The sequence below is a fragment of the Callionymus lyra genome, chromosome 19 (genome assembly GCF_982586985.1).
Source record: "Callionymus lyra chromosome 19, fCalLyr1.hap1.1, whole genome shotgun sequence".
Classification (NCBI taxonomy): Eukaryota; Metazoa; Chordata; class Actinopteri; order Syngnathiformes; family Callionymidae; genus Callionymus; species Callionymus lyra.
The window spans coordinates 447,326-584,999 of record NC_141836.1 but is presented as its reverse complement, the minus strand read 5'-3'; the positions used below and the strand labels follow the sequence as shown (position 1 = coordinate 584,999).

Sequence of the window (137,674 nt, the reverse complement as noted above, 5' to 3'; positions counted from 1 at the left end):
TTTCTTTGTTTGATTACAAATTAAATTAATATTTTAATGATTTTGTTACGGAATCAAGTCAAAGAAATAAAAATGTTCGATTAAACCCAGTATTAGGCCTTGTTGACGGAAACATGTGAATCTACCTGTTCTTTCTCTGCGTGGTTTGACGTTGATCAACACAATTGTAATTATTATCAAATGAATAATGTGAATTAAATAACTATTATATTCGATAAATGGTCATGAATGAACAAATACGTTTCACTCGCGCGCATTATTTTCCACGCGTCCATCTTTATATCATGTCAAATAAAAAGCACGGAATATAGAATAGATTGACGTTCTATTCTGCGCTCGGTGACACTCTCTCTGCGCATGCACGACTCCAGCGGACACACGCACGTGCGCATGTGTCGCGCGCCCTCCTTCTCTCCTCCGCGTCGTCGAGTGATGCTGCGAGACTGGACCCGCTCAGCCGGACTTGTACTCGTGGATCCCCGGACCGAACCCTGACTCGACAGATGCGGAGCCGCGCGGGTTCGTTGGCTGAAGACCTGACGGGTCAGGAGTGACATGAGGTTCAGACCAGGACCAGGAGCTGAGGATCCGTGAGCTCGACATGAATCTGTCCTGAACCTTCAAATCCGTCATATTGCGCCAGAACCGAACCAGGGACTCTCTCTCTCGACACCATGGCTCACCTCATCAGACACAAGCTCACCAACAAGCTCACCAACGCGGCCCACACGGTCTCCAACAAGTCCCAGGCCAAGGTCAGCGGGGTGTTCGCGCGCCTGGGCTTCCAGGCCGCCACGGACGACGAGGGTCTGGGCTTCGCCGAGTGCGACGACCTGGACTATGACTACCGACAAGGCATGCAGATGGAGGTGCTTCCCGGGGACGAGGACGGGGCGCGCGCGGACGGGGACGCAGACTTCGAGGGGGACAGCCACTACCAGAGGGACGGCACCGGACCCAGACCCTCCCTGAAGACCGCGGGGTCCCTGGAGGAGGACAAGCCCAAGATCACGACGTGGGAGGCGGGATGGAACGTCACCAACGCCATCCAGGTAACGTCCGGCGGGGACGAGCGGAAACGGCGGCGCGCGTGCATCAGGCCAAAAGTCACCTTGAAGATATTTGTGAATCTCGATCGAACACGCGCGGAAACATCATCCTCGATGTATTTTAGTGCACGATAGTGAGGTTTGGTCACGTGTTCAGCATGTATTTATGCAGGTGTTATCAGCAGCAACACAGGCCTCGATCCTTATCTCAGGATTTAATCCTTTCATTGGATTCTCTCAAAAGCGACCAATTATCTCGATGAATTCACGCATTTTTCGTTTAAATAAAATCATTTTAAGGCTCGTGCCGCGCGTGTTACGTAAGTCTCATCGTGCGTGTGCGCGTGTGTCCGCAGGGCATGTTCGTGCTCGGCCTGCCGTACGCCATCCTGCACGGAGGCTACCTGGGCCTGTTCCTGATCATCTTCGCCGCGGTGGTCTGCTGCTACACCGGCAAGATCCTGATCGCGTGCCTGTACGAGGAGAACGAGGACGGCGTCAAGGTGCGCGTGCGGGACTCCTACGTGGACATCGCCAACGCCTGCTGCGCGCCGCGCTTCCCCAGCCTGGGGGGTCACGTGGTCAACGTGGCGCAGATCATCGAGCTGGTGATGACGTGCATCCTGTACGTGGTGGTGAGCGGGAACCTGATGTACAACAGCTTCCCGGGGTTCCCGGTGTCGCAGAAGGCCTGGTCGGTGGTGGCCACGGCCGCGCTGCTGCCCTGCGCCTTCCTGAAGAACCTGAAGGCCGTGTCCAAGTTCAGCCTGCTGTGCACTCTGGCCCACTTCGTCATCAACGTCCTGGTCATCGCCTACTGCCTGTCCCGGGCCAGGGAGTGGGCCTGGGAGAAGGTGAAGTTCTACATCGACGTGAAGAAGTTCCCCATCTCCATCGGCATCATCGTCTTCAGCTACACGTCCCAGATCTTCCTGCCGTCCCTGGAGGGCAACATGCAGCGGCCCAGCGAGTTCCACTGCATGATGGACTGGACCCACATCGCGGCCTGCGTCCTCAAGGGTCTCTTCGCGCTGGTGGCCTACCTGACGTGGGCCGACGCCACCAAGGAGGTGATCACGGATAACCTGCCCTCCACCATCCGAGCCGTGGTCAACCTCTTCCTGGTGTCCAAGGCGCTGCTGTCCTACCCGCTGCCCTTCTTCGCCGCCGTGGAGGTCCTGGAGAAGTCCTTCTTCCAGGACGGCGGGCGCGCGCTGTTCCCAGACTGCTACGGCCCCGGAGGACAGTTGAAATCCTGGGGTCTGGGTCTGCGGGTGGCCCTGGTGGTCTTCACTCTGCTCATGGCCGTGTTCGTGCCGCACTTCGCCCTCCTGATGGGTCTGACCGGGAGCCTGACCGGCGCCGGGCTCTGCTTCCTGCTGCCCAGCCTGTTCCACCTGAAGCTCCAGTGGAGGAACCTGCTGTGGCACCACGTCTTCTTCGACGTGGCCATCTTCGTCATCGGAGGCATCTGCGCCATCTCGGGCCTGATCCACTCCATCGAGGGTCTGATCGAGGCGTTCAGGTACAACCTGCACGACTGACACTGATCCGGGACCAGGACCAGGAGCTTCTGGAGGAACATGTGTGTTTTGATTTCTGCCTTCGTGATCATGTGCAATAAGAACATCATAGTCAAGTCCTCACTCGGACTGAGGGCCTCCACCTCCGCATGAGCGAGTGTCGGAACATCATGAGTGTGTGTCGGTGTGTGTGTGTGTCGTCTGGGGGTGACTCTGTTCTAAGGTCTGAGCTGCTACATATCTGCGTGTAAAAGAAGCTGAAACGAGGTCAGACCATGAAAAACTCGTGTCGTCTTTGGATTCTTTTTGTGTTTCGTGGAACTTGTCGTTTGTTTTCTCGGTGTTTTCTGGTGTTTTCTGGATGAAGTGAAGTGAAGCAAGTGGATCCTAATCGTGTCGTTGAAGAAACAAGTGTCTGATCTTCTCCTTCTACGTGTCATTTAATGGAACTAATCAAGGTGTGCGACAAAGTTTGTTCAATTAACAGCTCAATAAATGAAATATTTTAAGGCTCAGGATTATTTTCTTCTTTCATTTGCAGGAGTTTTTTTTCTGTGTGTGTGTGTGTGTGTGTGTGTGTGTGAGTCACTGAGGGTTTTATTGAGTTTCATGAACACAGAAGTGAAACTACAGACACACATAATTAAGCTTTAAAACAAAGAAACAGAAACATTGAGAAAGATTTGACTTTTATATCGTCATAGAATTATATATATATACTGTATATATATATATATATATATATATATATATATATATATATATATATATATATATATATATATATATATATATATATAATGGTTTGATTTCATCATATCATTTATTTGATTTAATATAATTTTCTATCATCATACAATTGTATTAATTTTATATTATTCATATATTATATTTATTTCATATTATATATGTTTAATACTTTATATCATTATATGTATTAATAATATTTACATTTATTTTCCTTATAGAATTATAGGTATTTACATCATTAAATTATATATTAATATCATTATATAATTATACATATTTACATCATATATATTATATATTTTTATCATTATAGAATTATATGAATTTACATCATATATTATATATTTATATAGAATTATATGTATTTACATCATATATATTATATATTTATATCACTATAGAATTATGTGTATGTACATCATATATTATCTATTTATATAGAATTATATGTATTTACATCATATATATTATATATTAATATAGAATTATATGTATGTACATCATATATATTATATATTTATATAGAATTATATGTATTTACATCATATATATTATATATTAATATCATTAAAGACATAAAGAGCAGAAAGATGAGTCAGTAACTAAGTAAGTAAGTAATTTTTATTTGTATAGCGCTATTCCAGACCAGGGTCACAAAGCGCTTAAACAATCAAAACAATATTCAATAAAGTATATACTTTAAAGATCAAGATAAAACTGATAACAACACAGGAGTTCCAGAAAATCAAGGAAAAGCCTGAACAAATAAAAACGTCTTAAGATGTTTCTTAAAGGAGTCAGTAGATCCATCAAGAGCAAAGAGAGAGAAGATCGTTCCAAAGCTTAGGAGCAACAGTCTGGAAGGATTTCTCTCCTCTGGTCCTGAACCGTGTGCGTGGAACCATCAGTAGATTCTGATCCACAGACCTCAGAGCCCGAGCTGGGGTGTAAGTCTGGATCAGATCATGAAGGTCTGACCATGAATAGATCTGAAAGTAAGAACCAGAATTTTAAAGTTGATCCTGAAAGAAACTGGAAGCCAGTGAAGAGTTTGAAGGAGAAATGTGAGTTCTTCTACTAGAGCGGCTCAGAATTCTGAATCAACTGCAGACAAGACGATCCTTCTTGTTAAGACATGAAAACAAACTGTTACAATAGTCCAGACGAGAAGAAACAAACTCATGGATTATAAGATCCAGATCATGTTGTGACAACATTTTCCTAAGTTTAGAGATTTTTCTCAGTTGAAGGACAGTTTTCTACAGAGTTGAACTAGAGACATGTCTTTATCAAATACAACACCCAGGTTTCTCAGGCTCAGTTTGACAGACTGACCTAAGTCACTCAAGTACTGACTCAACCCTGGAACCTTATCATCAACAATCACCAGTGTTTCAGTTTTGTCCACATTTAGCTGTAAAGTGTTTTCACTCATTGTTTGATTTCTACCAACAATTGACTAAGTTCAGCCTCTGGGGCTCAGTTGATCAACAGAGCAGTAGAGCTGGACGTCATCAGCAAAAATGTGATAAGAAACATCTGGAAATCTCTGAATGATTTTACCGAGGGGAATCAAGTACAGCAAAAACAGTAAAGGACCCAGAAAAGAACCTTGAGGGACTCCACACAACAGATCTGCCGATTCAGACCTCATTTGATTGACAGATACACTAAAACTGCGCCCAGAAAGGTAAGATGAGAACCATTCTAACACAGACCCAGACAGTCTTCATCCCTCAGTCTTCTCAGCAGGATCTGGTTCAACTGTGTCAAAGGCTGAGGACAGATCCAACAGAACCAGAACAGTGGATTTACCAGAGTCAGCCGACATCATGATGTCACTGGACACTTTCAGTAAGACTGTCTCCGTAGATGTTTACGGAAGCCAGACTGAAACTTCTCATGGATGTCGCTCTGATCCAGGAACAGCTGCTCAGACACCACCTTCTCCAAGATCTTGGACAAGAAAGGGAGCTTAGAAATAGGCCTGAAATGACTGAGGTCAGTTGGGTCTAAGCCTGGCTTTTTGAGCAGAGGCTCCACAATGGCATGTTAAAATGTATTGGGAAAAAGCTGAGATGACACACCTCTGAGACCTAACTTTCAAAGGCTTAGGTTCAGGGATGAAGTCCAGGTTCAACAAGAGAATGATCACTCAGATGGACATCATGTACAGATACATTAGAGATGTCCAGGCCAAGAGTAAAAACTAAGTCTAAAATGTGGCCTTTTTGATGAGTGGGTTCAGAAACATGTTGCTCAAAATTAAAGGCTTCTGTTAAAGTTCAAAGTTCTTTAGCAGAACAAGACGTGACGTCATCAACATGAAGATTAAAGTCTCCAAGAATAAGAACAGATTCCATTTGAATAATGGAAGATAAGAAGTCACTGAAGACTTTCAAGAACACTGCTGGACCAGGCGGGCCGTAGATTGACACACAATAGAAAGGTCCCGAGAACCAACAGATCATCTGAGACTGAACCGCTAGTCAGTTACACAATATTGTCATCATGAGCATGCATGACTAAATGAGGAAGTATGAACACACACTTTCAAAAATAAACGCATATATAAACAAATATGGATAAAAACTTCACTTGTAAGTACACACAAACATCAACACATATACACACCAGCAAACAACAAGGTTGCACAAATAACAACCCACACCCTCACCAACCTTTGCCACACACTCACGCACACACACACACTCACACACACACACACACACACACACACACACACGCACGCACGCACGCACGCACGCACGCACGCACGCACGCACGCACGCACACGCACACACACACACGCACACACACACACACACACGCACACACACACACACACACACACGCACACGCACACACACATGCACACACTATTACTCAGTAATCATGTGTACTGAGTTTCACTTCTCATCAACCGAGGAACGACTCAAGAGCAGCAAACGTCTCTTCAGGTAAAACTGGATCAAACTTGATTTTCTCTCCTTCTCACTTGTGTGTGTCTCTCAGAAGTGCTACACAACAATGTTGTCGTCTCTCGTGCTTCTACTGGCGCTGGTCGGCGCCGTCGCCGGAGAGAACCCGGCCGTGCAGGTGGTTCTGAGCCGCAAAGGACTTGAGTTTGGTACCGACAACCCTCTGGTTTCAGAATAACATCAGATCATATGTTGCATTTATTTCTCCTGATGTTGACCCGGTTCTATCTTGACCCGGTCCAGGGACTCACGTTGGTGCCGGGTGGATCCAGGACCAGTTGAAGAAAAGCAAGATCCCAGACATGGAGGGAAACATCCCTCTGAGCTTCTTAGGGAAAATTCACTACAAACTGTCCGGGTAAGTGACGCCACTCGCTCTCACCTGGATGAAGAACGACAGGTGTTTCTCTCGCAGCCTTCACCTGGTCCAGCTGGACTTTCCAGAACCGACGCTGTCCTTTCATCAGGACTTCCCTGGACTCGTCGCCTCCGTGTCCGGCCTCAGTGCCTCTGTCACGGGAGGTTTGGAGGCAAAATTCGGCATAATGTGAGTTTGACCAGAGTAATAACACTGTAATTATTATCTATAATTATTATTATTATTATTATATTGGACAAAAAAACAATTTCCCAAAGGAGACCTCCTGAGGGATCTTTAAAGTTTTACCTTACCTTACCTTACCTTATTATCACTAATAATATCTGGTTCAACCGAATATAAACATCAGTTAAAACTATCAAGTGTTGAGATAAAGTTGAATATTATTTCAACATAGACGACAAACTTGTGATGCAACAAACCATGACTTGCTAATCTATGCTAATGATTAGCTTCAGCGGCTACATGGTGATGCTAATTTATATTGACTGTAAATACAAGTGTGACATGAGCTGAATTGATAACATAAGGTTAAACCAAATATATATAATATCAGTTAAAACTATCAAGTGTTGAAATAAAGTTTAATATTGTTTCAACATAGACGACAAACTTGTGATGCAACAAACCATGAGTTGCTGATCTTTGCTAATGATTAGCTTCAGTGGCTACATGGTGAATGTTTTAATAAAAGAGCTGAAAGAAGAAGAAAATAAAGGGGAACTTTGAAAGATATATTTGCTAATTTTGAAACTATGAAATACTTATTAACTTTGTGTGAAATACTAACATTTACCAAGAAATGATAGAACATTCTTCAGATGACAAACACTTCCTGCTAACATGTGATGCAACAACACATTAGTTCTGGACAGTAAATACAGGACGTCAGGAAATAAACAACTTGTTGACGTAGAAAACTCCGAGGATCCGTTCACCTGGCGCTCCTGGACCTGGACCTGACCTCACTCCTGAGTCTGGGGAGAGACGTTGATGGACACCTGTCAATCACCAGCGTCAGCTGCACCTCTCGCATCAGAGACATCGACATACGCTTCGATGGGAGAGCCAGGTTCAACACACACACACACACACATGTACAAACACACACATATTAACACACACAAGAACACACATATAAACACACACAAACACACACATGTACAAACACACACATATTAACACACACACACATGTACAAACACACACATATAAACACACACAAGAACACACATATAAACACACACAAACACACACATGTACAAACACACACATATTAACACACACACACACATACAAACACACACATATAAACACACACAAGAACACACATATAAACACACACAAACACACACACATAAACACACACATGTACACACATATAAACACACACAAGCGCACACACATGTACAAACACACACATATAAACACACAAGCATATAAAACACATATGAACACACACACATATAAGCACATATATAAACACATAAACATATAAAACACATATTAACACACACACATATAAACACAAACACACACCAACAGACACATATAAACACACCCAAACATAAACACAGACACATATAAACACACACATACACACACATATAAACACACACATGTACACACATATAAACACACACAAGCGCACACACATATAAACACACAAACATATAAAACACATATGAACACACACACATATAAACACATATATAAACACATTAACATATAAAACACATATAAACACACACACATATAAACACAAACACACACCAACAGACACATATAAACACACCCAAACATAAACACACATATAAACACACACATACACACACATATAAAACCACGCACAAACATAAACACACACCAACAGACATAAAAAACACACATAAACTCACAAACATATAAAACACATATTAACACACACATATATAAACATACACTTATAAACACACAGATATAAAAACAAATATTAACACACATACATATAAACGCAAACACACACCAACAGACACATATAAACACACACATATAAACACACACACATACAAACACACACCCACATATAAACACACATATAAACACACCCAAACATAAACACACACACTGACAGACACATACTGTATATAAAAATTCACACAAAGACACACATAAAAACCACACACAAAGACACACACATATAAAACCACACACAAAGACACACACATATAAACACATTCACACAGATAAACACACACGCATACACACGTAAACATACACATACAAACGCACACATGCACAAACATAGACACACAGACATATATAAATGCACACACAAAAATACACAAACATAAACACACATGACTTACTTACTCACATATAAACGCACAAACACATATAAACACAAACACGAACAAACACACTAAAAGTGTTATAATCTTGATTGTTTAGATGGATCACACAGTGGATGATTAATCTCATGAAAAAGTGGATCAAGACACGTATTGAGGAAAAGGTGAGTTTATTTTTCAATCATTTAACAACAACAACAACAACAACAACAACAATCTTCTCACTAAGATCTGTGTGGCTGTGGAAGATGCAACTGCAGACCTGGAGCGCCATCTCAAGGCCATAAACGGTATCGTTTAGTAATCTTTCATAAATAATTGAAATGTTTCACATCGTGTTTCTCTATAGATGTTGATCTGGATCAATAATGTCGTCACTTGTTGACGATAAACAAACTAATCAAGTTAATCCTGCGTCAGTTTCTCTCGAGGTGAACGAGGACCTGGTCCTGAAGCTTCCTCTGACCAGAACCCCGACTGTGGACGCATCCAGTCTGAACCTGGGTCTCAAGGTTCAGAACAACTTTATATTCAACATGAACAATTGAACAACTGTATATATATATATATATATATATATATATATATATATATATATATATATATATATATACTGTATATATATATATATATATATATACAGTATATATATATACAGTATATATATATATATATATATATATATATATAGCGACAGTGAAAAAACAGTGAAAAATGAACTTGTGTCTGTCTTGTGTGTAGGGAGAGTTCCTCAGCCACAGGTCTCCTCAGGATCCTCCCTTCCAGGCCCAGAACTTCTCCATGAGTCCAGAGCCGACCTTCATGCTCTCAGTCGGCGTCTCTGACTTCATCCTCAACTCTGCGACCTTCAGTTTGTTCTCAGACTCACGTCTGGACGTCAACGTCAGCGACAACATGGTGCCTTCAGGAGCTCCTTCACTCACTGTTTATGACTGAACACATGTCAACACACACACATGTCAACACACACACACACACATATTAACACACACACACACATATTAACACACACACACACATATAAACACACACACACACATATTAACACACACACACATACAAACACACATACTAACACACACACACACACATATAAACACACACACCGACACACACAAACACATTTTAACACACACACACATACAAACACACACACTAACATACACACACCCTAATATTAACACACATACACATACACAAACACACACACACAAACACACACAGACAAACACATACAAACACACACACACAAACATATACACACACACACACATAAACAAACACACACATACAAAAACACACACAAAGACAAACACATATAAAAACACAAAGACACGAACATAAACATAAACACACATATAAACACACACGCATATACACATTAACACACATACAAACACACACACACACATACACAAACATAAACACACTCATAAACGCAGACACACACATATAAACAAACACACACATACAAAAACACACACAAAGACACGCACACATACACAAACATAAACACACACAAAAACGCACACACACATATACACACACATAAACACACATATAAACGAACACAAACACACACACACATAAACACACACATACACAAACATAAACACACATATAATCACACACACCCACAAACACACACATAAACACACATATAAACGAACACACACACACATAAACACACATATAAACACACACATACACAAACATAAACACACATATAAACGAACACACACACACACACACACACAAACACACACATACACAAACATACACACACATAAACACACATACACAAACATAAACACACATAAACACACACATAAACACATATATAAACGAACACACACACACACATAAACACACACATACACAAACATAAACACACACATACACAAACATAAACACACATATAATCACACACATAAACACACACACACACAACATATGACGATGATTCCTGTGTCTTCAGATTCCAGCGGCCTCACCTGTGCACCTGAACACCAGCGACATGCTTCCCTTCATCCCTCAGGTAACAACCGTCAGTCATGTTACGTAATACAATATAATATTATTATTGCAACTATTCTACTCCTGTACTGTGTTCACTTGTACTAATGTTTGTTTTTGTTAACATATGAATGAGTTTTGTATTCATCAGTGTGTTTCTTTTACGATTTACATTTGATTATTAATATTTATGACAGTTTTATGGATTTTTATTCATCATCGTTTTGTCTTTACAAGTTTTATAATATTTATGACAGTTTTATGGATTTTTATTCATCATCGTTTTGTCTTTACAAGTTTTATAATGTGTATTTATATTTTTCTGTGAACTGCAGAGACAACTCAGGTGTCGTCAATGTGGGAACAATAAATGTGTGGAAATCAACGATAGCCGTGTTTCAATGCACATGTAACATGCTAAGAACCATCAAAGACATGGAGAAATAAAACGATCAAACGTGTCCTTCAGCTTCCAGAGATGTTCCCTGGTCTCCTCATGAAGCTCCAGGTTTTTCCAAGAGAGTTTCCGCTGTTTTCCTTCGAGGCCGGTTCTGTGAAACTGAGTCTACGAGCGACTGTGAGGACGTTCGTCGTGGAGCCCAACACGACTCTCACGCCGGTGTTTACGCTTCACCTGGTCTGTGTTTTGAAGAGGTTTTCTCAAGGTCAAAGGTCAAGTGATGGATCGTGTCAAATATCCCTGCAGGACTCACAGTTCAGAGGTCAAACCTGGATCAGCGAGGAACGTGTGAAAGGCGTCGTCTCGATGGACAAGTAAGTATTTCTGACGTTGTGATGACAAACAAACGCTGACACGTCTGTCACAGTCTCACTCTGACGCTGGTGGACTCTGGGATCGGACCGTTCGAGGTACTGAAGAGATTGTGGATCGTTCCACAGGATGATCTGAGTCTTTGTTGTCTCTGCAGACTCACAACCTGGAAGACCTGACCAAGAACACACTGAAGTCGTTGGTGCTGGTCGACCTGAACCGTGAGTAACGTGGTTCGACTCCTTCAACAAAGATCTGACGGATCTTCTCCTGCAGACGCACTGGCTCAAGGGTTTGCTCTGCCCGGGTGGGATCGGGTCAGGCTGGTCCACACGGTGGTGAAGATGAAGGAGGTTTGTGTCGCTTCCTCTTGTCGTTATTCTCTGATTTAAACCGTCTCGTCTCTCCAGGGATTCATCAGAGTTTCTACAGATGTTGATGTTAAAGACCACGACTCACACCTGTGACAACATTACGACGTCCTGATCCTGAACCCATGTCCTGATCCCGAACCCACGTCCTGATCCCGAACCCACGTCCTGATCCCGAACCCACGTCCTGATCCCGAACCCACGTCCTGATCCCGAACCCACGTCCTGATCCCGAACCCACGTCCTGATCATGAACCCAGATCCTGATCCCGAACCCATGTCCTGTTCCCGAACCCACATCCTGATCCCGAACCCACGTCCTGATCCCAAACCCACGTCCTGTTCCCGAACCCACGTCCTGATCCCGAACCCACGTCCTGATCCTGAACCCACGTCGTGATCCTGAACCCACGTCCTGATCCTACGTCCTGATCATTTCAATCACAATTCCATCAATTTAATAAAACCTTCATTTAAGGAGCAAAAATGGAGAAAACAAGGAATTTCAATATTAAAAAACTCGATGAAAACAATCTCTTTATTTTTGAAAACTCGTAAAAACGTGTCTTTGTACCATTTGTTCACATTAATCACATTCCTGGAATGCAACGCATCCATGATGACCTTCCTCATAGAAAACCATATGAAGGGTGAGACGATCATCAACAACAGGGCGGATGGAGGGTCAGAGGTCAGACATGAGGGTCAGAGGTCAGACACGAGGGTCAAAGGTCAGACAGGAGGGTGAGAGGTCAGACACAAGGGTCAGAGGTCTGACATGAGGGTGAGAGGTCAGACAGGAGGGTCAAAGGTCAGACAGGAGGGGAAGAGGTCAGACAGGAGGGTGAGAGGTCAGAGGTCAGACACAAGGGTCAGAGGTCAGACAGGAGGAGCAAGGACGTTGTGGCAGCTGAATCATGCCTTCGATACTTCAGTGTATTGGCACACCTGGACAGGTTCATTGAAGATCACATTAAGGTATTAACACATAGAAGTGAAATAAATACGACAAGTAAAAAGAGACAAAAAGCAGAACGTGTTCGACAGAAAAATCAGTTTTAAATAAATACTCTTTTCCTTCTAAAGTTCCTCTGAACTGGACTGGACTCCCATCGTAACAGTTTCTGCATGACATTTAAACACAGATCTCAGACCTCTAAGGAAACACAAAGACAAGGAAAGAAAGGAGGAGAAGAAGTAAAGGAACAACGTGGAGGCACAGTGTGAATTTTAAAAGATGTTGACATCATAGTTTCAAGTTCCATGTTGGTCCAGTGCGCTGGTGTCGGACGAGACCTCCCGATAGTGTCAGGAAGACGCTGGAAGACGTCACGATGTCCTTGAGTCCACAAGTCCAGGATCCCTGATCATTCATCCGCCACAGCTGCCGCCGCGATCGGGCCTCGCATGGTCCCTCGAGCCGTGGCGGCCAGATCCTCGATCTCCGTGTTCAGTCTCCTGATGACCCACTCCATGGCCTCGCGACCCTGAGCGGAGCCCGAGGTCAGAGAATGGCCAGAGAGGCGCACACGAGCTGGACTCACCTTGCTGGCGTTGACAGAGATGGTCTTGGCCATCAGACCCTCGAGGTAGTTGCTGAGACTGACGCCCTTCACGCTGATCAGAGCCTCCTGCGTCAACACGGTCCTGAAACCAGACGTTTGCTGAAAACATTTCTCAAGAATCACGTCTACAGGTTCAGTCAGTAAACACAATTACATGCATACGTTCTATTAACATTCTGTTTATCTATAGATGATTTTATTTACATTTTATTCCAATACTTTTGACATAGAAAGGTTGATTTTTTATTTATTTAATGAAGCTATTGGAATATTAAAAATAATAATTTACTATACTATTGATACTAATCATACATAAGTCTAATCATTTAACATTTGAGACCCGCTCTAGTAGAAGAACTCACATTTCTCCTTCAAACTCTTCACTGGCTGCCAGTTTCTTTCAGGATCATTTTAAAATTCTGGTTCTTACTTTCAGATCTATTCATGGTCAGACCTTCCATCAGTGATCTGATCCAGACTTACACCCCAGCTCGGGCTCTGAGGTCTGTGGATCAGAATCTACTGATGGTTCCTGAACTTCAGGACCAGAGGAGAGAAATCCTTCCAGACTGTTGCTCCTAAGCTTTGGAACGATCTTCTCTCTCTTTGCTCTTGATGGATCTACTGACTCCTTTAAGAAACATCTTAAGACGTTTTTATTTGTTCAGGCTTTTCCTTGATTTTCATGAACTCATGTTGTGTTATCAGTTTTATCTTGACCTTTAAAGTATATACTTTATTTAGTATTGTTTTGATTGTTTAAGCGCTTTGTGACCTTGGTCTGGAAAAGCTCTATATAAATAAAAATACATTACTTACTGACTTACTTGTAGAGGCGACTGCACAAGTCTTTGGGTTTATGTTACGAACGTAAACATGTTGTGTATAATTTAAGGTTTAAAGAACATTTACTTTTGAGGATCTTCTGGGTGAGGTTTATACGTCAACTTCTCGTCCACCGACACCATGTTCGTGAAGGAGATCTGAAACAACAAATCAAATCCTCGTCAAACAAGATCTCGTGAATCCACAAAAACAAACTTACATTCGTCGACTGCAGCTCGAACGTCTTTTCTCTCGGGTCGACGATCGAATGTTCCTGAACATATGTGCACGTCCTCGTCGTGCCGATGATCTGGTGCGTTTAGAAGGAGAACATGTTGAGGTGAATACAGTCAAGAGGATCTGGATTTGAGCTCAAAGATTCCGACTTACAGAGTTGGCTATTGCTGGGAGACCCCACTCCGTGCTGAGCAACCTTTTACTGTGCAGGCGTCCATCTTGGTCCACCGTCCGGTCCAGGACGTCCACCCCGAACACACTCGGGTTCATGGGGTTGGGGTACTTCTGCATGGCCGCCTTCGTCACGGTCTCCCACGGATGACTGAGCAACACAGTTCATATTCAACGTGAATCATCGACGCCACGACTTCTACTGAACGATAACTAGATGTTCAGAAATGTTACACTTGCATTTCAACATACGACACAACATCACCTTTAAAAGGAACTTTCTGTATTTGTAAGAATATTGTTTTGAACAGATGACCCTGTCAACAGGTCACTTTGATAAAACAATCGAAAATCGAGAGGGAGTTTGAATCATTGCCTTCTTCACTGATGTGTTTTTGTAAAGATGTGGATTAGATTTATGTTTATTTCAGTGAAAACACCAACAACACACATCCATGTTGACTTTATTCAAGCCTGTGGCGGTGAGAAAACACTCGTGACCGGTTGCCTCCCGTCAAACATAACGGTGATCATAACCAGCACGTGACACAAATAGCTTCAGAAATGACTTTTGTTCACATTCCAGGAGCTTTAAAGAAGTAGTTCTGAGATGCTACACATGCTAACCCCTATTAGCGCGGCTGAGCTAACGACTAGAACACGTCCTTCACCTTTAGCAAGTAGCGAAGGTCAACGTTTCACTTTACTTTAACTATTGTTAAATGAAAATGATAAGATAGTACAGGACGTGTTTAACTTTGCATAACTTACAAGTTACTTAACTTATCCGTTAGCTCCACGGCTAACGTAGCATCTCAGACATTATTAAACAACCCAGAGCGTGTCGATGACGATTAAATCGTGCACTTGACGAAAGTGACAAAGACGGAGTCGCTTACTTGAAAATGTGCTCTGACGCCCAGATCTTCATTTTGACAGTTTTGTCTGTCAGGAGAGCCCGTGAGTGACAGCGTGACCGCGGGAGGACGGAGGACGGAGGGAGGAGGAAGAAGAAGGAGGGCGTGAACCTTCCTGTCGAATATCTCTTAAAATAAAGTAGTCCGTCATGAATGTTCAGTTAGGTTCCACATAATAAATGAATCCACATTCAATCGTATTGTGTTTAAATATTGTTATTTAAAAAAGCGCAAAATATAGCGTAGCGTAGGGGGCGGGACCAAAGGCTTTCGTCTTTGTCAGTCATCCTGAATCGAGCTCTGATTGGCCAGCAAGAGTGGGTGTTGACGCGGGTAAATGACGTAATCACGCGGAGACCCGAACTGTCCTTGAAGCCGCAGCAGACAAGATGGTCGCGTACTGGAGACAAGCAGGCATTAAGTACGATTTAGATCCGAATATTTATGCTTTTGTGTCTGTTTGGTTTGTCCTTGTATGCATTCAGTATTTATACCTTCAATCTAAGTTACTGCAGTGTTATGTGTATGTTATTGTAGATTGTTAGCTCAATAGCATGTAGCATTTAGCAATATATTCCCTTATGTTTATCTCTATAAACGCAATGATACATTTATTTTGGACAATGTTGGTCTTACTATGTATATACATTTGAGTTGGTACATTGTTTTGCAATCGTTGTCACATTCAGTTTGTCCTTCAGCGAATGTTAACCGCCTCGTCCTTCCCGCAGCTACATCCGCTTCTCGGCGATCTGCGCCAGTGCGGTGCGAGCAGCGCTGAAGCCGCAGGTGAAGACTGAGGCCATGAAGGCCGCAGAGACCAACGTCAAGTGCATCAAACTCAAAGCAGCAGCATGTGAGTCTGGTTTCCCTTCTTCAAATGACCTTTAAACAGCCTCCGAGTCAGCCAGGTTTGTTACTGAGCTCAGAAGAGGAATTAAGACTAAAATACGAATATAAAATACATTGTTATTGTGTAACTATACACTATTAATCCTGCTCAGGATCAGTACCATCTCAGTCAGAACTCTTTAAAGGGCCATAGTTTCTCCAGCAATGATGTATAAAACTCATTCTCTTCATTCCTTTTCAGAAAACCATCTGTTGAAGGTCCGGCAGTGGAAGGTCAAAGATGGACGACACCAGGATGACTATTGATGGAGGACCTTGGTCTATAATCTCTGTATTTCCTCTTCATTTGTAATTAAAAGTTGTATTAAGGTGGAAATCTGAAGTTCTGTCCTTGTGTTTACATGTATTCTCCGGTACAAACGGATTCAAAAACAGATCTTTATTGATGTATAAATTATTATACACACAGACTTTGTATTCACAAATAACTTCAGGAATCCATGCTTTTAATTTACAGAATATTGATAGAAATGCCAGATTTTCTCTTTCGTAAAACTCAAACATTTAAAATGGAGAAAAGTGTCAAATAATAGTTTATAAAATCTGTAACTGTTAAGAGACTTGACGTGCATCTCGGGTAAATCTTTGAAAGGTTATTTTCTCTTTGTAATACACTTAGACTTTCATAACCAACACTTGCATGCATTCTATATACCTGAGCGTGGATTTAAGAGAGTTCTGGTCGCAATAAAAACGTTGTATTCTGAACAGACTGAAGAGGAAAGTAATGAAAAGTAGACTTAACTCGCCAGGAACATTTTTCTCTTGCTCCAAAAATATTAAATATAGATTGAAAAAGGTTGACATATTAGCTGCTTCAAAGACATGTTTAACTGAACCGTTGACTTAAGAAGTTGAGACGCTGGTCTCTAGCTGTCTTTCTTCTCGCGGGTCATCTTGATCATGGTCTCTGGCGACCGGTAGAGGAAGATGAGTTTCTCGAACAGCGTCTCCTCCAGCTCCATCTCTCCCGTTTCCCTGACCACGAAAATGTCTGTGCAGAGCTTCAGCACTCGGTCCACGCATGGAAGCTCCTCGAACATGATGGACCTGGAGATGCCGTTGAAGAACTCCCTGACGAACTTGCCGATGACCAGAACCACGGACATATACAGTCCCACGATCCTGTGGATGAGACGTGAAGAATGTTAGATGTTTGTGTTCCACACACACATCTGTTAAACTGTTCAGGCTCATGGTGACGAACAGAAAAAAGGCTTCAAGTACTTCATATATATTTGATTTTGTAGAAGCTTGTTTATTTGAATAACAAATGAATGACACAGAAAACCTCATGTTCATAACCCTCACCCGTGTCCAGCCAGGAATCCCAGACTTGAAGGGCTGACTTTGTCGCTGATGATCACGATCTCTATGTTGTGACACTCGGAGGAGACAGGAAGAGGCGAACACTCCTCCACGACCCACCACTGGTCCGCCTCCCTCTCCGGCGACCCGCTCGACTGTTGGAGACTGATTGACATCGGCCTGAAGAAGGCCAGTGTCCGTTGTTCGGAATACTCTTAAGAAATAAAGATGAGTTAATTAAGCAGCACTTAGATTTGTAGATAAACATTCTCATAATAAACACCTGCTTTGACTGACCTACATTCATCCTGGTCGCCATCTTGGATTCTGGTCCTTTATTTCCCCGGATGAACTTCGGCAGCAGAGAGTCGATGGTTCTACAGGAGATATTCAAGGTTCTTACGCAGCATATCAACATCAGAACCTTAGAAAATGATCTTAAGCTCCGCCCACTGAAGCATATGCTATGGTCAAGCATAGATGTGTGTAACTGCGTGTCATCAATCGTCTCCACCTCCAAGTGGCTCGTTGTATTAACAAAGCGGGGCGTGATTACGTCATAATGGACTCTCGTAACCTCTCGTTCGCCCAGATCTCAGAGAAACTTTATAAAGTAATGAGTGTAAAACATGTTCATGATGAGGATCTCGTATCTCTAGCTGCAGTCGACCGACGCGCTCACCAGTCACGCTCTCATCTCAGGTATATGTGTAGGTGACTCACACAGGTGTGCTGCTGTTTCCCTGAAGCATTCTCACGATTCCCTCCTTCAAAGTCTTGTCCTCAAACCTCACTGTGTTTTCTCCGACCGTCTCAGCGTTCACTGATATCGAGGCGTTTCTGTGGAGAGAAGAGGATCTGTTTACAGTTGAGGAATGTATTTGCTTTTAGAGAAATGAGCAAGAGAAACAGCATTAATCCCATATGTTGACATATGTATCTACTGTATATTTATATATATATATATATATATATATATATATATATATATATATATATATATACTGTATATATATATGTATGTATGTATAAATCAGAGATGAAAATATTGGATGGTTTAATTTGATAATTAAAATGTTAAAACTTTTGTATTTGTTCATTTAAAGATTAAATTCGGTTTTTTTTCAATTGAATAATTGGATTTAATTATTTGTATATTTAACAGTTGAATTCGTTTTTTAAATGAATAACTGAGTTCAATTATTTGTGTATTGAAATCGGTTTAAAAAATAATGACATTCATAAACATAATATTTTCATTTTTATTTTAACATTCTAATGATGATAAAAAATTCATATCAAATATTATTTAATTTAGGACTTCTTAAATTCAATCTAAAAATGTTGGCACTATTACACTGACATGTTTAATTTAAAGTAGTGAGCTCTGCCAATCACGTGAAGCTCAGATGATCACATGACTGTCGCTCACTACTATTATGAAGTAACTTAGCAACGACTACATGAGTTTGTTTAATGGTTTTAAAGCAAGAGTCGTGAGAGTCTGACCGGAGCAGCGTCCAGCGTAAGGTCATGTAAATGTGCGACGAGTTGCTCAGCTCGCGGATCATGGACGCTCGGCTGGCCGGACTGATGCTCCACAGCAGGCTGGCGTCGCTCTTGATCTTCGCCACCCAGACGTCCTGGTATCCGTAGTTCATGATGAACTGCATGGCGCCCTGAGACAGACGGGGTCACGAGAGCGTCTCAAAGATGGATGAAAACAAGAGTCTCACTGGATGTGTCGCGTAGATCTTGGTGAGTCTGTTGAACGCCGCCTCCGAGTACGGAACCAGGTTCTGCTCCTGGGCGCTCATGCTGAACAGAGGCTGGAGGGCGACGGAGAAAACTTGATGAAACCAGTTGAGATGTGTTTTCACTTCCTGACCTCGTATCCTGCGATGCTGAGCTGGATGGAGACGTCGACGGGCGGGTTGGTGACTCCGGCCGCCGACTGGACCAGAGACATGAAGAGGAGAGGGAACCAGATGATGCTGATGAGGGCGAAGATGATGAATCCTCCCATTCCGTACTTGACCACCTTCTTCTTCTGCTGCCCCGGAGGCTGAGGGTATTTCTGGAACCACATGTTGATGTTAAAGATGTTCAAACTGTCTTCGCTTCAACGTCTTACTTGCTCAGACTCTCTCCAACATTTGAGAATGAAGATGTTGGCGTAAATGTCTTCCACACAAATCCAGCTGGACAGAGACAGCGTGGTGTCGGTCCAGACCCAGTCCATCACTGCCCTCAGCTCGGTTAGAAACGGAACCAAGCGGAACCTGAGGACGAGGAGGAACCGATCAAATGTGTTTCCAGGTTCACAAGATCGTGTTCGTACCCTTGGAATAAGAAGAGGTTCAGATAATTGTAGTTCTTGGTGAGGAAGTTTCCTAAGATACGGTTGGGGTATCCACACTTGATCTGGTACGCAGACAAGCCGAAGTAGATGCACTTGACGAAGTACCAGAGCTGAGCCACTGAATTCAGGTTGAACCTCCTGAAACAACAGAACAACTCGTTTAAAGGATGATCCTTCAACATCAGTCCCAGCTGACCTCTCAGTGACCCCTGGCAGGATGAAGAACATCCAGAAGTGGATTCCAAACACCAGGACCACCTGGAAAACACACTTCCCCAGCAGGGACTTCTTCAGGTACAGGGCCCGGTCCACTATCATGGTTCCGAACTGCATCAGCAACATGACCAGGAAGGCTTCCGGGACCTGGTCCTCCGACAGCGACTCTGTGATGTCCACGGCGGCCGAGTATTTCTGCACATGTGAGAGTGGTGTTGGTGACGGTCTGGTTCAAAGGTCAATTGAAGGTGGACCAGAGGTCTCACCCCGAAGGCCGAGTATCCATAGATGGTGACGATGAAGTTGACGACGTCGATGAGGAACATGAGGGCGTAGACGTCGCACACGGGGCTGTACTCCGGGTGGATGATGTCGTAGAAGAACTGCCTGATGGGTAAGTAGATGTGTAGCGCCCTGAGAAAGGAAAGAGACGCACAACATGACCGACGACTCTCGCCTGACAGTAACACACTCCAGCCACGCACACTTCGATGACGGCGGCTCTGGCCTGAAGCATCCTCTCTCTGATCAGCTGTCGGATCCTCTGCTTCCTGGTCAGAGGAGCTTTGTGTTGGCGTCGCTTCTTCTTCGCACTTTGCTTTTTAGGTTTTCCTGGAGAACAGAACAACTTTATTTACGACACACAACAGCTTAAAGGAAGCCTTATATATTTAGTATTAGTATTAGTATTCAGTATTATATATAGAGTATTATAACTTGTGTAATGCTTTCCTTTAATTGTGGTTTTATTTTGTATAGTTACTTCCTGTTTTCACCCCAGCGAGTGTTTTGACCGCCGTGTTTTATTTCCTGTTTTATTCCCTGGTTTGATGGACATTTTGAGAGATATTGGACTCTTTGTTTATTGGATAGTGCACTTGGATGGTTTTGTGTTGTACTGGTCCATATTCGACTGTATACTTCTATATATAAGCGTCTTACAAGGTCATGATAAGGTATCACGTGGTTATAATGATTTCAATTCACCGTCAGAGCCGACGGAGTTTTCCTTCTTTCCTCTGCGGAAGATGGAAGTGCTGGAGCTCTGGAGCGGCAGGAACTTCATCAGGCGTCTCTCTTTGTGCTCGGACTTCTCTCCTCCCGTCATCTTCTTCTTGTCCACCTTCTTCTTCATCTTCTTGAAGAAGTCCGGCATCTCCACCTCCTTGTTGTCCCACAGCCCGTGACACTGCAGGAACACGCCATGAGTTCTGTGGCAGCCGCCGACCAGACCTTCTCACCTTGAGGATGGACCTGTGGAAGAAGAGCGCCAGCAGCTGGATGAGGTCGAAGAGCACGTAACCGTTCTTCTTCTCCACGCCGATGATGTTGGGCAGAGCGAAGGGACGCTCCGCGTTGATGCCGCGATACGCTGACGTGGTCCATGGAAAGAACCCGAACTGGAAGAAGTACTTGACCACCACGATCAGCTGGAAGAAAAACACATGAAGTTAATCCTCCTCGTACGATGACGACGGGCGTCCGAGCGGCGACCTCAGTGTAGATGATCGCCGTCATCCAGAAGCGCTTGGTGGGTCTGGGCACGGACAGCATGGCCCAGAGGAAGATGAGGATGGGCAGGATGAGGGAGAGGAACGAAGCCGACACGATGTGGTTCAAGATGATGACGAAGTAGCAGAGCATCTCCGACTTGGACACCATGGTGTTGTAGAGAGCGAAGACGAGCTTCAGAGGTCGCGGCAGCGTCACGAAGAACTTGTCCGACTCGGAGATTTCATCGTTGTCAAACATGCTGCGGAACCCCAGGGAGGAGGAGAAGGAAGTTAATGTCAGACCTTCATGACACATCACATGATCTACTGACTTGTTCAAGAGAAGCTCGCTCGCCGTCAAGTTCCTGGTCTCCTGAGTCAGAGGTCTCAGAGACTCACTCAGACTCTTCTCTTCCTCAGCTTCAGAGATGTATCCGTGACTGTCGTCGTCCTCTTTCTGATGACACTCTTCATCCTCCTCCTCATCTTCATCCCTGAACGGCTCCTCCTTCTCAGCGAGTTCCTCCTCCTCTCCTTCCTGCACCTGTTCCTCACAACTGTCACCACGATAAAGATGAATTCAGTGTTTCCTCGGAGACTCAATATGAACTGACCTTGAGGAGAGTTCTCCACTTTCAAAGCACATCATGTCCACATTAGAAGATTTGAGGAGTCTTCTCTTGAGATGCTCCGTGGCGGGAACCACAGTGGGGGGGTCGTCCAGCTCCTCCTGGGTCGGCTGTCTGGAGACCAGCAGCGTCTCGTCCGTCATGCAGCTGCAGTGGAGTCACAGTGAGACGCCGGGATCATGAGACACTCTTGGAGTTCTGAGATACCTGGAGACGCTGCTGCCCCAGGACAGTCTGGACGCCTGGTTCCTCAGCTTGTCGTAGGCGAAGGTGGAGGAGAAGGCGACGGGTGGTGAGGGCGGCGGAGGCAGCATCTGGTCCAGGTCGTCTTGAGACGACAGAGTGTTCTGGCGAGACAACCAGTTCTCGTAGAACTGCTTGACGCTCTCCTGGTTCACCTCTTTGCCCTGTGGACGGACGTGTGTTTGAGTCTCTCACATACGTCTGTGATGTTTTCTGCTTCACCTTCTTCTGCTGCTGGTTCAGTAAAGCTCTCTCGAAGCGCAGGACTTTAGAAATGTCCAGGTTGTCTTTACAGAATGAGTTCAATCCCTCGGTCAGGTCGTCCAGGAGAGACTGGACCAGCACGAGGCTGAACTTGAGCGTGCTGACCAGGCGCTGAAGCAGGTTCTCTGAGACACACGGAGACAAACATCAGATAAATAAATAAACATCAAACGCTCCACGAATGCATTTTCAACTCACCCTTCTCCTCCGCGACCTCCTCGTCTGCTGCAGCCTCGTCCAAGTCGTCCTCACTGGACTCGGCTCGGTCGATACCTGCGTTTGAATGGACGGATTGAATGGATCTTAAATCAAAGGAGTTAAAAGTCGGTCTCACCTTGTTGTCTCTGAAGCTCTTTCTTCACCACCTTCTTCTCCTCCTTCTTCAAGGTGTTCTTCTCTTCTTTTAAATCCTTCAGGGTGGATTTGGAGCTGGTGACCCAGGCGTTGTAGGCCAACTGTGGAAGTTCATGTTTACAATCATTTGATTTGAGAAGACTTTTCCTATTTTATCCTCCACACTTAATCATTCATTGAAAAAAAATATGAATTTGATGCTGAAAAACCTGAAAAGCTGATTTTTTCTTCTGTGGTTCCTCCTCTTCTTTTTTCTCCACAGATTCTTCCTCCTCTTCCTCACTGTCACTCTCGAACAGATGATAACCACAGTTGTTCTCCACTAAATCACACAGATCAAAGTTCTTGTACATGTTTTATTTCATGAGGTTCTTCCACAAACATGACCCGCTCACCTCCAGGGGACGAGACCCAGGGCTTCCACCATTTACCACAATCCTTCTTGGCTTTCTCCTCAGCATCTGGAACCACAAACTAATGTTTTATTGTTTTAAATAATACGTCACGATGAGTCATAAATGATGCTCTTAAATCCACACCAACAACTGCTTTTAAATAACGTGTCATTTAAACAAAAGACAAAAATAAAGTGTTACCCAGTTTCAACTGCTCGGCAGGAACGTCAGGTTTGCTCTCGTGCGCTGGTCGACCTCTCTGTTTGGATTTGATCTTCTCCATCCTGAGATGACAGTAGATGGACTGAGTAGATATCTTCAGTTTAGAATCGAGACACGTACTGTTTCTTCAAAGCCTCGACTGATTTCTTCTCCATCTCCAGCCGGGCTGCGACCAGCTTCTTCACCTTGGCCTCGAACAGCTCGGCGCCTCTTGGAGGGAGAAAGCAAAGAGAGTCAGTATGTCGTTGAAATATATTGAACCACATCTCGTATCGAGATCGTTCATAGGTCTCGACCTACTGGCCCAAGATAAACGGAGGGAGAGAGACGTTCACAGACACCGGAATGAACGAGTTCACAGAAGTTCATCAGGAAAAATACGTTCAGTTCATGTTCGTCTGAACTAGTTCACGAACTGTGGTTCAACAGCACTGACAGTAAAAGATCTCCAAACGTCTACATGAGCTCAATGAACCGAGACGGACCTGGAGGCCAGAATCTTGGAAGCTTTGAGTTCAGACACCACGTAGAGGAAGTAGTAACTGAGGAAGACTCTCCTCTGAGCCAGGAGGACGGTGAAGCAGATCGCATCCCAGACTATCCCGGCTTCGCCTTCAGGAAGTTCACACTCGGCATCAGGTGCAGCTGAGACAGAAGATAAAGTCTCATCATGAGTCGTTGGTGTGGAAGGATGAGGGTTTGAATCCCAGATGACAAAGCGAAGATACTCACGGACATCGTAGCCTTTGATGGTGCAGAACATGCTGAAGGCTTGAATCAACCAGCAGCCGTTCTTCAGCAGACTGTCCAGGTAACCACAGGATCCCAGCTGAACGACACACATGTTCTCATCTGAAGAACGTGCTCGACAAACGCTCCAACTCACCGACAGCAGGTTCTTCATGGCGATGACGAAGCAGGTGTAGCCGATGAGCCAGTCCCACAGGCGCAGGATGTAGCGGACCGGCTGCATCAGGACGCTGCCCCCGAACAGCATGAAGTAGAAACAGGCCACCAGGTAACCCAGGCAGAAGATGTTGATCCTGGTGGTGCCGGTGATGAAGATGAGGCAGAGCACCAGCCAGAAGAAGTAGCTGAACACAAACACCTTCACCATGTCCAGGTAAGACCTGCACAGAAGAAGTAGAGGATGAAGACGAGTAGAAGGAGAACGAGGAACAAAACAAGTTCATACATTCTAAATGACGTTAAACTGCGATGTTAGAATAATCCAGGTGTTTATATGAATCAAGTTCAAATACTTTCTTAATCAAATCATTAAAACAAATGTAATAATGGAAACAAATGGTGGTGGTCGCGGTCGCCTCACAGCAAGAAGGTTTCTGGTTTGCTTCCGAGCCAAGCCAACTTGTGACCTTTCTGTGTGTAGTTCGTATGTTCTCCTCATGTTGTGTGGGTTTACTCCGGACACTCCGGTTTCCTCCCACAGTCCAAAAACATACAGCGGTTGATTGAGAACTTTGGGGAAATTGTCCATAGGTATGAGTGTGTGTGTGAATGGTTGTCTTTCTTTGTGTGTCCTGAGACAGACTGGCATCCTGTCCAGGGTGTCCCCTGCCTCTCGCCCAATGAAACTGGGATAGACTCCAGTCTCCCCGCGACCCCCACAAGGTATAAAGCCCCCATAGAAGACAAATTGACATGTATTGAAGCTGCTGCCCTGAATGTTTGGCAACACTTCAATAGTGTAACTTTATTTAATGTTTGATTTTCGTAACATGTTAGTAGAGAGATTATACTAGTGATGAAGAAAATCACGGTTAAGAAGCTTTTTTTGTTTGATATTGTTTCGATAAAGTTTCATTCAAATGTCACGTGAGGAGGACTTTTACACACTTTTTCATCCGAGGCGAACACGTTAGTGTTATTGATCTTATGTTGCTTTTAAAGTCTTATCACAATAAACAAGTAGTCATGCTTGCTGCGACTCACAATGAGGTGGAAGGAATGAGTCCATTTAGAGTTTTGTTTCTCAAGAAGTGACAGTTTGTGCATAAGATACAGTGACCTCACCAAGATATGCGAGTTGGTCTGACCGTGCAGGCTGTCATGCCGCCTTCACTGACTCCATTATTTGCTGGCTGCGTCCAACAAATGAACAAACTGTTTGTATGTAAGTGTGTCATGCTCTGAGCTTTCGAATAAAAAGGCAAGCACGGTCCGAAGACCTTCAGTGGTTTGGGACGAGCCTCCTCTCCTTGCTGGTACTGAGAGGTTTCTGACCGTCAGTTGTTATTCTAACACTTGTCTTTGTTTTAATTCCGATTGTCCGGGAGAAAATCCCTGACAGTTACACATTTTTTGTGTTCACGTTAGACAGGAAGTATGTGGCAAAGTGTCGAATCGTTGACTTCACTGTTATATGTAAATCAAAGCGTCGACAACATAGTTTACATCATAAAATGTATCTCCTGAATATTGTTTAAAACATATATTTCACAGGTAGAAACCTGTGGCTAGAAATGGCTCCATAAATAAAAGCTCTGTTCTGTCAAGGAAGCAGGAAATTCGCTTATTCAGCTTTTTGGAATTACCAGAACAGCTTTCATTCCACAACAGACATGAATTAATGATCCGACTCGAGTCCTTAATGCTGCAGCTCGACCACAAAGACGGCTCAACATTTTCACCTGTAAGTGAAGGAACGAGGGAGGAACTAAGTGCTGGATTAACGACTGAGAACAGGAAGTGAAGACACACTTGTTTAACCTCCATGGGACGGAACTAAAAACCTTCATCTGAGAGAGGAAGATCCAAACCTGCAGTGAAGGAAGTTGTTGACGGGGATGAACTTGTTGAAGGAACTCGGATCCAAACTCCGGCTGATCTCCACGTTGTCTCCGGCCAGGAGTCGCACGGTCGCTCGGTTCTCCTCGTCGAACACTTGCCACTGCAGGGCCGAGCAGAGCAGCAGCAGGTGGTCGTCTGCGGACGGAGGAGACCATGAGAAGATGAGAAGATGAGAAGAAGAGACGATGAGAAGATGAGAAGATGAGAAGATGAGAAGATGAGAAGATGAGAAGATGAGACCATGAGAAGATGAGACGATGAGACGATGAGACGATGAGAAGATGAGACCATGAGAAGATGAGAAGATGAGAAGATGAGAAGATGAGACGATGAGACGATGAGACGATGAGACGATGAGAAGATGAGAAGATGAGACGATGAGAAGATGAGAAGATGAGACGATGAGAAGATGAGAAGATGAGACGATGAGAAGATGAGACGATGAGACGATGAGAAGATGAGAAGATGAGAAGATGAGAAGATGAGAAGATGAGAAGATGAGAAGATGAGAAGATGAGACGATGAGACCATGAGACCATGAGAAGATGAGACCATGAGAAGATGAGAAGATGAGAAGATGAGAAGATGAGAAGATGAGAAGATGAGAAGATGAGAAGATGAGACGCAGGAACCACTGAAGGATGAGTTTGGACTCACAGAATATGAAGGACGGGTTCGGACTCATGGCGAAGTCCGGCAGATAAAACCACTTGATGACGTTAGAGGTCAGAGGTGGAGCCGCCGTCCTCCAGGGGTAATCTGCACACAGAACCCCAGACGTTCAAGTCCCTCTCACCGTCTGTGGGGCTCAAGCACGCACCGACGCAGAAGGCCGGAGGGATCCCGATGCACAGCAGGTACTGCAGCACCATGAGTCCGGCCGTGAAGCAGCAGTATTTGGGCCAAACCTCTCCGATGGCCTTCCTGCGCCGCCGCGACAGAACCAGCAGCAGAGCGCAGGAGTGCAGGAGCGCGTAGAAGTCCATGCGCTGGCCGATCACGTTGACCGCCACGATGAGACTGATCTGAGGTGGAAAGATGGATGAAAACACACGCGTCCGGATCGACTCGCTCACACCAACCTCCAGTCCGAACTTGTAGAAGCAGAAGTTGACGTAGTACTTGATGCACGGCAGGATCCCCTCGTCCAGGTGCTGCCGGGTGACGCCGTGGAAGAGGATGCTGAAGGGCGGAGCCTTCAGGCTGTTGTGCGTCCGATAGTAAAGCTGGTGTCGGTGGATCGTGGCTTCCAAGGTCAGCAGGGCCAGAACCATCAGATGGTTCTGAGACGAAATAGAGTCACTTGTTCATCTTTTCTCATTCCACCCGTTTTATTTTCATTTCAAATCCATAACCATCAACTTGTGTAGTTACACACATGTGTCATTTAACACTCGCTCTGACAAACACAATCATTCTCTTCTTCATGTCGTTGTATGAAGTCCTACCCTGAGACACGGCAGGATCTTCCCGTCACACTTGCGCAGAGCTCCGCACCAGAAGACCGGGTCCACAGGCTCCACGTACAGAACGGATCTCCTCAGCAGCTCCATCATGTTCCCCTTCATCTCAGCTCCATCGTCCCAGGCCGAGCTGTTGGACGGAACCAGGCTCTGAAACACATGGAAGTCAGTTCCTCCGTCGAGATGAAAGATCCGGTGGAGACGCTCACGGCTGTGCAGTTGGACGAGTAGTCCAGGGGTTTGATGACCTTGAGCTGGTAGAACATCTTACACACGACCATGACACAAGCCCACACCGCCGACACGTTGGACGCCGACGGCCGTAACCGTGGGAACGGTAAGGCAAACACCCAAAGAACCAGGAAGAGCAGATTCATCAGAGACACCTGAAGAACACGACAGATTTAAAATGAAACATCTCGACAAACAGGATTATAACGGACCTCCTGCAGTGAGACCCAGATGATTCCTGACGACACTATTTTGAAACTGTGAAGCTCCAGGATTCTCCAGCACAGATCCTGGAGTCTGTGGAGGCCTGAGAGCCCTTGAACCAGGAGAAGACTGGCCCGGTCCACGATCAGAATCCACTTGTCCTCGGAACCGCTGCCAGAAGCTTCTGTAGGAAATATAACATCATAATAACATATTATTGTTTAACTTCTGAGAGAAGACGTTCAGGTCAAACTAGTGTCAACTTGAATCCTCCAAGAATAAGTTACCGTCTTCTCCCGCGTCCTGGTCCAGTTCAGGTTCTTTCTCCATGGATCCCTGAAGACTGTCCAGCGTGTCCTGGCTGTTACTGACGGTCACTCTCTCCTTCACCAGCCTGAAGAATCAGAACATTTATTCCTGGGTGTGAATTGACAAAGGTTTGATTGACACGTGAAAACAAATCTTACTTTTGCTTGATTTTGTCGATATTTTCTTTAATTCTGCAGGAGAAAGAAAAGTCGATTTTTGAGTTGAAAACCGATGAAATAACGTACAGTTAGAGTTACCTACGTAACATCTGACCAGATGGGTTACAATTACTTCAGGGTTTTATCTCACAGCTTTATGTTTTAAATGATTAGTTAATAGATTAAAAAGATAAAAGATATTGTTGACTACATTAACAACTTAACAGGAAAAATCAAATGGAAACATAAATAGATATAAATATGGAACTAAATATCTGTATATTCAATGATGATGTCAAACATTTCTATTCTGCTGTGCAAGTGAATTGAAATCTTACGTGTCAGATATTTTATCCACTGAACTCTTCAGCTCTTCTTCTCTGGAGACAGAAACAGATCAAACATCTTAAACCGTTCATGTTTAAAACCACGCGTGTTACTTATGAGACTCACCTGGAAACTTCCCGGACAGGTATGTTGTCCAGGTCAGTGAGAGTCAGGAAGTCGGGGTTGAAGTAGTGAAGCTGGAGAATACAGGCCAGTAGAAACGCAGCAGGAAGGAGGATTCGAGCAAAAAGCTCTACGGTGTCGTAACGTTCCAGACCCAGATCACGAAGTCTGAGGAGCAAACATGACCTTTCACTGGTGAGGACAGAACTGAGTGACCTGTGACATGACCTTACCCTTCCTCGGACATGCCCATGATCTGTCTGAGAAGGCCTGAGACGCTTCTGAACTGGTACATGTAGATGGCGATCAACACCACCATGGAGTAGCCCACCACCACGGCCCAGAAGGTCTTCAGGTATCGGCGCCATAGATCATATCGGACCTGAGACGGAAGAACAAATCTGTCATTTAAGAATGTTTTCAGAAAAGATCAACAATTAAATATTGTTCATAGTTTAGGTCTGACAATTATATTTTATTGATAATTGTGTTCATATTCATATTTCTACTGCCATCCAGTGTCTAAGATTTATCCTTTCAATCTAAAACCCAACATGGAATGTTTTTTTAAAAACTGCTTTTCTCTGATTATTTAAAAAAAAAAAATTGGGATTTAGATTTTCCAAATCCTCAAGAGTGAGATAAAACTAGAGACAAATTAAAACTAATATTTTTGTTAGTAACTTAGTTACTATTGCAACAACACATCATCAGTTATACTGAATTAGAATTAAACTCTCCTTCAGTTTGAAAGTTATTTGCTTTAAATTATAGTTGTCAAAAGTATCGAAACTCGAAAAGGATTGAGAGCACAATGATGATTTTTTAAAGAGTAGAAACTTCATCACATCTGCATTGTTTAAAAAGTATTTTATTATAAATATTCAACGTGTGGTTCTGTTTATCGTTACATATGGTTGTGTTTGCATCTTTATGTCAATAAAACTATTTTATTTTCTATCCTCCTAAAATGGCAATATCAGTGTCAAACTTTCCATTATTGTCGTGACATTGAGATCTACAGTAAGAGCCACAGTTGTAACCCAAACCATATGTTCAGCATCAACGATGCAGACTCGTGAGCATCAGAGCAGTAAGTGCCTCTTGTGATTGTAAAAGATCAGCAAAAAACAAACAAACTGTAAAACGGCTGCGATCCGGGCGAGCACATGTTAGCGATTAAAAATCAATACTTTTACCTCTTAAAACGTGTCTGATGAGTGACTGAGTAAAGTGTGTTTGTACCTAAACATGATTCCTTCTCAACCTTTTATAGCACAGAAAGGAAGTGATTGTGTTTCACCGGCGTTAAGAGCTACTTCCTCTCATCTCTAGAACCGTCAGCTGCTGCTTCAAACATAGTAGGATCAACGTGATCATGAAGATAAAGGGTTTAAAGTCCTCACCTGGTACAGAACCACGAAGGAGAGGAAGAGAACGATGTAGAGGATTTTGTAGACCATCACCTGAAGATACAGACGTGGTTTGAATCATTTGTTCTTTTGAAGTTCATCTTCAGCTGAACAAACCTCTCCAGAGAAGCTGACGACAAAGAACATGGAGCAGCAGAAGAGAATCCAGTATTTCACCAGCAACCCTTTCACCCCAGAGATGAGCATCGACACCACAGGTGAGGGCGGCGTCTCTTCAGCTGAACGACAGTCGAGTCCATGAAGCTGGAAGTCTTCACACCAGATGGAGATACGTTACCTTGCACGACTTTAACTTCATCCAGAGACTCTTCCTTCAGGCTCTGCTCCTCCTGTCTCTCCTTCAGCTGCTGACGAAACATCAGCCAGAAGCTGAAGTTGTAGAAAACCTACGACAGAAACAAGTGCAGTCGCTATCAAAACACACACAACTGGCAAATAAATAAATGGATGTTTTTGTATCGTTTTGAGATGTAATAGAAGGTTTTAATTAAAATAAACAACGTAGTATTAATGTGTTTATCCTGGTGTCTAAACCAGAAGGATCTTCTCGCCTACAGTTCATACTAAACTCTGCAGCCAGAATTCTGAGCCGCTCTAGTAGAAGAACTCACATTTCTCCTTCAAACTCTTCACTGGCTGCCAGTTTCTTTCAGGATCATTTTTAAATTCTGGTTCTTACTTTCAGATTCCTATTTATTTGAACTTTTCCTTAACTTTCTTGTTGCTGCTTTGTTTGTCTCTGTTGTCTTGACCCTTTAAAGTTTTAAAATCTATATGTATTTTTAACTGTGTATTGCTTTTGATTGTTTAAGCGCTTTGTGACCCTGGTCAAGAAAGATCTTTAAAAATAACAGTTACTTACTAACACTAAATACCAGCTTATTTTTATAACATTGTGACCAGACAAACCCACTTTCAAACTATTCCGGTAAAGGGGAGTTTGATTGACACACCTTGGCGCCCAGGTGGACACACGGCGCAGGGTGGTAGCTGTTCAGGTCGAAGTCCACGATGACAGCCTGAGGCAGACCCGGGTACAGCTCGGCGCGACTCAGACGAAGCCCGCTCAGGAAGCCCAGGACCAGCAGGACGGTGCCGTAGACGGCCAGGAACGGCGCCGAGATCATGGCGTATCGGCGCCGGTCCCTCATCATCCAGATGATGCAGGACCAGACCAGCAGGGCGAAGGTCAACCAGTTGTTGTAGGTAATGCTCCATATCTGGACAGGAATTGATCCATTTCATGGGTTGGAACTGGTTATACATCGTCAACCAATCAAGACTAGTTCTATACAAGGAGGTCTAATTGTAGCGACAACACAATCGAGAGTTTATCAACCAGTAAACTCAACGTACCATCATGATGATCAGAGCACACACGTAACTGTGTTTCTGGGCCAGGAGGCCGAATACGACCAGAGCACTGGGTCCTGGATCTGCAGCTGATTCTCCTTCAGTCGCTTCAATGTCGTCGTCAGTGTCTGACTCTTGATTACAGAAGAAGAAGAAGAAGAAGAAGAAGAAGAAGAAGAAGAAGAAGAAGAAGAAGAAGAAGAAGAAGAAGAAGAAGAAGAAGAAGAAGAAGAAGAAGAAGAAGAAGAAGAAGAAGGTCATTTATTCATTTGTCTTCGTTTTTCAGGTGCGTTACCGTGTGAGTCTTTGTCGTCACATTGTGCCACAGGACAACAGTTAGTGTAGCCGGCGCCGCCCAGCAGAGACCCGAGGTCGTGTTCGTCCGTCCACGGACCCTTCATGAGGATCATGGGCTGTCGACAGATACGTCTTCGTTACACTCTGGACTAAAGCAGGAATAAACTCTCACCTCGTCAGGTAAGTAGGTTTCATCGTCGGTGCTGCTCAAGAGCTGAAGAAGAAAGATCGTCACAGATGTTATTCAAGAGCAGAAATGATGCTTCAATTCAAAGTTTACCTCCTGCTTGTCCCCCGGAGTGAAGATGACTCTGGAGAAACTGGGAGGAATTTCTGCACTTCCTAGTTGACTTTCAATATCTTCATCTTCATCATCATCATCCTGAGAATGAAAGTCTTTTAGATGCATTTGTGTCGCTGCGTTTTTCATGTCATAGTTGATTCAAAATTCACTCATTTTCTACATTAATGTTGTTTATTTTCACAGTAATCTGTTCTTTTTAGAGTTATAGACAAAATGTTTGTTCATTTTAATGTAGCGACTGGAGCTCAGTTGTCTTCGTCTTCATCTTCATCCAAAAACACACTTAAACATCCAAATACGTCATCGGCTGAAGCCTCAACATGAGAAGAATGGATACAAAATGTATCTATATTTTGTCTACTGTCTACACTGGGAGCTCTCGCCATATTGTTGCCCGTCTGTGTAGCATGTTAGCCTTTTAGCTTCTGCTGAAAATACAGAGTTATTTAAGTTCTTTTCTAAACAATTCTTCTCACGAGGAGCTTCAACACAAGATGGACGTTACAGACGAGCTGGTGGATGGATGGATGGATGGATGGATGGATGGATGGATGGATGGATGGATGGATGGATGGATGGATGGATGGATGGATGGATGGATGGATGGATGGATGGATGGATGGATGGATGGATGGATGGATGGATGGAAGGACAGATCTTCATATTCACCATGTATTCTTCGATGTGCACATATTTGTGCAGCAGAGCCACCAGTGTGTAGTAGAGCAGCAGCAGCACCAGAGGGTTGAGGAAGTCTGGCCAGCTGACGTGCGGCTGCAGACGGAGACTGTAAGCTTCCGAGACGTTGGTCCGGATCACTCCTGTCATTCCGAACAATCTAGTTTGAGATGAAGAACATAAAGTCAGTGACGAGAATATGTTTCCTCCACAAATGTGACGACGACGACACCTCGCGTAGACGTCGTCTGGAGGGACGAGCTGCTGGGCCAGAGGCAGCTGGTAGAGGTACAGGACCAGCAGGTGTCCTCCACAGAAGATGGCCATCATCACACACAGGGAGCTGAAGACGAGCAGACCCATGCCCCGGCTGAACACCCACCACCACACCAGGCCCAGGAAGAGTGCGAAGTAGACGCTGGAGGTGATGGAGGGCAGTATGATCCCTGGAGACACACAGTAAGTAAGTAAGTAATTTGTATTTGTATAGAGCTTTTCCAGACCAGGGTCACAAAGCGCTTAAACAATCAAACAATCAATAAAGTATATACTTTAAAGATCAAGATAAAACTGATAACAACACAGGAGTTCCAGAAAATCAAGGAAAAGCCTGAACAAATAGAAACGTCTTAAGATGTTTCTTAAAGGAGTCAGTAGATCATCAAGAGCAAAGAGAGAGAAGATCGTTCCAAAGCTTAGGAGCAACAGCCTGAAAAGATTTCTCTCCTGAACTGTGTGCGTGGAACCATCAGTAGATTCTGATCCACAGACCTCAGAGCCCGAGCTGGGGTGTAAGGCTGGATCAGATCATGAAGGTCTGACCATGAATAGATCTGATTTTTCTCAGTTGAAACCGTTTCTGGTCAGTTTTCTTCAGTGTTGAACAAGAGACATGTCTTTATCAAATACAACACCCAGGTTTCTCAGGCTCAGTTTGACAGACAGATCTGCCGATTCAGACCTCATTTGATTGGTTTGATTGACAGGTGGAGTCACCAGGTGCATCAGTGGATCAGCCGACGTCAAGTACCTGCCAGACCCAGCAGGAGAGTCACCACCACTTTAGCCGCCGTGTTCATGATGGCGGACAAGAGCAGCCTCAGGCCGGCCGCGAACACGATCAGCTTCTGGACGAACTGCGGCGGACCCGTCTGCACCGGCGGCGTGCTGTCGTCGGAACTGTCGTAGGACGAGCCGTCGCTCTCGCTCTCCACCTCGGACTCCGAGTCAGATGTTTCCAGGTCCTTGAGGAGCAGAGAAGAAGTCACGCCTGCTTCACTGCAACAGGTCGTGATGACGGATCGTCACCTCCAGGTCAGAGGGCGGGATGCCGTTCTCGTGGAGGTTCACTTGAGGGACGGCGCGGAGCAGCTTCTTGCACAGTCTGATGATGAAGAGGGAGGCGAAGAAGAGACCGAGGTCTGGAGCCAGCAGACGCACAATGTTCCCGGCATCCACTCGTTTGAACCTGGAGAACATCAGTGACATCACTTTTCTTTAAACATCTCCAAGAACAACATCACAGCACATGAACTCAAATGTGAAGGAAATAGTCATCGTTCCACTATGAAGGAGACAAATAATACAATTAAAAATGAATAAATACATAAGAAAAAGTGGGAATAAATATAAAAATCTCAAAATAAATGCCTTTTTTAATAGATTTCTTTCAAAGAACACTTCTATTTATGTGTATTAATACTGTACATTTATCGATTTATGAATTTTAACTGTTATTTATTTGTACATTTATAATAAAGAATATAAAGATAAAAATCTAACATATATTATTTACATGTTATACATTTCGCTTTTTTACATTTTTAATGTTTTTTCACACATTTATCTATACATTTAGTTACATTTGTCGTCTTTTATAGCTCCACATGCACATCATCTCAAATATTGTCTTATATTTAATCCTGTATTCCAAAGATCTAACAGAGCTGAGACACGACCGATGTTAAAGAAATAGTTTCACCTCACGATGCCAAGATGGTACAGAACGTGTTCCCAGGGGCCGCTCGCTGCCAGAGGAAACAAAACAAATATAATAATAATAATAATAATAATAAATGTTCTACAATAATGAACGTGTGTTCACCGTGTGGAGGGATGTAAGCGAAGGGGATCTGCATGAAGCACTGCAGCGACAGGAAGATCAGGCTGGTGTAGGCCAGGAGTCGCAGGAACTGCCCAGTTTTACCTGAACATGCAAGAGAATCCTTCATGAAAACAGGTTAATATTCACAGTGTGATGTTTTAACTGCTGTACTTATATCAAGGGAGTTGCAAAAAAGGCCAAACATTAGCTGTAAATATGTGAAATTAGATCATTTTTACAACAATCTGGTGACACAGAGCTGGAGGACGGAAGAAAGATGAGGTTCATCTCCACTCCATCTTCTTAATGACCACAGAAATGCAGTTTATAAACTGCCGTGGAGACGTTTGTCCACAGAAACAGATTCCTCGTGTGTGATGGTAGTAAGTGTGTCGGAGAAATCTCGCTGATGTGACTTCAGGTCAGCAAATATCTTATTGATTTTGAGGTTTTTTTTTACTGAAAGCACAATTTCACTTAAACCTGTCTGCTGTGCAGTAAGAGTCACACACGCGCAGCTGTGAGAGACACACACAGACACACACTCACACACACACACACACACACACACACACACACACACACACAGACACAGGACCACTTAGGTGGAGTAAAGCAGGATCATATTATGGGCGAAGAAGACAAATGTGTGGAGCCTGAGAGGATGAGAGGTTCGTTTGGACGGAGGAACCAAAAGTCAAAACGCTGACATCATCATCTTTTAATTCCTCCCTGTAATTACCGAGCCATGTATAATTGATCGCTGCATATCTTTACAAAGTACTTCGAGCTGAGGGGGTGTTTGAGGGGATACTTTAACTCATCCCTGATCCAGAAATGCAGCGAACGCATATTGATAGATGCATAAACCCGAGATGATCCTGATGGATTTGGGGACGTTCCCCAACCAGAGTGCGTATGAAACTACACTCATTATAAGGTTTAATTATCTAAGATGTTTTTGCTTCATCAGAACACGTGGAATGTAATATAGATTTATCTCAAAGTAAATGGCAAACAAAAACAGTATTTATCTCATTTTTTTTATTTCAGAACACAACGTGTAAATGAAAGATCACAGTTACTCACCTTTCATGGAGAGCAGGGTAGGATTGGGCAGCAGCGGCGCCGTCAGCACGAACACAAAGTAAATCACCGACAGACCGTTGTAGCGAAAAAAGGAAGCTGTTGAATAGAAAGTGGAAAAAATGTCTACATTTCTAAAATGACACAGTTGCATAGTTGTTAAAAATAAACATGAAGTGAGAGTTAATTCAAAATACAAAGCAATACTTGAATAATGTCAAACAAGGAGTAGATGTTAAATATCTTATAGAAACCAATTCAATTCCTTTTCAAACTTATGAAGAAGTTGTGAGTTTTAAATGTCATAGAATATATACAAAGAAAATCCAAATTTAAAAAATAAACACAAAATATTGTAGATACATGATTTAAAAACAGTTTTAATTGAACTTCTTTCTTAGTAGTTTATCTTTATTGAGCTTCAATCCAAGAAGAAGCTGCAGTTTAAAATATAACTATCAAGCAAACAGTCCTTTGGTGTCCATCATAGCTGAAGGAAGTACATTCAAGTCAGATGTACTGAAAGTACTCACCCGACAGCAGGAGGAAGGGAAGCAGCAAGTTATAGATCATGCCGACCACCAGGTCGCCCGCCATGACGCCGGCGAGATCCTCACACGACCTTTGACTTCAGACGTCCACGGTTGTGATGAAATGTCCCAGAGATGTGGAGACAAACTTTGGCTTCAGTGGATCAGACGACATCCTCGTGGGTCGGTGTCGCCATCAGAGAAGAGGAAAGAGAAGCGTCCACAAGGAGAGTGTTTGGAAGAATAGTTTCATGACCCGAGTCCTGTGTCACGCCCTCCCTCACCTCCCTCTCTTCTCTCTCCTCTCTTGGCCACATAATCATCTGTAACCAATCACCACTTTTACTATCCCATCCCGGACCCCCTCCAGGGAAGAACCTCCAGCTTTAAGAGGCAACAACACAAGTAAACTCCAAGAAGACGACACAACATAGATGATACTTGACATGTGTTTCGTTAAACACTGGTCGTAACTATTCCCTGTTAAAGGCTCTGATTCATCTGATCTGAGCCGGTGCTGCTGGTCTCGCTGCACTCTTCCCCGGCGTGTTCGGCTGGCTCATCATATCTGAGCGTGAAGGAAGTGTATCTAATATTCATGGCTCTGAGGCCATTAGGGGCTCATGTGTTTACACCAGGATGATCACAGGTTAGCAGGACGTGTCAAACTGACGGAATCAAGGACGACCTTTGGATCTGGACGTGACCGGGTCAGGGGAGAAGACCTGTCGGTTCTGGTGAACCTGTGAGGGTCTGAAACAAAACGTGGATTTAAGAAAGATCAGCAACTTATTATTGTTATTTAGGATTTGAACTCAAGTTTAAACAGTTCCATCCTCTTGTCAGGTCTGCTGCTGACACTTGATACTCTGAGGCTTTCATTGACACGTTTGCTTCGCAACAAAGCAACTGCGTTGATCTTTAGTCAGATAAATAAATAAATAATAAAATAAATAAATAGATAAATAGATAAGTTCTGTTCTATGTTAATCTTTGCATCCTTTGTCTTTGTCTTTATTTTAGACTATATCTGTATCATCTTGTTCTCTCTCTTTTTTTCTCTTTGTTCTTGTTCTTATTTTATTTCATTTATTTTCATGAATAATTGCTCTATTGCTTTGGCTGATTGAAAAAAACAATTTCCCGAAGGAGACCTCCTGAGGGATCAATAAAGTTCTACCTACTCTCCTAAATAAATGCAAAGTCACCAAACACTGGAGAAATGTTAACTGCAGATACAAAACTGCTGCCATCTCCTGGTTGTGCTTTTCTACAGCAGCCAAGAAGAGCATTTCATGGAACTAGAAGATATTTATTCTACTTGACTCAGTTGTTTTTTAATTGATGTTTCACTTGGAATTCAGGGCGTAGTTCAGGGGCGTCCAAAGCTTTTTCAAATAGGGCCACAGTTGATGAAGTCAAATTGAACGTTGTCTGTACCTTCATCCGGTTCAACACAAAGTTGCCAAAGACAACATGTTCAGTGACTCTGGACGTGCCTGGAATAGTAGAAATGAAATGAGGTCCATCTTATATTACGGCTGGCAGTTCAAACGAGTTCAAGCCAAGAGTGAAGGCACTTGCACTAAAGTTAAATGAAACTTGACCAAAACACCAGAAACAGGACTTGGTACCAATCTTTGGTTCTTTTGGGGCTCAGACCCAAAGTACTGAGTATGGATACATATACTGTTCTGAGGTTAATGACATGTACGTTACACCTGAGAGTTCAGGTGATGTTCTGTGATCACAGGTTCACGCTCATCGATAAAAGTGACAAAAGTATTGATCAGGAACTGGAAGTGAAGACAATGTTCCGTTGACGTCCAGCTCTGACCAGAGCTGATGAGAAGCATCTGTATAGTCGTGGATGAAGTCTGGTCGGTCAGAAGACTAGTCTCAAATATGCTGGATCAGAACAGAGAGTCAACCATACTTTATGTTCTATTTGTATCACAAAGTGTACATAACAGTCAGACTACACATGGCATTAGAAACATCTTATACACACAATGTATTTGTTTAACACGATCAAATAGAGATGATTCAAGCTTTTTATTAGACTTGAGATGATAATATACTAAATATACAAAGTGTTACAGGTTGGTAAATGTCACCCCAGATAAACACTGACTTACAACAACAAAGTCAATAAAGATCATTGAAATCTAAGTAAGACATGTAAGTTGTTGATGTAACACGTTTAGTATATAACATATTTATATGTTAGTGTTTCAGATGCTGACAGTGGGAAGAAAACTTACTAATGTCGTGTTACGGGGTGTTATGTTCAGCTAAATCGACTCTAATCTAAACACTAAATTAATCAAATCAGGGTGTTTGAATTAAAACCTGATGTTGGTGATGTCATTTAAATAAATAGTGTCTTTGTAATAGCTAGAACATTCAAGTGTAACAGTAATGTAATGTGTGAAACTGTGGGATGGACATCAAAATATTAATAGTATTATAGTATTAGATCCAGGGTATAGTTTCAACATGACTTAAAACCTGGTTAACGCAAATGTATTTTATTATTGTTGTGTTATTATTAGGTTAGGTTAGGTAGAACTTTATTGATCTCCTTCGGGAAATTGTTTTTTTTTCCAATTAGACACAGCAATTATTCATAAAATAAATAGTTGACAACTATAAGTACCTCGGTGTGTGGATGGACAGTAAACTGGTCCTTCAATACAGACCATGTATATAAGAAGGTTCAGAGTAGAAGTACTTTCTGAGGAGGCTTCGAACATTTAACATCTGCAAGAAGCTCCTCTGCATGTTCTACCAGTGTGTGGTGGCCAGTGTTCTATGCTGTGGTGTGTTGGGGTGAGAACGTGTCCAAGAGGAGGTCAACAGGTCAACAGGTCAACAGGTCCACAGGTTCTCACTGGTGACAAGAGAGGAGATCATTGAACAAACTACTGTCATCATGATGACATCATCCTCTCAACACTGTCATCAGTGAGCAGAGAAGCAGATGAAGCATGAATGCTCCTACCATGATGCAACACTAATAGACTCAAGGACTCATTCATTCCTCGCGCTATTAAATCTTTGTATCCTTTGTCTTTGTTATTTTGTTCTTTGTCTTTAGACTTAAATTGTATCATCTTGTTCTTTCTCTTTATTTCTCTTTGTTCTTATTTTATTTTTTATGAAACATCTCTGTATTTGCTGTGGCTAATTGGAAAAAAACAATTTCATCATTCTACCTAACCTAAAAATAAAATAAGAACAAGAACAAAGAGAAATAAAGAGAAAGAACATGATGATACAATCTAAGTCTAAAGATAAAGAACATAGATCAAAGAAAAACCACAAAGACAAAGGATACAAAGACTAACATAGAACAGAACATATCATAGAAGTAACACCTTATTAGGAGTTATTTCTATGAGGAACGTTCTGTCATTTGACCTTTTGTACTTAGTAAAAATGACTAATCAATATTTAAATTGACAGTATGTATTCTACAAGACTTTGATGTAGTTTTGATTCTTTGTGATCCATGTTTTGTCTTCATAAAGCTCACATTAAAGTGAGCATTTGCTCCTCGAGTTGGATTCACTGCAACTTTCCTTTGACACGAGAACAAACCCAAGTACGTCTCCTCCACGCACCGAGTTGAATTCCTCCAAACGTGTGTAGAAACGGCTTCTCTTCGACAGTCATTGCTCTGCTCGTCCTCCTTCAAAGAGGGCGCCGTTTCTCCACAGCAGCGCCGCCGACGCTGCGCCGGCGCCCGGGCCACGTGACGCCAGAGCGGCCTCTCCTTCTCCGCCTTCCTCGCCTCTTTCTTCCCAGGGTTCAATGAGCGCCGTCGTGGCCCCACCCCGTCTCCGCTCGTCTCTCTCGTCCATGTCGCTACTATTCTCGGCGAGAGAAGAATAACCTCCAAGAAGACGCTCGTCGTTCACCTCCAGCAGCGGCAGGAGCGGCTCGGCCTTGGCGGCGGGAATGTGTCGCTACAGCAGCCGCGCGTCTGTGAATGTAAATGCACATGTCGTCTGTAGCCATTAGCTCGCCTTTCCCAGCTCGGATTTTTTGGGGAGGAATCTCGGTGCGTTTTCACTTCATTTGTACACAAATAGGCCTTTTGTGGGCTTGAAGATCCTGACAGCGGGGGTTGGTTTTTCACCTGCAAACGAGCCTGGATTTCCAAGGTTTTTTCCCCGCATATCGCTCACGTTTTTTCACCACTTTTCTGCTTTTTTTCTCGCCGCCTAAAAAGCCTCTCGTCGGATCGTATCGAGGGGTTTGACGCGAAGAAGACGATCGTTCGTGCGCAGTCGTGCGGGCTCGGCTGATACGAAGAGCTGATAACACTGAGCAACAACAGCGAGGCTGACGCGGAGAAGAAGGCCTTTGAGCAGAACACACTCGGAACAGCACATCATAAATAAGCGAGATCGCCTCGGTGTCGGTTCTGGATCCGGCCCAGAAACCCGAGTGAGTTCGGATCGAGAGAATGTGAAAACGGAAGCGGCTGAAAAGATCTCGCATGTAGCTCGAGTGTCAAAGATCCACCGAGAGCAGAAGGAAATGTAAAGACTCGACACACGAAGATGTTTATTGTGACGCGAGAGACGAGCCGAGCAGAACCGAGCCTGGACGCGCACACTCGGGCTCCTGGTCGCGGGCAGCAGTGAACGCGAGCCCCGGGCTCAGGAGATGCAACAGAGGCTCTTTCTTCTGCCTCCGCCTGAGGAGAAACGACTGGACCTGCTGTCCTAACGTGCGGATCAGAACCAGAGTTCGGCCTAAGAAAGGCTGTGAGAAGCGAAAAGAGGGAAAAAAGCCCGAGCGGGATCGGAACCGAAGACTCGGCCTCGGTGGCGTCAGCGACGATATCCTGCCCTTTCTGTGACAGAAGAACCTCTTTCAAGGACTCCTGCTCTCACCCGGGGTGTTGCTGTGGATGTGCCTGGAACTGCTGCTTCACCTGCAGGTCCATCAGGCGGTTCTGGACTAGATCTGGACTAGCTTCGTCCACCTCCATCCACCTCCTCCTCTCTCATCCCCTGGACCCCGTCTTTGCTCCTGTCCTCCTGGGGAAGATGGGTTGTTTGGGCAACAGCAAGACAGAAGACCAGAGAAATGAGGAAAAGGCACAAAGAGAAGCGAACAAGAAGATCGAGAAGCAGCTCCAGAAAGACAAGCAGATCTACAGGGCGACACACAGACTACTACTTCTAGGTGAGTTCAACTTGTGTGTGTGTGTGTGTGTGTGTGTGTGTGTGTGTTGACATCATCCTCCTCCTCCAGAGTCTATATGCTCCTCATGTCACACATGCTTATGTAACGTAAAGTGGGCACAACACCTTGAAAAGTGACCTAAACTCTGATGTTACATAATCCATGGGGTGCATGTTGATTGTGATGTCACTGCGTCCAACACGTCCAAGAACCTTGTGTGTGAAGACCGAGGTGTAACGTGTGTGTCAGACGGTGGACCTGAGGTGGGCTGGGTCTCCACGTTACATAAGACCCTCAAGAAAGACGGTCAGACTTTCTCTCTGCTCCAAACCAAAAAAGCTCCTCCTCGAGTCATGTTTGTTCCAACGATCCTTTACGTTTGTGGCGTCGACGGAGGAAGTTGTGGTGACTTTAGTGAAGTTGAAGGACGGGACCTACATGGAGACCAAAACAAAAGTAGTCATTCAATAAATAAAGGAAGTGCTGCCGCTTTCCTAGAGACGTGGGTTTAAATATCTCACATTTGATGAAGTCATGCTGTCACTTAACTAGAAGGTCTTGATGGTCTTTGTTGGTTTGTTGACGAGAACTTCAGTAGATCTTTGTGCTTGAAAGCATCTGCTGGACGTCCTTTGAAGGGTCAGAGATTACAAGTGTAAAGTAGTCGCTCCTCTCCCTCCACATGAAAACCATGGTTTGATGTAACTAGGAAGTTTGTTCGGGTGATTTGGTTCAGTGTTGTGAGCAACTTCCTGTTTGTCGGTCCTGACGAGACCGAACCCCGGGCCAGGAAGACCCCTCGTTGGACTCTTGATGTAGACATGTGGGTCAACGATAAGTTGGCACAACAATAACCATAACAACCATGGATTGACAGATAGAAATAATGTTACTTTAAATGTTTTTGTCACAAGTGAAGATTGTAAACGTTGTCAAATCTCAATATAACTGATTTTTTTTTAGTTCAACAATCTTGACCCAGTTATCGTTCCATCCTAACGTTCTTGTACTCGATGCCATCGGTGCCTAAAACGTCGTTCTCAAGCCAGTTTAAATGTGTTTTTGAAGCCGTCTGTGTATGAAAGTGGTTCTGTCGACGTCTAAAAATACAATCTTGTGATTGTGATCATGGTATCCAGTGGAATAATCCAGTTTATTTTGCAGCCGTGACCATGAAGCCTCGTCGTCGCTTCTTTTCCACAGACTTTATCGATAAAAGTTGAAATATCTCGACGCTCTCAAAGGCTTCCGGGGCGTCGTATAACGTCAACAAACTAATCTTTTGATGCTGGCGTACTTCAGATCACGCTAACTGTTGTTTCTTCCTCAGGAGCTGGGGAGTCCGGAAAAAGCACCATCGTGAAACAGATGCGGATCCTCCACGTCAATGGCTTCAATGCAGAGTGAGTGTGATGACCTTTGACACGTTTCTCTTCCTTCGCCAGGAGTTTCTACCTTTAGTGGAGCTAGAGACGAGAGTCACCACTGGATCATGCGAGGAAACATTGATTTATAGTCGATGACCAGTTTCTTCTTCAAACCTCGTCCACGTCTATAGAAATACTGACGTGAGACGAACCGTTTCCGGTCGTTACTGTTTCAAAGTGATCGTGTGACGACGATCGTCGGTCGTCTGAAGATCCGCTCGTCGGTTCCGGTTCTCCTGCTGTGTCGCCGGCTGTGCAGGTCGTGCGCTGCTGCTGGTTGTAAAGGGTGTGTTAGCATCTTTGCAAGGTTGGACTAGAAAATCTGCACCTAAGGCCGACGAGAGCGCATGACCCAGCGCATGACTCCACAACACTGAGCTATGTGTGTGAATATACCAGTCTGTTTGTGTGTATGTTGGCTTGTCTTTGTTACCAAGACACACACACACACACACACACACACACACACACAGCATCCTTTGGAATAAGATATGCAAAGTTTCTTCTTAGGTTTCCATTTTTTGTGTATCCTTCTTTAAATGTGTCGCATCATGGTTCGTGTTTAAAGAGTCTGTTGGATTTGTTTAGTTCTTCTTTTAAACGTCAGTCGTGGACTTGAAACCAGAACAACGTTTGATCACCAACCACTAGTTTCTCTGATCGGAAACAATCATTCAAGTGATTCCAAAACTTTCATAGGAACATGTGCTCGTACAGTTCTGGTGGTTCATGTACATCATAAACACAAATGTACATTTAAAAAAAAAAGCCTTTACTCAACTAAGTCAATTAAATTGTCAGATGTATTTAAAATTAAACAATCTTAGCTTTACTATAATTTATTTTCTATCAATAACTGATTATGTTTGTCATTTTTGTCCTACAATTAGTTTATTAAATGTTTCTTTAATTGCTACAGTTTTAATATTTTGACATTTATCTTGTGATGTTTATTTTCCATATTTTCTCGACACGTGTGAGTTTATTAACATTATAGTTGTTCAACGATAATGATAAACTAAATACTTTTGAGAAACGAGTCGACAAGAGACTCATTCGCTCACTTTCACTTCAGTTAATTCCACGACTTTCTGGATTTCACTTGGAATTTAATCTCTTGGGAAATGTGATCAGATTTTAAATGTCTCTAAATCGACATGTTTACTCAAATACTGTTGGAATCAGGACGTTTATACAAACACACTTCAGTCTTTACATCTTCCTGCTTTTTTTGACCTGAACCCAAAGTCGAATCAATTAGTTCTTCCTGATTTCTGAGGTGATATTTGGATCCTATTTAACTCTATTTAAAAAATGACATATTCTATCACACTATGTCTACCTACGATAATCCAGTCAATCATTTCGACTGACTTTTACTTTGACGACTTCTAGTGTCTATTGAACCTAAACTTCGACCTTCTCGGATATGTTGTGCGAGACGTTTGATTCGTCGAGTCGACAAGACGAGGAACTCTCTCGAGGTATTTTGTCAAACGTGTTCAGATGTAACACGTCGTCCTCACCGACTCAAGGTTGAGGCTATTAGCTTGTTTTATTTTCCATAAGAATGATTTCTATCAAACGAGGACTCTGTGTCTCTTCAAACAGACATAATGTGACTTGAAGGTCTGTTGAAGTCTTCAATAACAAACCTGAGTCACTCAGAGACAACCTTAGAACATGTGAACCACGAGTGAAGGAAGCTCCAGATAGAAGGTAGAATCCCAGTTATTACTCAACAAAGTGATTCCACTCGACTTGTTGGTCCTGTTTACGCCGATGAGACCAGTTTGGTGGCTTGTTTGAAAAAGTGCTGGATTAAAAAATCCTCTTCCTTGCGCAATATGATCACGTTCATCCATGACTTCTCTTGTGACTCTTCCTTCATCTGTTTTTTTCCTTCTTTTCCAGAGAGAAGAAGCAAAAAATCCAAGACATCAAGAATAATATCAAAGAGGCTATTGAGGTAAGTGACTGGAAGTTCACGCTTAAAGTCCTTCAAACCTCTTCATAACGTCGTCGAACCCATGACGAGTCAAATAAAAGTCTCGGAAGGAGACGATGTACGAGTGGAGATGACTCACTCTTCAGACGAGTGAGGAAGCGGTGACGTCACTGATGAAGTGATCGAATCCACGATGATGTCAATGTATTCCTCGTCGCGACACGAGTGACGACAACATGAAGATGCTTTTTCAAAGATTGTGTCTTATGTGTAGTCGACTTTAGGTCGAACCTCACTATGTTCTGAGCAGAAGTGCAGCGTTTATGGAGCGATAGAGGAAGTCAAAGCTGCTCGTGTGTCAGAAGCTGTAGCTTAGAAATGACCAGAAGTCTAGGTGTTTTATTTCTATGATGAAGTTCAAGCTCTAAGTTAATAACATCCCAGACGTACAGATGTGTTTTAGTGTCAAAAGACGTCACTTTATATTCCGGGTGTTAATATTCAATCAATGTCACGAAGAAACGACGGCCATTAGTCGCTATGATTTGTGTTGATTTTACATGGTGTTGTGTGTTGTTTTTTTACGACAGACCATAGTAACGGCGATGAACACACTGACTCCACCGGTGAAGTTGGCGTCTCCGGAGAACCAGTACCGGATCGAATACGTCCTCAACCTAATCAACCAGAAGGACTTTGAGTTTCCATCCGTGAGTAGCGACAGTAACGCACAACTCTCAGCGACCCACACTGCAGGTGTGCGTCTGTGCTGCGTCTGTGCGGCGGCGGCGGGTCATTTAATTGGATCAATAGCTTATCTGATCACTCTGTTGATCCGGTTTGATCCCGGCGTCTTTGCGCAAGTAGATAATAGGAGGCGACGCTCCACGAATTCCAGGTGATAATCCCTGGACACGAGCGGTAAACACTGTTCACGCCCGTGTGGGTCGGATGGTCTCGGCGGGACTTTTCCATCAACTAATTGTGCGAGTCTAGAGACCGAGTCGCTCCTGTGGCGCCGATTCATTCACTTCTCAACACACCAGTCGCCTCGACACACTTGTTTCTAACCTTTGACTCGAAGACGTGAAGGTCAAATCAAATCTCAGGTGTTGTTGAAACATCTGTGTGTGTGTGTGTGTGTGTGTGTGTGTGTGTGTGTGTGTGTGTGTGTGTGTGTGTGTGTGTGTGTGTGTGTGTGTGTGTGTGTGTGTGTGTGTGTGTGTGTGTGTGTGTGTGTGTGTGTGTGTGTGTGTGTGTGTGTGTGTGTGTGTGTGTGTGTGTGTGTGTGTGTGTGTGTGTGTGTGTGTGTGTGTGTGTGTGTGTGTGTGTGTGTGTGTGTGTGTGTGTGTGTGTGTGTCACTATCCCTCCGCCACTATTTACCATCACTGCACATGTACACACGTCTCACCAAGACACACGTCCGCTGCATGTGGTGTCAACACAGCCCAGAGCTCCTGGTGCCCTCAGACACACACACATGCACAAAGATACACACACACATGGATACATATGCACACACGCACAGATACGTACGCACATACATACACACAGATACTCGCACACGCACACACCGACACAAAAAACAGACTCACACATGCAGACATAAACGCACACTAACACAAAAAACACACACAGACACACACAGTGACACACACTGACAAAGACACACATAAAGACACAGACACACTGGCAAAGACGCACACACAAACACCGATTCAGACACGCACACACAGATACACATGCACACACTGACACAAAAAACAAATTCACACATGCAGACATACACACACACAGGCACAAAAACACACACTGACACACACGCACACAGACACACACAGTGACACACACTGACAAAGACATGCATAAAAACACTGAAAAACACACAGACACACTGGCACAGATGCACACACAAACACTGATGTAGACACACACACAGACACGCTCACACAGAGACACACACTCACACCGACACACACACACACAAAACACATGCAGACACACACACCGACACACAGACACACATGTCTCTTATTTTAAATGTTTACATAAATTCTTTATTTTCTCTCTCACTTTGAGAAAATGTTTGTGCATTAATAGTTGAAACACATGTTTGGATCTAAGAAGCAGAAACGTTGAAATGGTGTGAATATAATGATTGTGTTGCAGGAGTTCTACGATCACACGAAGACACTGTGGCAGGACGAGGGGGTGAAGGGTTGTTTCGAGAGATCCAACGAGTACCAGCTCATCGACTGTGCACAATAGTGAGTGAACCTTATGGGTCTGGAGTCTTGTGACGTCACATCAACACAAACCGTGTTCGACTTTTCTAGTTAAATATATGTTTATAGTGTGTTTTATATCAGTTATTTTATCTTCTATAGTCACATTATTGATTCAAACAAATGTTTGACATGACACTAGTTTAACCTCATTAGAATCGTTTGGTTAAATTTAAATCTGATGAAAATATATTTGTCAAATAACATAAAGCTCATCATTATTTGTTATGGTTGGATGTATTGATTTAAACCGTGGATGTACGAGATGATGTTCTGTCAACTTATCTCGTCCCTTCGTCTCCTCGATATGTTTTATTGTCTCGCACTGATTTTTTTTTTTTTTTTCCGACGATTACATAAGCGCGCCACAGATCTGTGGCCGAGCGAGTTCATGGCTATAAACGGCAACGTTTAGTTATAATTTTAGCAGCGAGAGGAGGTACAAAGTTAGGACGGAGTTTGCTCCGGCTAAATTGCCTTTTTTATGTAACAGCAGTTTGCAGCAGTTTGCAGTGTTTGTGAGCAAACATGGCAGAGGCTGAGTCATCACGGACCAGAGGATGTGAAAAGAGGGGGAGGGGGTGCTCGAAGAAGAGGGGGGGCGTCGGTGTCCACTCCTGGTCAGCCAACGTGTTGTGTGAAGAGAATTTAACTCAAACGCTCTCCATGTTTTCACTCGGACAATTGTTTGATTGTGTGTGTGTGTGTGTGGGGGGGGGGCTCGTGTTTCCTCCCTCTCCTCACATGCTGCTTCATATCTCCTCCATCCCCTCCTTCCTCCCTCCATCGCTCCCTCTCTCCGTCTCTTCTGGAGCTCCTTCAGCCGCACTAGTTTGGGAGATGATAGACTATTAATAGCATCTGTGGTCGGGTCTCCATGGCAACGGTGCTGGAGGCCTGGGCGCTGGGGAGCTATTTTTGAAATGTGCTCTGTAATGTCAGACAGACGCCACTACGCTTCCATTCTCTGTCTCTCCTCTCGCTCGTCCGGCGACACGTGTGTTGGCATGACGGTCGCTCGCCTCACATGCGTGTCTCAGAAGCACACGCACGTTCAAGGGCGTTTGTTGCTAAAGAAATGATGGTTTCACTCACTTCATGGATTTAAATTCAAAGGTGACGTAAATATGAAGCATTTATGTGTATTTATTTAAACTTTAATAATAATGAATATGTGGTTTAATTAGTGCAGTTTTTAAACTTTCTGATCTCACTTTAAATGTGGCTCTAAATATAGACGTCTCTGAGTTAAAGTTAAAATGTTGTTTTACTTTCTGTCCTTTAGTTTCCTGGACAAGATTGACATCGTGAAGCAGAGCGACTACACTCCCACCGACCAGGTGAGTGAACGTTAGCTTCTCCTCCTCCTCCTTCTTCTCTTCCTTCTCCTCATCCTCCTTCTCCTTCTCCTCCTTCTCCTCCTCCTTCTCCTTCTCCTCCTCCTTCTCCTTCTCCTTCTCTTCCTTCTCCTTCACTTCCTCCTCCTCCTCCTTCTCCTTCTCTTCCTTCTCCTCCTTCTCTTCCTTCTCCTCCTCCTCCTTCTCCTTCTCTTCCTTCTCCTCATCCTCCTTCTCCTTCTCCTCCTTCTCCTCCTCCTTCTCCTTCTCCTCCTCCTCCTCCTTCTCCTTCTCTTCCTTCTCTTCCTTCTCCTCCTCCTCCTTCTCCTTCTCTTCCTTCTCCTTCACTTCCTCCTCCTCCTCCTTCTCCTTCTCTTCCTTCTCCTCCTCCTCCTTCTCCTTCTCTTCCTTCTCCTTCACTTCCTCCTCCTCCTCCTTCTCCTTCTCTTCCTTCTCCTCCTCCTCCTTCTCCTTCTCTTCCTTCTCCTTCTCTTCCTTCTCCTCATCCTCCTTCTCTTCCTTCTCCTTCTCTTCCTTTTCCTCCCCATCCTCCTTTCCTTTATCCTCCTCCTTCCCTTGCTTCTCCTCATCCTCCTTCTCTTCCATTTCCTCCTTTCCTTCATCCTCCTCCTTCTCTTCCTCGCCCTCCTCCTCCTCCCTCCATCTCATGTCTCACTTGTGTCCCTGTTCCTCCTCCAGGATCTGCTGCGGTGCAGAGTTCTGACTTCAGGCATCTTTGAGACTCGATTCCAAGTGGACAAAGTGAACTTTCAGTACGTGGATCATAAGAGAATCACTCGTTTGACTTCATTCTTACATTAGTATGTGTTCATTGTTCAGACGTTCGATGATGATGTTCATCATATATCATATTATTACAATGATCTTAACCCCATCTTGCAAAATAAAAACATAACTGTTCGTAAAGTAATGATAAAAGGGGCTCAATCAAAGTTAAATATCAGATTATTTGTCATAGTAATAGATTACTTTAAAGCATAATATTGATGTGGAATATTTACTATTTTCTTTCAACATGGTCTCACTTTACATATCAAAATTCTAATCAAATATTCAAGAATGTAAAGTTGTGGCGATAATAATCAAGTATAATGTGGCTGTGGGATACTAACATTGACATGTGTGTATATATATATATATATATATATATATATATATATATATAAAATCATGGATAAAGAGACAATTTATCATTTAGTCACAAATTGATTGAATCAAATCAGATTCATGTCATCACTTCCTCTTCATCTGTTTCAATCCTCCCTCTATATGAGATCATGAATCTAGTGAAATGTCATGTTAGATTCATACTTTTATTGTCTTAACCTTCTTTCTCTCTTAAAGAAAGATCGTGTTTCACTAGATGGCAGCATTTGCTTCTTTATATAACCTCTCATGTCTCCACAGCATGTTCGATGTCGGCGGTCAGAGAGATGAACGCAGGAAATGGATTCAGTGCTTTAACGGTGATTGACTTTTGTTCACCCTCTAACCTGACTTTGACCCCTCCGGCCTGCGACTGACCTCTGTCTCCGTGACCCCGCAGATGTAACGGCCATCATCTTCGTGGTGGCCAGTAGCAGCTACAACATGGTGATCAGAGAGGACAATCAAACCAACCGTTTACAAGAGGCTCTCAACCTCTTCAAGAACATCTGGAACAACAGGTTTGTCGTCATTACCCTCCGTGTCTCTGGAACTCGTGCTATTTTAAGAAAAGGTTGTGTCAGAGTCTGGATTCTCGCTTGACACGCTTGTTATTGTCTGTAGGTTTTATGAAAATAACTTATGGGAGGGAATAGATCCCTCGTGGAGGCTTCATTTATTTCTGTTATATTTAGTGTTCCCTGGAATCAAACGTTTATTTAGAGGTTACCAACAATGTTCTCTTCATCCTCGTCTGTGACCTTAACCTCTGAAGATGACCTGGTTCTGTTCTCCTCAGGTGGCTGCGGACCATCTCGGTCATCTTGTTCCTGAATAAACAGGATCTACTGGCGGAGAAAGTGCTGGCGGGGAAGTCTAAAATCGAGGATTATTTTCCAGAGTTCGCTCGCTACACCACGCCTGATGACGGTGAGTTTACTTTTGAACGGAGTCGAACTCCAACACGGATTTTTTCATATAAAATAAGAACAAGAACAAAGAGAAATAAAGAGAAAGAACAGGATGATACAATCTAAGTCTAAAGAACATAGATCAAAGAGAAATAAAAAAAACAAAGGATACAAAGACTAACATGGAACAGAACATCATGATACTTTTACTCCACTCCTGCCCCCGAACTCAGAATTGTACAATTTAATAAGGTAAGGTAAGGTAAGACTTTATAGCCCGAGTTTAATGTCAGACAGGATTTGTCGGACCGATGCAAGAACCATCTCAGTCCAGACTCTTCTTACATGATGTCAACACTCGTCACAAACGCTAACGTCTATTTAAAAGCTTTTTTATGAGTAAAAAAAACATATAAAACATTCAATATAAATGTGAAATATGTTGTAGAAAGTGTCCTTCAATCGCACAAGTTATTTTCATGAATCAAAACGTTTTTTTTTTTTAAAGATGTTAGAGTTTGCAACGTGTGACGTCGCCACGTAGGAAGTATCCGGACCAAAATAGCGAGCTGGAAAATGCCGTGCGATAAATCCAAAAATGATATGACCAGCGTAAAACTGTTTATTGTATGTTCAATATAATAACAATACACCTGAACCCACTGGGAACTGTTTTACAACTTTATTGACAGCGTAATCGTAACATCACGCCAAATAACATCCACTCTGTTGTCTTTATCATGCTCTTCCGCATGCTCTCTGGTCGCTATGGTAACGTGTAAACATGCCTTCAAAATAAAACGATACAGGTAAAATACCGACCACCATGAAAGGAGTATAAAGTGCATGTTTTACTCGCCATAACACGCTAACATATCACGTGAGCCAGATGCGAGAAGAGAATCCGGTAACTTTTCAAAATAAAACATCGCGACTCGGATAATTAAAAAAAGCAGAGATTATGCAAATGTTTTATCCTTTCTCTGCGGACCCCTGGTGTAGAAAACATCGGTGATGATGAGTCGACGTGGTTTTAAGGATCGGATCTAATTTTGTGTGTCATCTCTGCAGCGACACCAGAACCTGGAGAAGATCCTCGAGTTACGAGAGCAAAATACTTCATAAGAGATGAATTCTTGGTGAGTGTTTGGATGACTGTGTGTCCAAGTTAAGACGTGATCAAATACTGACTCTTGAATGTCCCTCCTCCAGAGGATCAGCACCGCCAGTGGAGACGGAAGACACTACTGCTATCCTCACTTCACCTGCGCCGTCGACACGGAAAACATCCGCCGCGTCTTCAACGACTGTCGAGACATCATCCAGAGGATGCACCTGCGGCAGTACGAGCTCTTGTGATCCCGCAGCGGAAGCAGTTTTGGCCAAACAAAAAAAAGAAAGAAAAGAAAAATACCACGGAGAGACGAAGAGAAGATTCCAGATTCTCTCATCGACCCCTTTTCCAGAGACGAGTGTGAGCTCTCGTGAAGGCCAAACTAACACACACACACACAAATATTCTAATACAAACGAAGCCTAAACTGATGCAAAGTCCTCACCACGAGTCGATGAGGTACACGTTGAAGCGTCTCCACTACAACTCTTCTCATGTATCATTCTCTGTCATCTTTATATCGAGGGTCCAGTCAGAACTGTGGTGCCGGGACTGAAGTTCAACATGGAGGAGTAACACCTTTGCTACTCCTGTGACGATAACACTTGTGTCCATTTTCACAACAGCCTTTTGACAAACGCAGACTAACCACCGCCTCGGAGCTCAGATCCTTCTTTCCATCTCATATCCAGGATTTTCCAACACAGGATCAAAAATAGCTGCTTTTTTTCTGTCTGGACTGCACGACCAGCTGAACCCACCACACACTGGCCTGAAGTGGTCTTTGAGATGAAACTGTTTGACTGTGCAGCTGACCTCACGCCTCCATCACCCGGAGACAGGACTCGTCTGGATGGTTACGACGTAACAGGTGTGGATCTGTGTCGCGAGGCCTGAACCGAACTGATTCCCCACCAGACTGTTGACGGCGGCGCACGTGGGGGGGATTTATTAAAGAAACAGAAGACTTTTATGAAACGTATCAGACAGAGGGGCGCAGAGCTCCTCAGTACAAACCATATAAGAGAAATGTCTTCATGTCATGATTGATTCTGTCTCCACAGCAGTTTTTGTCTGTGTAGACCTTCGTGCCATCGTGCCCTGTGCGCTTTCTTTCTTAACCTCCGCTCTCTCCGTCTCATCACCAGTACCTTCGTCTCGCCCCCCGTCTTCGACCCATCTTTCACGCCGACCTTTCTTTGCGGGCAGCCCCCCTTCCAAAAATTAAGTAACCCAGGAGTTAAAAAAAAAAAAAGACGATGAAACCTATTCTCTCACTTTCTTTTTCCTCTTCCCATCCATCCATATCTCTTCCTCTCCTCCCCTGGCCTCTTGCTCCTTCGTTCGTTTGTCTTTATTTTACTTTACTGCTGAACTATTATTCTTGTACAGATTGTAAAATGTATTATTTTGTACAACTTTATTGAAAAAATAACTTTTAGAAGATCCCTGTGCCTTGATCACGACTGTACGTGTGTTATGAGCTAAAGTGGGTGTCATACTGCGCTGTATAGCTTGGCCAACCCCATTCTCACCACTTTCTTTTCTCCCCCTCTCTCTCTCGGCCCTCCCTCTGCTGGAGGACGTCCATGCGTAGCTTTTTTTTAATTTTTAGTTTAATTTCTCACCTCTCTATCCCCCTCCACTCCCTTTCTTTATGATTTAAATGTCTATTTTTGGATCCATATACCCCAAAAAGATGAATATATGAAATGTATATGGGTTTTAAAAAAGTATTTTATTAGAAATCAAATGAACCTTGACAAATTGTACACTTAATAGTGTGCGTATTGCTATAACTTAAATCCTTTCAACTGAAGTTGTGTTGAGGTGTCTTGTTTTCTCTTCCTTTGAGTAGATTTCTAAAGACGCGAGCTGCTTCTTTTCCACACGGATCTATTATTTTCAAGCAGGGGTGTCGTCCTCACGCTGCAGGACTTAATCTCCTCGATTTCATTTAAGATGTTCATAACTGTCGGAGCCTTTTGAACAGGAGCTCTAACAAATAAAGGGTTTTTTTGGTTTCAGACAGCTAAATATGTCATTGCACTAACACACTCGACACACACACACACACGGTTGCTGCGGCGACGTCTGAAGAGAATTGTTAAAATGAACATATGGTCGTAGTTTAAATAAAGTTCTCGGTTATTGGACACAAAGATTTGTTAATTAAAGTGTAATAGGATTTAAAAAAAAAGAGTCCAAACAATGTTTTTTGCTATTATAACATAGACTCAAGCTGGAGAACATGAACAATTACATCCCCATATGTTTTACTCTTAAAAATATACTTATTATAAATAAACCATAAATCATTCTTATTTCAAAGTTTCAGGAGTTTTGCATAACAAATTGATAGTTTTGTGAAAGGCAGGCCATATAAAATGAATACACGTTCAAAATAATATTGATCTTTATATGTATTCTTGGATTAGGTTAAGGAAGAATAACTACGTAATAGTCGAAATTAAATGAATACAAAACATGTCAAAGCATTGACGTCATTACTAGAATGTAGCAGTAAATGTAAACACGCAGTTATAAACAATAGGTAACGATTGCGCTGAACATATTTTGAGATATTATGTGATTTAAATGTCATGTTATAAAACATTTGCTGGAAATAATCGCCGTTTGTGTCGCGCTGACGTCATCACGCACTTAAACCCCGCCCCTCGGCGACTTCCTCCCGCCCCTCCCTCCTCCGCTCAGCAAGTTAGCATTAGCTCGTTAGCCTCCAGCAGCTGTCGGTGGCAGTCATCCAGTCAGCCTCCGAAGGCGGTGTTTGTTCCGTCTCCTTCCTCCCGAAGACCAGCCGTGGACGGCCGGGAGCCAATCTAACGTCCTCCCCGGGTCACCTGAAGACGCTCTGGGTCATGGCCAGACAAGAACAAGTCCTGGTGCTAGAACCGCAACACGAACTCAAATTCAGAGGTACCTTCAGGGCAGGGCCAGGAGCCGAACGACCGCTTTAGAAATAGAAACATTCGGTTCCTGGGTTGACTTTTCTGACGATATACTGTTAAAATCCGTCCGAGCTCGTCAATAAGACGCAGTTTATCTTCATAAGTGCGATATCGGTGCGACGATACTAGGGAGCTAGCTTGTTAGCTGCTAGCTATGCTAGCTGTCACTGCAACGTCAGGAAGGCCGATCGAAGCTCATTCATTTGTGTCGAACCGCGTCGTTACTTCCATAATATCACCAGTGGTTGAATGTCTGCACTTAGAGACGCTGCAACGGTGTAACTGGACGTGTATTTGTTCTAGTATTTTCTACTGCCGACCGGATCTACTCTGCAGAATTAGCAGCTCATTTCACAACATTTAAATTCAGATGATCGAAACATTCCTCTTCAGATTTGTAGATTACAGTCGTTAAGAACTGCAGCAGAATTCAGAAGCATAGGAATGTAATGGTCCTAAGATGATATAACCTTGGTACCGTGTACTTGATGTACTATAGTAACTGTCATTTGCATAGAACGTGTTTTATTTGACTACATTGTAAGTCATCTTTATTTATATAGCGCTTTTCCATACCAGGGTCACAAAGCGCTTAAACAATACTCAATAAAGTATATACTTTAAAGGTCGTGATAAAACTGATAACACAACAGGAGTTCCAGAAAATGAAGGAAAAGCCTGAACAAATAAAAACGTCTTAAGATGTTTCTTGAAGGAGTCAGTAGATCATCAAGAGCAAAGACAGAGAAGATGGTTCCAAAGCTTAGGAGCAACAGCCTGGAAGGATTTCTCTCCTCTGGTCCTGAGCCGTGTATTGAGAAGAAATCCATGTAGTGCTTGTTATATTTATAATGCGTGCACTCACCCGGGTTTTCTAGACTCGATGTTACTGATCTTGGAAATTATGAGACTTGTGTGAGAGAAAAACAAGGTTTAATGGTAACATAAGGAAGATATGGTTCTAAGAGTTGACTGTACTTGTTTTGTTTTCTCTCCTCAGGTCCATTTACAGACGTAGTCACTGCCACTTTGAAGCTCATCAACCCCACAGATAGGAATGTATGTTTCAAAGTCAAGACCACTGCTCCACGCAGGTACTGTGTGCGCCCCAACAGTGGCATCATCGACGGCAGAACCTCCATTAACGTGTCGGGTCAGTGACGTACTTGCCTTAAAGTTGGACTTTACATGTCTTTTGTTAATCTTGTTTTCTCTTTTGTTCTGGCAGTTATGCTTCAACCATTTGAATATGACCCAAATGAAAAGAGCAAGCACAAATTCATGGTTCAGTCCATGTTGGCTCCGTACGACATGACTGACATGGAAGGAGTTGTAAGTATTTGAAATCCCACGAAGGCTAATGTGTCACTAGCTAAAATGATTTACAATATATAGTATTACTAAGTAACTGATCCTGCAGGTTGTGATTGTATTAAGATGCTTGATATCAAGACGTTCTTTAGGTCGTGTGAAAAGTGAAAAACCAAACAATATTGTATCTGAAACATCCTGATTTAATCATCTTTGACTGGATTATCTTCTCGTCCAAAGTGGAAGGAAGCGAAGCCAGAGGAGCTGATGGATTCTAAGCTGCGGTGTGCGTTCGAGATGCCTGTAGAAAATGACAAAGCTGTGAGTAAAAGTAACTTAAATCACTTTCAAAGTACTGTGTGTTATCACATCACCACTTTTGAGTTTTCATTGGTTCATGAACACATGCACACTTCATGCACTTGTTTTTACTTCAACTTCAATCATGTCCTTTCTGATAATATGGTCTGTAATATTTAGCATATTTCTGTTCTCATCAAAACTTTACAGATATCAAGTCATACACGTTTAGTAAACACATTTACATGGAAATATTAGTTTCTAAGACGGCATCAAAATCACTTTTTTAATTAAAAAAAACATCCAATTTCTAGCACTGTTTATATTCTGTCTAAATAATTAATTGTCCGAAAGTTAAATGTAAAAAATGTTATGTAGAAAAAGTGCTATAAATGTGATGCCGTTTTAAAAAAATCAGTGTAATAAATTCATATTCAAGTCGTATGATCACGTTTACGTCATGTCATCCAACTTTATCGACACCGTTTCTTTAATCATTCATTCACTTCTGAGTTGTTTTGGTTCTCATCCCATCTTTTGCATGCGACCTCGCCCTCTCGCCCCCCGACCCCCCGACCCTCCACAGCACGAGAGCGAGGCCGACAAAACGGTGACCTCCTCTGCCCCCTCTGTTAAGACGGAGCACAGTGTGCTGCCCAAGTCAGCCAGTGCTTCGCTGGACGACGGAGAAGTCAAGAAGATCATGGAGGAGTGCAAGCGTCTGCAGATGGAAGTGCAACGGTTACGGGAGGAAAACAGACAGATCCGGGTGAGCGACTACACCTGGAACAATTTAAAGGGAGCATCTGAGGCTTTATACCATAAATAATCCTGAAGGTTCTTTTGTTTAATGTTTGATATTCTTGAAAATAGTTAATACTGAGGCGTTGTTTAACTATCTTATTACCGTATTTTCCGCACTATAAGGTTCTCTTAAAAGCCTTTAATTTTCTCAAAATACGACAGTGCGCCTTATATATGAACATTACCTGGAGTTACTTGTTTACAAACACGTTCATGACTCTGGGCCGACACGCCTTGGGCGGGATTACGTCATTGTGTCGTCACGGGGTGGGATTTACAACGCACGTCACATCATGGCGGACGTCTATGGAGTAAGATTACTGCCATCATTTTGAGCGAGTGTGTCTTGGTTGTTGTACACTAAAAATCACTCTGCTGCGCACTCAACCAGTCACACAAGTGCGTTCAACGTGTCATACACGTGCGCTCTAGCTGTCATACATGCGCTCAACTTCACTGTCTCGTGCGCTGCTGCTTGAAGCCTTTTAAACATCATTGGAACATCTTTACCATGGGAGTGAACGGAGTTGTCAGAACGCTTAATAAAGTTTGACTTTATCGGATTGTTTTGTTGACGTTCCCCTTAGCTCAGCTTTATCTATGGATGATAACACAACCCCAGTCAAACGTTTGACTGTATCTTTTATTCTATGCGCCTTATAATCCGGTGCATCCTTGTTGTTCTCGGTCAATAAAGGACTAATCATTTAGGAAGTGTGACTAAACCGTAGACTGATCTCTTGATGCCCATCCTTCCCCTCAGGAGGACGACGGCTTGAGGAAGAGGAAGGTGACGTCAGCGTCCGCCTCTCACGGCTCCTCCTCCATCATGGCGTCCTCTGCCATGCGAGATGAAGGCCTCAGCACTCGTGTGCTGGCGCTGTGCGTCCTCTTCTTCGTCATCGGAGTCATCATCGGCAAGCTGGTCATTTAGACCCGGACGGACAGGCGTGCCTGAGCGACAGGAGTCGGGGGGTGTGTTTAGGTTTCTGTTGATTACTCTTCTTTCTTTCTTTCGACATGTACGGCAATATCACGCGTCTGGGTGGAGAATTATTTAATGTATAAAGAGAAAAAAGAAGGAAGACAAAAGTTTTAAGTGTGATTGTTTTGTCACAAGTCTTGCTGTTTTTTTTTCTTTCTGAAATAATCACCTCTGTTCTGTTCTCTCCGTCCATCCCTTCATCTCCAAAGGATCGACCCAAACTTGCACAGTTAGTTAGCAGTGTGTGTGTGTGTGTGTGCGTGTGTGTCTTTTGTGTGGCTTCACATTCTGGCCGAGCGTCTCGGGTCTTCGGTCGCGCCGAAGTCCGAGTCCTCGTGTCGTGTAAAGAAAAGGGTGCAACACTCCTGCGACCTCTCTTCCACGTATTACTGATAACCTCCATGGAGAGTTGGACTCTGCGTCTTCACCTTCTTGACATGACATCATCGTGCGAGCCAGGACACGCCGTTTGTGTTTGTGTGGGAGGGCTGGTGTGACTGGACGCGTGTTCGCCCCACTAACTGTTAGTCCCATCACAGAACATGTGAGTATTAGTCTTACCATACTGTACTTTGGCTTGTGGAGAATCTTATGCTTAAATCTAAACATGGTCACAAGCTAACGAAACAGGGAAACCTTGAAGGATTTGAATGCAAAACTATAAATAAAACAGTATGCAGCAATAGTTTTGTTTTATTTTTGCCCTCCGTCTGCTGTACAAAGCTATCGTTTGCTCTTTTCATTTCCTCCAATACTTAGCTTTCCACTGCATGGCATAAATTATTTGACTTTATTTCCAGTGTAGATCTGTCATGGTGACACCATCACTGTCTTTAAGGAAGGGACCATTTTGTTTTTCTATCATTTAGCATTTATTATTGATTTGACTGTGGTGCTACATGTGTTATCATTTGACCAATCACAGTCGAGAGAAATGTCGCTAACACTAGGGAGTCTGGGGTGAACCTGTGAACACACACTACATTTGACTTGACATCACACACACCTGGTTAACCACACAATAATTGGATACTCTTTTGTATGTACATGACAATAAAATGTATCAAACCGATCACTGGCGATTCTTAAACTGTCGTCGAGGACGGACGCTTGACCTTGTAGCACCATGAATAATTAAAACACGTGAACCCTCAACATGTCTGGTGTTTAAGATGAATACATGAATCTGTGTCACGAGATCTAAAGGATAATCTTTTTGTTTGATGCATTTGCTGATCCATCACGGAGTCGACCAGATGTGACGGATGTAAAAGAAAATTGCCAGTAAAACAAACCTCTAATTAAATACAATATAACTGTTAGTTTCCAATATCTATCGGGTAAATCCTCTCGTCAATTGTTTGCATATCTACACATTTATGCAACAATTAGCAACTTTTTCTCAACATATTGTCCCAGAGATTGTTCTTCTGATCGAAAATGGACCAAATGTGTTCTTTGCAAAACTCTGAGCCTTTATTTCGTGGTATTCCTTCTGTATACTGGATATTAAATACTATATTAAATATCAGAATCAGAAAACCGTAACACAGAATTGTTGATGGTGATTTTAGTACAGGATAAAATAAATGTGGACGAGATTAGTAAAGCTGGAGACGTTAAAATGGCTAATAAAATATTACAATACAAAATATGAGAAGTATATAACTTCACTTGCAACTTTCCATTTTACACACGTTCTGCTTTCGCTAAATTCTCAAGCTTTTTTATTCATGTTTAAGCTCATTTTTTTCTCGTTTTATTTACACTTTTGTACCGAAGGACATCCCTAGTTGGTGCAACTCTTCACTGACAATAGAAATACAAATAATTTAAATAATAATTGTGATTCTGAAGATGGCACCAGTTACCTATTCGGTGGTTTGTTTCAAAAGAAAATATTCTAAATGATAAAACAGAACTCATCAACTGTACGTTACAAAATAAAAACAGATTATAAAGGGCAAAATTAAAACACTTTTTCACAAGTTTAACGGTTAATAAAATGTATTCTGAGAGGCTTAAAACCCTTTATAAATGAACAGTTAGTTTCAGGATTAATAATCAAAAGAATGTCCATCTTCAGTCTCCAAGCAACAGCGGCGCGCCGTGAACGCAGCATGACGTCATAGGGCCTGGTGCAGGAAGTGCAGCAACATCAACAGACGAGCATCAGCAGAACCTCGAACCTTCTCGTCTCGTACATTCGTGGTTCTGGTTCATGGTCGCAGACATGTCCTCGCTCATCAACAAGATCTTCGGAGTGGGCGGGAAGGCGGGCAAGGGTCCGAGTCCGCAGGAGGCGATCCAGAAGCTGCGAGAGACCGAGGACATGCTGGGCAAGAAACAGGAACATTTGGAGCAGAAGATCGAGCAGGAGGTGCAGGTGGCCAAGAAGAACGGCACGAAAAACAAAAGAGGTGAGGTTTATAAAAACTCTGACCCTCTCTGTGACCCCGGCTGGGGATTTAAAGATGGTTGTGCTGTTAGCATGTTAGCTGTGGCTGCTACATCTGTGACCCAGGGATAAATACTCAATACTCAGCCTCTAAAATGTACATAAATAAAACTACAATTACATGTGAGATGTAGATAGTTATAAATTAGTTGTATCAATATTTTAACCTATTTATATCTATATATCTCCATATTTCTTTCACAATATTGTATCGATATTTAATAAATCATATTTAATTTTTATCTGAGTTATTTTATGGTTTATATTTTAATAAAGTGTGTGTCAAATAAAAGATACATTTTTTGTGAAGTTACAATTAACAGAAATATTGTATTTGTTCGTTTTTGTGTTAAAATTAAATTTCCGGCCACTAGATGGCAATCTAGTAATATCCTGGCGTCGACTGAGGACGAGAGGATACAGTGAGTCAAGAGTCATGTGGTCTGTACATTCTGCAACACCAGAGTCAAGTACTGGACAATACTACACATATATACTTGTTACTACACTATCACAACACCAGAGTCAAGTACTGGACAATACTACACATATATACTTGTTACTACACTATCACAACACCAGAGTCAAGTACTGGACAATACTACACATATATACTTGTTACTACACTATCACAACACCAGAGTCAAGTACTGGACAATACTACACATATATACTTGTTACTACACTATCACAACACCAGAGTCAAGTACTGGACAATACTACACATATATACTTGTTACTACACTATCACTATATACGTATCCTAATATGTATTGTATTGACAGATTCTTCACAATATACACCAATATTATCATAGATATAATATAAGTTTATATGAGTATATTTTCATTTCTTTGTAAACATAACGTACTACTATTACTTCATTTCACTTTGAAAGGCTCAATAAGTGTGTTGTGTCTCCAGCGGCTCTGCAGGCTTTGAAAAGAAAGAAGCGCTACGAGAAGCAACTGGCCCAGATCGATGGAACCCTGTCCACCATCGAGTACCAGCGCATGTCCCTGGAGAACGCCAACACCAACACTGAGGTGTTCAAGAACATGGACTTCGCTGCCAAAGCCTTCAAGGCCGCCCATGAAAACATGTGAGCGAGGATTCCTCCAACTATCTTGATGTCGTTTACGACTCTGTTGTCATTCTTCCTCTTCGTGCCTCCAGGGACATCGAGCAGGTGGACGACCTGATCCAGGACATCACGGAGCAACATGAACTTGCTCAGGAGATCTCGGACGCCATCTCCAAACCCGTCGGAGGAGAAGAATTTGACGACGTGGGTTGATGTTTCTGTTGTTACTGGAGTGTGAACGTGTGTCTGGAGGCTCATCTGTGTTTGTGGAACCAGGACGACCTGTTGGCCGAGCTGGACCTTCTAGAGCAAGAAGAGCTGGACAAGAACCTGCTGGTGATCGGACCGGAGAACGTCCCGCTTCCAAATGTGCCTTCAACGTCGTTACCGTCCAGACCAGGTGAGAGACCGCGGACGTTGAGAGGAATTAAAATGACTTTTCTGTGTGGAGTGTGTATGTTCTTCCGTGTCGCGTGGGTTTACTCCGGGAACTCCGGTTTCCTCCCACAGTCCAAAAACATACAGAGGTTGATTAAGAACTTGAGGGAAATGGTCCATAGGTATGAGTGTGTGTGTGAATGGTTGTCTGTGTCATGCGTCAGACTGGCGTTCTGTCCAGGGTGTCCCCTGCCTCTCACCCTATGATACTGGGATAGACTCCAGTCTCCCCGCGAGGGATAAAGCGCTAGAAAATGAATTAATACATTTAAACTGATTAATATTTAGAACGATAGTAAATATGTTAACCTTTAAAATATATTAATTTTATTTTAACATTTTTGTTCAATAAATGTGACAAACGTCAACAAAATTGTTATTAGTTAATTAATTAATTAATTTAGTTCTGTAGGAGCTTCACACAAAATAGTCCCTTAGTTTATAGAATATTGTTACACAGAGCGTCTTCATTTTTCTTAAAAACAACTAAAAATTAGTAACTTTTTGATTCTTTATGTAGTAATTTGACCAGTTTTCTCTCACAGCGGAGAAAGAAGGTTAATATTTCGACTGGTTTCAGCCTCGATTATGTTTCAAATCTCCATCTTTCCTTCACTGAAGCCAAGAGAGAAGAAGACGACGACGACATGGAGGAGCTGCAGCGCTGGTCCATGGAAGCCGTGTGAAGCTCCGGTGAGGGAACTGGACGAACAAGAAGGGACGAGAAAGGACTGACGGCGTCGTTGTGAACGAGTGTTTTCGTGTGTGTGTGTGTGTGTGTGTGTGTGTGTGTGTGTCCTTGAATGCCAGTCAAACACCAACGTCTCCCTCCACAGCTCGGACGTTGTGTCACAGACGTCACTCCACACTATATCTGATTGTTTGATGCCAGCACTGGACCAGCAGGATCTAAGCTGCTTTCACGAGCTACAGTCTGTATTATAGTTTGTGTTCTTTTACTCCAGTCATTTCACACACTACGTATATGAAGTATTTTCAACAGTATTAAGCACATCCTGGGTCCGTTGTTCATCCCAGAGTTTATCTAACGTTTGCATTTTATCCACAACAGTGTTACGAGGATTCGTTTTGCAGCTACTTTAATGTCTTTAGGTCGGAGGTCGTGACCTCGTTATTCTGTTTACAAACCAAACGAGATCTGTATTAGTTTTACATTTTGAACAGGATTGAGAAGGAACTCATTCTGCACTGATGGTAGAAGTTTGTACTGTAACATGCTCTTCATTTACTCCAACTTCATTATTTGTTTTTTTTAGTTTGTTGCTGCATGTTTTTGTATGTTATAAAATATAACATAAATTATCTTTAGTTTTGTATTTATTCATCATAAAATGATATTCCTGCCTCGTGTATCTCTGTCGTTTATATCCGTTTTAAACTCTTGTGTTTGATCCCGAGAGGTTCAAGTTGTGCGTAGCATGTAACAGAAGCTGAAAGTTACTGAGAAGCAACACAACATTCTGTTTGTCTTCACATCCAGGTTTAGTTTTGTATGTTTATAAAATAAAAAAACATGAATAAACCGTTGTCATTAACCGTAGATGGATCTCACGCCTCGTTTTCAATGTTGTTATTGGAACGTTTCTCACACGGAGACAGTGAATGGATCGACATTTATTTATTCCTGTTTGCTAAACCATTAAATGTTTTCAAGGTCAATGGTGTGCGGTTTCTGGTCTTTTGTGTGGAAGAAACACTGCAGTTCAATAAACCTGAGTATTTTTGTTCACAGTTCTATTGATAAACTCTATATTTGTGTAGAAAAGTCTTGCAAAATCTTAAATAAACCATAAGATTGTCGCCTCTTTAAATAAAGATTCTCAAACACTTTATTAAACTTTTTTCTTACAATTTAGAACCAATGCTCCTATTTTTTTTATTCAGAATTAAAAATAAAGAAATATATATTATTTATCATTTGATATGGAGTTTAACTCATTATTCCCGGCCATTTTGTTTGCTCTATTCTAGACATGACGGTTTTCTTAAGGGAAAATACGTCTTTTAAATCAACATTATAACGACATGTTGTTCATACAAATATTCTATATCTGATCACATGTGGATTACAACGTGTGCAACAATAGATGAAAGGTTCATCTGAACATAGATACATGTGTACTTTTTATATACTTATTTGTATTTATTCGTATTATTTATGTATGTTTTCAGTAGCATTCATAAAATACTCATTCAAAAGAGACAAAATACCAAAATACAGTCTTGTGCAAATGTAATAAGTATAATTGCAAAAATATAATGCAAATATTTTTACAACAAAGTGTTGTAATAACGGTTGAGATGCTGAGTTGCCTTTTATAGGTACACTTGAAATAACAAGTAATAATAACAAGTATTTCATTTAATGCATATCATTTAATTTCATTGCATTAATGAATAGTTTCATTATTTAAATAAATTATTTTATTTCATTTATTTTTAAATCTCTACTGAAGGACGATAAATTACTTGTGTAAAAATAAATGTATAAATAAATGTATAAACGTAGAAATAAATGTCAAAATGTGTATTCCTACGTAAAATAATATCCATTCTTTGACAAAAATTAAATCAGAAGTCATTAATTTATTTTGATATTTATTCATACATTTATTCATACATTTATCTATACATGACTCATTTATCGTCCTTCATACAACAAAAAAATCGTGTTGTGTTTACAATATTGTCAATAAACATGTTTTTTTGATTCGGATTCAACGGACCCTGCGTGATCTCGCGATACCATGACGTCACGGCCCTGACTTGACGCTTGCGCACTGCAGTTCCGCCGCTGATGCAAGAACACTGGGCGCAGCGGTTCGTTTGTGCCTGACGAGCAACAGCAAGAAACAGAGCTTCTTAGACCGCAAACATGTCCGGAGACGAGGTAGGCTCTTCTCAGGCGTGATGGTGTGATGTCGTGTCGAGTCGCCGGCATGTTTGAGGGCATTTTAGAGACGAGGAGGCGGAGAAGAGAACACGGGCCTCAGCCGCTCCATCACCCGCAGGAACTCTCACATGGTTGCTCCGGAGCTAACGGCGAGCCTCGTCCTCTCGCTCGAAGCCTCGCTTCTCTGGCGAACTCACGCCTCTCGTGTCGCTCGTGTGGTTCTTATCTCAACTCGTCACATGTCATCGTAGCGGGAACTAAAAAAGTAGAGTCTGAGCTTGTTTAGCATCAGATTTGGCCTTTAGCACGAATGCTAACGTGGCTCGTTGTACCGGCTGGTTGTGCTGATCTGAGACCTGCTGATCTGAGACCTGTTCAAACGTTAACGCTCATGTCAATCAAATGTACATCACATGTGACGAGGAATGTTTTAGATCAACATCAAAATGCTCACGTGTCGTTCACGTAACGCATTTTAGTGTTTGAGACCCACGTACTATTGTGTTACTGTGTGGACCATGTTGAAGGTTAATTGATTTATGAAACCAAGATTATCTTTTAAAGACTATTCAAGTATCATTTCCCTGAGACGCATATTAAGAAAGTTATAAATGATTAAAACCGGTTTAAAATACCTCATGTCAATATTAACTAAGGTAAAACTTTATTGATCCCTCAGGATGGTCTCAGGAGGAGTTATTTAACTCGATAGAGTTAAATACTTTAGGTCTGACCTGTTTGTTAAATCAAAATTTCAAAATGTCAGAACTTGCTTTATATTTCCCTCATGTAAGAAAAGTCTGGCGTCATTAGAAAAGCTGGCTAAACAAAGAAAATGGAAGCTCCCAAATAAACTGCCCAGATTGACCAAACACACCACACGTTGTTTAAATGTATACATTGATGGAAACATAAAGCAATGTTACAGTGTATTTGGAATTGATTAAATCATGACATTAGCGTTAAACATGAAGGAATGAATATGGTCGCACTCGCTCCAAGATAATCCATCAATTGAAAAAATATTTGGTAGATTTACAGATGTATAACTTCTACTATAGTAGGTATTAAATCAATATTTCTTTGCGAGGGATATAAAGATATTTGTCAGATTTACAGATGTATAACTTCTACTATAGTAGGTATTAAATCAATATTTTTTGCGAGGGATTTTTGTCGATTGACAACAATCAATATTCTAGATAAACTAGAACATGTGTCCAGGTCATGAAATATTGTTATGTATTGGTGACGACAACAATGCAACCGCAGTTGAACAGGGAAAAGAGCGGTTCAGCAGCTATTGAACCATCTAACATGAAACTCACTGAAAGACCTCTGTCGAGGAAGCACAAACACACGATGGATTACATACTTTATTTAATTGAACATTTTAACATATGTTGACTGTCGATTGTAAATGCTAATCTTTAATTGTGTTTTATGCTCCCAACGCTTATGTGATTTTTAAACTGGATAAAACTTTATTAATACCTATTCAATTCTTTTGGGAAATGAGATGTTTTGAAGAACTTCTTAGTCTGAAGCCATTGTTCTCAACAAGACTGGGTAAATGTTAACAGAGGTCACACCCTATTCCTATATTTTTTCATTATATTTTTTAAATAAAACTGTTGTATATGGTATAGTGATCAGTACCGTGTTAGTCATTTCATAATATTTTTTTTACATTTGAAATTTGTTTCTCAGTGTTGAGTAGTTCATTTTTTTAACTACATTTTAGTTCTTTTGTATGACCAGTTCACCTTGACTAACGCCAGTTGTTTCTCAAATACACAGATGATTTTCGACCCTAACATGACCAAGAAAAAGAAGAAGAAGAAGAAGCCCTTCATGCTCGAAGAGGAAGGAGGAGAGGGAGCAGGGGGAGAAGAAGTGAAGGAGGTTGAGGCCAAGGAAGCGGAACCCGAAGCAGCCGAGGACAAGGAGGTGGAGTTTGATGAAGATGAAGGCAGAAAAAAGGGTTTGTTTGGCCAAATTATCTTCTGTTGAATCCAAACTTTTTTTAATTGATGTTTTTAAAATAGTTCGGTTTGCTTTGGCCTCCACAGAAACATCTGATGACCTGAATGTTCTAAACTTCTTCAACCAAAAGAAAAAGAAGAAAAAAATTAAAAAAGTATTTGATGAAACTGAAGAAGGAATGAAGGTAAGATGTATATATTTTTATCCATGATATTTCCTAGTGTTGCTTTTATCTGGGTTTTCAAATAGTTTCTCACAGAGTTCAAGCTTTAACGTGAATCTATTCTCTTGATTTAACAGGATCTCAAAATTGACGGCGATGAGGCCATGGATGACGACAACCTCGACTCCATGGTTCCTGCCAACGATGGTAGGTTTTAAGAAATGACAAAGAAACTTAAATGAATCGCAACATCAGGACGTGATCTAAGAATGGATCACAACCCCGTCTAAAACTTTTTCAACCGAAGAGCCAGTTTTTTTGACTAACGTACACCATTTACGTTCCAGCTTTGGAAGATGACGAGGGGAAGAATAATGATGGCATCTCGTTCGTCTCGACCACCGGACCAGCATGGGCGGGCACTGAACGAGACTACACTTATGACGAGGTGGGTATAAGTACTTAGAAGTGTAACCGGAGTACACGCATTCTCAACTATGTTTAAATACTAACGTGTATATTTTTTGTGTTTCAGCTGCTGAACAGAGTATTCAACATTATGAGGGAGAAAAACCCAGACATGGTTGCTGGAGAAAAGCGTAAATTTGTGATGAAGCCTCCACAAGTCGTCCGTGTGGGAACCAAGAAAACCTCCTTCGTCAACTTCACAGATATCTGCAAACTGTGAGCTCCTCCCTCGCGCTACATGACACAAAGTTTTGATGTTTCCCCAAAACTAACATTGTCTTAACACAGGTTGCATCGGCAGCCCAAACATCTGCTGGCTTTCCTGTTGGCTGAGCTGGGAACAAGGTACTACTACTTTGAATACTAGTCTGGTATTTAAAAGAAACTCACCATTTATCTCCGCAGCGGTTCCATAGATGGAAATAACCAGCTGGTCATTAAAGGACGATTTCAACAGAAACAAATAGAAAACGTGTTGAGGAGATATATCAGTAAGTTTACACCCATTTCTACTTCTAGACGTCTTGCGCTCGTGCTCCCGTTTGATTTTCGTTTCTTATCTAATCCGCAGAGGAGTATGTGACGTGTCACACCTGCCGCTCTCCAGACACCATCCTGCAGAAGGACACTCGTCTCTATTTCCTGCAGTGTGAGACGTGTCACTCGCGTTGCTCCGTTGCTAGCATCAAGACCGGCTTCCAGGCCGTGACGGGCAAGAGGGCACAGCTCCGCGCCAAAGCCAACTAATCTGCCTGCTCCTCTCTCGGCCTGAGGCTGGAGGTGGACCCCCCCCCCCCTTTAGAGAATCAAAAAGGACTCTCTGAATCGAACTGCGAGAGGGTTTGGCTGTTCTTTAGTTTTGTTGTGGTTTGACCTGGCAGGAAGAGTTTATTCATAGCAGACGGACGGGGATCAAGATTTATTACGCAATGCAATGGATTTTAGTGACGTCACACTTTTCTGCTGCAGTTGTAGATCCCACTTTGGAAAAGATGTATTGAAGGTTTGATTCTGGCGTATTCCCCTTTCTTCTCCAGGGAGAAAGGTCTCATGACTCATCAGTTAAAGGTCCTCGACGTGCGAGGACTCGACATATTTGTGGTCTACGCTAAAGTTCTGAACATTGCGTCATTTAAAATTGCATTTTCTCTGCTCTTGCTAAACTGTGCTCATGTTGATTAAAGGCAACACTGATGTAATTGCAGTAAATTGACTGACACGACGACAACTTCTAGAGTAGTTGGTTCTTAACGAACACCCTCCTGGTCGTGTGGCACAGACCCCTGAAGTATGCTCTGGACCCAATGAGGTTTCCCTGATCGTGTGATTTGAAATGAAATCCAAGCATTGAATGCTAAATAAAAATTATCAAGTGAAGAGAATAACATAATAATGGCAACTAAGTCACCCAAAATGAGGTTGTTTTTGTTTGAGGAAAGAAAATCTGGCTTAAATCATTTTAAAATTTTTAACAAAAATAAAATATTCTCTCTCATTGTTTGTTTCTCTTGTTCTGTCATGTTATTTGTCCCTACAAATACTTCTCAGTGTTCTTCAAATGGACCAAATAATGCAGTCACGACTAATGTTCTTAAATAATAAATTGTATTTAGACAATCAAGGTCACTCCATAGAAATATAAAAATTCAAGAAAGAATACATTATAGTTTTTTGTTTGGACAAAATCTTGCACCCACTGAGTTTGTATGGATCAATAGAAAACCCTTTGTATATCGTTTTTCCACATTTCTGAGGAGAGTAAGTAATATTTAATCATATTCAAGGATAATAACAGACAAATGTGTAAGTAATATTTGCAGAGATGAGTTTTCAGACCAGGGTCACAAAGCGCTTAAACAATTAAAATATATACTAAATAGGATCAAGAAAACACAGAGACAAGCACAGGAGTCGCAGAGAATCAAGGAAAAGCCTGCACGAATAAAATATAGGGACACCTACTGAACTTATGCATGTAGATAAAATATATTTTTTTATACCTAATCAAGAAGGATGTCAAAAGTACCATCAGGAAATTTGTGTATATATATGTTTATTTAATCAAACCCGAAACTGGTTCAGTTTCACCTTTGAAAACACATTTTTTAAACATACTTTAAATTCTTGTTTTTTTTCCATATCTCATTAGGTACACATGTGCACAATTCTAATAGAGAGACAGTCCCCCTTTTTTTTAATTGAACGAATAAAAGACAGTTTTTGTTATCATGAACAGCAAACGGCATTGTTGAGATAAACAAGCCCCGCCCCGGAAGTGACGCTTCTTCTCTTTAAACCCATACGGTGGTGTTAGCGACCCCCACCGGCGGAGGACCTCAGAGCGTTGCGTTGTTCTTTTACGTCTCTGTGTGGAACCGTCGAGAAAAGCAGCAGAAATGCCTCGTGTGTACGTCGGTCGACTGAGCTACCAGGTCCGCGAAAAGGACATCGACCGTTTTTTCAGCGGTTATGGCAAATTGATGGAAGTGGATCTGAAGAATGGGTAAGTGGCGAAGTTACGGAAGAATGCTAGTTAGCATCTGAGCTAGCGCGCCGAAGCTAATCTAAGCTAGTGCAAAGCTAACTTTAATTTTTTAACTGTAATGCTAGTAGATTATTACACACTTCGAGAGAATATACTAATTATTAAATGTGTCCCTTTGTTTCCCTTTGCCTTCTTCCACACGTTGCGGGAGATATTTACCGCGTGGCCATCATGGCGCCTCGACGCTAACATGTAGGCCTCGTTTACGTCCCTCTTGTGTTCAACGATCCGCCTCTTGTTCTCCAGGTACGGCTTCGTGGAGTTCGAGGACAACCGTGACGCCGACGACGCCGTGTACGAGCTGAACGGGAAGGAGCTGTGCGGGGAGCGTGTGATCGTGGAGCATGCTCGGGGCCCACGCAGAGACCGGGACAGCAGAGACGGGGGAGGAGGAGGCGGAGGCGGCTACGGTGGTGGTGGTTCCTCCTGGGGAGGTGGTGGACGCAGTAAGTCTATTCTTCTCTCAAACCTCCTCCAGTGTGTCCTCATCATGAGCCCATGTTTATTTTGCACTTTACAGCTTTTAATCTTAACCCATCATAAAGTCAACCTTAGTGTTTTTCTTATTTTAAACATCTTTTTAACACCTTGTTTATCAGATCTGAACTTGTTGGTAAGGCTGTGTTTTTGTTCTCCCTCTCTGGCTTATTTCTTTTAATGTTATTTAAATGAATGTTCTTGGTCAAAGGAAATTCATTTACATTTTATTTTACAAAAAAAAAATCCACAATTATGACATGTTGCTCAACATTGACTTTACTATTTAAAATTAAATTAAAATTCCAACTTGAATATCCAGAAATTAAATTGGGCTATGCACAACACATGGCACAAACAGAAAAACAAGAATATCTTGGTGTTAAATCGTAAAAAAAACAACTTTACAGTTAACCAGTATTCACAGAAAAGTATTTATACAAAGACACACCATTCAATGAAAGATAATGCACTATGTCAAAGACTAAATATTTGTATAATTCATTAATGTACCTGCATACATTAACGAACATAATAAGGAGAAACGAAAACATTGAAATATATCAGTAGTTACTTAATCTGGGATGAACTGTTAAATGTTTATCAATTCCTATTTTATATGCATAAACAATTTAAATTTATTTAATCTACCAGTTTGTCTTTTTTTTCTTCTTCTGTGAAATGTGTATTTGACTCTGGTTTAATTACAGTTTATATTTCAATATTAACAAAGTCCTTGATGTTTCAATTTGAAAGAGTCCAGTTGCGGGCTGAGGCTGAGAGTCCATTGAGGCTAAAGATGACTGCCTGTCCCGTTTGGCCTTGGCTTTCACCTTACAATGTGTGTGTGACCTTTGACCCCTTGATCCTTGGCTGACCTAACCGGAAGCCATGACGACAGCAGCCTTTTGCCAATAGACCAGGGTGATGGTGAGATTTGCCATTGGTTTCTATGTTGACAGCAAACATGAGTCGACCGGAACTTGTGCAAACTTACAATGTACGTGACGTTGTGAGTTGAAAATAAATAAATGTGGTCAATTAATCTCGATAACGATAGAAAACCCGATGATCGGTGACACATCCCTCACTTTCCTCTGTATAGCAGTGTTTGGAGATCTTAAAAGAACATGTGCATTTGTTGGTGCAGCTAAACAACCTGCAGGTGTTTGTGGAAGTGAACCGTGGTTGCTGGACACAGATGCAGTGTTGTTCTTAAAGAGCAGCGACTGTAAGATCTTTCCATTCTTACTGATCAAATTCTCCTCTAGACCTCCTATAAGAACTTTACACATCAGTTATTCAAGCTTCACCTTTTGTTGGCACCTTTTTTTAACTCTTATTCTGTGGTTTCTTTTTTATAAGGTGGTGGTGGTGGTGGTGGTGGTTTTAGCCGCGGCGGCCGAGTGACCCGGGACAAGTTTGGACCTCCAGTCCGTACTGAGTATCGTCTGATTGTGGAGAACCTGTCCAGTCGCTGCAGCTGGCAGGACCTGAAGGTGACGATCTAACGTGTACTTGACGTGTGATCTCGTTTATTAACTTGTTTTCAATCCTCAGGATGTCATGCGTCAGGTCGGAGAAGTGACCTACGCCGACGCACACAAGGAGCGAACCAACGAGGGTGTGATCGAGTTCCGCTCGTACTCCGACATGAAGCGAGCCATCGACAAGCTCGACGGGACGGACATCAATGGGAGGAAGATTCGTCTGGTGGAGGAAAAACCTCGTCGCCGCAAGTCGTACTCGGGAAGTCGCTCCAGGTACGAATTGATTTAATCTACTGGTGAATGTTTAATCCACAATGATAACAAGATCCACTCATTTTTGCTATTTATTTACTCAGGTCCAGAAGCCGCCGCCGCTCTCGCAGCAGGAGCCCCAGGAGTCGGTCTAGGTCTCGCTCCAGGTGAGGCACAGTAACGGGTTTAATGTATTGAACGATGATAAAACTAGTTTGTCCGTTTAAAATATTTTTCATTATGAATCTGGGTAATAAAACCAAGTTTAATCAAACAAAGTATCTAAACATGTGTTTTGTCTTTGTCAAGATCTGGAAGGAAGTCTCGCTCAAAGTCCGGAGACAGGAAGTCTCGCTCTCGCAGCGACCGCTCTCGTTCAGGAACACGCAAGTCAAATTCTCGCCCCAAGGTGAAGTCCGAGCGCGAGTCCAGGAGCCGCTCCAAGGAGGTGGTGCCGGACAAGCGGTCCCGCAGTCGCTCCGCCTCCCCGATGGAGAATGGTCGGGAGATGCGAGCGGCGAAGTCGGCGTCCCGTTCTCCGTCCCCGCAGAAAGACGAGCGCCGGTCAAAGTCCAGAGAGAATCGCTCTGTGTCCCGCTCCAAGTCTCGCTCCCGCTCCAGATCGCCCTCTCAGGATTAGGACTCGTGTTTTGTGTACATACCTTCCCCCGAGCAGTCGTCGAAGACTTAAGTCCGCTTCATAGTCTCGCTTAATTCTTGTTTGATTTGAACATGCATTTAAATTCTCCATCTGAATTCTGCCCTTTTGTATGACTAAAGTAGCTCCTCACAGACTTTGTGTGTTATTCAGTGGTCTTGTGACGTGATTTTTGTTTTTGTTGAAAACATCGTGACACGGTGAACATTTGCGTCGTCGGTGAATGTATCGTCTCATGAAGCCAATGTACACGGCAACACCATTTAAATGGGTCCTTGTATGTCACCGCTGACTCTTTCTTTTAACGTCTATGGGTTGTGCTTCAGATTTTATTTGTGCATTCATCAATTTGAACATTTTAAACTCCCAGGCAACTTTTTCTTTTCTTTTTTTTTTAGTCCTTACAGGTTTGTTTTAATTTTCTGTTATGACACAATTGAAATAAAGCATTTTTAAAGTATCATTACTTGACATGCAAGCGTTTGATCCTATAAATGTTTTTCCCTTTTTCAAATAAAGTGTAGTAGACAAATGTTCTCTATTATTGATACAAAGTCAAGGTTTTTAACGATTTAACCGGTTTCTAACGAGCGCTGCCGGCGCATGCGCACTGCACAGCACGGGGCCGCAGGAGATCAGAGCTGGTGAGCCAAATTTCGGTCCAAAAACCTCCCTAATACCGCTAATTTCTCCACTAAAATGTAATTTCTCTGCATGAAAACCTCGAGGACGGCTTTAAAACCGGTTTTTCCCCAAGCATTTTAATTCATGTTTCTGCTCTCCGTGCGGCACTTTGGCGCTAAAGCAATAATGTTGACATGTTTAATATTCTCGTGAGAAAATGGCTGAGTTTCATGTTCAATGTTGACTCGAGAACGACATCATTGGCTGAGGATTCGCTTCGATAGAAACGCTCTTCGTTCTCCACGTAGTCGAGATGCTTGAGCTCGTTTTTTTTCTCATCGCCGGATGATTTAAGACATTTTACTTGATACTACGGTCTTACATCATCCGCCATTTTATAATAAACGCCGCTTTATTTTGTCGAGCAGTGGAATTAATTCATCGTCTCTGATTCTTTTATTCTTGGAGGGAACGATGGCTGTTGAGTCACATGAGGTCGTAGTTCCTGCTCTTATCATTTAATGATAAACACTCAATATTAGCTAAAATAATTCAACAAACACGTCATTTGTTATGCTATATTCACCAGCTTATAAAAATACAAAATTAACCTTATTTTATTTGTTTACTGTTCAATTTGTGCCATTTCGAATTTGCAGGTTTAGTGCAACATTAAGTATTTTAGCTAATTTAATCCAAGACAATTAGCTGTTTTGGTTAATGAAATATGTTGAAGTTGTGGTTTTATTTTGAAGGAGTAAACAGGATAATTATTTGTGTTTAAAATATATCTAATACATTTAATAATTGACCAAGAATTAAAAATAGAGTTCTGTGAAACAAATCAAACAGAAACTACAAAATTGTATACAACAAAAATGTATATCCCAGGAGATTCTAAATGTGTGAATTTAACACTAAGAAAAAAGGTAATTTTTTCACTGCTTTTGCTTTTTTATATTTAATGTATTTTAATTTTAGTGTCAAGAAACCATTTTATTACTTTTATTTAAATGTATGTATGTTTTCTAACTTGTTTCCAGGTTAATTGTGTTAAAACATGTTTTTAGTTTGAAAGAACAATACGTGCCTTTGTTAACTCTTAAGAGGAATCACTGCTTATGTCATTTTAGTGTTTTATAATAGCTGTTATTTTTAGTCACAGTTTTGTCCTTTTTATGTAACTTCCAGAAACATATTTGTAACAACCTATTTAAACTCACTTGAACATGTCATCATTCAGTCATGTTTCTAGTTAAAAAGGCTAATAAAGGTCTAACAGGAACACTAAATAACAGGATGAATGTTCTGTTCAGATCAAGCACATCATGAGTGTAGACATGGACGCCTCATCCAAAGAAGTCGATGCTTCTGCTCCTCCCTCCTCCTCCCCCAGTGACACCGTCTTCATCTGTGGGACCGACATCGCTGTGAAGAAGACTCGTCCTCCTCAAACCAGTCTGCTGCTCCCAGGTCTGACCCGGGACTCCTCGGCTCCTCCTGTTCTTCTAATGCTTGTCATGTGCAGCCTCAGGACACCAACAAGTGTTGACGCCATCGCTCGCCGTGAGTGAATCAGGTAAAGCTTCGAGGACCAATGAGACGATGACGCCGACGCTGACGGCTCAAGTGGGCGGAGCCTGCAGCATCGTCCACGTCCTGGAGTGGAAGGAAGGAATGACCCTCCTGCCCAGCAGCAACCTGAAGGTTTGTTTCTTTCTTCACATCCTGTGCATCGGTTACAATCTTAACTATAATCAAACAATCTTAACTATAATCAAACAATTTTAACTATAATCAAACAATTTTCAACTATAATCAAACAATTTTCAACTTTAATCAAACAATTTTCAACAATTTTCAACTATAATCAAACAATTTTCAACTATAATCAAACAATTTTCAACTTTAATCAAACAATTTTCAACAATTTTCAACTATAATCAAACAATTTTCAACTATAATCAAACAATTTTCAACTTTAATCAAACAATTTTCAACTTTAATCAAACAATTTTCAACTATAATCAAACAATTTTCAACTGTAATAAAACAATTTTCAACTTTAATCAAACAATTTTCAACAATTTTCAACTATAATCAAACAATTTTCAACTTTAATCAAACAATTTTCTACAATTTTCAACTATAATCAAACAATTTTCAACTTTAATCAAACAATTTTCAACTTTAATCAAACAATTTTCAACTATAATCAAACAATTTTCAACTTTAATCAAACAATTTTCAACTTTAATCAAACAATTTTCAACAATTTTCAACTATAATCAAACAATTTTCAACTTTAATCAAACAATTTTCAACTGTAATCAAACAATTTTCAACTTTAATCAAACAATTTTCAACTATAATCAAACAATTTTCAACTATAATCAAACAATTTTCAACTGTAATCAAACAATTTTCAACTATAATCAAACAATTTTCAACTGTAATCAAACAATTTTCAACTATAATCAACAATTTTCAACTATAATCAAACAATTTTCAACTATAATCCAACAATTTTCAACTGTAATCAAACAATTTTCAACTATAATCAAACAATTTTCAACTTTAATCAAATAATTTCAACTATAATCAACAATTTTCAACTATAATCAAACAATTTTCAACTATAATCAAACAATTTTCAACTGTAATCAAACAATTTTCAACTATAATCAAACAATTTTCAACTATAATCAAACAATTTTCAACTGTAATCAAACAATTTTCAACTATAATCAAACAATTTTCAACTATAATCAAACAATTTTCAACTGTAATCAAACAATTTTCAACTATAATCAAACAATTTTCAACTGTAATCAAACAATTTTCAACTATAATCAAACAATTTTCAACTATAATCCAACAATTTTTAACTTTAATCAAACAATTTTAAACTTTAATCAAACAATTTTCAACTATAATCAAACAATTTTCAACTTTAATCAAATAATTTCAACTATAATCAAACAATTTTTTAACTATAATCAAATAATTTTCAACTATAATCGAACAATTTCAACTGTAATCAACCAAAAAAAAAATCCCTTAGGATAAATGTTTTTCTTTTCTTTTTCAAAAGTAATGTTTGTTTTGTGTTTTGATGCCACATTAACACTCTTGTCATTGCGTTGAATTCATTGCCAACATATCTACATCATGTAAAATCAAAGACTCTGCACTTGATATGATATTATCGTATCTTTGTCACGTGTTTTTATTTGTGTAAATGTTCTCTCTTCACTCACGTCCTTCAGTTCTGCGTCAGTGATGTGGGAACACTGAGCACATTGATCGCTCCTGCTCCCGCCAGCACAGAACCTGCAGCTGTAACTGCTGCAGGGACTTCAGGGAGTTTGACTGACGCGGTGTCTTCAAAAGACAAGATAGGTACATGAATACAATGAGATTACACACACGTTGATCTGCATTTAGGTTAGTGTAGTTAGTTAGTGACATTGAAAGATCAGATCATAGATAGTAAAGTTTGATCCTCTCATCCATGTCTTTAATTCCAGAGTGTTTACGTCCGGCCCTGGAAGCATCTGCTCCCGTCTCTGTCGCTCAAGTGCTGGAGCCCGAGAGGTTCCTGCAGATCAAACCCGACGTCCAGATGGGTCCACGCCAACAGAACCATGACCCCAGAGCCCAGCGGAGCCATGCGGAGGAGATGTGTCGAGACCACAGTGAGAAGTGAGTTATGAACATCTCAAGAGAATGAAATAAGATATAATTCAACTTAACAACGTCATTTATTTTGTTTGTTTTGGTGGAAATGTTTGGTTGAGTAACAGCAACTTTTATCATCTTTGAGCCTCTTTGACACTTTGATTCTAGTTTTGTGTGAAATATAATTTGTGTTGGAAAAAGCTGTATTTGTATTGTCACACAAACACACAAAATAAACAGCAGGATTAAGAAATAAATGTAAATGATGACACCAGAGACCTGCTGAGATTCATATAATAGTTTTATTTCCATCATGTTAAAACAGAGAAAAGGTTTTTTATAGGTTTATTTGATCCATCACAGCCTCAAGGTAAGGTAAGGTAAGGTAAGGTAAAACTTTATTGATCCCTCAGGAGGTCTTCTTCAGGAAATTGAATTGGAAGGTGACAAACTCTTACACCAGAGACACAATAATAAAGACTTTAAGACGACAAAACCTTTTTCCCTGCAGGAGGATGCTTGGACTGGAGAAGGTCCCGGCCGGCGGCAGACTGTCCTCCCTTCACCTCGATCACATGAAGCCCATGAGGAAGAGGAAGAGGAAGGAGTACCTGAGTCCCTCGGAGGAGGACTCTGACGTCGAGGGGATGGTAGGGACAACTTATCGTTTCTTCTTCCACATCCAGAGATGACACCTGCGTCACTGTGGTTCTGTTCGCGGCTGCTGGTGTGATTCCGTCTCACACTTTGTTACGTAGACGTAGATGTGGATTTTAATTTTCTGTTTGTCAGGACGACAAGATGGATGATTCAAAAGCGGACGGTCGACTCTTTAGAGGAGGTTGGAATAACCTTTTTTGTCTTGCTTTTATTTTATTTATTTATTTATTTATTTTCTATTTATTTATTCATTTATTTGTCAGGGATGATGCAGTCAACATAATTACAATACAATTTTGCAGTTGATGCATAAAGAATGTATAGCTTATCCGTGCTAAGGTAATAGTAAAAGTGCTTTCTAAGGATAAGAAATTAGAGAAAATACCACAAATTATAAAGATAAAGATAATTTGAAATTCTTGATAGAAAGAGCACAATTATTTAATTTTTTTGTCCAGTTTGATGGTTTGTATCGTCCTGCAGGAGGAGACAGTAAGACAGAGTTTTGGACGTGGTCGCAGTATCTGGAGGAAACTAAATCTCTTGCTGCTCCAATCCAGCTCTTTCAAGAGGTACGATGTCATGTCAGTCCTCTCGCTTGATGTTACACAACATTTATTACGTTTTAAATAGTATCTCATGTAGTCGTCAACCTTCTAGAAAATATGTCGACAACCCTCTGAACTGTAACACAAGTGGAGGAGCTACACAACATGTTGTCTCAGATTTAATCCTGTGATCGTTTCTTCAGACACAAAGAGTTCCAACAGTGAAGAACGGCTTCAAACAAGGCATGAAACTTGAAGGAATCGACCCCCAGCATCCGTCCATGTACTTCGTTCTCACCGTGGCCGAGGTGAGTTCCTGATGCGTCGTCGAGGAGACAAACTCTTCACCGACTGCTCTCCAGGTGTGCGGTTATCGGCTGCGTCTTCATTTTGACGGCTACTCCGACTGCCACGACTTCTGGGTGAACGGCAACTCCCCGGACGTCCACCCGGCCGGCTGGTGCGAGAGCACCGGGCACAAACTGCAGACGCCTAAAGGTCAGACAAGATCAGCTCGTCATAGAAATAAACACAGGAAAAGTAACGGAACCTGTTTCTTGTTTCCCAGGTTGCAAAGAAGAAGAGTTCACCTGGACCAACTACCTGAGAATGACCAAAGCACAAGTGGCTCCCAAGGAAGTCTTTGCTAGTCCTGGAAGGGTAACTTCTCTCTTTTCATGCTGTTATTTCTTCTGGTAAATAATAAACACGAACATCAAATTGACGGATCGGCGTCACATCATCTTCAGATGGATGTGAATTGTGGATTTGCGATAGGAATGAAGCTGGAGGCCGTGGACCGGATGAACCCGTCGCTCATCTGTGTAGCAACCATCACGGACGTCGTTGACGATCGATTCCTCGTTCATTTCGACAACTGGGACGACACCTACGACTACTGGTGAGGACCACTTGTTCACCCGCTTGAATCCTGAGTCGTCCTGCTTTATTGAGGCTGTTTTTTGATGATCAAATGACAGTAAAAAGCTTGTTTGTGGCACACATGTATACAGGTGTGACACCAGCAGTCCATACATTCACCCCATTGGTTGGTGTAACGAGAGAAATCTGCCACTGACTCCACCACAAGGTACACACTTTAACTTTGTTCTACTTGCTGTTCTGTTTGAGACGAGTTATGACCGATTCCTTCACTTTCGGTGTGTTGTTAAAGTGGATCTTAAAGATATGATCAAGATGATATCATTGCTGTGTTTTATTTGATGTTTCATTTCTTATCGTTTTCATTTTGAGAAAATGTTGCACATAATTCAAACAGAATTGTAGATTTATTCAATTTTAAATGACCGATTTCTGCTCCCGGCGTGAATTATTTCATGTTATTATTGTTTTTTCATCGCTCAGATTATCCGGATCAAGCCTTGTTCTCCTGGTCCCACTACCTGCAGGAGACTGGAGCGAAGGCTGTGGTACCCGAGGCGTTTAATATGGTCAGACTTTACATATATATATATGGTATCATTGAAATCCCTGTTAAGTCTGTCCCTGTAAGTAAATCTGTTAAGAAGCTCCTTCAGATGTTGATCCTGAGAGTGTTTTCTCCAGCGCCCCCCTCACAACTTCCAACCACAGATGAAACTAGAAGCCGTGGACAAGAGGAGCCCGGGTCTGATCCGAGTGGCCACGGTGGAAGAGGTGGAGACCCACAGAATCAAGGTCGGTTCTGTCACCGGCGTTTTTTCAGGACCAAGGAACCTCACAAGTTTCTTTTCTCAGATCCACTACGACGGCTGGAGTCACGTCTACGACGAGTGGATGGACTCGGATCACCCTGACATTCACCCAGCGGGCTGGTGTGAGGCCACGGGTCATCCTCTGAAGGTGGCGCCCCGGGACTCCAGCCCGGTTCCCTCTCATGGTAACTCAAAGATGATCGGTGATGAGCTAGAGCTCCAAAATTAAACCTGATGAAAAAGACAAGGTGGAACTGTCCAGGCTGAATTTAAAAAAAAAGCCTTTTCTTAGGTCAGAGGTCAGAGAATCCTGCCATCCCTCAGCCCAGCTTCACCTCCTCGGTGACCTACAAACCCATCAACCACCACAGAAGCAACAAGTACAGCTTCCACAACAGGTCTAGACTCGAACATGTGTTTCATTCAGCATCAACTTGACGTGTCTCCTCCGTACAGGAAGTGTCCGACACCTGGTTGTGACGGCACAGGTCACGTGACAGGAAGGTTCACCGCCCACCACTGCATATCTGGCTGCCCATTGGCCGAGCGGAACCAAGGCAGACTAAAAGCAGAGCTGTCCGACTCCGAGTGTAAACGGAACCTCTACTTTGGTCAAAGGACGAAGAAGACACACTATCGTGGCAGGTGCGTGTGTGTGCGTGTGTGTGTGTGTGTGTGTGTGTGTGTGTGTGTGTTTTGTATGTTTCAATCAAATGTTGACGTTTGCGTCGACAGGATCGGACGTCCGCCCAAGTGCAGGAAGAACCAACAGAGAGACTATCAGGGTGAGGCTTGTCACATCCTCTCATGTCCAGCAGCCTCTGAACAAACACTCACACGAGACGTCTTCTCCTCAGACATGTCCTCAGAAGGAGTGTGTCCGTCTCTGTTCATGACGGCTCTGAGCGGTCAGTCGGACAGGACTCTCTCTCTCTGCTGGGAGCAGCACTGCAAGCTGCTGCCCGGCGTGCAGGGCATTTACGCCAGTCAGGTGGCAGCGTGGAGCGTCGACGAGGTGAGACTATAACTCAAGTGGGTTTAGAACGAGACCAACAATGATGGTTGCATGTTGGAGTCGTTCTGGTGGTGTTCTGGATGAATGGTTAAAGGTTGTGTGCATTCATGTCAAATTAAATCCATTTCAATCAGATACTTTATTACATTCACACAAACCAGATGAAGTCAGAAAAGAGAGAATTGCAAGAGAGAAAAACGCCGTAACTTGTCAAACCTTATGGAAAATATAAAGGTTTTGCGTGTATTGAGTTCTTCCTCTGACTTCAGAAGTACTTTCTCTAACATTTAAGTTAACATGTTGTCCTGTACTTGGCGTAGAACCTCAGTTTTAAAACTATAACTAAAATAAAACATTTTCTTGAAATAGAAACAACTGTAGTTAATAAAAATCATAAATTCATTTATATTTTATTGTTATGTGCATTTGTCAATCGTTATGTGATAATGATTGATAAACAATTTAAGTGAAAAAAATATTAACAAGTTAATCATAAACGAATACATGACTGTGGTGAACTTTTTTTAACACAATTCTTCTCATCAAAGTATAATTTCTGATTTGATCATTTGCTCTTTTCTCTCTATGAAATCGTTTATATAGAATGAACTCCCCGCTGCAGATGTCCACTTGGATCTCATGCTGTTGTCTCTCTGTCGTTCAGGTCTTCAGTTTTGTGCAGAATCTCATCGGTTGTGCAGAACAAGCTCGAGTCTTTAAAGACGAGGTGAGAGGCCATCTTTTCTGAAACATTTGCATCGAGCTGCGTTTGTGTGTCTGATCTTAACGTCTCATAGATTCACAAACCGCGTTGATATAATGTCTTTAAATTAATCACGTAGACCACTGACCTCTCAGTGAAGGTTTGAGCAGGGAGGTCAAAGGTCAACTACACCAGTTCAAGGAACAAGGGTAGCAGAAGAACCTGACAATCAATGTCCAATTTTAATCAAATAAAAAACCTATGTATAACATACTAATGAAGGGAGATTTCCAGAATTTCAACTTCTTTTATGAGTTGTCAGGAGGTGGAAATAGGGCCGTAAGAACCCCCTGAAAATCAATCAACTTCCAATTAACTTATTTAATACATGTTGAAGTAGGATTATTTACATAATTTCAGCTCCATAAAGCAATTATTAGGACCAGTATCTGCCTGGATTTTCTCTTATTCTCTCCACCCCCTCTCTTCAGATTTATTTAATCTATCTTTTTTAACATTTCAGATATTGACATATTTCTTTACAAGGTCAACACGGTCGGTTGTACAGGAACTTACTCCTGCGTGGTGTCTCCTCAGATGATCGACGGCGAAGCCTTCCTGCTGCTGACTCAGACGGACGTCGTGAAGATCATGGGCGTCAAACTCGGGCCCGCCCTCAAGATTTCCAACGCCATCCTCATGTTCAAGAGCACAGACGAGGGTCTCATTTGATGTCCTCCGCGTCGCCCTCACCTCAATCATTGTGTGCCAAGTTCCATTTTGTTCGCAGGGAGAAGACCCTGATCCCGTTCATGTGTTTGGTGTTCCTGTCAGAGAGACGGAGGGGAGGAGTTGACGGAGGACTTTTACCTCCAGGTGTGTCAGGTTAGAGAGGACGGATGGAAAAGTAGGTGCTTGTTTAATCCACGGGTTCTTTTTTGTTCTGGTGTGAAACCATTGTTTACACTTGACTGAGACGTGGTGTCGGTTAAATAAATAAATGCTTGTTACGGAGCTTCAGTGCTGGCACTATTATCCACAGACCCAAACACAACATGTTCCGAAACCAAATATAAAAAAAGAACCAGATTCACAAGAATGTGGACCTCGGACATTACGTGATAAAACCTGCTGGAAAGTGTGATTTAATTTCAGGTCAAATACTTTCGGACAATCGTATATTCATGGTTTGGGCAGAGAAACTGGTTTACAGGGCAAGCTTGTGTTCACACAAACAGCCCAGAATTCCAATGATTTACCTGTCATATGGCTGACAGCAGGACGACGACTACACTGATGTTGGGATGTGTCGTTGGTTCAATACTAGTCAGGTCAGAGAAACAGATCCAAACCTTTGTGCGTACAAGTCTAAAGCACACACAGTGACCTTTTGCCTTTATTTGTTATCAATATGTTTTTTTATGATACAAAACTTATTTTTGTTGAGGGTCAGAAGAAAGCACAGTGGATGATGGATCAGTGAAGCTGTTGGAAGCTTCATGCTTTGTGCAATAAAAATACAAAGTACTGTATTAAGTCAGACGTGTACACGTCTGGCCGGTGGACGACGCACAACTTTTGTAACGGTGTGTTTCAGGTTGAATCATGTTTACTTAAAAAGACGCTTGAAGTGAGATCATTCACGAGCAGGGAGAAGTTTGTAATCGTCATTTTTAATGCACAGAAATGTATTTTTCATCTCGGGGAGGAGGTTAGCAGCACATCTGAGTCAGGAATTCTTCTCCCGCTTCCTCTGTTGGACACTAGAGGGCGTGTATGTGAGCAGTTTACACCGACCCTCTGTGAATCGTTTACACTTCATTCAATCGGACTTGATTCGGTGAAAAGCATCTCTGGAACGAAGGGCTCTGGGATTCTTGGTTCTTCTGTGTTCTTGCGTCTCTCTGGTGGGATCTGTGAGTGTGTGTTGATGATGATTCATGTCATCGGAGCCATGTGTATCAATAAACGTCCAAAAGTCGTGATTGTAAGTCCTTGATTTGCCTGATCACGCGAGTGTGTGTCAATTTGAGCGTGTGTGAGTCGCGACTATTGACTATAAACTCTCTTTGCTTATATCACATCCCCCTATTGGCCGGTTATTGTCGTCAACACTCGGGTGATGCTGGCGACTCGCCGGGTGCCCTTGATGACACTTCCCTGCTGCCGCCGGACGCTTGACTTTACTCCGGGCTTTTAGGATCAAAATCACTGAAGTGGTTCGTAACTAAGAAGTTGTTATTGTTAGAGTCGTGTCGATTTATCTTATCGATTAAACTTCTCTATATATTGTTATATTTATTCTCCAAAGTGAAGAGAAGTTGGATTTTTAAATGTAAAATCGTCATCTGGAAGAACTTTAAAGTTACTGTGTCCAGAACCAGGATCACTGCAGGATTTCATGATGTTGAGGATTTTATCAGGTGACTTCAAATCTCTCTGTGGCCATGACAGTTTGTTCTGTTCTGTCACCATGACAACCACATGATATCAGCTGGAACACTTGAATCCACCGCTTTTTTCTTCGTGACGCCTGCAGCAAAAGCACTCACACACACACACACACACTCTGACACAAACACACACACACACACACTCTGACACAAACACACACACACACACTCTGACACAAACACACACACACTCTGACACAAACACACACACACTCTGACACAAACACACACACACACACTCTGACACAAACACACACACACACACACTGTGACACACACACACACACGCCGGACAAACATGCCCCGCCTCCTTTCTAAAGTGTGACAGCGTCTCATCAATGATTGGCTCTTCTTGGGTCGACCTTCCTGCCGACAGCCAGGATCAAATATAAAAACTGTCTTCAGATCAGCGTCAGTCGCGATCCGTGTGTCGTCTGAGGCTGTCACACTTCACCTGCACTCAGGTAAGACTCTTTTCCTCTTTGCTTTCCATGATTGATTTGTTTTAGATGCAGATTCAGTTTTGCATTTGTTCATTTGTTCATTTGTTCATTTGTTCATTTGTTCATTTGTTCATTTGTTCATTTGTTCATTTGTTCATTTGTTCATTTGTTCATTTGTTCATTTGTTCATTTGTTCATGGCAGACCTAAGTTTGGAACTTTCTGTCAGATCATACATTTGAACATTGAATAATATTCTATATGTGGATTAAATACTCATTATTCTCTTTAATTAAACACTTTACGCTGATATTTAATTTAAAAAAGAAGATGAATATAGAACATTTCTACTTCAAAATCCACATCATCTCATATTTGTGATGATCATTTGACAACACAAAGTATTTCTGCCTGGAGCACCTTCAACAAACACTGCAGTTTATTCATAGAACTCGTGGCTTTTGAAAGATTATCTTGAGTCTTATTGGATCGTTCAAGAGCCTCCAAAGTGGTTCAATAATCAACTTGAGGTTCATGTGTGTTTGTAACACAGAAGCTATGTTTGGTTCATGCATCGCCGTCAGAACTGATATTAAAATGATTAAAGTGACACATGAACGTTAAACCAAAATGATTGATTATCTATTTTTAACAACACATCAGCACTTGACCTTCAAACATGTGCTCAATATCTGTCATGTTTTTTTTTTAAGTGTGAGAAAGACTTTGGACACAGTGTGTGTTGTTAAGAGTGTTAAAATGACACAATATTTATCATGTCAACAACTCTGCTGATACAATCGTCGCACATAAACATAAACACACACTGGCAGTTCTGGTTTGTCCCTCGGAGGAAGTGACTGGAACCAGTTGGTCGTGTGAGGTCAGCAGTCCACTAAATAACTGACTCATGATAACGACTCGGCTTTATCTCTCCTCCGTAGATCGGTTTCCACTGCGTGTGGAATGGATCATAGTCATGGCTCACAGTAACGTAAGTGTTGGACATGTCGTCGTTGTATGGATCGTCCTGACGACGGTTTCTCTCTGCAGCAGCGTTCGACATCCTCCCCTCCCCATGACGACGTCAACCTCGGACCCTCAGCCGACCCTCAGTCAGTCTCTCCTCCGTCTCAACATTCACTTTTCAAGAGTAAACACTGTGTGTTAGGAGCGTATCACGTATAACTGAGGAGCTAAAACATGTCACTTTAGGAGATTATAGATAAAACAATAACTACATTCAAGCAAGTAAGTCATTAAAACTGGAAGAAAGAAAAGTTAAAACCTCCTGATCAGTAAAATCATCTGTGTAAGAAGTAAGTGGGATAAGTGTATTTCATTCATTTATTCATTCATTTTATACCTTATGGGGGTCACAGGGAGACTGGAGTTTATCCCAGTATCATAGGGTGAGAGGCAGGGGACACCCTGGACAGGACAACAGTCTGTCTCAGAGCACACAAAGACAGACAACCATGTATTATATACAATTTAAATCAGTTTAGATTAAAAACAAAGTTTCATGTTCATAGCATTTTTATTTATATATGAACCGTAATAATACTTTGTATAATTGTGTGAAAATGAAGTTTATTAAAAGTATTAGTGATTATATTACTTTAAAAAATAATACGATAAAGTGGTTACTTTGTTCTTTACTAAGATGATAAACCATGTTTATAGCCGTGAACGTTTGAACATTTTGACGACGTGATGAAGAGTCTTTTTTTTTTCAATCATTCAATAACACACCTGTCTAATATTCCACTGTCGTCTCAGTGCCAAACCCACGGACTTTGACTTCTTGGCTGTCATTGGAAAAGGAACCTTTGGCAAGGTACTGACGCTTGTTTGTTCTCTTCAGTGGAGCTGGAGAAAGTTCTTCACGTCCTTGTTTTGTCTTTAATTCTCTGTTGAAGACACATTTGGGAGAATGTTTGTTTGAACTTGAATCGATAAGTTTGAGCTCGAACATGATCACAAGAACTCACTTGAACTCAATGTAAAATCATCTTGTTCTTCCACAAACCTGTTCCTGCCATCCTCACCTTTTCTCTCAACACATCTCTCCGGACACATTTCTCTTCTCGTCCTCTTTCATGTGTTTACTAAACAAACCACTAACAAACAAACAAACTGGTGCAGGTTCTGCTCGCCAAGCTCAAAACCACCAACAAGTTCTACGCCGTCAAAGTCCTGCAGAAGAAGGTCATTCTGAAGAAGAAAGAGGTGAGAGACACAAAATCAACTCTTCTCTGGATTCTTTATTAAATGTTTATTAATATATTGTTAAATAAACGATAAACTGGTAAAATGTGGTTAAAACTGTCGATGGAAAATCGCTGCAAGTGTGTATCTATGTCTTGTTTTCAGTAAACACTGTTCTGTTCTGATCCTGGAACATGATCCGGATCTTATCTAATCTTTAGATTGTACTTTGTCGACGACGCAGCAAAAACAAACAACAATCGAGAGGCTGTTGAAGATCCTGCCGAGTTTGAAGAATCTCTCAAGTCAATTAAAATAGATTTAAATTGAATCAAAGCTCGATTGAACTGTAGCTCCTGCGGTGGAAACACGTTCTACAAGAAGAAGATCTTAAAGAAATGTTCTCCTCCCAGCAAAAGAACATCATGGCCGAGAGGAACGTGCTGCTGAAGAGTCTGAAGCATCCGTTCCTGGTGCGCCTGCATTACTCTTTCCAGACCTCCGAGAAGCTCTACTTCGTCCTGGACTACGTGAACGGAGGAGAGGTGTGGACGTGATCTTCTCAAACTCTTGCTTCTCGGTCTCACCTGGTTCTTCCCGCAGCTCTTCTTCCACCTGCAGAGAGAGCGATGCTTCTCCGAGCCCAGAGCCCGGTTCTACGCGGCGGAGGTGGCCAGTGCCGTGGGCTACCTGCACTCACTCAACATCGTTTACAGGCAACACACACTCACTCACTCCACACTCGCTTTCATCTAAATCTCTTCTTCAACCTACAGAGATCTGAAGCCAGAGAACATTCTCCTGGACTCGCAGGTGAGTCCAAGGTTCTGATCGACTCCCCTGGAGCTGCCGTCTTGACGTGTGTGTGTGTGTGTGTGTGTGTGTGTGTGTGCAGGGTCATGTGGTGCTGACAGACTTTGGTTTGTGCAAAGAAGGAGTGGAGCCAGAAGGAACCACCTCCACCTTCTGTGGGACCCCAGAAGTAAGATCAGTGTGTAATGAATATATGATCAGACAGAGAACAGCATCCACGGTCAGAGAGAAGAATACACACATCATCCATCAATACATCTTGATTACATACAAAAATATCATCAAGTACAAAATAAGAAAATACACTCATGATAAAATACGACAAAAAAATCTCGATGGATGCAAAATATGAAATACAATCTTGACGAAAACATAACACGATCTTGACAAACAAACAAAAAACTTGATAAAATACAATATACAAAAATATAATCTTAATAAATACAAAAATATAATCTTAATAAATACAAAAATATAATCTTAATAAATATGAAAATATAATCTTAATAAATACGAAAATATAATCTTAATAAATACGAAAATATAATCTTAATAAATATGAAAATATAATCTTAATAAATATGAAAATATAATCTTAATAAATACGAAAATATAATCTTAATAAATGCAAAAATATAATCTTGATAAATACAAAAAACTTGATAAAATACAATATACAAAAATCTTAATAAATACAAAAATATAATCTTAATAAATACAACAATATAATCTTAATAAATACGAAAATATAATCTTAATAAATACGAAAATATAATCTTAATAAATACAAAAATATAATCTTAATAAATACGAAAATATAATCTTAATAAATGCAAAAATATAATCTTAATAAATACGAAAATATAATCTTAATAAATGCAAAAATATAATCTTAATAAATATGAAAATATAATCTTAATAAATGCAAAAATATAATCTTAATAAATACGAAAATATAATCTTGATAAATACGAAAATATAATTTTAATAAATACAAAAATATAATCTTAATAAATACAAAAATATAATCTTAATAAATATGAAAATATAATCTTAATAAATACGAAAATATAATCTTAATAAATACGAAAATATAATCTTAATAAATATGAAAATATAATCTTAATAAATATGAAAATATAATCTTAATAAATACGAAAATATAATCTTAATAAATGCAAAAATATAATCTTGATAAATACAAAAAACTTGATAAAATACAATATACAAAAATCTTAATAAATACAAAAATATAATCTTAATAAATACAAAAATATAATCTTAATAAATACGAAAATATAATCTTAATAAATACAAAAATATAATCTTAATAAATACGAAAATATAATCTTAATAAATACGAAAATATAATCTTAATAAATACAAAAATATAATCTTAATAAATACAAAAATATAATCTTAATAAATACGAAAATATAATCTTAATAAATGCAAAAATATAATCTTAATAAATACGAAAATATAATCTTAATAAATGCAAAAATATAATCTTAATAAATACGAAAATATAATCTTAATAAATATGAAAATATAATCTTAATAAATACGAAAATATAATCTTAATAAATACAAAAATATAATCTTAATAAATATGAAAATATAATCTTAATAAATACAAAAATATAATCTTAATAAATATGAAAATATAATCTTAATAAATATGAAAATATAATCTTAATAAATGCAAGAATATAATTTTAATAAATACGAAAATATAATCTTGATAAATACGAAAATATAATTTTAATAAATACAAAAATATAATCTTAATAAATACAAAAATATAATCTTAATAAATATGAAAATATAATCTTAATAAATACGAAAATATAATCTTAATAAATATGAAAATATAATCTTAATAAATATGAAAATATAATCTTAATAAATACGGAAATATAATCTTAATAAATGCAAAAATATAATCTTAATAAATACGAAAATATAATCTTAATAAATGCAAAAATATAATCTTGATAAATACAAAAATATAATCTTAATAAATACAAAAAAATATAATTTTAATAAATACAGAAATATAATTTTAAAGAATACAAAACATATATTTTTAATAAATAAATAAATATAATCTTAATTAATGCAAAACTATAATCTTAATAAATAAAAAAATATAATCTCAATAAATACAAAAATATAATCTTAAAAAATACTAAAAATATAATCTTAATAAATACAGAAATATAATCTTAATAAATACAGAAATATAATCTTAATAAATACGAAAATATAATCTTAATAAATACAGAAATATAATCTTAATAAATACGAAAATATAATCTTAATAAATACAGAAATATAATCTTAATAAATATGAAAATATAATCTTAATAAATACGAAAATATAATCTTAATAAATACGAAAATATAATCTTAATAAATGCAAAAATATAATCTTAATAAATACGAAAATATAATCTTAATAAATATGAAAATATAATCTTAATAAATGCAAAAATATAATCTTAATAAATACGAAAATATAATCTTGATAAATACGAAAATATAATTTTAATAAATACGAAAATATAATCTTAATAAATATGAAAATATAATCTTAATAAATATGAAAATATAATCTTAATAAATACGAAAATATAATCTTAATAAATGCGAAAATATAATCTTAATAAATATGAAAATATAATCTTAATAAATATGAAAATATAATCTTAATAAATACGAAAATATAATCTTAATAAATGCAAAAATATAATCTTGATAAATACGAAAATATAATCTTAATAAATACAAAAATATAATCTTAATAAATACAAAAATATAATCTTAATAAATACGAAAATATAATCTTAATAAATACAAAAATATAATCTTAATAAATACAAAAATATAATCTTAATAAATACGAAAATATAATCTTAATAAATGCAAAAATATAATCTTAATAAATACGAAAATATAATCTTAATAAATGCAAAAATATAATCTTAATAAATACGAAAATATAATCTTAATAAATATGAAAATATAATCTTAATAAATACGAAAATATAATCTTAATAAATACGAAAATATAATCTTAATAAATGCGAGAATATAATCTTAATAAATATGAAAATATAATCTTAATAAATATGAAAATATAATCTTAATAAATACGAAAATATAATCTTAATAAATACGAAAATATAATCTTAATAAATACAAAAATATAATCTTAATAAATACGAAAATATAATCTTAATAAATACAAAAATATAATCTTAATAAATACGAAAATATAATTTTAATAAATGCAAAAATATAATCTTAATAAATACGAAAATATAATCTTAATAAATGCAAAAATATAATCTTAATAAATACGAAAATATAATCTTAATAAATATGAAAATATAATCTTAATAAATACGAAAATATAATCTTAATAAATACAAAAATATAATTTTAATAAATATGAAAATATAATCTTAATAAATACAAAAATATAATCTTAATAAATATGAAAATATAATCTTAATAAATATGAAAATATAATCTTAATAAATGCAAAAATATAATCTTAATAAATACGAAAATATAATCTTGATAAATACGAAAATATAATTTTAATAAATACAAAAATATAATCTTAATAAATACAAAAATATAATCTTAATAAATATGAAAATATAATCTTAATAAATACGAAAATATAATCTTAATAAATACGAAAATATAATCTTAATAAATATGAAAATATAATCTTAATAAATATGAAAATATAATCTTAATAAATACGAAAATATAATCTTAATAAATATGAAAATATAATCTTAATAAATACGAAAATATAATCTTAATAAATGCAAAAATATAATCTTGATAAATACAAAAATATAATCTTAATAAATACAAAAAAATATAATTTTAATAAATACAGAAATATAATTTTAAAGAATACAAAACATATATTTTTAATAAATAAATAAATATAATCTTAATTAATGCAAAACTATAATCTTAATAAATAAAAAAATATAATCTCAATAAATACAAAAATATAATCTTAAAAAATACTAAAAATATAATCTTAATAAATACAGAAATATAATCTTAATAAATACAGAAATATAATCTTAATAAATACGAAAATATAATCTTAATAAATACAGAAATATAATCTTAATAAATACAGAAATATAATCTTAATAAATACAAACATACAATTAAGTTAAAAAACAAAAATACAATTAAGTTAAAATACAATAAAGTAATCTTGATCAAATACAAAAATACAATCTTGATAAATACAAAATACAATCTTGATCAAATACAAAAGTATAAAGTTGAAAATCAAATCAAAAGTGCAGCTGATGGTTTCTCTGTGTCGACAGTATCTTGCTCCTGAGATTCTGCGTAAGGAAGCGTACGACAGGACCGTGGACTGGTGGTGTTTGGGAGCCGTGCTCTACGAGATGCTGTACAGTTTGGTGTGTGATTTACTTTCATGGACTCACAAGTGTAGCTGTGATCTCATTGTGTTGATGTGTGTCGTTGTCACGGTCCAGCCTCCGTTCTACAGCCGCGATGTCGGAGAAATGTACGAAGGAATCCTGCACAAACCTCTGCCGCTGCCTCCAGGCAAGTCTGGAGCTGCCGTCTCCTTGTTGACGGGCCTCCTGCAGAAGGACCAGCACCGGCGACTCGGGGCCATCGCCGACTTTGTGAGTGTGTGCGCGAGAACCAACGAACACTGGGCGTCAAATGAACGTCTTCTTCTTTAAGCTGGAGATTAAGAATCACACGTTTTTCACTCCGATCAACTGGGACGACCTGGACCACAAGAGGATCACTCCGCCCTACAACCCCAACGTGGTGAGTTCTCGTCTCCCTGAAACCATCTCCGTGACCCTCACGTTCTCTTGATGGTCTCTCAGAGAGGTCCTGCCGACACTCAGCACATAGACCCCGAATTCACCCGAGAGACTGTCCCCAACTCGGTGAGTCGGACCCCGGAGTTCAGCGCCGGCAGCAGCTCTGGTAACGCCTTCAACGGATTCTCCTTCGTGTCCAGCGACGACAGTTTTCTGTGAAGCTGCAGTCGTCTGTGGTCGTCTGCGGTCGTCCGTGGTCGTCTGTGGTCGTCTGTGGTCGTCTGTGGTCGTCTGCGGTCGTCTGTGGTCGTCTGTGGTCGTCTGTGGTCGTCTGTGGTCGTCTGTGGTCGTCTGTGGTCGTCTGCGGTCGTCTGCGGTCGTCTGTGGTCGTCTGCGGTCGTCTGCGGTCGTCTGCGGTCGTCTGCGGTCGTCTGCGGTCGTCTGTGGTCGTCTGCGGTCGTCTGCGGTCGTCTGCGGTCGTCTGCGGTCGTCTGCGGTCGTCTGCGGTCGTCTGTGGTCGTCTGTGGTCGTCTGCGGTCGTCTGTGGTCGTCTGTGGTCGTCTGTGGTCGTCTGTGGTCGTCTGCGGTCGTCTGTGGTCGTCTGTGGTCGTCTGCGGTCGTCTGTGGTCGTCTGTGGTCGTCTGTGGTCGTCTGTGGTCGTCTGTGGTCGTCTGTGGTCGTCTGCGGTCGTCTGCGGTCGTCTGCGGTCGTCTGCGGTCGTCTGTGGTTCAAGTTCATCGCAATATTGAAGGTTGAACATTTGAAACATTTGTTTTCATTATTCTTTTTGAATAACTTTATTCTACTATTTTCAAATGTTGAATTTGTTTTAATTGAATAATGGAATCAATATTTTCAAAAATAAATACATACTTTTACACATTGAGTTTGACATTCTAATTCCAATCATTCAAAATATTCAGTATTTTATATTTAGTAGTCTTTTAAATTCAATATAAAGATGTTGGTACAATAGTGCAGACAGACATTACTAACAGAGCACCGAGCTCCGACTCTTATCCAATCAGGAGAAACACAGATGATCATGTGACGCAAAGAAGAAACTTCCGCATCAACTCAGTTAAACTTGGTTTTCATCGTCTGTATGTTCAACTTTGAATTCAGTTCAATTAAAACTTATTCACCCTTTCGATATAAAAATGATTACAAAAATAAATAATTGAATGCTTTAGAAAACTATTTAAATAAAACCAAAAACATTTAAATGTTAATTCTTTCAATATTCTGATGACACAAGAACCTCCCTAATGCATCAAACTGTCAAATACGACACATTTCATATTTATTTCTACTTGAATGGTTAAAATACAAAAGAAAATAAAAATATTTGTACTTGCTAAAGACTGTAGGATTGTTTTATTCCTTCACTGAATGTTTGTAAACTTTAATATTTGTTTGTTAGTGTTTTGATAAGAGTGTGAATCTGGGAGTGAAGTTCTTATCATGATTCTCTCGCAGAACAACGTGTGCAGAGTTTATCTCGTAAGAAATCTTGTCAACAGCGATAACAGGACGTTTCCATGGCTGTGTTTGTGTGAACATAAGAAGCTTGTTAATAAATCAAACACGTATCCAACGCTCGCGTGTGTCTTTGTGACGAACCATTGAACGTGTGATCATAACAGAACATCTCCACGCTGGTGTCAGACGTCAGATGAACAGACTCAAGAAGTCTGACGCGAACCCATGAGGTTTATTTAAAAACTCTGCTGCTCAAAGTCAGACATTTTGTTGAACACATTGAGAATCTTTAAACAATTATTTGGTCTGTTGTCATCGCTTTTAATTCAACAAGGAAAATAATTACCTTCAATTTGATGCATAAGAAATTCATTTTACTGTTTTCTAAATTATTTTATTGTGTTTTTATTTTACAGCTTATATTTTATTTATTGTATTTTGTGATTTAATTGTAGTATCGGATCTTAATGTTTTCCTTGAAGCCATTAACTATTTAAGTGTAGGATTCTGATCTTGACCTGCAAGATGTTAACACACAAGCAGAATTAAGTAAAAACAAGCAAAGAAAAATTATGTTTACATAAAACATTTTTTCAAAACATTTTTGTTAGCAAAGCTACATTGCAGCTGTTAGCTCGTCATAGCTAGTCGCAGGAAAACTTCTATTCTGTTATGAAACCGTTTTCAAAACATTATTTTTCCACAGAGTAACAAATTCACTTTTAACGAGAACGTTATAGAAACAAACAAATATATTTTATTCGTGTCGTCAACATTGGCCGTTCATTGTAATTAAAATGTTACTTTTTGTGTAAAATTAAAGGGTAAATCTGCATTTAAAAGACTGTTTAATCTAGTAAAACGTTTTTATGTTTGTTTTTTGTTTAATAAAGAAATATGTTGTTAAAATAACAAGTAAATAAAAACGGCTTTTCCGGAGAATTAAGGCTGCGTTACTAATGTTCGCCACGCGCGGCGCTAGACCTGCAGCAAAACAATCCGCTACTGTCAGGTTGTGCTAAGTTAGCAGCATTGCTAACGCGTCTGGAAGTTACACTCGAGTCAGAACGTAAGTCTGTTTCCTGTTCGTTTGTGCCTTTAATCGATACAATGTTTAAACTGCACGTTTTGTTGGACGTTTTTACCCATAAATGTAGTCATTAATGGCTGTTAAAGTGGGTTTTTGTGTGTCAAAGCTAAAGCTACCTTCTTGATGCTAGCAGCATGCTGCATCAGAAAAGCTCAACATTGCAACAATAAATACACGGAAAATAAAGTAGAAGCTGCAGGAGACGAACTAGTTTTATTTAATTTACTTTGTTTTCGTGTCCTTGACTTGTTAAATGAACCACAGATGTCATGAGCATCTTCTAATGTTGTTGTGAATTGACTCATTTAAGGTGGTTTTCTCGTGATAATAATAAATATAAAGTACACAGAGGCTGTCCTCGTGATTATTATGACATGCAACTGTGAATAAAATATAGATACAAAGTTCTGAAGGCGAATATTATCATCAGAACAATCTCTGAAAGAAGGTGCGAATGAAGAGACTTGTGGAAGAAGATGTACTGGCGACCCCTAGTGGTGGAACGAGAACCATACAGACTAAATCAGTGGCAGTTGTAACAAAAATAGAAAAGTGAAACCAAACATAACACTCGCTTAAAATGCGTGATTTAAAGTGTAATAAAAACGCTGCAGTGTCTTTTTTTTTATTACAATAAACCATTTCCCGTAAGAAATCTCCACAGGGATCAGTAAAGTTTATCTCCATCTATTTCACAGCATGGCGGAGTCAACGAATGAAAGCACCGCCGTGTTTGAGGATTCAGGCTCAGACTCCACGGACGACGGTGTCGTAAAGGAATGGTCTCCGGAGGAGGTTTGTATTTCTGTCTTTGAGTGACGTTGTCGTCGTGAGTTGCTTAACCTCAGCCTTTTTTCTCTCTAAGGACAATAATCTTCAAATATTGGTCAAAAGTTTTGGCGACAACAGCTGGAGGACCATCCCGCCCTTCTTACCAGTGAGTGACATTTACACACGGACGCGTTTCATCTTTAACTATCATTACATCTGTTTTATTAATCCCTGTCATCATATGAATCCATTTTATATAGTTTTATTGATACTTGTTTTAATATCTGTACGTGATGGTCACTAATGCAGGTGAAAGATGATTTAAATGTTGTCATTCTTCACCACTTTTATTATGTTTTATGTCTTTCGTCATCGTTTTAGGGGCGAACGGCAGAGCAGTGTAGGCTCCGATGGAAAAGTATAAACAGGTTAAATACTTGGACCAAAGAGGAAGATGAGAAGGTAACGGTTTCATTAAATAAACATTTTTGTGAATCGTAAATTTAAAGATAAACATACGACTTCAACTCTCGCTGCAGATCGTTCAGGGCGTCTGCAAATACGGCACCAAGTGCTGGAACATGATCGCTAAAAACGTCAGCGGCCGGCGCCCCAAAGACTGTTTCAAGCGATGGAAGAACCATCTCAACCCTGTGCTCAACAGTCGGGCCTGGACCAAAGAGGAAAACCTCATTCTTTACAAAGCTTATTCCATTCTAGGAAACCGCTGGCCTGAGATCGCCAGGTTCTTCCCTGGAAGGTTGAGTAACTAGATTTAATCTCCTCTGTGATGGTCCGGTTGATGGTTTGTTGTCGTCCCTGCAGGTCTCTCTTGGCCGTGAAGAACCACTGGCATTCGTACCTGAAGCACGAGGCCAGCGCAGGCCACCTGGACAAAGACAGCGACACCGTGTCTCTGGACATTCAACAGTTTGTTGAAGAGAAGGTGAAGCTTCTTCAATGAAAACGGTCCACTTGAAATCTGTGTCACTTTAAGACACAGGAATTCAGTGTTAGACGTGATCACATATGAGTTAAGATGTGTTGAGACACTTAAGGTTGTTTGAAAGAGGTTTATGGATTTGATATTTATTTATTTATTTAACACTTTTAAACGGTCTTTCATCGAATGTTTGGATTTAACATGTTTTCATTTACTCGATGTTGTGTTTAAGTCATTGAATAGTTTTAATCATTTAAATAAATAATTTCTATATTTAAGCAAGTTAGTAAAGGTTATTTGTAAAGATCTTTCTAGATCAGGGTCACAAAGCGCTTTAACAATTAAACAATATACAGTTAAAATATATACTATAATAATATTAATATTAATAATAATATAAATAGTTTTGAGAACTACTTTTTTAACACTCAATAGCAGGAGCCGACTTTAGGTGCTGCTGATCACATGCAAGGCTTAATATATATTTGACTTAATAAATAATATTTTCAAAATTAATGAATTTGACTTTTATATTCTTATTCAAATAATTCAAAAATCCAATTTTTTAATTCAATAAAAAACAACCGAACCTTTCAGTATAGAAGTTATAAAAAACATTTAAATTCTTAAAAAAAAAAAATGCATTCATTGAATCTTCTTACGACTCAGATGTACTTCAATACTTAACTTATCTTAACTGTATTCTTGATTCTTTCGCAGACGGAGTTCAAATGTGACGTTGTAATCCACGGTGAACCTGTGACGCCTAAACTGGTAAAACTCAGTCTCTCCCCTGAAGTTACATCGACGTCTAGAAGGATTTTATCTTCTGCTCCAGACGCAAACGGAGATGAAGCCGCCGGAGCAACAAGAAGCTCAGAAGAAAGTGACTCCACAAACCTCAGAGTCCAAAACCCCCGCCTTGCCTCCCTCCACGAGTCCGTCTTTACCCGCCTCCACCAGCCCGGCGCCGCCGCTCAGCCCGAGCTCGGGAGCTGCTTCCACGGCTTGTCCTCAGAAAAGGTTTGCAGATGCGGCCTTGAGGATGATCGCTGAGGACATGCTGCCGCTCAGGTGACGTCAAACACACCTGGTGTACTGAGAGTTCAAAGATCTGATGTAAAGAATCAAAAGAGCGTGAAAATGTTAGTATTGACAATTAAAATTAATCAAATATTCACTTGTCAATATTAAAATCATTCACTTACAAATATTTTTTTTATTCTAAATGTTGTTGATAATAACTTCATGATTGTTTTGGTTTTTGTTCATGATGTTTTCATCAGCTTTTTCATGATGTTCAGAAGAAACTAGAAAAACGCATTTTGAGAAGAAAATGCAGTGTGAATGTAGTAGTAGTTAAAGTAGAAGATGTGAAATTAGAAGTAGTAGAAAAGTAAAAGTAGTAGCAGAATTAGTAGTAGTGGAAGTATAAGTAGTAGGTCAAAGTGTAAGGAGTTGAAACATGAGATGAAGAATTTCCCCATTGAAATGAATGGGGGGGAAAAGGGTAGGAAAATAGGAATAAAAGAGAGTGGAATAGATAAAAGAAAGCTAGAACATAGCCCGCATTTCGGGAACAAGCTGAATTGACAAGTTTGAACGCTTCAAATCGGATAAAATTTGTGGGAGGAGAAAGTGGCACAAAGTTTAGGTCAGAAGACGGAAGAGGATAAATAATAATAAGATATAAAGAGAAAAAACGGATTTCAGTCCTTCCCAGCATTCACACAAATATGCTGGAATTATAAACTTGTTTTTAAAATAAAACAAACAAAATGATCACTTCAAGTCTTCTCTCCGAGAGTCGCGAGCGTTCGTCTTTCGCCAATAAAAAGGATCGTTCAGGAAGTTCATCCGTCGATAAACATTAAAGTGCATCTGGAAACAAAAGGTGCTTCCAGTGACGAAGACTAATGTGTTCAACACTCGCACCTCCTGAGGGATCAATAAACTTCTACCTAACCTAACGTCTAACCTAACGTGCATGAGAGCTGACGCTGAACGGGTGTGCGCGCAGAAAACACTTGTTTTTAATACGATGAATAAAGTTGTATCTAAATATAATCTAAATAAATGATCGTCTATGCATTATTCATGTGATCAAACATGTGTGGAAAGTGAAAACCTTCTCAGACGAGCACGTCTGCACTAGTTCTAGTGTGAGATTGATTTTGATGATGTGTAAAATAATCTTCTAAGTGAATGAGGCTGAAACCTCCAGAGTTGTTTCATCAAACAAGTGTTAAATTCATCTTGTTTTCTGTTGGTTCAGTTTCGTGGAAGGCGTCGGCTTCAGGTCCTTCATGGCGACCATCAGTCCCGACTGCAGCAAACTCTCCCAGCGAGCGATCGGTCTCCACCTGTACGACGAGGTGGAGCGATCCATCAAGCCTCAGCTCATCCGCGAGCTCAAGGCCTGCGTGCCCAAGACCAAAGACGGCGAGGGCGCCATCCACGTGACCTACGACCTCTGGGCGGGGGATCCCTCGAAGGGCGACGGGCCGCTCGTGGTCGTGCAGCTGCACTTCATCGCCGCCTCCTGGACGATGCGCCGGCCCGTGGTGGCGTTCCGTCAGCTGGGCCACGAGGAGCTGAGCAAGGCGGTGGCGCGGGAGCTGGAGGGCGTCCTGCTCAGCTACGGGATCTTCCCGGCGAGCGTCGGCTATGTCCTCGTCAATCCGGCCAAAGAAGCCGTCGCCGCCAACCGCGTCTTCTGCGACTACAAGATGGTGTGTTCGTCGAGCAGAGGCGAGCCCGACGGAGAAGACGTGTCGGCGTTTCTCTCCGACACCGTGTCCGAAGCCGACGCCCCCTTTTCAGACCTGCAGATCGGAACCAGGACCACGTGTGTGGTGGCGGGTCTGCAGCAGGTGGTGAGAGACGCCCTGAAGAACTCGCGTGTGGTTGAGAACCTCCTCTCGCAGGCGCACAACGTGGTCGGCTTCTTCAAGAGCAGCGTGTACTGGGGCGAGGTGAGACCATTGCTGTGCTAAGATCGCATACTTGTGTACTCAAAGTTAGTATTTTTAGTGCGTAAGTGCGCATCTTCTTAGTATGCAAAATGTAGTGCTCCATACACACTAAATTGTCACTAAAACGCCCACAAAACTGAGTATGGATCGATGGACACTTTCTACCCTAAACGGCTCCATCTTAGTGACGTTGTAAACGGAAGTTATGTCGTATAAATATATTCATATATACTCGTATACTTACAGGTGTATTTTCAGCAGCAGTAGAAGGATGAGACGTCTTCTCTGCTGATACCAGCTTGAATATCTCGCGAATATTTCGATTCTCATATTTTTTCTTTATTTATTTTGCCAAACTTGCAAAACGTGCTGCCAGCAGGTGGCGATAGTGTTCCTACAGCTGGTTGAAACCATCGTTAAATAGAAGTAGAAGAAGAAGCTGTCGCGTCATTTCTGTAGTCGTTAGTGTGTAGCAGCAGAGTTTGATTTGAGACATACTATCTGTGGAGGATTAGTTACTAGTTAGTACGTACACTATCCTGATGATACTAACTTCTAGTATACTAAGAGAAGTATGTTTGAGACATACTATCTGTGGAGGATTAGTTACTAGTTAGTATGTACACTATCCTGATGATACTAACTTCTAGTATACTAAGAGAAGTATGTTTGAGACATACTATCTGTGGAGGATTAGTTACTAGTTAGTACGTACACTATCCTGATGATACTAACTTCTAGTATACTAAGAGAAGTATGTTTGAGACATACTATCTGTGGAGGATTAGTTACTAGTTAGTACGTACACTATCCTGATGATACTAACTTCTAGTATACTAAGAGAAGTATGTTTGAGACATACTATCTGTGGAGGATTAGTTACTAGTTAGTACGTACACTATCCTGATGCATACTAACTTCTAGTGTACTAAGAGAAGTATGTTTGAGACATACTATCTGTGGAGGATTAGTTACTAGTTAGTACGTACACTATCCTGATGCATACTAACTTCTAGTGTACTAAGAGAAGTATGTGATTTGAGACACAGCACTTTTCTCCCATGATGCTTCAGTGTCCAACCGTGGATGTGTCCAGGTTCTGCAGAAGGAGTGCGGCGTGTCTCTGTGTCCGTCCTTCTCCAACTGTCGCTGGAACTCCATGATGGTGTCTCTGCGTCGCATGGCCCAGGAGTCGCTCTGGAGCACCATCATGGTGCTGCTCGCTCAGGCCCGCGTCGAGGCCCGAGACACGGCCAGCGCGCCGCCGCTCGTGATGGTCAAGAGGGAGCAGGTGCTGGACATCCTGGGTCTCCTGGAGCCGTTCCACGATGCTCTGCAGGTGCGTCTTTAAAACGGCTTTTTTACACTCTCAGTAACGGTGACCTGAACGCCTCCCGTAATGCTTTGCCGCCCAGTCAACCCGTCACAGCCGTGGATGACTTCCGACCCGACAACACTGACGTAATAATGTCTCTGTGATGAAGGTGCTGCAGGGTCAAGGCGTGACGGTCGCACACGTCATCCCGGCTCTGGTGTCTCTGGACAGAAGCCTCGGGCGTCGCTCCACCAGCTACACTCACTTCTGCAGAGCTCTGAGAGCTGGTCTTCGTTCTCGCTTCCAGTCCCTCGTCCAGCGGCAGGAAGTGATTCTGGCCGCCGTGCTGGACCCGCGTCACAAGATGAAGGTAGTAGAACTGAAGAGGATCAACAGCAGGAAGTTGAATGAATTTTAATTTAGACTCAAGACTTGAATGAACAAAGTGATTAAAATGAATTATTATTCAAAAAAAATAATTAAATGCTGAAAAAAAACAACATTTAAAACATGTATTGTGAGGTTGAATTTGTTTTATTAACTTAAAATGTTTCATTAAATGTATTTATTAATATACTGACATTTTTATTTATTTTGATACAAATTAAAACATATTTAATTAATAAAAAACTTACTTACTTTACTTTTTAAATAATTAGCTCAACAAAAAAGAAGTAGAACCTCTCTGTGGAGAACCTCTCTGTAGAGAACCTCTCTGTGGAGAACCTCTCTGTGGAGATCCTCTCTGTGGAGATCCTCTCTGTGGAGAACCTCTCTGTGTAGAACCTCTCTGTGGAGAACCTCTCTGTGGAGATCCTCTCTGTGGAGAACCTCTCTGTGGAGAACCTCTCTGTGGAGATCCTCTCTGTGGAGAACCTCTCTGTGGAGAACCTCTCTGTGGAGAACCTCTCTGTGGAGAACCTCTCTGTGGAGATCCTCTCTGTGGAGAACCTCTCTGGGGAGAACCTCTCTGGGGAGAACCTCTCTGTGGAGAACCTCTCTGTGGAGATCCTCTCTGTGGAGAACCTCTCTGTGGAGAACCTCTCTGTGGAGAACCTCTCTGTGGAGATCCTCTCTGTGGAGAACCTCTCTGGGGAGAACCTCTCTGGGGAGAACCTCTCTGGGGAGAACCTCTCTGTGGAGAACCTCTCTGTGGAGAACCTCTCTGTGGAGATCCTCTCTGTGGAGATCCTCTCTGTGGAGATCCTCTCTGTGGAGATCCTCTCTGTGGAGATCCTCTCTGTGGAGAACCTCTCTGTGGAGAACCTCTCTGTGGAGAACCTCTCTGTGGAGAACCTCTCTGTGGAGAACCTCTCTGTGGAGATCCTCTCTGTGGAGATCCTCTCTGTGGAGATCCTCTCTGTGGAGATCCTCTCTGTGGAGAACCTCTCTGTGGAGAACCTCTCTGTGGAGAACCTCTCTGTGGATCACACGAGCCTCACATGACTCAACGAATCTCTCGCCACTAAAACAACTAAACACAGTTTCTTCTCCTCAGTCTTTCCCAGAATCACCTTCAGAGCAGACAGACTTTCTGGCTCCTCCCTGCAAGTCTGAGGCTCGTGCCGTCGTCGAAGTCGCTCTCAGACTCTCAGAAGAACCGTCTGGTCTCGACCCGAAGGCAAATCCTGGGACCGTGGAGACGAAACGCAAGAGTTCCACGGACGTCCTGGAGCCTCCGTCGAAGACCAGGAGAAGCTCGGAACTGTCTGCCTACCTGTCCGAGCCTCTCAAGGACGGCACCTCCATTTTAACCTTCTGGAAAAACGCCGCTCAGTTCCCGCAGCTCCAGAGCGTCGCCAAGACCCTGCTGTCGGCGCCGGTGGCCGCGGGCGCCTTCGACAGACTCTGCCCTCTGGCGGCGTGCATCGTGCGAGCCAAGAGGAACCACATCTCGCCCAACGTCACGGAGCGACTGCTGCTCTTCAAGAACTCCCTGAAGACCGTGAAGAAGACGAGCCACGAGAAGAAACACGTCAAACCGTTGTCGTCGCAGAAGAATCCCTGACGTCGAGACACGCCTTCGACGGTTTTGTAAACGTTCACGGATGGAAGAGACGATACTGAGGATCTGAACCAACGTGCACTTCGAGGATTTGTTGAAACAAATGTTTGATTAAAGCAAATATTTTTTTATAAGATGAAAATATTTAATATTGTTCCTTTAACAGCATCAACGATGATGTTCATGAACTCTTTGTAAATAAATAACACGATGAACCGTTTGATACAAGCTCAGCAAAACACCATGATTGTATATCATTACTGTATTATTACTGTATTATTACTATATTATTACTATATTATTACTTCAGCCTTTAACACAAAGTTGCTCAAATGAATCACAAAGCGACGCAAGATTATAAATTCCTGTTTAAAGCCTTTTTTATTAACATTATTTCCTTTTTAGTCAGTTTGATACTTTTAACATAATTTAATTTGCAAATAAAAATATTAACATTTGGATATTTGTGATATTTAAAAATATTTAAAAACATGCTCATTATTTGTATCTTAAAAATTAAATATATATTTTTTAATTTTCTATGAATATAAACTCAATCCTCAGTAATTTTTGTTTGTGGGAAAATAAAAATAAAAGTTTTAAATATGTCCTGATCATCTTTACATACATTTAGTGTTAATTACAAGAAATCAATCGATAAAAAGTATTAGTGAGACAAATATTATGAATGTTTAAATGATTTTAATTTTAACATTATTTTAAAAAATGACGTGTTTTCACAATTTATATATTTTATTGTTAAAAACATTTGCACTTGGAAATAATATTTGTTTTAGTTTTTCTTTTCCGTCTTGGATGTGTTGACTCTGACGTCACAGGAAACGAGCTTCTACATCCGGTGTCATGGCGTCTGGCTGCAGGAGTCACATGTTGTCGCGTAAACAAACCTCGAGCCTGGTTTAGTTCGTGAAATTAAATCTTTATAAAGTTGTTGTTACTTTGCGAGTGTCTCCGGTCATGGCTCTGTACGTGAAGGCGGCGGAGGTTCTGGAGAAGGCGGACCGGAAGGAGGGCGCGCTGAAGACCCTGGTCTACGACAGCAGGTACCAGAACCTCAAGCAGCTGCTGAAGCTGGTCAGTGAGACGCACAAGTTCTCGTCCGTCCTGCACGAGGTCATCGAGTCCACGGGGCTCCTCAGGCAGACCAAGCTGCGGCCGCACCTGGCGCAGGTTCTGGTCCACGACCTGCTCCTGGGTCAGGGCCTGAAGTGCGGAGGTCCCTGGAAGGCCATGATGATGAAGCACAAGTCCAGACTCCAGGCGGCTCTGGCTCGCCTCAAGGTCAAGCACAAGGTCAGCAGGGATGAGGATCTTCTCCCGAGCAGCGTCCGCCAGGCGCCCGGACTCCACCTGCCCAGGTACGCCCGCGTCAACACCCTGAAGACCAGCGTGGAGGACGCCGTGGACTACCTGAAGAGGGACGGCTTCTGCTACCTGGGCGAGGCCTGCAGGCTGGAGGACCTGACCCTGAAGGGCAAGCACTTCGTCCGAGACATTCACCTGCCGGAGCTGCTGGTCTTCTCCCCGAAGACGGACTTCCACGACCACTTCCTGTACCGGGCCGGACACCTGATCCTGCAGGACAAGGCCAGTTGTCTCCCGGCTCACCTGCTCAAGGTCACGCCTGGCAGTCACGTGATGGACGCGTGTGCGGCGCCCGGCAACAAGACCAGCCACCTCGCCGCCGCCATGAACAACAAGGGGAAACTGTTCGCCTTCGACCTGGACGCCAAGCGTCTCGCCACCATGTCCACGCTGCTGCTGCGGGCCGGAGTCACGTGTCAGCAGCTCGCCCACCAGGACTTCCTCAAGGTGGACCCGGACAGTCCTCAGTACAAGGACGTGGAGTTCCTGCTCCTGGATCCGTCCTGCAGTGGATCAGGTTCACGTCTTTGTCTGGCTTTGAACCAACAACCTCTTAATGTGCTTTAGATGAGTTTAAACTTGTTAATCTTGAGTTTTTCTCTTTATAGTGTTTATAATATTACAATATTAGGGTCAAATATTGATGCACATTGATCAAGTACTGGACAATACTACACATATATACTTGTTACTACACTATCACAACACCAGAGTCAAGTACTGGACAATACTACACATATATACTTGTTATTACACTATCATAACACCAGAGTCAAGTACTGGACAATACTACACATATATACTTGTTACTACACTATCACAACACCAGAGTCAAGTACTGGACAATACTACACATATATACTTGTTACTACACTATCATAACACCAGAGTCAAGTACTGGACAATACTACACATATATACTTGTTACTACACTATCACAACACCAGAGTCAAGTACTGGACAATACTACACATATGTACTTGTTACTACACTATCACAACACCAGAGTCAAGTACTGGACAATACTACACATATGTACTTGTTACTACACTATCACAACACCAGAGTCAAATACTGGACAATACTACACATATGTACTTGTTACTACACTATCACAACACCAGAGTCAAATACTGGACAATACTACACATATATACTTGTTACTACACTATCACAACACCAGAGTCTAGTACTGGACAATACTACACATATATACTTGTTACTACAGTATCACAACACCAGAGTCAAGTACTGGACAATACTACACATATGTACTTGTTACTACACTATCACAACACCAGAGTCAAATACTGGACAATACTACACATATGTACTTGTTACTACACTATCACAACACCAGAGTCAAATACTGGACAATACTACACATATATACTTGTTACTACACTATCACAACACCAGAGTCAAGTACTGGACAATACTACACATATATACTTGTTACTACACTATCACAACACCAGAGTCAAGTACTGGACAATACTACACATATGTACTTGTTACTACACTATCACAACACCAGAGTCAAGTACTGGACAATACTACACATATATACTTGTTACTACACTATCACAACACCAGAGTCAAGTACTGGACAATACTACACATATGTACTTGTTACTACACTATCACAACACCAGAGTCTAGTACTGGACAATACTACACATATATACTTGTTACTACACTATCACAACACCAGAGTCAAGTACTGGACAATACTACACATATATACTTGTTACTACACTATCACAACACCAGAGTCTAGTACTGGACAATACTACACATATATACTTGTTATTACACTATCACAACACCAGAGTCTAGTACTGGACAATACTACACATATATACTTGTTACTATACTATCATAACACCAGAGTCAAGTACTGGACAATACTACACATATATACTTGTTACTACACTATCATAACACCAGAGTCAAGTACTGAACAATACTACACATATATACTTGTTACTACACTATCACAACACCAGAGTCAAGTACTGGACAATACTACACATATATACTTGTTACTACACTATCACAACACCAGAGTCAAGTACTGGACAATACTACACATATATACTTGTTACTACACTATCATAACACCAGAGTCAAGTACTGGACAATACTACACATATATACTTGTTACTACACTATCACAACACCAGAGTCAAGTACTGGACAATACTACACATATATACTTGTTACTACACTATCATAACACCAGAGTCAAGTACTGGACAATACTACACATATGTACTTGTTACTACACTATATATCATGTATCAACAGGCTCTTGACTCTAACATCTGCCATCATGTGTTTCAGGGATGGTGTGTCTACAGGACGGCGATGAACAGAAAAAGGACGCGTCACGTCTGGCGGCGTTGTCTTCCTTCCAGCTGCGTTGCCTGAATCACGCCCTGAGGTTTCCTTCCGTGAAGCGCGTGGTTTACTCCACGTGCTCCGTCCACAGAGAGGAGAACGAGGACGTGGTGGAGGCGAGTCTGCAGCAGAACCTCAGCTTCAGGTACGAAACATCACGTCTGGAATGAACCCGATGATAACGTCGCCCCCTACAGGCTGGTTCACCTCCTGCCCGCCTGGCCTGAGCGAGGCCTGCCGCCGCTGACGCAGTGCCTTCGAGCAAACACAGAGAAGACTCTGACGCACGGATTCTTCGTGGCGCTGATGGAGAAACACGCGTGTGCGGCCAGACTCACACAGGAAGTGACCTCACAGACCAGGTATCATTTGATTAGGTTTTATTGACATGAATAACTGTCATTTATATTTTTATTTTAATTATTATAATAATTAAAATATGAAAAGACTAAAGATTAAAAAAATAACTTGTAAAACTTTTATTATAACATATAATAAAAATAATGAAATAATTCTATCGAGTAAACTTGTGCCTGTATTGCAGTAGCCACGCGGTGGCGCCAGAGAGCGAAACGAAATCGTGTCCAGGAGAGTTGGAAGCTTCAGAAACCGAGGTGAAGGCGCCCCCTGGCGGAGGAAAAAAGAAAAGGAAGCGAAAGAAGAAGAAAACAACTTAAATGTTCAAAGTTTCTTTCATGAAATGCAGCGTAAACACGATTATGAATTAAACTTTAATTTTGAACAGTAAACATGATTTTAGTGAATTCTTGTCTGATTATTTCATAATTATTGACGATGGCAAAATATTCATATTTAACTGTAGAAGATAATTATCAATAATAATCCTGACGTTAATGTGATTCACCTGCTTTTATTTTGAAAGGAAGGAATTTTATAGGTTTTTTTTATTTTACTTAAAAGCATTTTATTGTACTTTGTTATTACACTTTGTTTGTAATATGAGATTATAAACGATCGATATTGATCAATATATCATGTGCATCGTCATTTAATACTTAATTATCGACCATAACATTGAAAAATAATTGTGTCGTAAGCGCCATTTTATTCACGATCTACCGTGTGGACACTAGAGGGCGTCAGTGAACAATAAACCATTATTTCAGGAATATAAATGTTAATCGTTATTTAAAAATAATTCGGTTAAAAGTGAATAATATAACAACGTGCTGAGCAGCGATAGAAGATGGAGGGAAGAAAAACAAACACGTCGAATATATGGAGAAGAGAAAACAAATGTATCTTAATTTAAGTTTAAAAGATGTATTTATTAGAAATTCCAGCGAGAAATGTTATTTTGAATCCTGCACTATGTTGGAGAAGTTAATAAATTAAGAGAATCTAAGGCTTTTAATTGTATCTTCATATAATAAAATTAAGAAAGAAATAAACTCGCAATACACCCTCCATACCAGACGAGGGCGGTAATGAGCCACTATGTAATTTAGCGATAAAAAACAAAAAGAAGAAGACGGTTTCCAGAGGGAGGAACCACTTTACTAGCTGTAGATTCACACGGAAGATAAAACATGAAGCACCGTTTCTTAAGCAAGCGTTTGGGAAGAAAAACAAACATGACGAATAAACATCGACAGTTTGATGCGAACCTTTGGTTCTCATCGGATTCTTTCCAACAGCACAGATTCATCAGGTACGAAGATGTGTGTTTTATTTGTAAGTTACGTTTCTAAACACGGTGAAGGCTAAGGTTAGCTTAGCCACCTGTGAATGTTGCTCTTCAGTGTCAAATAAGCAAAATAATTTTTCTGTCATGACACTTAAATATCTATCTCTTGCCACATTATACAGAGATTAAAACAAACAAAAAAAATCCAATAAATACACGTTTTCTCCATGTAAACATGGTGAATCTGAATACTAATAATAAAGATTACAAAACACAGATTTTTCCACCAGCGATACTTCACAGCCCAAGATGACAACATCAGATCATTAAAGGAGTCGTTCACCTCCTCGGTGTCATAAAGAGCAGACATGTTATAAAAACCTGAGGCATGATTGGCTCGACATACTCGGATGAAGCCGACACTATAGGTTATGGAAGAAATCCTGCTTTATAGACAAGATCCAGCAGCAACGTTCTCAGATATTGTCAATGCCAACATGGAGCAGAACCGTTCAGATCCAGGAGCTGACGGCCCGACCAAGAAGGCTTCGGAGGATCGCCTGGAGAACCTCATCACCCCAGTGGTTCTGGAGAACTTCAGGACCTCCTGCAACTCGTTAGCCACCAACCAGTCCATCATCAGGGAAATCCAGAAGTACAAGCCGCAGGTTCAGCTCCAGAAGATGGTCCACATGAGGAACGGCAACATTCTCATCTTCCCGAAAGACGCTTCCTCGCAGGCGTCGCTCCTGTCGTCGTGGCCTGAAGGAGCGTTCAACAGAGCCCAGTTCAGCTGCAGGCTGGCCCGGAGAAACGGCCCCGCGCCCCCCGTCGAGGTGCCCACCAGGTTCCTGGTCATCAAAGGCATCAACACCAACATCACGGAGGAGCAGGTCAAGGACGCGCTCGCCAAACAAGACGTCAAAGTCTCAAGGATACAGAGGATCGTGAGCAAAAGCAGCCACCAGCCGACCACCTTCATGAAGATCCACCTGACGGAGCCGGAGCAGGCGGAGACGCTGCTGCGAGAAGGTTTTTCCATGGACCTCTTCCAGTACAAAGTGGGCAAGCAGCGCTCGCCGCCCACCATCAAGCAGTGCTACAAGTGCCAGCAGTTCAACCACATCTCCACCAACTGCACCAACACCATGGTGTGCCTGAGGTGCGCCGAGAGCCACCACCACAAGACCTGCACCAGAGAGAAGGCCGAGTCCAAGTGCGCCAACTGTGCCGGCAAACACTCGGCCACCTCCAAGTCCTGCCCGGTGTTCCTCACGCATAAAGCCGCTCTGGTCAAAAGAGTCTCTGGTCGAGCCGCCGTGGACCAGCTGGAGGTCACCGGTGCGTCCAAGACGGACGTCGACGTCGTCAATCTGTGCAACGAGCTCAAACAACTCGAGCTGGAGGACGAGAAGATCGAGGAAGTTCTGAAGATCCTCAAGAAGTACGACCACCAGTACCCTTCGGTCTGAGTCACATGACCTGAACGAACCATCGCTCGACTGAATTAACAATAAAGTGATATTAATAAAGTCAATCTCATCCGAAGCAGGAAATTAAATTCATTTTTTTAACGGCAATTAAATCGAAAATGGTTGTTTACTTTTCCTGTCCGTGTTTTCTGTGTTCGTTTCTGTTCAGGTCTTAAAGAAGGTGATGTTCAAGGTCCATCCGGAAGATGGCGCTGTTGACCAGTTACCGACCCATTCGTTTGGGTTTAGTTCACCATCATCACCATCATCATCATCTTCATCTTCATCATCTTCATCATCTTTAACTGATGAGATCGATGAGACTCGTGGTCCAGACGTCGCGGTGAAACCATGACTGTGGTGGGCGGAGTCAACCCTGCAGCTCCGATGACGTCACATCTCCCCACTGTTTGTTTCAGACACACGCCAGAAGATGGCGCTCTCGAGTGTGAATGACAGGCTCAATCATATCTGACACTGGAAACTCTTTGTGTCTGAGAAGGTCGCGGGGGAACTGATGATAACACAATAATAAACGACATGAACTTGTTCTGAGTGTTTAGAAAGAATGACAATGAAATTATGTGAATAAAGATTTAAATCCATGTGAAATAAAAGATTTAGAAATTGAATGATCTTGTTTTTCATTCATTAATCATGATAATCAATAAACCTCAATGCTTAAAAAGAAGGTTGTTGCGTTGAAGCCGCTCGTGACACGACGACGACCCGGAAGATCCAGAAAACAAACTCTATCAAGACTCTCGGGTCACTCTGGGGTCGAACCCCATGATCCGCGTCCTCACGCCCAGAGTTTGAGTTTCTGGAGCAGAAGAAGTTCAAAGCTCTAGGTCAAGGGTCAGAGTTGAGACTGACCTTCATAGAGTCATGAGATGGTAATTTATTCTAATTAATAAAATATTAAATGACTAAAAGGTTTACTGCTCAGTGGGTTCAACACCTGCTCACTGACCGAGGGGTCGTGACTTTTTATCTCTGAATAATCTATTTATCTTAGCCTGCATGTATTCTAACAATTGCACACCTTCAGGGGACCTCGGAGGTACAGAGCACTTTATTAACTACCTTCTCTGGATGATCTTCTTAACCCTTAACTTACTTTTATCTTTAACTTATTCTTAAACTTAATCTCTATCAACAAACTCTATGGAGGGGGGAGTGTTGACCCCCTCCTTGACCTGGGGTCTCTTCCCATCCACTTTTGGTGATGATACCTCGTCCCCGGCGGCACCAGATCACTGACCCTGTAGCTCTGGGACTCGAACCCAGGATCCTTCGGTCAGTAAGCAGGTGCTGAACCCACTGAGCCATCAACACACATGAGTCCATGAGATCCAGAGACTCTTTGACCTTCAGCTCCATCCTCCTGCTTTAAAAGAACCAGTGACTGGAGCAACAGGACCGCCTGGGATTCGAACCGACGACCTCTGGATTACTAACACAGTACTCAACTGACTGAGCTAAGAGTTACACTCTTTTGAACCCAAGACCTCTGGACTAGATCAGCTTTGACATTATTTAATTTCGTTTGGATGCCTTTGACCTTCACTCTTGTCGATCTGAACCATGATGTTGACACAACATTGAGAGACAACATCAGAAAAGAGAAGGAATTGAACCACAAACCTGCAGAAGCGCGAACAGCTGTGACTTAACTGATGACATCAGGCTGTAAATAAATATATTTCATTTGTCTTTAGGCTCTCAGTTCTTCATTTTATATATATTTTTTAACAATACATTTATTTTCAATCACATCCTTATTTTTCTGCCAATATTTTTTCGATCCCAATCTTCTATCAACCGACGCTGAACAAGATTGATGGACGACAGGTTGACAGACTGGCAGACAGACAGCTGCTCACATGCAGCGAAGACACGCCTCCTGCTTTACACTCAACCACACACACATGTGACGCCGTTTAAATGTCTCACACACGCAGCTGACGCACACTGCACAACAGACGCACACCCTGCTGTGCTATAGGAAGACCGGGGGTCAAAGGTCGCCCCAACCATCGCTTCCAATCTCCTCAGCAGCTGCAGACGAAGACACGATCTGATTGGCTCAAATTTAACGATTTTCAGATGTAGCTTTTAATTCACCGTTTTCATATTCTTTTGTTCTCACTTTACCTTTTATTTGACATTTTTCAGCCAAACATCCTCTATTGACGCCATTTTAACCAATTATTTTATTATTTATTTAATTTACGTCAACATTGTTCGTTCCTCTCTTCCTCTGTAACGGAAGTTAAAGACTTGAATATAAACGTTCATTAAATCAACAAAATATTAACACATTTTTATATTGAATTAAAAAGGCTACACATTAAAATGATTCATTTCAGTGTCTGAAGCTAAAGACTCATGTTCGTGAATTCACCATTTATTTATTTATTTATTTATTGTGCAACATTTTAAAAACAGCCGTGTTTCTTCAAGTGCCTTCAGCCGCGACGACACAACTGTCTTCGGGAGGAAAGGATGAAGGGATGAAGGGATGGAGGGATGGAGGGATGGAGGGATGGAGGGATGGAGGGATGGAGGGATGGAGGGATGAAGGGAGGGAGGTGAGGAGGGTCGGGGTCTACAGTCTGGGGCGGGAGAGTCAAACCACATTGAAAACATTGAATCTAATTTTCTTTTTTTTTTGGGGGGCGAGTCGGACGTTGACCCTCGAGTCCTGCTTCCCTGGAGCGAGGTGGTCCTACTTGGCGTTGGCGGAGCTGCAGAGAACCTTACGGACCGCCTGAGCGATGGAGTCGCGGTCGATGCCGAAGGCCTGCAGCAGCTCGTGAGGCTTCCCACTGCGAGGGACCTGAGCCACGGCCAGACGCTGGACCGTGAAGCCGGACTCGTTGACCACAGCGGAGCAGACGGCCTCGCCCAGACCTCCTGACACACACACACACACACACACACAGTCAGTGACGACCTCTGAACCGACGACCTCTGAACCGACGACCTCTGAACCTTTGTTTCACTCATTACTCACTGGGTCGATGTGTAGAAAAGTATCATCAGGAGATTTGATGCTTGAACATTTAAAATGTTTTTCTTTTTCAAGCATTTCATTATTTAAACGTTTAAATTAAAAGAGATTAAGATTCTTATTTCAAATAAAATTAAAAACATTTTATCAAAAAGTTATTTAAAAAATAAATAAAACATTTTCTAAAATTCATCTTTTATTAAAACAACAATGAATAGTTAATTAAATACTGAAATATTGACTTTAAAACTAAAAAACTATGTATAAAAAAAAAGCTTTTTTATTTATTCTAGAAAATATTTTTTGTTCTTTTTAATAAAACTTTGATAAATTAAAAAATCTCCAATTAAATTATTAAAACACATAAACCTTCAATATTCATTATTATTAATTATTGGACTTGAATATCAAAGTATGTGTGAAAATATTGCAAATAATCAAAATAATCAATAATCAAAAAAAGGTTAAAACTTTAATAAACCAATCGAGTAAATAATATTAAATCCTTCATCGACCACATGACGCGATCAAGGGTTGAACTGAAAGCACAGGTTCACCTTCATAGTAATGGTCCTCCACGGTGACGATGCGTCCTCTGGTCGCTCGGGCGTTGTCGATGATGGTCTTGGAGTCCAGGGGCTTGATGGTGAACGGGTCGATGACGCGGATGTTGATTCTCTCTGTTCGAGGACACAAAGGGTGAGTCGTGGAGACGGAAGGTTCCGTCAGAAGGTTCCGTCAGAAGGTTCCGACAGAAGGTTCCGACAGAAGGTTCCGACAGAAGGTTCCGACAGAAGGTTCCGACAGAAGGTTCCGACAGAAGGTTCCGACGGAAGGTTCCGACAGAAGGTTCCGTCAGAAGGTTCCGACAGAAGGTTCCGACAGAAGGTTCCGACAGAAGGTTCCGACAGAAGGTTCCGACGGAAGGTTCCGACAGAAGGTTCCGACGGAAGGTTCCGACAGAAGGTTCCGTCAGAAGGTTCCGTCAGAAGGTTCCGTCAGAAGGTTCCGTCAGAAGGTTCCGTCAGAAGGTTCCGTCAGAAGGTTCCGTCAGAAGGTTCCGTCAGAAGGTTCCGACTCACCTTTCTTCAGCTGCTCGGCTGCAGCCAGAGCCTCGTGCAGCGTCACTCCGGCTCCGATCACGGTCACGTGGTCGTCGCTGCTCTTGTAGACCACCTGCGGCACAAGACTTTAGGACTCTGGGGCTCCCAGGAGAAGATCCACCCACCTTGGCCTGGCCCACGTGGAAGTCCTCGTTGCAGTTGTAGATGACGTTGTTCTCCGGGCGACTCGTGCGGATGAAGCACAAACCCTGGAACCATTTCAAAGTCACGTGACCTCGAGGCGATGCATTTTTAAACAGCTTCTTGAATCAAACATGAGGACGTTCACCCACCTTGGTGTTGGCGGCGAGCTCCACCGCCTTCTCCGCGGACACCCCGTCGCTGGGGTAGAAGACGGTTGCCGTGGGAATGGCCCTGAAGAAGGCCAGGTCCTCCAGGCCCATCTGAGACGGGCCGTCCTCGCCTGGAGACACAAGCACGAGTCAGAAGAAGAAGCGAGTCACGAGTCTGACGAGAGCCGACGTGAACATGCAGGTACCTGAGGAGGTGAAGGAGGAGGTGAAAGGAAAGGAGGTGAAAGAACCAGGTCACACTGTCCTCACCTCCGTCAGAGGGAGAGACAGGAGAGGGAGGAGTGCTGGTGTCAGGAGAGGAGGGGGGAGTCAGGGAGAGGTTTTCCTTCATAGAGGGTCAACATCACAATATCAAGTCTATGGAGGTTCATCAGCGACATGTTGAATAATTAACATTTGAAACATTTACTGAAACCTTGTTTTTAAGGATTGGATTATTCCACTGAAAAACTGAAAAAAAATTGAAAATAAAATTTAATAAAAAAAAAAATCAATTCTATATATTAAAAAAAATTCAACCGTTAAAAATAAAATGTTACTGAAATGTTTTGTTTTTTTAAATAATTAAATTAAAATTGTTATAAAGAAAAAAAAAAGTTTGGTTCCAATATTTCAAAAATACATTTTCTAAAAATATGTTGACACTACTTTCCTTTTTTTATATTAACAAAACTAAAAAGTTGCATTTAAATATAAATAAATCATTGTGATCAGTAAATATATTTTTTTGATAAATTTCCATTTCTTTTTTAAATCCAGGTATTGAAAATCAAATCCTTCACTACAGACGACATTGGATTAAAATAACAATAAAATAAAACTTAGGTTTAAACACCTGAATTGTTAAATTCATTCTAAATTCTGACGTCTCGGATACGAAGACATTTTCCTGAAGTTTCCTTGAATCAAATCTTGTGGTCGTTCTTAGTCAAGTTATTGAAATAATGGACTCGTCATGGTAACCGATGGAGACACTGACCGATGGCGACGCCGCAGTGCGAGCCGCACAGGTTGATGTTGCTCTCAGAAATGGCCGCCATGCGCAGCTGGTCGTAGGCGCGAGAGAAGAAGGCGGCGAAGGTGCTGGCGAACACCACGTTGCGGTCGCGCGCCGCACACCCCACGGCCACGCTCACCTGCGGAGCACAGGTCGTGAGCGGCAGGACAACAACATCGCACACTTGGACCTTCGCACCATGTTCTGCTCGGCGATGAAACACTCCACGTAGCGGTCGGGGTGTTCGTTCTTGAAGAGCTCCGAGAAGGTGGAGTTCTTGGTGTCTCCGTCCAGAACCACCACGTGCTCGTTGTAGCGGCCCAGCTTGGCCAGAGCCACGCCGTACGCCTTCCTGGTCGCGGTCTGAACAAACGCCACGTGAACACGAGGATCAGGATCCGATCGACCTTCTGCTCACCTTCTCTCCGGGCTTGTAGCTCGGGGCGCTCGGCATGCGCAGGTTCCTGAGGCTGACGGTGGACACGTCGTCCTCGGGCGGCGCCGGGAACAGACGCTTGTTGCAGCTGACGATGCGACTCTGCAGCTCCTTCATCACACTCTCAGCCATGTCCTTGGGCAGAGGCTTGCCGTGCCAGCCCAGCTTGTCTTCAGCCGCTGCAACAGTCCATGAGTTTTGATCATTTAAAAAATGGGCTTCTAAGCATTTTAAGATGCTGACATACAGGAAGAAATACAAATAGGCTCCCTTTAGCTTTCTTACAGAATATTTATTCACACATACTCGGAGAATTCCAAGTCTATGTTGCCATGTCAAAAGTCATCAACGGCTGCGATTGGTTGGCTGGGCGGCAAAGCCGTTCAGGTCACCGTTACTAAGATGTTCGTTAAAAACATCATATAAATGAGAATTCAAGCTCAAGAAAATGTTAATTTAAAAAAGACAAATTAAACTGGGTTTTCATATGTAATAAACAAGGGTCACTGTATAAATGTTTTACAGAATCAAACTCATTTCTGAAACTAAACTTTGGCATCATCACATTTCTAAAGACGCTCAGTGTCCCCCTTCCTCCCCGGGCTACTTAGAAGGTCAAAGGTTAAATTCAGCATTAGCTAGGCTCACATCAACACGGGGTATGAGTTTAAGGTGCACATTTTTCTGTCGCTCCAGTGACTTCTTTAGGTCCCTTTTGTTCCCCCTCGCTCGTTCTTCTCCCCAAACTAGAGCAACAGAGAACACGAAGCTGCCGCCGGTTCATCCTCGACATTCTGTGGGATTAGAGGACACCAGCGGCTAAAGCAGCAAAGCGTTCGCGGGATTACTGGGAGTTAAGGGCTCACTCAGAGAGACGTTATTCTTAAGAACCATGATTCCACGTTTCCCTGAGTCAGCGTTCAGTGCTGGAGCAGGTGGACCAGAGGTTTCTGCTCGGTTACCTGGGATTCCTTTGCCTTTGATGGTTTTGGCGATGATGGCGAGCGGCTGGTGGCGCGGCTGACTCAGCACTTTGCACAACTCCTCCACGCTGTGACCGTCCACGACGACCGCCTGCCACCTGCAACACCGGGCGTCAGTGAGCGTCTGCAGGACTCGGGCGTCTCCGGTCACTCACCCGAAAGCCTCGCAGCGACGCTGGTACTTCTCCACATGGTGCTGGAGAGGAGCCGGGTCGCTCTGACCCAAACGGTTGACGTCCAAGATGGCCACCAGGTTGTCCAGCTGGTAGTAGGAGGCGAAGGACATGGCCTCCCACACCGAACCCTCCGACATCTCGCCGTCGCCCAGCAGGCAGAAGACTCTGTAGCTGTGAGTCGAGAATCATGTAAACACTTTTCTATCAGCACATGTCGGAGGTGACAGCTGACCCACACACACACACACACACACACACACACACACACACACACACACACACACACACCCTCAAACACACACCCAAACACCCCCACTCCCTCCCGATCTTCCCGACTAGCTGCTCCTGCGGCGTAACGACTCGTGACAGCTTTCCAGTCAAATAGACACGTTCCCATTAAAGCTGGAGGATGAGGCGAGACACCACACATTACAACACGCATTCCAGCCACCAACCCCGAGACAAACCAGGAGACAAAGAGAATGAGGAGACAAAGGAGGAGGAAAGAACAAAGGAATAGGTGAAGACCAAATACGCCCCCCCGCCCATATCACATGTTTGTTTGTTTTTTATGTCTTTATGAAGCAGCATTAATAAGAAACTGATATTTGGGTTAATTATGATAGATTATTTCATTTTAACTTTTCAAGCAGAGCAGCTTGTGTCAGTGTCAAAGGACTGTACAGTGAATAACGATGTGACATCTTTAAAGAAAGTGTAAATAAAACATAAAAGCAGGTTTATTTTAGAGAATTTTCCAAAACCTTTCCGACTTCATGAAGATCACACACACGCGGCGGTGGACGAGTGCAGCGTTCTGACAAAGAGGAAATTTTGGTGCAAAGAAGTGTGTGAGATGTGGGCGGCATCGCACGGGTTATTAGAGCAGAAGTAATGGAGTGCACACGGAACAAGATACATCGAGAGGAGTCTGCAGCGACTGCAAGAGAGGATTTCCCCGTCGACGCTCGGCTGCATTCAGCACAAGATTCACTTTTCTATACACGCTTACACTCTTATTATTACTCATATGTTACATTAAATCACTTTTTTTTTAAACCTGTGGACCAGTGAGCAACACAAGCTAGAAGCACAAATGCATTACCTGGCCTTGTCAAAGTATTTTCCTGTGTAGGCCATCCCACATGCAGCTCCCAGTCCCTGACCCAGAGATCCAGTGGCGACATCCACAAACTGCTGCTTCTGTCGGCAGAAACAAGGAAAAGTTAGGGCTATACTAGATGAGTTTAATGTGTTAGTAATAACACACAATCCAGGTTAACATAACACTGTAAAGAATATGAAAAGGTTTTATACATTGACAAATCAGATTATTTATATTTTTAGTTACCTAAAACCATCCAAGAGACTTTCGTGTTATGTTCGTGGACAGTGACCGGGAACACGCCCACTCAGTCAGTCTCATCAATATTTGAAGATTCAACATATGGATGTTTCCGTCGAGACCAGGTCCGTTACAAGGACTGACACTTTCTCATTACGTTCTTCAGCTTTTATAAATATTCGTGCTACTTTGACAAGAATGTTTTAAATACCATCAATTCAATTCATATTTTAACATTTCCAGGTAGTATCTTCAGAAAGAACCACTGACCGGCACAGGGTGACCCTCCAGGGTTGAGTCCACCTTGCGCAGGTTGAGGAGCTCGCTTTCCTTCAGGTATCCGGTCTCAGCCCACACAGCGTACAACACCGGGGCAGCGTGTCCCTGAGAGGAAGCAGGTCCATGTTGAGAGAACATCAATGAAAAAAACACCATAACCATAAGCAGTTACCTTGGAGAGGACGAAGCGGTCATTGTTGGGGTTACGAGGATCTTCTGGGCGATACTTCATGGAGTGAAAGAAAAGCGCCGACATGATCTCGGCCACGCTGCAGCATGACGTCGGGTGGCTGCAGGAGGACAAACGGAGTCTGATTGGAACCACGAGCTGGACTCAACTTGGGCAGAAATGATTTAACAGAGGCAGATAGTTTTGCATCGAGTGTGTGGCTAAATCCAGTTGTGGCCTTCAGGAATCATTGAGCAGTGTGTCAGTGAGTCTGAGGATTAGGATGTCAGAGTTGACAGTAGGACAACATTCAATACCAAAGATTAGAAGACGATAGTGATTGTGTTTTTTCGGCAGCTGCTGCAGAATAATTTGACGATAACAATTGATAAAAGATATTGGTACAAGATTTTATCAACATCAGTCTGTTCCCGCCATCGCCTTCTGCACAACCACAAATGAATGTTGGATCGTGCGCACAGTCGACCATTTTAAACCCTCAAATACAGAAGGCTGTTGCAACCTGAATCCATTTTAGGTTCTTGTATGTTACCGATTGTAAGGATTTGATTTCATATAAAATACATTTATACACATATGTACTGAATTTTTGGCATAGCAGTGACACACGCCTGCAATAATGAGTGGTTCTGACCCAGTTATCCCATTTAAAAAAAAAATGGATCGTTAAAACAAAAGCGATGAGGACAATAGTGCATGTCGTTATACACGAGCATGTGCACGAAGCAAAGTGTGCAATTTCTTCAAAAGGATTTGGTAAAAAGGTCAATATTTTCTCCTCACCCGCTGCCGGCTGCAGTGGTCGCCCTGATGGAGTTGATCCGGAGTCGGTTGGCGATGTTCCGGAGCGCCTGCAGGGTCTGCTGGTCGGGCTTGTGATAGTCCTCCATCTGCCTGATGATTCACACGCACACTTGCAGAGGAACAGAATCAAGAGTTAAAAGAGTGCAGAGTGACAGAGCGAGTGGAAGTCAGGGGTTAAAAAGAGAGAGAGGGTGTTAGGGAGGAGGGCGGGGGGTGAATCCACTCAGCGTGGGTGATCACTCACACGACAGGAGCACAGCCAATAGGAAGAGGACTTTGGGCTCAAGCCGAGGACACGCAAGCCTGACTGCGTCTTATCCAGCAAACGCATTAAGAACACTTTGACACACTAAAGCCAAAAAAAAAAAATCAACACGCCAACACTCGGAATCTTGCACCTGCAGCTCAGACTTCAAGTTTATCCATCCATCCATCATCGGTACTGACCCCTGCAGACAGATGGCATAGAATAGAGTAAACTCGGATCACACTGACCTAAACAAAGAGCAGTAGAGAAGGTTAGTGGGGCAATACATTTAAACACACATTTAAAGAAAACATTCAAATGACTGCTGTTTTAATCCAAGAACCAAACGACCTCACGGTCAGAGTGAGAAGGTTTCCTGCCAAAGGATCACTCAGTGTAATCTAATGTAATGATCTTTTCTACTGTAGGAACTTCAGACCGAGATTAAGAAGCTACTGAGATGATGAACAATAAGGGACCTGCAGGGCGAGGAATTGATCAGTCGTTTGCTTTTAGGACACATTTGTTCTTCCATATCAGCAGGACTAATCAACAGTTAGCAAAGATGCATTTTATCACCATGGAAACCATCTTTTTAATCACAATTAAATAAAACTTGTTCTATGTTTAAATTTGATAACATAGCATTACATTAAAGACATTTAACAGTTTGAGCACTAGAATAAACGATTGGCTCACTTTGCTTGAATTCAAAAATAATTTTCTCAAATCAAAAGAAAAATAAATATGTATAAATATTTGATCCAATTAATTCAGTTCGTAACTGAGAAGCCTCGATATAAACGAGGCTGTGGCCACAAATAATGGATCCTAACTGGAAGCAAACTCATCATTTGCTGACATCTAGTGGTCAAACCTTTATCGGCAGAATTTGTCTTGAAAGCAAATTGATGGAAACAAAATGTTTGTTTTATAAAACATCGTTGAATGGGGTTTGAATTTAAACTTCTCTAAATATAGAAACAAAAGTGCATTTTTCACATCACACCTTTAAATAAACCAACCTTAAAAGGAAACGATACGAATAAAACTCACATTTTTCCACCACAAGTTGAAAAAAATAAGGTTGTAAAATATCCTGTCAAAAGAAGATAAGGGGAGAAAACAGACAGTTCTTGATTCTAAACCTTTAATATCAAAAATAATCAAAATAAACCAGATTGTTGACATCAAAAACAGAGGAAGTAATTGCAGGACTGAAGCAGAGTGTTACTTGGATAAATGAACTGGCAGAGAAATATAAGACCAACATGTAAAAAGGACATTAAAACCTTAAAAATGTGTGCATGTTTTTTTCTCGACTGACAAAATAGAAATATGCACAGGTTTATCTTCCTTCGTAGCAGTAAATTAAAATAGTGACAAAACGACAGATGAGGTTTAAGAAGATGACTCAACATGCTTTTTAATTAATTTAAATGGATCCCATTTAAATAAAATAAAGAATCATCAGATGTTGTGTAAAATCAACTCAATACGAGATGGTTGGTTTCTATTTAAAATAAAATAAATTTGCCATCGTTCTGCATCCCCTAAAAAGTCTATCATTCAATTCACTTTCTTGTAGGAAATGTCATAATTTAGCATGTTGAGCAGCCAGTCACTTCCAGTTTGTGCAGTAGAATGTTACTGCAAAATGTTTCAAAGGATGTTAGACAAAATGCTTCAGGATAAAGGAGGCTTTTTAGAAACACTGAATGTAGAATTTCTTCTGAAAGCAAGAGTTCATGTGCTTCGACTGTACGACAGCAAACAAAAAAAGAGAGAAAAACTACCATCCTGGAGATGTTCATGAATACACAAAAAGGGCATCGAGAGCATTTAGCTGCAAGTGATTCTTCTAAAATCGATGTCACCAGAGTGAGAACATTTCCCACACAAGAAGTTCTGGAAACACGGACATGGAAAGCATCTGGGTCTACAAAAATATCCAAAGTTGGGTGGAATTTATGAAAATAAAAAAATCTTTTTAATCCCACAAAGTTTTGTCTGCAAAGGGCTGGTGTCAGTTTCAAGGTTTCTAGACTTTGGCAGCACTCACACTGGGAAGGTAAGTGGCGAAGTCTCTCAGGTCAAAATGAACGTCTGAGGTCACGTCACCTCTTCTGTGGTCCCATACAATTAAGAGTTCAACGAAAACTGACCGGATGTTGTGCTGCCAGTTTCCAAAGCAAAAAGGTTTGTCATTGTCCGTCAATGTATGTGGCAATGTTTGAAAAGAAATGTAAACCCTTTGACCAAAATAATTTTGGAATCGTAGTCGTCATGACCCTCATGAAAGAAAAGACCCATCGTTTGTGTGTCAACACCTGTTTGATGGTCCTGATGGTCCCGGCTGGAACAAAACAGAGATGATGATCAAGGTTTTGACTATAGTTTCATGTTGCTGAACTCCTTCGAGACGCTCCTGATGTAAGCTTCATGTATGGTGTCCAGGAAGTCCGAGTCGTTCTGTGCAGTGAGGAAGCAGATGAGACAGGAAAACATTGGTAGAGTTCAGAAAAGGAAAATCATACTCATAATCAAATCATTTGTTTAAGTCTACGTATTAACTTAAATCACATTCAAACTTTGACAGGCCTGTGATGATGCGCCGTACCTTCAGGAGATGTATCAGAGTCTCTTGTAGCTGTGTTCTGCTACAGGGAGATGTTTGAGACTCTAGCGCCACCAGAGATGTGGTGACCAGTTCAGAGGGGACAGGTGGGACCATTGCTGCAGCTTTACTGTTAGCCTGCTGAAAGGCGCTCGGGGAGAGGAGCATTTGTAACCCAGGAAGAGCAGGATTTACGGGGTTAACCTGAGAATGGAAAATAGCAAATAAACTTAAAGGTACAATAAAGCCGAACAAACAGTTTTTTAAATAATATTTTACACATGGAAAACAATTGTAGTTGATTAATGGTCAAAATAATTAAAAACAACATGTTTACTGAGACGTGTTAAATGTTTTTGGGGACTTTTATCAGCTAACCTAAATAAAAAAGGTGCCGCAAAATGTAAACGCGCTGATTGTTTGGACTTACAGGCATTGGTTTGATCAGGCTGGGGACGTTGCAGAAAGGATCCATATCCTTTGCAGCAGTAAGAACAGGTATGCTCATGGGTTCTCTGAAGTTCTGAGGTGGGACAAGTGTGCTCGGCAGGAAGCTGGGGGCCAACACTGGCTTTGGAAAATCAGAGTTTGCAGAATGTGCAGAAGGCTTCAGTGAGTTTAATATCTCTTGTCCTAAATAGGCTCCAGGATCAGCAGGTGGTGCGATGGGTCCAGCCAGTCCAGTTAGAGTCTCTGCAGCAGCAGGAGGAACCATGACAGGTGGAGCTGAACCGAGAGTCTGCGGCTCTGGCCTCACACCTACAGGCTGGAAAACGGTGCCGGGATGTAGAGCAAACATCACTGGGCGTCCCCGGTCTGACCCGGGCCCGTGACCTTTGAAGGGGGAAGGGAGAAGTGGGTTCTGGTGGGCTGGCATTGGGTACGACTGGTTCTGAAAGTAGACTGGAGGAGGATCACTGGAAGCTGGGGCCACGTTCTGGGATGGCATTGCCGGTAGAGAAGGACCCTTGGGGATGGATGAGCCAAACAGTTCCTCTACTGTGATCTGCTTCACAACTGTGTGTGTGCTCTGACAGACAAGGAAAAAGAAAAAGAATGCATCACACACACTTTAATAAAAGACAGCTACAGATGTGTCTTTAAACATGGTTCCTATTTACATGGTCATTTTTATCATCCCGAGTTATCACAGAGTCTCACTGTAGGTATTGTGATAAAAGTTAATCATGGAAAAAATCTATCGATACACACACGCACACATAGTGACTGTATACATACCTTTTCAGATTTTTCTGCCTTTCTCTCAGCTGGAAATTTTACCTTCACATCTGTAGAAACATCTGCATCACCCACCTGTGCCTTGAAACACAAATATGAATAAAATTAAAATGTACTTTTATTCTTCCTATAGTGAATTTGACAAAACAAACGGAAGAGCAACATTCATCACGTGAAATGCTAATGCTGGGTAAGAGGGTCAAGTTTGCTTCGGTAAAAAGTGAAATAGAAGAGAGTGCTTCATCAAAATGAATTTGTTTTCTCACTCTGTTGTATTCTTCTTTGGCTTTGCTGAGCAATTGCAGGATGTCAGTGGGACGAGGTTCTGCAATACCATTGGTTCTTCTCATCTCCATCCTCTGTGGTGATCTTCTCTGTGCGTGATCAGCTTCCTGTTTAACGATCCTTGTAAAAGACAAGTGGCATCTCAATTAAGTCGCTTCATTTCTCAGTACATTTTTATTCCTCGCATAAAAAAAAAAAAAAAAACTGGGTTTGGAAATGTATATTTTTTCTAATAATAATGAAGCAAATCATTTAAAATAAGTATTCATTCTTGTTCTCTGTAGGTCGATCATTAAGAGGATTTTTAAACTAACCCAATGAAAGATATTCATTTGCTTGACTTTACTTACTTGACCATAAGCTGAGCAATACGCTGGCAGTCCTTCTTGTCATAGAACCATATACTGTAGATGCCCACTAAAAAAGAAAACATAAAGTCAATTTATTCAAAGAGATATGACAATATAAACAGATGTTTGCTCTGCCATATGAACATGTCCCTGCTGTAGAGATGACATTTCTATGGCAAACATTACTGAAATATGCTGATCATTTGACCAAGATTCCAATAGTGATTAGTAGACCAGTCAAAAGTAAAAATTAGTCAAGGTAGTCATTTGTCAATTCTGCAATAATACTGAGAAGATTGCAAAAGTCGATTACAATGTATAAAAGACAAAAAAGCTTCTCGATCACTTCAGGTACTGAGGTGGGAAATGTGTGCCCCATGAGCCTGTGGTTACCTAGCAACCCGTTTGTTTGTCTCATTACTGCTTCCCAGACTGCCACTGGGAAAATGAATGAGTGTAAACAAGTGTCTGAACATTTTCCCCTCCACAATCTCTTTCTCCATGTTTCATGGACACTCAGAACATTGACAGAACTCGGACCTGCAGATGGAAATATATCCCATGAAAGATTAAAAAGAAATCTGTTGGATTTACATTTTTCAAGCTTTAACCATCGTTTTGGACTTTTATCTTTTGACCCTTTACTGAGACGTGATTGACAGGACTTTGAAATACTTCTGAGGACTGTAAAGGATTTGAAAACTCATTGAAAATAGGTTTGGCCCCAGTGCCTCCCTGATCCAAACTCCTCGGAAAAGGAAAATGACAAAAAAACCAACTGAACTTCAGTAAGAAAACAGAAATTGCATCATGGCCTCAATTCCACCCAGGATGATAAAACCAAGTCCGAATGGAGAACAGTCTCCTTTGATACTGACTCTTACCATGCTGTTTTTTCTGATAAGCAAGAAAGTGGGAAAATTCTCCAAGTCTCTATTGATTGCTTTGATGAAACTACTGTTCAGGCTTTTAATGGAATCCCTCGGAGGCAGAAGCGTCAGTTACTTTATAAGAGTTTAAAGGAAATCGTAGGAATGAGACACTGTGGTTTGAGATTTCTTCATACATTTTCTGGAGCCTGGCATCAATAAATGCTTTTTAACAGCGTACTTCAGGAGTCGCTTGTGAAGTGTTTGTCATCTACATTCAAAGATCACGGTAAGTGGACCTTTAAATTAAGTATACTTTAAGAAACATAACCATAAGTTTGTTATGCCTTCCAATCTACTTAATCCATGCTTACTGTTAATCACAAAAAACACCTGTAGTACATTTAATCATAAACAAATGAGATTTCTTTTTTTAAGAATAAATCGAAATAGTGTACGACACAGAAATATGAAGCAAACATGAAACGGTCTCAAAATAAATACTTACAGTTTCCATTTCTGTAGAGAAGAAAGGGATCTTGTAACTGGAATTCCAAGTCTTTATTTATTGGTTCAACCAGATTTTCCGTGCTTAGCCTGTTCATGATGGTGAAGCCATGGTGTGGGGATGCAGTTCTTTTAAAGAAAATGTACAACTTGAATACAGCAGTGAAACATAAAACAAAACGTGTTCAGGACTGACTTATAAATCTGAATAATGTCATAATAAACTAACCTGAATAAATCGCAGCCGTAGCTCATGTCAAGCAAAACTCTGGTATTATGACTCTTTAATATTCGATTTGATGCTTGATTTTTACTGTTTTATTGTACGTGTATGTTATAAGAAAGGAATTAAAAATAAATTACATTGAAAGCGCCATTGCGGTTTTTAATAAATCATTGACATGGACAGAAATGAAGAAATAAGTTCAGCCTCACCTCTCATATACAAACAGTGTTCCTTCGATTTCAGTTTTCTCCTGAAAAAACCCAAACGTAATTAGAAAACACCTGCTCGTAGACGCTTTGGGCCAAACAGAAGCCTGAAGTATTTTAAAAATCAAAACAGGATATTGAAGTGCACAGTGATATTTGAATGATTAATGCAATTATTTAATTTAACACAGAATATTCGCCGACTCACTCCGCAGTTTTGTTTTTATTAGTAGTTAGCATTAGCATGCTAAGGTGACAACGTACTTTCTGACTGACCTCAAAACAAGTGTTATTCTTTCGACAAACTTACCCATTCGTTAGATTTGGAGTTGAAGTTGTAGAGGGCCACCTGCCCTGTGACGTCGAGGAGTTTGTTTATGTACGGGTCTTGTCGCTGAAGAGCCGCTAAGCTCATCATATGCCCAGCGTTCACGGTCTCCATCTTGGATGTCTGTCTGCTTCCACCCGGACGCATTTCTGTGAACACTTATGAATACTTCCGTTGTTACAGGAAGTGAGTCAATCAAAAGTTTATATTCGTCAGACATTTAATCCCGAAAGACATGTAGGTCATTTTTTTTTCTTTCCAAATTATCTAAATGCTGCTTAAAACAGTGAAAAAAGTTAAGCTTTTAGAGCTTAATTTTTAGTACAGCCTGCTGTATGTGTTCAAATCAAGTACAAGCACAATAAGCTTTACAAAATATTATATTACTTAATATATTAATAAAGCTTTATACGTTTATTAATTTCAAATATTTATAGTTGACATTTAAATAACGTTGTTTTACAGCTGTATAGTTTTTATTCATTATTGTTAATTGTACACCAATAAGTAATAATACATGTTATTTTTATAACAGGTTCCTGTAAATAAGAAAAAAGAAAAAATATTATTATTATCATCTTGCAAATTTCATTTCCATTGAGTGATATAAAGGAGAGTTTAGTTTTTGCTTTGAATATTGGGTAGCTTGTTAACCAGCTGTCTTTTAAAAACATTTATCAGAAAAATATATGTATTTTTTGTCACAACTGATCATCAACTCCTCACCTGCCTCTGCTGTGTAGACATTGGAGCCCGGATTATAATGGAGGGATTATTCACTACCAGTCATGCTCTGTGGTTGGTTAGGGTTAGGTAGGTAATCCCGTCACTGGTAACCTGCCAGCACTGCTCCGACAACTCATTTCCTCTCCATCGCTTCAGAATGAAAACAGAGAACGGAGATATGAGGCCGGAGAAGAAAGCCAGGTGACAGAATGCCGTTTATTATACGAGGAAGACCCCTGAGGGGTAAGTGAGAACTCACAGGATTAACCTGACAATTAGGATAAAGACAATTCTAATCCAAGCGAGAGAAAGTCTGAGTACCATCTGTGTTGTGTCTTTTCACTCTCCTAATTGTCATTGTTTTATCCCAGCCTCAGATTTGAACAAAACTATTGTAGTTACTGAGTGGTTTTATGCATATTCGTGCCGACTTAACGACATATTACTGCAATGACTTATTAGTTAAAGTTTTAATTTTGAACACGTCAAAAACATTTAGTATTCTGAAGGTTTATAAGACTTGTGTGAATCTGCTTTGTATTCAACTTTATTATTAAGGATATTTTGAACGTTATATAATCATTTTTGTGAGTAAAAATCAGTTCATCATGTGCCTCAACCGCTTTGTTTTGATCCAAGAATGACATTTTTAAAAGCATCTCCTTGATAAGAATCTCACAAATTTCTTTTATTTACGGTGTATGTTGCCAAGTTTCTATTTTCAGACGCATGGATGTAAAAGTGTGTTGAACGTTGAACCTCGTTTTAAGAGAAAGTGAAAAATGGGCATTTTTATCACAGCAGGTCTGACTAGAAGCTTGGTGACAAAAAGTAAATCCAAAATGATTGCAAAGGATGAAGTTTGGACCAAAGAAAATTGGCAAGATCATTACTTTTACAATTATTTATTTCAAGTCTTTTTTATATTATTTGTTTGTAATTGTATTTATTCAATTGTATATATGTATGTATGGATGCTTGTTTGGATGAATAAGTTATTGCTGCTGGATAAAATAATTTCTCCTCCAAGGGATCAATTAAGTATCTATCGATGAATCTATCGACTGAAAATCATCATGCTTTCCCTTCATTAGACAATAATTCATGGAACTGATCCTCGGTCTAAATTGTACCTCAGATAAATAAATACATGTATGAATAAACACGTGAAAGCAAGTGCAAGCAAGTGAATCTAAAACATTCTAGTGCAGTTAAATACACAGATAATCATTTTTAATTCTATATATTTTTATCCTTTCACTGATCTTTTATTCAGTAACTATGACCCATGAGACTGTTATCAAAGCACGAGTGAGGCAATATAAGGTGGACAAATGGTATTTAGTCAAAGTAGATGTTTAAAAAGTAGCATAATTATTATTAAATTATGTGAATAGGGGAAAACACTGCAATTTCATCAATATTAAAATATACTTCGAATATAGTGTAGATAATTGCAGTTATTAAATATTTAATAGCTATTTTTATGCCCTACATCGTTGTTTTGATTTAAGTTCCACATCATGAAAACAAGGGCTTCCATATAACTTGTTTAATGATGATGAATATTTCACAGAAAGTCAATTTGCTTGCGTCTCAGGTTGTTGTTTGGCTCAGCAGACACAGGTGGAAGCTCACTGTATATTCCTGAGTGAGATATTGATTTCTTTATATATCTAGTAAAAAAGTAAAGAAAAATACCTGAAATATTTATTTTAATATTGTAAGTGTGTAGTGAGGACAAGTGTGTGTGAGGACAAGTGTGTGTGAGGACCAGTGTGTGTGAGGACAAGTGTGTGTGAGGACAAGTGTGTAGTGAGGACAAGTGTGTGTGAGGACCAGTGTGTGTGAGGACAAGTGTGTGTGAGGACCAGTGTGTGTGAGGACAAGTGTGTGTGAGGACCAGTGTGTGTGAGGACCAGTGTGTGTGAGGACCAGTGTGTGTGAGGACAAGTGTGTGTGAGGACCAGTGTGTGTGAGGACAAGTGTGTGTGAGGACAAGTGTGTGTGAGGACAAGTGTGTGTGAGGACAAGTGTGTGTGAGGACCAGTGTGTGTGAGGACAAGTGTGTGTGAGGACCAGTGTGTGTGAGGACAAGTGTGTGTGAGGACAAGTGTGTGTGAGGACAAGTGTGTGTGAGGACAAGTGTGTGTGAGGACCAGTGTGTGTGAGGACAAGTGTGTGTGAGGACAAGTGTGTGTGAGGACCAGTGTGTGTGAGGACCAGTGTGTGTGAGGACAAGTGTGTGTGAGGACAAGTGTGTGTGAGGACTAGTGTGTGTGAGGACAAGTGTGTGTGAGGACAAGTGTGTGTGAGGACAAGTGTGTGTGAGGACAAGTGTGTGTGAGGACAAGTGTGTGTGAGGACAAGTGTGTGTGAGGACAAGTGTGTGTGAGGACAAGTGTGTGTGAGGACCAGTGTGTGTGAGGACCAGTGTGTGTGAGGACAAGTGTGTGTGAGGACCAGTGTGTGTGAGGACCAGTGTGTGTGAGGACAAGTGTGTGTGAGGACCAGTGTGTGTGAGGACCAGTGTGTGTGAGGACAAGTGTGTGTGAGGACAAGTGTGTGTGAGGACCAGTGTGTGTGAGGACCAGTGTGTGTGAGGACAAGTGTGTGTGAGGACAAGTGTGTGTGAGGACCAGTGTGTGTGAGGACCAGTGTGTGTGAGGACAAGTGTGTGTGAGGACCAGTGTGTGTGAGGACCAGTGTGTGTGAGGACAAGTGTGTGTGAGGACAAGTGTGTGTGAGGACCAGTGTGTGTGAGGACCAGTGTGTGTGAGGACAAGTGTGTGTGAGGACCAGTGTGTGTGAGGACCAGTGTGTGTGAGGACAAGTGTGTGTGAGGACCAGTGTGTGTGAGGACAAGTGTGTGTGAGGACAAGTGTGTGTGAGGACAAGTGTGTGTGAGGACCAGTGTGTGTGAGGACAAGTGTGTGTGAGGACAAGTGTGTAGTGAGGACAAGTGTGTGTGAGGACCAGTGTGTGTGAGGACAAGTGTGTGTGAGGACCAGTGTGTGTGAGGACAAGTGTGTGTGAGGACAAGTGTGTGTGAAGACCAGTGTGTGTGAGGACCAGTGTGTGTGAGGACCAGTGTGTGTGAGGACAAGTGTGTGTGAGGACCAGTGTGTGTGAGGACCAGTGTGTGTGAGGACAAGTGTGTGTGAGGACCAGTGTGTGTGAGGACCAGTGTGTGTGTGGACCAGTGTGTGTGAGGACAAGTGTGTGTGAGGACCAGTGTGTGTGAGGACAAGTGTGTGTGAGGACAAGTGTGTGTGAGGACAAGTGTGTGTGAGGACAAGTGTGTGTGAGGACAAGTGTGTGTGAGGACCAGTGTGTGTGAGGACAAGTGTGTGTGAGGACCAGTGTGTGTGAGGACAAGTGTGTGTGAGGACAAGTGTGTGTGAGGACAAGTGTGTGTGAGGACAAGTGTGTGTGAGGACAAGTGTGTGAGGACAAGTGTGTGTGAGGACGGAGGAGTTGTCTCTGCTCACACTCACACTCGCTGCGCCTCCGCCGCTCAAACACCCGGATGTGCTGGAAATGTTCGCTTCTCTTCGGCTTCGCTCGGAAAACATGTCATAATTCTGCTCAACGACTCGCTTCTGGCTCGAGCGTCGACACCGCGGATGGTCCCGTTAGCCAACCATGAGTTGGATTTAACACGGATCTTTTCGATGTGGATTCGAGGATGCAAGAAGCAGATGAACAGTCAGAAGGTAACAAAAACGAGCGCAGGAGGAGAGTTGAGGAGGCGAGGAGCGCAACCTGGTTTATCCCTCAATAGAACTATATTTCATAGCAAGTCTTCTACAACTTGTACTGCTGCAGATATTGACTATCGATCCTAAGTAGATAGAAATCCATGAAGTGATGAGATTTATAAGATGTTTTTTTTACTGAGGATATGATGCTGAACCTTATGAAGTCATTGAGAGATTCGTATCTCTGGGAAGAGATTAAGAAAAGCTAAAAATAACTTTTTAAACAAATACATTTGAAGTTTTATCCGTTCCTCTTGTTCCTAGTTTAAGATCTTATGAAGATATTTACAAATAACATCTTGTTTGGCTAAAATATGAGACTGAAAATTGTCAAACGAAACAGGAAACGGTATTTGTTATTATATATAATGTCTAAATCTCTAATAGACTTTATCTTCTGTAGATTATATTTATATATTGAAAATAGGAGAAAAATGCTTAACAATAATGTGAACAAATCTTAGTGTTTTTCCTTTCATTAATGATTTGACGACAAAAAAAGGTGTTAATACTAAACATTGTGATACAACCATCTACATACATTTAGTATTTTAAAAATAATACACTACTGTCTTTTTTGTTCACTTTAAAATAAGTTTCTGATACTTAATGCCATGTCATTAAAGTACGTCATATTTTAGGTGCAACGTATTCTTGGTTTTCTTCCACATCTTTTATTTGTCCAGTCGCTGGAGCAATGTTTTTTTTTAAATTATTCTGAAATGTACTCAAATTGATTGTGAAGTTCCACATGATTGTGTGTTGAATGGCAAGTGAATGTGGAAAGTTTCAGATCTGCAGTGAGTGGTTCAGATGTTTCAAGGGCGTTATCTTTTAAACTCTCAGTTTCTATTGATTTTAAAGAATATCTGTGTCATTCTCTCAGCTCCGGCTCTCTCTAGTTCACCCACTGCTCCATCACGGTTGGCAATCGTCCATTTCCTGATTTATTTTTAACTTTATTCACATTCAAAAAAGAGAGTTTTTGATGTTTTCAACTGCTGTCAAGTAACTCAACACCCCCGGGCTTCTGCTACTATTCCTGCTGTTCATTCTGTTTCTCTTCCAGGGCCTCAGTATGCCAGCAACAAAAGATCCACCTCTTCTGGGCTCTGGTCAGGAAGCCAAACACATCTGCACCAGCTCCAGCCTCCCGACCCGCTACACGCCCCGGCCAGCGTCGGCAAACCCGTGGGCTCGTCTCATGGACTCATGGGAGCTCCTGCTGGTGCCCCGGCTGCTGGATCCGGTGTCAGTCCGGTCCTCACCTGGCATGCTGCGATCACCGCCGCACGCCAAGCACAGGGGGACGTGGACAAGCTGGACGCCACTCTGCAACCCGCCGGCACCGCTGGAGCGCCTGCCGGCTCGCTGGCGCAGAGGAAGAGGCAACAGTACGCCAAAAGCAAAAAACAGGGAGGATCCACCAACAGCAGGCCACCCCGAGCTCTTTTCTGCCTCACCCTTAACAACCCCATCCGCCGAGCCTGCATCAGCCTGGTGGAGTGGAAGTATCCTTCAGGCACGGAGCTGCCAACGATGGCTACCGATACTAAAATAAATCGCCTTAAATTGAGCTGAAATCTGAGCCATAAACAACTTTATTGGTGATATTTTGATAGTATAGTCTCTGGTTGTCTCTTTAAGGATTTGAATTTTTGAAAACACATGATGGATAAGATAAAACGATGAAAGAACAGTCAGTGAAACATGAGATAAAGTGAAGAGAATCTGAAGAACCAATTCATGGTTTTTGTTTTATTAAAATAACACGACAAAGATTAGTGGATAGAGATGAACAGAAACTGCTCACGTCAGGATTCCTGCCATGCGTTGCACGAGAGAATATAATTAAAAAAGTCAGTATAGAATTACAAAGAAGTAAGTAAGTCAGTAAGTAAATGTTATGTAACCTGAAAAGATTGTATATATATTATTTTTAAACTGACAGCTCATTTAAAATGTTAGTTTGTTCCGTTTCCTTGACTAAAGACCTCAGACCGTTTGATATCTTTATACTCTTGTCTATTTTTGCCAACTGTGTGGCCTTAGCCATCTACATCCCCTTCCCTGGAGACGACTCCAACTCCACCAACCAAGAGCTTGTGAGTAAAAACATACTTTGGTTATTAAAACATTAAAAAAATGTCTGATTCCCACAAAAAGAAACTTCTCAAATGACACGCGTGAAGCTAAACCAGACAACGACTGTTCTAGGAACCGAAGGTACTTCAGGGAAGAAGTAAATCCCTTAATTATTTAGGCTGAGATGCATTGTCACTCAGCAGTTCCGCTTAGTAATTGTTAAAGGTCATTCCCTACTGAAGGAGACAGATTTGCCATTTGGCAATGAACGAGTCTTTGGAGCCTGAGACCGACCTATACCACCAGCAGTGAAGTAGTCGTTGGATAAGTAAAGTGAGGAGAACATCAAATGCTCTGATGATGAAGAAGATTAAAAATGTAAGATTATGTAAGAGAAAGAAACGTTGTGTCTAGATTTTAAATTGACATTTAAATGGTAATTGGCTACAGTTGTATCATCGATGTTATTAAGAACATTAGTCTCTATGTTAACGTGAATGGATCCCAGCATGTTAATCTAGTAAAGCATCTACTAATCCTACATGTGGTTCATTAGATCTGCGAGCAAACATCTCATTTCGTCTCCCAGTAGAGCGACCAGAGCCTGCTTACAATCATGCAGAATAGTATTTTTGAGGCTTATCGTCGGAGCTGGACACAGAAATGTTGTATGTTCTCTCAACAGATGGGGATTATTCACACGTTCTCAGTCTACTCTCATCACCCGCATCACAATCGCACAACGTACAGTATCTGTGTGTGCGTGTGTGTGTGTGTGTGTGTGTGTGTGTGTGTGTGTGTGTGTGTGTGTGTGTGCGTGTGTGTGTGTGTGTGTGTGTGGGTGTGTGTGTGTTTGTGTGTGTGCAGGTTTTTCTGGGCTTGCCTGAGTGAAAGAAAATAATTTAAGATGCTTTGTGAAATCTGAGTTAAATTCAAGTGTAAATATTTAATAAACACTAGTTGTTTGAGGAGGTAAACCTTATTGAACTCACATTTACACGGTAGGATAATGTTCGAGGACTTGTGAGGATTTTTGGCTGGACTTTGTATTTGTATTTTAACATGTGTGTTAGACCCATCAGAAGATAATAAACTTCTTTAAGACGTGATCATTGTTTTACATTAAAAACAAATCTAGAGTAGATAAAATCAATAGGTATATAGTTTAGAGGTATACAAGTAAGTAAAAGAGTTCCACCACTAAGTGAAGGAAGTATTAAAGTGCTGGACAGTGATGGAATGAGGAAGGTGAGGCGCTGGTCCAACATCATCAGTCTTAGGATGAAAGGAACATCTGAGATGAAAGGAACCTAGAGTGTGGATTTTTTGCCAAAACATAGTTTTCTTCACAAGTCTGCTGGACTTTTTCCTTTGAGGAAGATTTTTTTAGAAGCTGGACTATTGGAAGAAGTAGGAAGGTAGACGAAGATGGATACTGCATTACTTGCATCATGTTTACTGGACGTACTGCATTCAAAAACAACATTTTCAAGTTCTTCTGTTTAATAACCCGGCAGTGAAATGTATTCTTTAATCTTTTCCATCCCTCTATTTAAAGACGCATGCAATTTGCTTTATTTATTGTGAAGCACTATAGAAAACGAGCTAAAAGCTTCAGTGGTCTTAATATTCACACCCCTAAAGTGAATACTCTGTACTTACTTACTCGTTCAGGCTTTTCCTTGATTTTCTGAGACTCCTGTGTTTGTCTCAGTGTTATCTTGATCTTTTACGTGTATATTTTAATAGGTATTGTTTTGATTGTTTGAACGCTTTGTGACCCTGGTCTGGAAAAGTGCTCGACAAATAAAACATACTTGCTTACTTACTAACTTACTTGCTTACTTACTTAATGCGTGAGTGTATTTTATATCTCTTATACATGCGCATGTATATATTCCCAAGGGAAATTTTCTCCAGGTCCTTCATGTTGGTTGGTTTCTGCTTCATGTTGGTTGTGTTGTCCTGCCTTGGAGTGACTGAAATCAAGGGAAACACCGACTCTCCGGGGGAACTTCCTTTTCATTTGAACACTATTACCATCGAATGATGGTCGTCCAGGAATCCTCAACACTCTGGATGTTCACAACCCAATCCTGATGTAACCCTTTCTTTTTTTGTGGTACTTCTTGTTTTTTTTTAGTGAACAAAGCCTCTTGATTCCACCCCTGAGTAATTATGATCAAAGATCGCACCTGAACCTTGCAAGAGGCTGTCGATTGTTCCGTCTAATCGCACCATCAGAATAACCCGTGATGATAATCAGGGATAATGGCACATTTTCAAGACCTCGGCAGAAGCACTGTCTGCTCGTATTGAGCTGTTGCCGCCGTGAGAAGTTGCTGTGTGAACATGATGATCACTGCTGGAGGAGCTCGCTCGTGTGCATGTGTGTGTGTGGTGTGCGCGTACAAGAGTGTGTGTGTGTGTATAGGAGAGCAGGTTGAGGGATTAAGCTGGCCAGTGGATTAGTCATCCATAAATGAGTGGAGGTTGTAGCGATAGAGAGAGAGAGAGAGAGCGAGGGAGAGATGGTTGGAGTGACAGATTGGTGGGTGAGCAGAGAGATGAGAGGTTTTATCAAATACTGTCATGTGACTTCTGTCTATGACTTCATCTTTTTCTGGCTTTCTTGGTCTTGGTTACAGTTGGATGACAACCTCAATTATTTCAGGTTCATTCAACGACTGAAAAATACTTTCACAGATTTGATTAAATGAAAAAAAGTATTTATTTAATTATTATTATTCATTAAACATTGCATTGAGGACATATTCGATTTAATACGTTTAAATGTAAGTATTGTGGATCAAAGCTATGCCAAATATATTGGTTAGATATTTTGTGTTGATATGTTTATATATTTTTTCTGAGATCAAATGTGTCCGATTTTTAAAGTATGCTCCTCATCAAAGCCCCAAAACAAATCCTGTCTTTCTTGCAGACCAAACAATATCAAGATGTATTGTGTTAAAAACTACAATA

General features: G+C 41.3%; 17 protein-coding genes across 21 annotated transcripts in view; 13 read left to right on the top strand and 4 right to left on the bottom strand.

Annotated features, from left to right (window-relative positions):
* Nucleotides 1-423: 423 nt before the first annotated feature.
* On the top strand, nt 424-3,087 carry LOC148058816 (vesicular inhibitory amino acid transporter-like). Its single transcript, XM_087782122.1, has 2 exons — nt 424-1,052; nt 1,406-3,087. The coding sequence occupies exons 1-2, from the start codon at nt 675-677 to the stop codon at nt 2,591-2,593; spliced, it is 1,566 nt and encodes a 521-aa protein (XP_087638248.1). The 5' UTR covers nt 424-674; the 3' UTR covers nt 2,594-3,087.
* A 3,085-nt stretch (nt 3,088-6,172) lies between these two features.
* On the top strand, nt 6,173-12,725 carry bpifcl (BPI fold containing family C, like). The gene is made up of 16 exons (XM_087780735.1): nt 6,173-6,282; nt 6,338-6,452; nt 6,547-6,661; nt 6,719-6,850; nt 7,599-7,754; nt 9,113-9,176; nt 9,242-9,302; nt 9,433-9,524; nt 9,754-9,930; nt 11,012-11,071; nt 11,519-11,686; nt 11,756-11,823; nt 11,877-11,919; nt 11,979-12,042; nt 12,098-12,174; nt 12,232-12,725. Exons 2-16 carry the CDS (start codon nt 6,353-6,355, stop codon nt 12,286-12,288), a joined length of 1,434 nt encoding a protein of 477 aa, XP_087636861.1. The 5' UTR covers nt 6,173-6,282; nt 6,338-6,352; the 3' UTR covers nt 12,289-12,725.
* On the bottom strand, nt 12,713-16,019 carry LOC148058814 (PRELI domain containing protein 3B-like). The gene is made up of 6 exons (XM_087780736.1): nt 15,890-16,019; nt 14,973-15,141; nt 14,803-14,892; nt 14,670-14,740; nt 13,737-13,839; nt 12,713-13,679 (listed from the first exon to the last, which is right to left on the bottom strand). The coding sequence occupies exons 1-6, from the start codon at nt 15,919-15,921 to the stop codon at nt 13,560-13,562; spliced, it is 585 nt and encodes a 194-aa protein (XP_087636862.1). The 5' UTR covers nt 15,922-16,019; the 3' UTR covers nt 12,713-13,559.
* Nucleotides 16,020-16,237: 218 nt separating this feature from the next.
* On the top strand, nt 16,238-17,135 carry atp5f1e (ATP synthase F1 subunit epsilon). Its single transcript, XM_087780734.1, has 3 exons — nt 16,238-16,328; nt 16,639-16,763; nt 17,001-17,135. Coding segments are annotated over exons 1-3 (159 nt in total). The 5' UTR covers nt 16,238-16,296; the 3' UTR covers nt 17,003-17,135.
* An 88-nt stretch (nt 17,136-17,223) lies between these two features.
* LOC148058812 (piezo-type mechanosensitive ion channel component 2) lies at nt 17,224-37,783 on the bottom strand. The gene is made up of 56 exons (XM_087781443.1): nt 37,720-37,783; nt 37,190-37,285; nt 36,101-36,202; nt 35,978-36,023; nt 35,305-35,464; nt 35,027-35,240; nt 34,229-34,442; nt 33,988-34,156; nt 33,295-33,396; nt 33,187-33,228; nt 33,013-33,130; nt 32,721-32,851; nt 32,318-32,584; nt 31,642-31,750; nt 31,461-31,582; nt 31,338-31,397; nt 30,165-30,313; nt 29,935-30,099; nt 29,820-29,861; nt 29,482-29,514; nt 29,302-29,408; nt 29,023-29,195; nt 28,789-28,965; nt 28,565-28,729; nt 28,199-28,399; nt 27,937-28,141; nt 27,774-27,875; nt 27,086-27,251; nt 25,192-25,435; nt 25,038-25,134; nt 24,791-24,950; nt 24,426-24,515; nt 24,285-24,367; nt 24,084-24,149; nt 23,898-24,010; nt 23,669-23,789; nt 23,533-23,607; nt 23,293-23,459; nt 23,035-23,234; nt 22,813-22,974; nt 22,531-22,755; nt 22,200-22,458; nt 21,947-22,135; nt 21,693-21,894; nt 21,191-21,317; nt 20,972-21,119; nt 20,686-20,900; nt 20,469-20,627; nt 20,262-20,409; nt 20,016-20,204; nt 19,864-19,956; nt 19,637-19,806; nt 18,851-18,967; nt 18,429-18,504; nt 18,131-18,339; nt 17,224-17,944 (listed from the first exon to the last, which is right to left on the bottom strand). Exons 1-56 carry the CDS (start codon nt 37,781-37,783, stop codon nt 17,689-17,691), a joined length of 8,061 nt encoding a protein of 2,686 aa, XP_087637569.1. The 3' UTR covers nt 17,224-17,688.
* Nucleotides 37,784-42,432: 4,649 nt separating this feature from the next.
* On the top strand, nt 42,433-54,927 carry gnas (GNAS complex locus). Its single transcript, XM_087781678.1, has 12 exons — nt 42,433-42,918; nt 44,249-44,321; nt 46,260-46,314; nt 46,884-47,003; nt 48,464-48,561; nt 49,865-49,919; nt 50,616-50,689; nt 51,345-51,403; nt 51,484-51,604; nt 51,883-52,013; nt 53,066-53,133; nt 53,207-54,927. Exons 1-12 carry the CDS (start codon nt 42,780-42,782, stop codon nt 53,351-53,353), a joined length of 1,140 nt encoding a protein of 379 aa, XP_087637804.1. The 5' UTR covers nt 42,433-42,779; the 3' UTR covers nt 53,354-54,927.
* Nucleotides 54,928-55,823: 896 nt separating this feature from the next.
* Nucleotides 55,824-60,549, top strand: LOC148058810 (vesicle-associated membrane protein-associated protein B-like). 2 transcript variants are annotated; one of them, XM_087781680.1, is made up of 6 exons: nt 55,824-56,045; nt 57,078-57,230; nt 57,306-57,409; nt 57,629-57,709; nt 58,326-58,457; nt 59,256-60,549. In XM_087781680.1, exons 1-6 carry the CDS (start codon nt 55,988-55,990, stop codon nt 59,424-59,426), a joined length of 699 nt encoding a protein of 232 aa, XP_087637806.1. In that variant the 5' UTR covers nt 55,824-55,987; the 3' UTR covers nt 59,427-60,549. The 2 variants fall into 2 exon arrangements, with proteins under 2 accessions (XP_087637806.1, XP_087637805.1); XM_087781679.1 differs by having other exon boundaries at nt 55,826-56,045; nt 58,275-58,457.
* Nucleotides 60,550-61,622: 1,073 nt separating this feature from the next.
* LOC148058809 (charged multivesicular body protein 4b-like) lies at nt 61,623-65,137 on the top strand. Its single transcript, XM_087781681.1, has 5 exons — nt 61,623-61,897; nt 62,860-63,037; nt 63,112-63,223; nt 63,296-63,419; nt 64,079-65,137. Exons 1-5 carry the CDS (start codon nt 61,699-61,701, stop codon nt 64,141-64,143), a joined length of 678 nt encoding a protein of 225 aa, XP_087637807.1. The 5' UTR covers nt 61,623-61,698; the 3' UTR covers nt 64,144-65,137.
* Nucleotides 65,138-66,260: 1,123 nt separating this feature from the next.
* On the top strand, nt 66,261-70,483 carry eif2s2 (eukaryotic translation initiation factor 2, subunit 2 beta). The gene is made up of 9 exons (XM_087781982.1): nt 66,261-66,368; nt 68,172-68,355; nt 68,444-68,541; nt 68,658-68,727; nt 68,868-68,968; nt 69,056-69,204; nt 69,277-69,333; nt 69,394-69,479; nt 69,560-70,483. Exons 1-9 carry the CDS (start codon nt 66,354-66,356, stop codon nt 69,733-69,735), a joined length of 936 nt encoding a protein of 311 aa, XP_087638108.1. The 5' UTR covers nt 66,261-66,353; the 3' UTR covers nt 69,736-70,483.
* Nucleotides 70,484-71,314: 831 nt separating this feature from the next.
* On the top strand, nt 71,315-74,942 carry srsf6a (serine and arginine rich splicing factor 6a). The gene is made up of 6 exons (XM_087781756.1): nt 71,315-71,491; nt 71,780-71,979; nt 73,376-73,509; nt 73,571-73,773; nt 73,857-73,919; nt 74,062-74,942. The coding sequence occupies exons 1-6, from the start codon at nt 71,385-71,387 to the stop codon at nt 74,390-74,392; spliced, it is 1,038 nt and encodes a 345-aa protein (XP_087637882.1). The 5' UTR covers nt 71,315-71,384; the 3' UTR covers nt 74,393-74,942.
* Nucleotides 74,943-76,358: 1,416 nt separating this feature from the next.
* Nucleotides 76,359-85,320, top strand: l3mbtl1 (L3MBTL histone methyl-lysine binding protein 1). The gene is made up of 21 exons (XM_087782038.1): nt 76,359-76,507; nt 76,563-76,741; nt 78,304-78,436; nt 78,565-78,739; nt 79,227-79,365; nt 79,508-79,556; nt 79,859-79,947; nt 80,127-80,231; nt 80,286-80,421; nt 80,492-80,583; nt 80,673-80,824; nt 80,937-81,013; nt 81,289-81,374; nt 81,490-81,600; nt 81,661-81,802; nt 81,910-82,015; nt 82,074-82,262; nt 82,353-82,402; nt 82,475-82,632; nt 83,297-83,359; nt 83,933-85,320. The coding sequence occupies exons 1-21, from the start codon at nt 76,363-76,365 to the stop codon at nt 84,065-84,067; spliced, it is 2,511 nt and encodes an 836-aa protein (XP_087638164.1). The 5' UTR covers nt 76,359-76,362; the 3' UTR covers nt 84,068-85,320.
* An 837-nt stretch (nt 85,321-86,157) lies between these two features.
* sgk2a (serum/glucocorticoid regulated kinase 2a) lies at nt 86,158-94,481 on the top strand. 2 transcript variants are annotated; one of them, XM_087781694.1, is made up of 13 exons: nt 86,158-86,252; nt 87,175-87,224; nt 87,284-87,345; nt 88,013-88,070; nt 88,379-88,462; nt 88,855-88,986; nt 89,045-89,157; nt 89,218-89,254; nt 89,337-89,423; nt 93,631-93,726; nt 93,805-93,960; nt 94,022-94,111; nt 94,174-94,481. In XM_087781694.1, the coding sequence occupies exons 2-13, from the start codon at nt 87,210-87,212 to the stop codon at nt 94,327-94,329; spliced, it is 1,086 nt and encodes a 361-aa protein (XP_087637820.1). In that variant the 5' UTR covers nt 86,158-86,252; nt 87,175-87,209; the 3' UTR covers nt 94,330-94,481. The 2 variants fall into 2 exon arrangements, with proteins under 2 accessions (XP_087637820.1, XP_087637819.1); XM_087781693.1 differs by having other exon boundaries at nt 86,234-86,252; nt 87,287-87,345.
* Nucleotides 94,482-96,581: 2,100 nt separating this feature from the next.
* mybl2a (MYB proto-oncogene like 2a) lies at nt 96,582-104,949 on the top strand. Its single transcript, XM_087781361.1, has 12 exons — nt 96,582-96,661; nt 97,381-97,477; nt 97,548-97,619; nt 97,835-97,915; nt 97,993-98,213; nt 98,279-98,399; nt 99,117-99,170; nt 99,235-99,470; nt 100,672-101,371; nt 102,468-102,710; nt 102,856-103,056; nt 104,185-104,949. Exons 2-12 carry the CDS (start codon nt 97,382-97,384, stop codon nt 104,692-104,694), a joined length of 2,535 nt encoding a protein of 844 aa, XP_087637487.1. The 5' UTR covers nt 96,582-96,661; nt 97,381; the 3' UTR covers nt 104,695-104,949.
* Nucleotides 104,950-105,560: 611 nt separating this feature from the next.
* nsun5 (NOP2/Sun RNA methyltransferase 5) lies at nt 105,561-109,229 on the top strand. The gene is made up of 4 exons (XM_087781460.1): nt 105,561-106,594; nt 108,424-108,625; nt 108,678-108,842; nt 109,025-109,229. Exons 1-4 carry the CDS (start codon nt 105,670-105,672, stop codon nt 109,155-109,157), a joined length of 1,425 nt encoding a protein of 474 aa, XP_087637586.1. The 5' UTR covers nt 105,561-105,669; the 3' UTR covers nt 109,158-109,229.
* A 4,780-nt stretch (nt 109,230-114,009) lies between these two features.
* LOC148058802 (transketolase-like) lies at nt 114,010-121,449 on the bottom strand. Its single transcript, XM_087780860.1, has 14 exons — nt 121,223-121,449; nt 120,422-120,539; nt 120,241-120,354; nt 119,731-119,828; nt 118,605-118,796; nt 118,429-118,547; nt 117,449-117,645; nt 117,229-117,393; nt 117,013-117,169; nt 116,013-116,143; nt 115,845-115,928; nt 115,699-115,792; nt 115,174-115,296; nt 114,010-114,519 (listed from the first exon to the last, which is right to left on the bottom strand). Exons 1-14 carry the CDS (start codon nt 121,327-121,329, stop codon nt 114,332-114,334), a joined length of 1,887 nt encoding a protein of 628 aa, XP_087636986.1. The 5' UTR covers nt 121,330-121,449; the 3' UTR covers nt 114,010-114,331.
* A 1,174-nt stretch (nt 121,450-122,623) lies between these two features.
* On the bottom strand, nt 122,624-128,263 carry dcp1a (decapping mRNA 1A). The gene is made up of 9 exons (XM_087780861.1): nt 128,100-128,263; nt 127,793-127,833; nt 127,359-127,486; nt 125,982-126,048; nt 125,613-125,751; nt 125,347-125,427; nt 124,538-125,137; nt 124,111-124,311; nt 122,624-123,962 (listed from the first exon to the last, which is right to left on the bottom strand). The coding sequence occupies exons 1-9, from the start codon at nt 128,229-128,231 to the stop codon at nt 123,882-123,884; spliced, it is 1,470 nt and encodes a 489-aa protein (XP_087636987.1). The 5' UTR covers nt 128,232-128,263; the 3' UTR covers nt 122,624-123,881.
* A 554-nt stretch (nt 128,264-128,817) lies between these two features.
* Nucleotides 128,818-137,674, top strand: part of cacna1db (calcium channel, voltage-dependent, L type, alpha 1D subunit, b) — a 47,570-nt gene continuing 38,713 nt past the window's right edge. For 2 of the 3 annotated variants that reach the window (XM_087781908.1, XM_087781911.1), the window contains exons 1-3: nt 128,818-129,086; nt 133,674-134,115; nt 134,604-134,709. In XM_087781908.1, the coding sequence (XP_087638034.1) occupies nt 129,053-129,086; nt 133,674-134,115; nt 134,604-134,709 (582 nt within the window). In that variant the 5' untranslated portion in view covers nt 128,818-129,052. Of the gene's footprint in view, nt 129,087-132,391; nt 132,560-133,673; nt 134,116-134,603; nt 134,710-137,674 lie in introns of those variants that run through there. The other variant, XM_087781909.1, reaches the window with a different exon arrangement.

What these genes read in the sequence shown, in the direction of transcription:
- LOC148058816 (XM_087782122.1), top strand. Translation starts at nt 675, where the DNA reads ATGGCTCACCTCATCAGACACAAGCTCACCAACAAGCTCACCAACGCG. An exon ending in ACGTCACCAACGCCATCCAG is followed by an intron (nt 1,053 to 1,405) that starts GTAACGTCCGGC and finishes GTGTGTCCGCAG; the next exon opens with GGCATGTTCGTGCTCGGCCT.
- bpifcl (XM_087780735.1), top strand. Translation starts at nt 6,353, where the DNA reads ATGTTGTCGTCTCTCGTGCTTCTACTGGCGCTGGTCGGCGCCGTCGCC. An exon ending in GAGGCAAAATTCGGCATAAT is followed by an intron (nt 6,851 to 7,598) that starts GTGAGTTTGACC and finishes TTGTTGACGTAG; the next exon opens with AAAACTCCGAGGATCCGTTC. An exon ending in GGCGTCGTCTCGATGGACAA is followed by an intron (nt 11,824 to 11,876) that starts GTAAGTATTTCT and finishes CGTCTGTCACAG; the next exon opens with TCTCACTCTGACGCTGGTGG.
- LOC148058814 (XM_087780736.1), bottom strand. Translation starts at nt 15,921, where the DNA reads ATGAAGATCTGGGCGTCAGAGCACATTTTCAA. An exon ending in TCCCAGCAATAGCCAACTCT is followed by an intron (nt 14,893 to 14,972) that starts GTAAGTCGGAAT and finishes TAAACGCACCAG; the next exon opens with ATCATCGGCACGACGAGGAC. An exon ending in CACCCAGAAGATCCTCAAAA is followed by an intron (nt 13,840 to 14,669) that starts GTAAATGTTCTT and finishes GTCTGGTTTCAG; the next exon opens with GACCGTGTTGACGCAGGAGG.
- atp5f1e (XM_087780734.1), top strand. Translation starts at nt 16,297, where the DNA reads ATGGTCGCGTACTGGAGACAAGCAGGCATTAA. An exon ending in TGGAGACAAGCAGGCATTAA is followed by an intron (nt 16,329 to 16,638) that starts GTACGATTTAGA and finishes TCCTTCCCGCAG; the next exon opens with CTACATCCGCTTCTCGGCGA.
- LOC148058812 (XM_087781443.1), bottom strand. Translation starts at nt 37,783, where the DNA reads ATGGCGGGCGACCTGGTGGTCGGCATGATCTATAACTTGCTGCTTCCC. An exon ending in TCTGGGTCTCACTGCAGGAG is followed by an intron (nt 28,966 to 29,022) that starts GTCCGTTATAAT and finishes CGTGTTCTTCAG; the next exon opens with GTGTCTCTGATGAATCTGCT. An exon ending in AGTGGAGAACTCTCCTCAAG is followed by an intron (nt 22,756 to 22,812) that starts GTCAGTTCATAT and finishes TCGTGGTGACAG; the next exon opens with TTGTGAGGAACAGGTGCAGG.
- gnas (XM_087781678.1), top strand. Translation starts at nt 42,780, where the DNA reads ATGGGTTGTTTGGGCAACAGCAAGACAGAAGACCAGAGAAATGAGGAA. An exon ending in CTCATCGACTGTGCACAATA is followed by an intron (nt 48,562 to 49,864) that starts GTGAGTGAACCT and finishes TCTGTCCTTTAG; the next exon opens with TTTCCTGGACAAGATTGACA. An exon ending in ATGGATTCAGTGCTTTAACG is followed by an intron (nt 51,404 to 51,483) that starts GTGATTGACTTT and finishes GTGACCCCGCAG; the next exon opens with ATGTAACGGCCATCATCTTC.
- LOC148058810 (XM_087781679.1), top strand. Translation starts at nt 55,988, where the DNA reads ATGGCCAGACAAGAACAAGTCCTGGTGCTAGAACCGCAACACGAACTC. An exon ending in AACCTCCATTAACGTGTCGG is followed by an intron (nt 57,231 to 57,305) that starts GTCAGTGACGTA and finishes TTGTTCTGGCAG; the next exon opens with TTATGCTTCAACCATTTGAA. An exon ending in CTGTAGAAAATGACAAAGCT is followed by an intron (nt 57,710 to 58,274) that starts GTGAGTAAAAGT and finishes GACCCTCCACAG; the next exon opens with CACGAGAGCGAGGCCGACAA.
- LOC148058809 (XM_087781681.1), top strand. Translation starts at nt 61,699, where the DNA reads ATGGTCGCAGACATGTCCTCGCTCATCAACAAGATCTTCGGAGTGGGC. An exon ending in AAGGCCGCCCATGAAAACAT is followed by an intron (nt 63,038 to 63,111) that starts GTGAGCGAGGAT and finishes TCGTGCCTCCAG; the next exon opens with GGACATCGAGCAGGTGGACG. An exon ending in GTCGTTACCGTCCAGACCAG is followed by an intron (nt 63,420 to 64,078) that starts GTGAGAGACCGC and finishes CCTTCACTGAAG; the next exon opens with CCAAGAGAGAAGAAGACGAC.
- eif2s2 (XM_087781982.1), top strand. An exon ending in GAGACTACACTTATGACGAG is followed by an intron (nt 68,969 to 69,055) that starts GTGGGTATAAGT and finishes TTTGTGTTTCAG; the next exon opens with CTGCTGAACAGAGTATTCAA. An exon ending in TTGGCTGAGCTGGGAACAAG is followed by an intron (nt 69,334 to 69,393) that starts GTACTACTACTT and finishes TTATCTCCGCAG; the next exon opens with CGGTTCCATAGATGGAAATA.
- srsf6a (XM_087781756.1), top strand. Translation starts at nt 71,385, where the DNA reads ATGCCTCGTGTGTACGTCGGTCGACTGAGCTACCAGGTCCGCGAAAAG. An exon ending in GAAGTGGATCTGAAGAATGG is followed by an intron (nt 71,492 to 71,779) that starts GTAAGTGGCGAA and finishes CTTGTTCTCCAG; the next exon opens with GTACGGCTTCGTGGAGTTCG. An exon ending in GCAGCTGGCAGGACCTGAAG is followed by an intron (nt 73,510 to 73,570) that starts GTGACGATCTAA and finishes TTCAATCCTCAG; the next exon opens with GATGTCATGCGTCAGGTCGG.
- l3mbtl1 (XM_087782038.1), top strand. Translation starts at nt 76,363, where the DNA reads ATGAGTGTAGACATGGACGCCTCATCCAAAGAAGTCGATGCTTCTGCT. An exon ending in GCCACTGACTCCACCACAAG is followed by an intron (nt 81,014 to 81,288) that starts GTACACACTTTA and finishes TTCATCGCTCAG; the next exon opens with ATTATCCGGATCAAGCCTTG. An exon ending in CCAACAGAGAGACTATCAGG is followed by an intron (nt 82,403 to 82,474) that starts GTGAGGCTTGTC and finishes TCTTCTCCTCAG; the next exon opens with ACATGTCCTCAGAAGGAGTG.
- sgk2a (XM_087781694.1), top strand. An exon ending in ACTACGTGAACGGAGGAGAG is followed by an intron (nt 88,987 to 89,044) that starts GTGTGGACGTGA and finishes TTCTTCCCGCAG; the next exon opens with CTCTTCTTCCACCTGCAGAG. An exon ending in TCACTCAACATCGTTTACAG is followed by an intron (nt 89,158 to 89,217) that starts GCAACACACACT and finishes TTCAACCTACAG; the next exon opens with AGATCTGAAGCCAGAGAACA.
- mybl2a (XM_087781361.1), top strand. Translation starts at nt 97,382, where the DNA reads ATGGCGGAGTCAACGAATGAAAGCACCGCCGTGTTTGAGGATTCAGGC. An exon ending in CCATCCCGCCCTTCTTACCA is followed by an intron (nt 97,620 to 97,834) that starts GTGAGTGACATT and finishes TCATCGTTTTAG; the next exon opens with GGGCGAACGGCAGAGCAGTG. An exon ending in CGTTCCACGATGCTCTGCAG is followed by an intron (nt 102,711 to 102,855) that starts GTGCGTCTTTAA and finishes TCTGTGATGAAG; the next exon opens with GTGCTGCAGGGTCAAGGCGT.
- nsun5 (XM_087781460.1), top strand. Translation starts at nt 105,670, where the DNA reads ATGGCTCTGTACGTGAAGGCGGCGGAGGTTCTGGAGAAGGCGGACCGG. An exon ending in TCCGTCCTGCAGTGGATCAG is followed by an intron (nt 106,595 to 108,423) that starts GTTCACGTCTTT and finishes CATGTGTTTCAG; the next exon opens with GGATGGTGTGTCTACAGGAC. An exon ending in CAGCAGAACCTCAGCTTCAG is followed by an intron (nt 108,626 to 108,677) that starts GTACGAAACATC and finishes CGCCCCCTACAG; the next exon opens with GCTGGTTCACCTCCTGCCCG.
- LOC148058802 (XM_087780860.1), bottom strand. Translation starts at nt 121,329, where the DNA reads ATGGAGGACTATCACAAGCCCGACCAGCAGACCCTGCAGGCGCTCCGG. An exon ending in GCACTGCGGCGTCGCCATCG is followed by an intron (nt 116,144 to 117,012) that starts GTCAGTGTCTCC and finishes TTGTGTCTCCAG; the next exon opens with GCGAGGACGGCCCGTCTCAG. An exon ending in GGAGGACCATTACTATGAAG is followed by an intron (nt 114,520 to 115,173) that starts GTGAACCTGTGC and finishes TGTGTGTGTCAG; the next exon opens with GAGGTCTGGGCGAGGCCGTC.
- dcp1a (XM_087780861.1), bottom strand. Translation starts at nt 128,231, where the DNA reads ATGGAGACCGTGAACGCTGGGCATATGATGAGCTTAGCGGCTCTTCAG. An exon ending in ATTGCTCAGCTTATGGTCAA is followed by an intron (nt 125,752 to 125,981) that starts GTAAGTAAAGTC and finishes GTCTTTTACAAG; the next exon opens with GATCGTTAAACAGGAAGCTG. An exon ending in CTCTGATACATCTCCTGAAG is followed by an intron (nt 123,963 to 124,110) that starts GTACGGCGCATC and finishes CTCACTGCACAG; the next exon opens with AACGACTCGGACTTCCTGGA.